Source organism: Watersipora subatra, chromosome 5, assembly GCF_963576615.1.
Source record: "Watersipora subatra chromosome 5, tzWatSuba1.1, whole genome shotgun sequence".
In the NCBI taxonomy this organism is placed as follows: Eukaryota; Metazoa; Bryozoa; class Gymnolaemata; order Cheilostomatida; family Watersiporidae; genus Watersipora; species Watersipora subatra.
The window spans coordinates 47,537,466-47,671,658 of NC_088712.1; the positions used below are offsets into that span (position 1 = coordinate 47,537,466).

Here is a 134,193-nt window from a genome sequence, read left to right on the forward strand (position 1 = left end):
AGAACTGGGCAGCACCTAGCCATGACATGATTCAAGCCTTTTGGTTAAAGAAATTGACATCACTTCACAATAGAATGGCTAAGCAGATGGAATGCCTAATGGAAGAAGGCGACCATCCGGAATGGCTGACCAAAGGACGAACTGTACTTCTAATAAAAGATCCAAAGCAGGGGCCGATTCCCAAAAACTATCGACCAATAACGTGTTTGCTCACCACTTGGAAACTGCTCTCAGGAATAGTTGCAGACAAACTGGAAGAGCACATGAGTCACTATATGACCAGTGCTCAGAAAGGAATTGGGCGCAACACCCGAGGAGCCAAACATCAGTTACTGGTGGATCGGACGGTCTGTCAAGACAGCAGGAGAAGGCATACCAATCTTGCCATGGCTTGGATTGACTACAAAAAGGCCTATGACTCAATTCCCCATAGTTGGATACTTGAGTGCCTCAGTATGTACAATGTTCACCCTGCTCTTGTGGCATTCATCAAGATGTCAATGACCAAATGGAAGACGGAACTGGAGGCTAATGGCAAAAAGCTGGCGAGTGTAAAAATTAAGCGAGGCATCTGTCAAGGTGACTTCTTATCACCGCTGCTCTTCTGCATATGCCTAAACCCTCTAAGCAATATGCTGGAGAAGACTCACTATGGGTACCAGTTTAATAGTGGCACCAAGATAAACCACCTCTTCTACATGGATGACATCAAGCTGTACGCTAACAAAGAAAGGGACATTGATTCGCTAATACACCTCACTCAGGTATACAGCAAGGACATCGGAATGACCTTTGGTATTGAGAAATGTGGAAGGCTAATTCTTAAGAAAAACCATTCTATGCTCACAGATGGCCTAAGAATGCCAAATGGTACCATCAAAGATATAGAAGAAGGGTACAAGTACTTGGGGATTATGCAAAGCAACATCAACCACGAAGCCGAGGTACGTCACAAAGCCATTACCGAATACAAGAAACGCCTTCGGCAGGTCCTACGGAGCCAGCTCAATGCCAAGAACCAAGTCATGGCAATAAATACCTACGCACTGCCGGTAATAAGATATCCAGCAGGCATAATAAAGTGGACTGAGGAAGCCATCAAGGAAACAGATATAGCAACTCGTAAACTGCTTACTATGCATGGAGCACTCCATCCAAAATCTGATACTACTAGATTGTATCTCGATAGGAAAGATGGCGGTAGGGGACTCAAAAGTGTACAGCAGACAGTGAAGGAGGAAGAGCAAAGCATCAAAGCCTATGCAGCCTCCATGGCCACTTCAGATAAGTTGCTAGCTGAATTTCAATCGGCTGCTCTTCCAATGGACCTTCGCCCTGATGATGAGGAAATTGACTGGCACACGAAACCTCTTCATGGTGCTTACCACCGACAAATATCTAAGGTTGGCGATTTTCACCAGACATATGTGGCTGAACAAAGGAAACCTAACAGCCAATACAGAGTCGCTAATCATGGCAGCCCAGGAGCAAGTGCTCCCAACAAGGCAACTCCAAACAAAAATCTATCACACTAGAGACGATCCTAGATGCAGACTGTGCAAAGATGCACCTGAGACCATCCAACACATCATCAGTGGATGCAAGCAGCTAGCAGGAAATGCATACACTGAGCGGCATAATCATGTCGCAGGTGTTGTGTATAGAAGTCTATGTGACGAGTATGGCCTTAATAAACCACAACACTGGTGGGAAACTCCTGGTAAGGTCAATGAAAATGATCGCACTAAGATCCTCTGGGACTTCTACATCCGGACTGACAAGCATGTCATAGCAAACCAACCAGATATAGTGGTGGTGGACAAGGAGAACAAGAGAGCTACTATAATAGATATCGCAATACCCAATGACTACAATATAGCCAGCAAAGAAAAAGAAAAGGTAGAGAAATATCTCCCTCTTGGAGAAGAGATTGAAAAATGCTGGGATGTAGGAACAACTGTAATCCCAGTAGTCATTGGGGCACTGGGCGCAATAACACCGGCACATAAAATGTGGCTTGCCCAAATACCAACAGCAATCAACTCAGGTGAGTTGCAGAAAAGTGCGCTATTGGGAACAGCTAAGATCTTGAGGCGAGTGCTCAAACTCCCAGGTCTCTGGTAGGAGACCCGAGTTAAAGCAGAAACTACCACCCATACGGGTTAACCGGGGTGAGAAAACAATTTTATATATATATATATACATGTATATATATATACATGTATATATATATATATACATGTGTATATATACACATGTATATATATTTATATATATACCCATGTATATATATACACATGTATATATATGTATATAAACTAGCCAAAAGCTCAGCGTTGCACAGGTAATAAAACAATTCCTTAATTAATTTGAGTAAAGTATCTGGTAAGTCAAGAAAGATAAGTTATACCTTTTAAAACAATTAAAATGACTTGATAATCGTTACTAGCGTTGGATAATGATCCCAGAGCTTTATTACCCCAAACAGGATTATTTCAACTGGGTTAATCAATGAGCCAACAGCTTGGGTAGTGTAGTGGTATAGATCGCTGGTTTGCTGACTGAGAGGCTCCGAGATCAAATCATCTGTGATACTGGTTTTTCATTCCTAGATTGTAATTGCTATGATTGGACAGACGGCAGACAAACTTTGAGATTTAGATTAATAGATTAATAAATTAATAGATTAATAGACTAATTAATCCCTCTTTTTTATTGTGTATGTTTGTTAGTGTAAATGCTATGTGGTTTTCCATTTTTTGACTGATTCCATTAAAACTTTACACCCTTATTTCTCCATGCCTTCCACCAGATCACCAAAAATATTTGGCTTCATAACTTCATTTGGTTCTTGAAAACCAGCCTCTTAAAACCCACTTGTTGGCAATCTGATTGGGAATGACAGAAATACCGGGCATTGTCAGGCTTACTGCTGGTAGCTATTAATCCCACGACCAAACAAGAGCCAAGCGATTGCTTGGGAGATTTATGATAAATGCACATGTGCACACAAATCCCGAAAATTATTCATCAACAATGAGACGAACCCTTGTATCAAAATTTCATCAACAAATTTAACCATCGTTTTGTAGAGTCGTTAAAGTATAATAACGATACAAAACACATACAAACCTATTTAAATATGTCACCAAGTGGAAGTCTTTGTAAACCGTCGGCATTATTTTAAAACTTACCCATCTGATCGGATTATACACAAATAGACAGATTTATTGGACGAAAATCGTTATTAAAACTTGCTAAGCCTCACTTTTATAAAAGTTAAGACCGAAAATTGAACCGCCGAGCGACAGGGAATAGAACGATTAATTCGTGCACATTTCACGAAAAAAAAACATGCACATTTCACCAGTCTATAGTATTGTCAAATTGCCGAAGGTTTCTGTAATTAACATAGGAGTACTGAAATCGTTTCATTTTTGCCAATTTCAAAGTACAGTCAAACATGGATAACTTGAACTTCACGGGACCGAGTGAAAGTGTTCGAATTATCAGAGCGTTCAAGTTATCAGAGCACTGTCACAAGTCCATGTATTTACTTATTTATTAGTAGATACATGTACATATACAAACTATAATATAAATCAAAAACACAAATGGCTTGTTTCAAATTAAATGCTTCTAATGTAAAATTTAAAACGTTTTTATCAAAAAGTATAGAGATTTTTCTATCACTTGAGATTGGTTCGTTGTTTGAGGTGATGTTATTGCCAGGACGTTTTTTAGATTGACATTGGCAAAACTTGATCGTTGTTGAAATGCTCAAAAGAAAAGACATCTTTTTCTTTTGAGCGTTTTACCCACGATCAATTTTGCCGATTTTTCTTGAAGTTTATGCGAAGGTCACCTCACTTTTCCATGCTTCCAAAAGGCGATCGCTAAGCGGATGTTTGGTAAAAATCAAAATTCACCAAACCTTTAGAAAGCTCGTTGACAAAAATATTTTGCCGACGGTGTAATAACGACGCCTATGATTTACGAAAAGTTGAGGTTTACCTCTATGACTTGGAATAAAGTGATTTTTTAAAGCGATAACAACCGTCTCGGTTGTTAACAACTGATAACAACTGTTCGAGTTAACAGAGTTGAGGTCGAGTTATCTATAGCAATTTATCATTACGTGGGAACGGACCAAAGAAACCGTTGGAGTTAACCATGTGTTTGAGCTATCCGTGGGCGAGTTATCCATGTTTGACTGTATCTGACATTTTAGACACATTTGTGTACTTTAGTATTCTAACTGATGTCCAATGCAGTGTAAGTAAAAGAAATGACGATGATATTTTTTCTAACGATTCTTATGAGATTACGATAATTAATTATAAGTTTGGATATTCTTCTTGATACTTCTTGATATTGTTAGCTATGACGTTTTGAAATGTAAACAAAATTGTGCATTGGTTTTCTATTATTACTATATTAATAATATTGGTTATTCTAATAATATCAGTGCATTTTACTTCTAATAATTGCCAATATTGCATTTCTCCTATTGCAGGGGGAGAGATATAAACATATAATCTTTTCCTTTCATTATTGCTGTTTGTTGTATATAATAACACCCACACCCAGTACATTACAGCTACCATTGCAGTTATCCTATTGCACTGCAGTGCCATTTGACTGCTAATATTGCATTTCTCAACCATCAGTACCCTTTCTTTTTTTCCAATATCACTTTGGTCGTGGGCTGTATGACAGTAGAATTTCTAGTGATATGATATATAGTTATAATTCATTAATGATAGGATATATAACGTCATATGATATGGTGTACATGTATGCACATGTATGCACATTGCCCTAGCCCAGTGGTTCCCAACTACCTTGGAGCCATGGACTCCGTGAGCTCCTTATCTAAAAGTTACAGACCCCTTTATAAACATCATAATATATTGTGTTTATAGCAATGCATTGTAAATTGAAATGTTTGATTTGCCATGGATATTAGTATATTGCTGAAATTGAAGAGGGAGGGAGAGAATTACGTGTTTGCTGGTTACAGGTTTTGTTGTTTTGTACTACTAACCGGAAATCAGGTACTATCCAGCGATTGATGCACATAGGTGATAAAAGTCTGGACCCAAAAACCTACCAAGACAACGTGACCACCCCGCCGGAAATGCAATAGTCCCAGCTAACACAATCCCAACATAGCTCAATCTTTAAACCCCCCCCCCCATATGATAGCCATCGCCTATCCTTTTAGGGTTTTATATCATTGATTCAACCACTATAAGACAGAAATAGCTGTAAACAACTAGCTAGAAAAACCAATGCTAGCACCAGCCTGTGGACCCCCTCAAAACCTCCTGTGGACCCCTAGGGGTCCATGGACCACCAGTTGGGAACCACTGCCCTAGCCTGTCTTGACAAACTGTTGTTTTTGCGGAGTTGTTCCTCCATCGAGCGGGCGAGCAACACAACAGCTTGTCACAAGACATACTGCACCCGATGCATCAGCTGCACTTACAGGGAGTTGTTCTCTTCCGTCTATGCGGCTTGGTTGCGATGTGATGTCGGTCGTTCCATTAGTAATCATAACGGATTTTGCGCAAAAATTTATGTAGAAAAAAATAAGATTACAACGTTTAACCAGCGACCAGTCTCTGCGGTAAACTTTAGTAAAACTTGAGAACTTGGGCAACAACAGCGACTAAACATGTCGTTAATTGTGCGCTCAGTCAGTTTTATTTCTGTTTTTGTATCAGTCAGTTTTATTTGTTCTTATAGATTTTATTTTCAATTTATTTTATTCTTAAATTTTACTAACGTTTGCAACAAAGACTGGTCTTTGGTTAAACGTTGTAATTTTATTTTTTTCTACATAAATTGTTCACTACTATCTTGCATTCAGGATTCTTCTACAGTTTCCGTTTTATTGGATAATATGCCTGCAAATAGAGGCTTTTTGTTATTTTGTTATCAGCAACATAAAAGATTACTAACTAACTTCTACATAAATTTTTGCGCGAAATCTGTTATGATTACTAATGGAGCAACCGCCATAACATCGCAGCCAAGCCGCATAGACGGAAGAGAACAACTCCCTTTCAGTGCAGCTGATGCATCAGGTGCAGTATGTCTTGTGACAAGCTGTTGTGTTGCTTGCCCGCTCGACGGGGGAACAACTCTACAAAAACAAAAGTTTGTCAAGACAGGCTAACATTGCCCATGTTTGACTAGAGGTCTCCTTGCATCATGTGTGATGCCTATATCTATTTGTCTATATATACATATGTATAGTGTTATATATATAACTATACATGTAACTATATATATATATATATATATATCTATCTATATATTATCTTTATGTATAAATCTCAAATATTGTGGCCTGTTTGTATGTAGTTCGGTGTGTCCAGTTATAGCTATTAAAATCTTGGAATTAAAAGGTCGCATTCTGCTGGATTTGAACTCACGAAGAACAGAACCGAAGTTAAGTAATCCAACTGTCTAACCATGAGTTTACAATGGCTCTTATGATTCATAGCTCGTAATATACACTGTATACACCTCTTTTTTGATTTGACACGCTAAATCATGAATTAATTGAAACTCTATATACTCTATGAAACACGATGCTTTTTTGTGTTTTTGTGAGCTTCTGTTTCTGGTTTTTCGTAAAATTTAATTGCTAAATCGCGGTCAAGGCTAATACTTTTCACTTGAACGATTGTATTACATTGAGTAGAAATAACCTCTACATTCTCTTTCCGTTCGGTCAAACAACGACAGTCCGATATCTCATTTTTACATTTATACCAGTATCGAAAGGTACCAGTATCGCCGTATTCAAAGTTTTGATGGATAGCTTCTGGTGGAACAGTAATCTTTTTTACACACACTCACACTTTTATGCAAGAATTGTTATTATTAATTCAACGTATTTAGGATTTTATTCTTTGAGTTCGAAATCAGAAAACAAAGTAAAAATTGTTATAGTATAGCTATATATACAACTATATATATAACTATATATATATGCTATATATAAATATGCTATATATATAACTATATATATATATAACTATATATATATATAGGCTATATATATGCTATATATATATATACTATATATATATGCTATATATATAATATATATATGCTATATATATATATATATGCTATATATATACAATGAAACTCGGATAACTCAAACTTCAAGGGACCGAGCAAAAGTGTTCGAATTATCAGTGTTCAAGTTATCAGAGCACTGTCACAAGTCCATGTATTTACTTATTTATTAGTAGATACATGAACATATACAAATTATAATATAAATCAAAAGCACAAATGGCTTGTTTCAAAGTAAATGCTTCTAATGTAAAGTTTAAAACGTTTTTATCAAAAAGTATAGAGATTTTTCTATCACTTGAGATTGGTTTGTTGTTTGAGGTGATGTTATTGCCAGGACGTTTTTTAGATTGACATTGGCAAAACTTGATCGTTGCTGAAATGCTCAAAAGAAAAGACATCTTTTTCTTTTGAGCGTTTTACCCACGATCAATTTTGCCGATTTTTCTTGAAGTTTATGCGAAGATTAACTTACTTTACCTGGCATTCGTTAAGAGCAACACTCCGAGGCAGTTCAATTAGAAGTTTTACGAGGTTTTACGGTACATTGTATATCACTAACGTTTTTTGAATAGATACCTATTGAATGTACACACGTATTCTGTGTTTAGGTCAAACGATGAATAGTTTTTTTAGCTAAGACAACGTATACGTTTAATTACCACAATTTTTAAAACGTTTTAAACATTCAACATTCCGACGTTGATTCAACACGGAATCCACGTCGGAAAACTATTCATCACGGGCTAGCCTGGTCACGCACTCAAGGAGTTTCGCCACGCAAATACAAAACAAAAACAACATGCTGTTTTTGTTTTGTATGTGCGTGGCGAAAATCCTTGCGCCGTGACCCGGCTAGCCCGTGCTATTCATCATATAACAGTATAAATCAAATTTCACCAAACCTTTAGAACAGTCGTTGACAAAAATATTTTGCCGATGGAGGTAGTAACGACGCTTATGAATTACGAAAAGTTGAGGTTTACCTCTATGGCTTGGAATAAAGTGATTTTCTAAAGCGATAGCAACCGTTTCGGTAGCCGTTGGACAAAAAACAGTTCAAATTAACAGTGTTGAGTTCGAGTTATATAGAGCCATTTATCATTGCATGGGAACGGACCAAGCAAATCCAGTCGAGTTAACCATGTGTTCGCTATATTCGAGGGCGAGTTATCCATGTTTCACTGTATATGCTATATATATATATATATATATATATATATATATATATATATATATATATATATATATACAGTCAAACATGGATAACTCGTCCACGGATAGCTCGAACACATGGTTAATTCGAACATTTCCTTTGGTTCGTTCCCACGTAATGATAAATTGCTATAGATAACTCGAACTCAACACTGTTAATTCGAACTGTTTTTTTGCCCAACAGCTACCGAAACGGTTGTTATCGCTTTAGAAAATCACTTTATTCAAAGCCATAGAGGTAAACTTCATCTTTTCGTAATTCATAAGCGTCGTTATTACCACCATCGGCAAAATATTTTTGTCAACGACTTTTCTAAAAGTTTGGTGAAATTTGATTTATACTGCGATACGATGAATAGCACGGGCTAGCCGAGTCACGCGCGCAAGAATTTTCGCCACGCACATACAAAACAAAAATCGCATGTTGTTTTGCATGTGCGTGGCGAAAATCCTTGAGTGTGTGACTCGGCTAGCCCGTGATGAATAGTTTTCCGACGTTGATTCCGTGTTGAATCAACGTCGGAATGTTGAATGTTTAAAACGTCTTAAAAAATGTTGTAATTAAACGTATACGTTGTCTGAGCTACAAAAAACTATTCATCGTTTGACCTAAACACAGAATACGTGTGTACATTCAATAAGTATCTATTAAAAAAGCGTGAGTGATATAGAATGTACCGTAAAACCTCGTAAAACTTCTAATTGAACTGCCTCGGAGTGTTGCTCTTAACGAATCCCAGGTAAAGTAAGGTAATCTGCATAAACTTAAAGAAAAAACGGCAAAATTGATCGTGGGTAAAACCCTAAAAGAAAAAAATGTCTTTTCTTTTGAGCATTTCAACAACGATCAAGTTTTGCCAATGTCAATCTGAAAAACGTCCTGGCAATAACATCACCTCAAACAACAAACCAATCTCAAGTGATAGAAAAATCTCTATACTTTTTCATGAAAACGTTTTAAACTTTACATTAGAAGCATTTAATTTGAAACGAGCCATTTGTGCTTTTGATTTATATTATAGTTTGTATATGTACATGTATCTACTAATAAATAAGTAAATATATGGACTTGTGACAGTGCTCTGATAACTTGAATGCTCTGATAATTCGAACACTTTTGCTCGGTCCCTTGAAGTTCGAGTTATCCATGTTTGACTGTATATATATATATATATATATATATATATATATATATATATATATATATATATATATGCATATATATATATATATATTATGCTATATATATATTATATATATGCTATATATATAATATATATATACTTATACTTCCAAATAAGTACATATATGTATAAGTACTTATTTGGAAGTATTTATAAGAGCATGTATTTGTAATAAAATATTCACATACTTCCTGATGCTTTGTAGTGATCCGAATTTGACTCCTCATTGTAGTTGATGCTTTCTATGTTGCCTGGGTTTGTACAGTCTGTTCCATTAAAGAGAATGCGCCAGTAACCCCAAGTTCCTGTTGTATGGCCGTACGCACTCCTGAGAGTACCCCTGAATCTCACAGCAAGTGTTGTCCAGCTGTATTTCTTTACAAATGTCACTGCCTGGAAAATTAACAAGATCAACTAAAGCCTGGTTCTCATATACACCGCAAGAGCCAGCGACAGCACTGCAGGGCTGTCAGCGGTGAAATGTGAACCTACGCGACGAGTACCTTGGGTAGTTGCCGGCGGTCAACGCAAGAGTTCAGTGCTGTTCAACTTTCACGAATAGCCGCAAGCAAAGCTTTTCCAAAATGCACTGTACATGTGAAGGTCAGCACTTTCAAGACGGCCATTTTTAAGCGATCACCAACGATGCAGCTTTATGTGAACATTAACCGCCTAGTCTAACGCCACAAGTGTTTTGCTGCGCGAGATTACCACCAGAGTTTTGCATTCGATATGGTAGCCAGGTTTTATCAATGCATCAAGTTTAACCAATCCCATAAGCCTTCAGGTCTTATGTGAAACTAGGTGAATGCCTGGAGTTGCGCGGTTAATAGAAAAGTTTTAATATAGAAAATTTATTTGTAACAATTATTTTATATACAACATGTACCACTCTAACTTTTAAATGAAGGTGTTGTATCTATTTTCATGTGCTGTGTTTATATCTGTGTAGTTCATATTGCAGTGCCTACTATAGATATATCCTTGACTACAAGTCTTGTTGGTCATGTGAGTTTAAGCATTTTTCTTCCTGTATCGGCGCGCATTTTTCATGTGGTATGTCTTCACACATAACAGTTGCTAAAGTATTAAGCATGAAGCCATGAAAGATTGGCATATGAAATAAGTATGTGCTCAATTCATGCCCTAGTATAGCCAGATTTTCAGCTATATCTGGTTCTTCCTAAGGCCAATCGCTAAAACTAAAAAAAATTCAAATGAGAAGTTGTATGTTGTATTATCCCGAGCAAGAATTGCTTCTACATTTTCTCTCTGTTCAGCCAGACCAAGTACTCTCGTGCGCTTCACTGCTTCAGGGATGGATTCAATTCTAATATCTCATTTCTACAGTTTTAACAGTTTCTAGATGTACCAGTATTGTTGTGTTCAGAATTTTGACAGATAGTTTCTGCTACAACAATAACTTTTTTCTATACACACCTCTATGTACTCATGTTATTGTTAATTCAACATGTTCATGTTTTATATTTTTTTCAGTTCATATTAATTGTATCAGTATCAAACCCTTCTTCATTGTAATCATGTAGTCTATAAAACAGACTTTACCTACATATAACGATTACTTGCTAATTATTTCACATTTAAACACCTTTATAGTTTCTTTCTAAATTTAATTGAACAGCACAAAACACTTTTTTATGATATGAAGTTTAAAAGTTAGAATGGTAAATGTTGTATCTGTAATATAAAAATAAATCTTTTGTGCTAAACCTTTTTTATTACACGGGCAACGGGAAGCATTCAGCTAGTATATATACATATAGTATATAAGCATTCAGCTAGTATATATACATATAGTATATAAGCATTCAGCTAGTATGTATACATATAGTATATAAGCATTCAGCTAGTATATATACATATAGTATATAAGCATTCAGCTAGTATATATACATATAGTATATAAGCATTCAGCTAGTATATATACATATAGTATATAAGCATTCAGCAGCTGTTACTAAAATAAAAGCCGTGTCCGTTCATCTGTAGCCAGGGTTGGAGGTTTGGAAAAAAGATTTTATCATGTGAGAATTGAACCCTCGACTTTCAGCGTGATATGCCAACAATCTCATCACTACACCATTTCATCCCTTCTGGCAATGCAGAACAATTGTATGTATTGTTATTACACCTAACGATCTCTCCCGGCACACGATATGTACTTTGTAGGTACATTTACAAAGATTATGTTTTATCTATTAATAGTGATTTATTTCATCTAATCAAAGGCATAGCAGTGCACCTTCAAGTGACTGTGAGAATATAAGAGGTTACAAAGATTTCATAGCCTGAGATCTACATTGTATGTATGACTGTGTGATGATATAAATACTTAAAAAGTGTCATAGCCTAAGCTCTATGTGCAATAGTGTGAAAATATAAAGACTTGCAAAGGTTTCATAGCCTGAGCTCTATTTACAACTATGTGAAATATAAAGGCTTACAAAAGTGTCGTCATAGCCTGAGCTTTATGTATGCCTGTGTGAAAATATAAAAGACTTACGAATATGTCATAGCCCGAGCTCGAAGTAGAGCGATCAAGATTAGCAAGATAGTATTCCTTCATTTGTAATATTGGTCGAAATCCACAGCTATTCAAATCTGCAATATGAAATTATCATTCAATAGAAGCATGTAAGCCTTTGTGATGTGAAACATAACAGCCTGTTTTAAAACTGTGTAACAAAACCGTTAAACCTAACATTTTGATTCAAAACAAAAGTCATCTTCCCTTGGCTTACCATATTGAGAGGTGGATATATCCATGCAGCCTATCTGCACATTTGCTGCGTCATTGCTTACTGAACTGCAGTCAAGGAAGCATGTTGAGTATCCCTGACATTCTGAAGGACAAACAATCTACAAACACACATTTATTCAAGGCTCTTCAACTCTACGCTTATACCAGCTGAATGCCCGGCATTGCTTGGGTAATAAAAAAGGTCTTGCACAAATTTAGCAGTAGCTGCTAAATTTAGTTGCTTTCAGTTAAGTTTCTTTACCCAACGTATTTGAGTAGCTTAAGCCAGTCACTTATGCTAGTAGGGAGAGGAGGGGAGAGGGGAAGAGGGAGAGGGGAAGAAAGGAAAAGAAAAAGGGGGAGGGAGGAAGCGAGGGGAGAGAGAGAAGGGAGGGAGAGAGGGGAGGGAGAGAGGGGAGGGAGAGAGGGGAGGAAGAGATGGGGAGGGAGAGGTGAATAGAGAGAGGGAGGGAGACAGGAAGGGAGAGAAGAAGAGAGAGAAGGATGGAGAGAGAGGGAGAGAGAGGGAGAGAAGGGGGAGAGAGAGAAGAGAGAGAAGAGAGAAAGAGAGAGAGGGAGAGAAGGACGGAAAGAGAGGGAGAGAAGGACGGAAAGAGAGGGAGAGAAGGACGGAAAGAGAGGGAGAGAGAGGGAGAGAGAGGGAGAGAGAGGGAGAGAGAGGGAGAGAGAGGGAGAGAGAGGGAGAGAGAGGGAGAGAGAGGGAGAGAGAGGGAGAGAGATAGAGAGAGAGAGAGAAGAGAGAGAGGGAGAGAAGGACGGAGAAAAGGAGGGAGGGCGAGAGGAAGCAATAGAGGTAGCCAGAGAGGAATAGAGGAAGTGAGGGAACAACAAGGTAGGGATCATGAGAGCGAACAATTTGCAGTCTAAAATAAATTAAATTGCATCGTATTACATTTGCACGTAATAGTTTATAAAAGTCGGGTGCTAATTGTCTTCAGTGTCAATGAAAGGTCAAATATTCATTATTCTTTGTCTCACAGCAGAATTCTAGCTACCTTTATCAAGTCTATTGATTATTGGTATAGCTCTGTTCCCTGTTTTCAATGGAGCGTATTAGAGGCGACTTCGATGTGTGACGGGCTGGAGTAAATTGATTGTAGGCTCAAAAAATAGCCTAAAATTTTGCGATTTTTTTTCTAAATGTTGGAGCCATATAACTCTTTCAGTTTGTTGATACTACGAACTAAAATATTATTTATTTTAGTACTCTGACCCGTTATGGTAAGTTTCAACCTTTAGGAAATATGTGACAAGATTGACCAGGAAATGGAACTTCTTGAAGGATTCTGGCATTAGTTAGTTTAGCAACATCTTCCCACCTTAGCTGTACAATGTGTTGAGTTTGTATACTGAGCTTAATAATTCCCATTTCGTGTTTTAGCTTTTTCTTTTGAAAGCGCTTTTAGCTTCCTGTATGAAATGCTTCAAATTGCTTACATACACATGTAAATATTTTATTTTCTCAGCTCTTTCTGGCAATCTCACATTGAAGTGGAAAAAAGTCATACCTGAGAGCTTCGTCGTCCAGTATCAGTTTGTGACATCACTTCAAGCACCTCCTCTACAGTTCCATAGGAGTGTGCGGCATCCTCGATGGTCAGGGTGCTCGTGTAGTTCTTAACCAAAAGACAATCGCCATCGGATCGGTAAACAGCTGTCAGGCAGTGCGAGTCAGAATAGCACATGGTCGCACATTCGAGTTTTGACCTAGCGTTCTGTTTCGTGTCGATCACATTGACATCGTCTGTAAAAACATATTCTCTCACAGTTGTTCAGTGAGAAACTGTTACGCAAATAAATTCTGATATGTTTGTACCAAAGTGTTAAAATAATCCCATAGAAACCTAAAAAACTAAAAAACTAAACTCATAACTATGTGGTAATTTGTGCAAGGTATACGATTGAAGAGTCCAATTTTATTGGTGTCAGTTCCTCTCTCAAAGGTTCGAACTAGCCTTTAACACATCGCTAGTGATTAAAATTGAATTCAAGAAATGTCGTTAGCTTTCAGCTAAGCACTGCATAGTTTTATTGCATAATTCATATATAGTACATATGGTAGTTGCTAGCATAAATGTGTGTCAAGCAATGTTTGTCTTCAACAATTGATTGCTTGTTTTCTAGTCATTGATACTATTTGGATCTAATGGTTATGGAGAGATGTAAGACAATACAGTCAAACCACAATATATGACAATAATCTGTTCTGCTATTTGATTCTCAGTCTGAAATTGTATGCTGAACACTATATATACATGTATATAAATCTTGGTTTTTGTCATTTTGTTAGTCTTTTTTTAACTGTCGTTCTTGTGTCCAGTTACCCCGAACACTCCAACTTCTCTGTGAAGCAGAGGATTTGGAGGAATCTGGAGTGTTCAAAGAGAATTTGGAGTGTTCAGAAATCCTAATCTTCCAGGAATACTAATCCAGGAATACAAACTTAGATTTAGATTACTAGCTTGCGTGGTAAGTGACTAAAATTTATTGGATATTTATTTTATCAGCTGTGCAACGCCGGGAATTCGACTATTATTTATATAAGATACATTGTCTTTAGTTTGATTTGTTCAAGAGCTTAAAAACCAAGATAAATAGTTTATGCTTCATACCTACTGTTAATTAAAAATAGCATTGAACCAAATGCATTATATTTAAACTTTATAAAAAGAGAAAGTATAAGCTCAGATTATATGCAAAATTGAAGACAAAATTATTAAAGTGACAATAATTGTTGCTTTATCTGAGAGACAGGCAAACAGAAGTGTGAGAATAGCAATGTTCAGGGTCAGTCGAGAGTAAGTAATAAAAGTATGGGGTGTAACTTGGGCTGTAACTATGCTAATGAGTATTGTGGACTTCATCACTCTTCCAGCTTTTTTTGTTTAGTTACTAATGTTGATGAAAATAAAACAAATAAATCAAAACAAACTTACTCTAACTTAGAGCAGATTAAATTACTTACTTTAAATTAAACTACTATGTGTATAGGTTATATGTTTTTTTATTATTTTACAATTTATATTTGTTCTCTACATAAATTACTGTGATACAGTAAGAAATTTTAGATGAAGACACTCCATATGCCGGTACAGATATTTCTTCAAACTGGATGTTGTATGTCCAGAAATTTGCATAATCGACATTTGACTGTATACAAAATATGCGCAATTTAAAGAAAATTACTGATAAACCTGCAATCATATACCTATAGTATATATTTATATAGGTTATATGTTACATAATTCTAAAGTATGTAATATAGTATGCAATAAAACCAAAAGGAGATCTTATCTAAACTTGAAGCATTTTTTTATTTATGATAAAAGTTAAATAGGTTGAGGATTACAAATAGACTTAGATTTTAGAGCAGTTTAAATGAACTACTATAAGAGTTGCTATGAGTCATTTTGTTTACCTGTTAAATGTTATCAAAAAGCACAAAAAATTTAAATTGAAAGTATTTACATTAAAACATCAAAATTTAAGTCGACACATTCAAATTGGTTCAGAGCGGATTCATAGCGTTTAGAATTACATAAAACTAGCTTTTGAATCTAAAGTTAAAATAACTAAACACACAAATTACAACAAATTTGAAAATCATTGAAAGAATCTAAGTGTTTGGATGAACAAGCAGAACATACAATAAAAATATTAGGAGATCCCCTGATAACGATCTCTTCCCTCCAGAGATGTTTTACACTTTATACAAACACCTATTTGTACTGCCATAGCGGCTGTTGCTGACCTTCGGACATGCACACTTAATGTTAACTTACTCATATGCAGGGTTCCTTTGTGAATTACCCCGGATTCGTAGCAAATACTTATCTCTTCTGCAACCGACATAGCTATGATTGCTATGAGTAGAACCTCTAAGAGAAGGCATCTTGTAGCCATCTTCATGCTCTCCATAAAAAAAGACAAGTGATAAATTGTTTGTTATTCATCTATTGCAGATCAATATTTCATAATTGCGTAAACCAATTGAACTTGTCACTCTTTTGTCTGATGTCTACCGTTTTGGGCTAACGTTGTCTAATCGATGTCACTGAATGTATATTAGATCAATACTCAATAATTCTGTGAAACAAAGCAAACAAACGGTTCAAAGCTTTCATGTATAAATAAAGATGCTTGAATACCGTGTCTCAACATCCACGGAGAGCTCATAAATAATACATATATTGAAGTGCAACAGTTTAGAGGTATTTGTATGTGGAGGCTATGCAGAATCTAGTAAGGGATATATATGTAGTACATTGAAAGATGAGTTGTCAAACAAAGTCTCGGTGGGAAAAAATTCTAAAAAGAATAGCCGGTTGTTAAAGCTGTCATTGAAATGTTGAATAAAAAAAACTCTCACATACACTGTGGCCAGTTACTTACTGACAAGTGGCACTGACAACTTACATGTGGCACTTACTGGCAAGTGGCACTTACAACTAGCAAGTGGCACTTGCAGCTGGGAAGTGACACAACTGACAAGTGGCACTTGCAACTGGCAAGTGACAGTTACAACTGGCGAGTGGCACTCAAAACTGGCAAGTTACTTAGTGGCAAGTGGCACTTCTGGCAAGTGGAATTTACAACTGCTTACTGGAAAGTGGCACTTCTTGCAAGTTGCACTTACAACTAGCAAGGGGCACTTATGACTGGCAAGTTGCACTCACCGCTGACAAGTTCCAGAAGTTTGTGAAAAAGATGGTATTTAGTTGTTGAGTATTTGAAATCAAAAGGCAATAAAAATAAGTCTTAGATTTCATACTTTACCAAAAGTACCCGATTAAACCATTTAACATAAATTACCAAAATATAGATTAATGTCTTCACCAAAATGAAAATCTGCAGCATCAGCAAATCACCCAACAAGAGTTAACAGCTGAACTTTTTTATGAGAGCAAGATATGCCAGACGAGAAGCTGAGGTAATGAACAGAGTCATAGAATGGCGAGAAATAGTTGAACACTCAAGGGCTTTTTTGGAGAAAATGTAATGAAACTTTTACACAATTTTGCACAGCGGATACGAATTGTGGCCAATTGTTGGATTGTAGCATATGCCTAACCGTTGACACTTGACAGCTTACAGGAGTTATATATACAGGAGTTATCTTAACGTGGACAAAACTTTGGTGCCACGTCATTGCGGCATTAACTCAGTGATAGCGAAACTTATCATTTCATTTTTATTAGCCAAATATCTTTTAGAAGAACGCGCGATACATCAGGTCACCGCACCGACTCATTTTTTGTTAGTTTGGATATGCAGCAATACGTTCATACAAAAAGTTAGGAGTGAAGCTATTCACTTTAAAAACCACCTAAAATATACAAATAGGAAATTTACTGCTTAACAATGATCAAATTATTTATTGTATTACTTCAGTTATCGTATATTTTCGGTTCGGAATTCACATTTATGCTTGACGCTAAAGATGACATGTGTTTTTATGAAGATGTTAAACAATACGAAGAAACTTTGTTAGAATATCAGGTTTGTATAATGTGAATCGTTATTTCACGTAACAACTGCGGATAGTTAAACTACATGAGATATGAAACTTTTATTTATGGCTATAATGATTTTGTAGCTGCACTCCTCAATATGTTTTCACCATGGTCTAAATACTAGCCCGGAATAACCTACGTAAATTAGCAACAACACTTTGTAATTTCTTTAGGCCGAATAATTATATGAGAAAAATTTCTTAATGCATACTTTCTGTCAGTTATCTTACCTCTAATGGTATTAATGTGTGACCTAAACTTTAAATTACTGCATCACTATAAAATAGCTAAGAGGAAACCTATCTATTTAAGAGATCCAGTTCAACTGTTTAGGAGATTTATCTTTCGGATGTTGTCTCTCACGAAGAACATTTTCTTGATTGTAAACAAGCAGTAAAAAATAAAAGCCTAAACTTATACATTTAAAGCTTTTATGTTGCAGCAGATATATGGGGTTTCTCTCCTTAAGCTTTAGTTAAAATTTCCTGTTTGATCATGATAAAAACCAAAGGATGCTGTCTACACTTACATAGCCTTCAAACGTTGCCTATTTAAAAAAACAATGATTTACCCGATGATTGCCAATTCTAAAGATGGAAACTGGAAGTGAGGTGTTCTAAAGCAAGGTGTTTTAAAGCAAAGGTTCTCATCGCTCTACTCTAAATAATTATATTCATTATCAGATTGAAGTTTTAACAACAACAGTAGTTAGTAGTTCATATTTGCATTACTATAATATTGCAGATGATTTAGGTACAGTAACTATTAAAACGGAGTAGCTTTATGCTTACATCACCTAATATTTTCCTAGGTCATAGAAGGAGGAAACCTCGATGTAGATGTTCTACTAAAGTCCCCTTCTGGCAAAATCTTGTATGATGAAAGTCAAAAACAGTATGATTCACACACATGGAACACCACTGAAAGTGGTATATATACATGGTATGTGTTGAGCTTTTCTAATGTTTTGTTTTAGCTACATAATCCTATTGATAGCGTTGAAATGCTGAACTTCACGAGAAGTCATACAACTAAAAATATCCTTTCACACTATTTGCTTGAAAACATATTCTTAGATTTGTTTATTTTTCTCTTTTCGCAAACAGACATTGATTATTTCAACATACATTTTTTGACATTCCGAGGTAATATTTGAGCAAATGATCGCAGCATATGTATTTTTACTAATATCTCTAAAACACTCTACAAAGCAATCAGTTTTTTAAATAGTTCAGGTATGCATGTTTTAGTAATATTAAGCTATTTTGTTTAAAAGTCATATACATGTATTTGAAAAATATGACTGCGAGTAGAGGTAGTGATACAAATAGAAGGCAATGCTCCTTTTAGAAACAACTAATAGTAGCATAGCATTAGCAACCATTTCAGATTGTCTTTTTACAGTCTCTGATGTCATCTGGTAGCTATCATGGAAAAGAGAGTAGAAGTGCTGCGTATAGCGATGATAAGGATGGTTGAGACTAGTGAAAACTTTGTCGGTTGTGATAATTATAGACCAAACGTGAAAAAATACAATGTTTCAACAAAAAGTATTAATATTGATTTCAAGTTTGAACAGCTAAAACGAGACTAGTTCCATCTCTCTATTGGCACCTCTAGTAATACATTGTCTGTGTCCTCTATCACTTAGGCTAAACCTCTCAAAGGTGGAGTGACAATAAAACCTCTATGGATTATCACCTTATTTGGTTTCATTCATATAATTTACTGCGTTTACACGCCTTTATGTAATACATGTGCCTTAATGCGTACTGTAATTACATGATATATTTGTCATCAAGTTTTTGAGTTGTGGAACCATTAAATGAAGTACAAGATTATTTGCACCAACATCTGATGCATATCTGGTGTTGTAGTATGCTGATCTTGGACTAGTTAATGCTCGGTGTGAGTTGGTTTGTGAGCGGAATATACGCCAAATTGATTTTGGGTTTGTGTTTTTAACACAATGCTTGCATTTGTGAAATTATCAGTAATAAAGTATGTACTGGTGTAAGTATACTCAGCGTGCATAGATAGTTAATATGTGGCGATTTTGTTTTATATTCAACTGCGAGTGGTTCAGTATTTGATCTATACTATTTTAAACACGGATCGAGTTTGATTATTTCTTTATACTGGTGTGTTCTTTGGTTGGTTCCTGAACATTTCGGTATGTCGTACATACTACCCTTGACACTTTGCCTACAGGTGCTTCAGCAACAAGTTCTCCACATTTACTAGCAAACTTATCTACTTTGACTTCATGGTTGGGGACGGTGATCAGGCTATACCACTCTCTCCCGGTGCCGGCTCCAACATAGCGATGACGCAGGTTGGTTTTATTTAATTTGCTGAAATTGCTTGGGTAAAGTTTTGGTTAGAAGCATTTTGATTATAAGCCGAAGTCCCAGGCCATTCACGACATTTATACTGCTAAGTGCATGTTTATAAAAAGCAAACATTTTCACTGTTACAACTGGTCTTATCAGACTGTTTGCTCACTGGTTATATTAGTATTAGCAGTCCCTAGCTACGAACAACTGCACCGTTGCTCATTTATGTATCTGCCAGGTAACCTTAGTGGCTTCAACGTTTACAGGTGTGATCATATCCTGATGGAGACATCCACCAGGATATGATCACACCTGTAATTAGGAGTGATCATATCCTGATGAACATAGGTAATAGATGGCTTAGACATTTTTGTCCGAGTTGCGTTAGCTATAGCTATTCACGATGATGAGGCTATTCTCGTCTGATCAAGTATGTGTCAGTCTAGCTATAGCGATCATTAGGAACTGCATGTATGTATATTTACAGCTAAAACCTGACTGTCCTATTATATTGCGCCTATACTGCGAGTAGCTATATGAAGGGAATTGTATTGTAAAATGCTTTAGCGCTGTTCTAAATTGCACATACTATGGGGTGACTGTAACTTGAAACTATTGTGCCAAAATCTTGCTCTGGTTTAGGTAAGCCAAGTTTTATAGGTTCAACAATATGCAGCCATCAGTGATTGACAAGACAAATGTCATGTGACAGTACATGAAATATGTTCACACAATGTATACAATAATTCCTCCTACTTGGTAGAGTTTGTGAAATGGGAATTGTAAAACCTAGATTTTGTTGAAATAGAAGCCATGGTTGTAACACTTCAGAAAACTTGAACTGCTTTGTCAACTTTCGCAATCACTATATACATGTATGTACGGTAAGTACATGTACGTATGTATGTATGTTCTTCTATGTACTTGTATAGTACATGGTATATAAAATATTAAAATCTGTAAGACATTAATAAGAAGCGAATGCAGAAGCATGACTGGCGAGAATCAAAGAGGCCAAGACTGCTAAATATTCTTGAGCCAATCAATGTAAGGATAGCAAAATTGGAGTGTTTATCGGTGAGTCAACAGTTGAAAAGCGGTCTCGAGCTATTCTCGTAGTAGTTTCAACTTTTATGGATGATATCAACCAGATTGCGGCTGAAGGATTTTACTAGCGGTAGACTGTGCTCCACATTCATGTCTTACCAACACTGACAAGGTATTGCTAAAAAGTATTTAAATGAATGGAGAGAAGTCGACCGCGCTAGAGTCAGATAGTGACAGTGAAATACACCATACAACGGTACACTGTACTGAGTTTTTGATTTATTTTGTTAAACCGAGAAAAGGATTCTAAACATAACTATAAATATTAAATGAAACTAAAACCCACGATACGGCGAAACCGAGATAGTTGAAATTGTGAAGTAGATGGAATTATTGTAATTAGAACGCTTGGCAGTCCATGAGAGATCGTCATGAGTAATCAGTATGTGCTTAATTATTTTATTGAGCAGCTAGGTGATTAAGTGGTGGAGTGGTAGCATGCTTGCCTTGGATCTGAAACCCTGGGTTCGACTGCCATGGGAGGCAATCCTTTTTCATAACACAGCTCTTATTATAGTAAGGATTAGAGCTGTTAACGCTAGATATATACTCACTATTTTGACTACATGAAATATTATTAGAAAAATATACTGAAATGCTAACAAAAAAAGATTTTTTTTTGAAGTATTGAAAAGAATAAAATCAATTATTTTTATTTAGCTGAATGTTTTGAATAGCAGCAAAGCTTGTCATGAATGTAATGACCAAGATAATTCTATTGTCATATATATATCGTCAAAGCTCCCTACATATGACAACTTTGTTAGCTCAGCTTCAACCTTAGTTATTACGGATTAGCACAGCCTCAATCCTAGTACATTCCATCCATGCTAATGGATTCTGACCTGAACATCAAGCTAGCACGAATCATGTCTCGCCTGATGTAATAAGATATTATTACACAAACCTCTACAAATGCAGGCTTGCCAGATTTGTAAATAATTTTTCTTAGGGTTAGCACAACGTCGTAAACAAAAATTAGCATTTTTAAAAGGGTGTGCATGTGGAACATTGGAGTTGTCTTCCTTTAGCATTAGACAAAAATGTATATTTCTTAACAAAATAAAATATTTTTTTGTAGCTGGAGGTGTCTGCAGTTGCAATTCATGAGTCACTGGTTGTCGTATCTGATTACCAGACTCACTTCAGGTTGAAGGAAAGCAGTGGCAGAGCCTTTGCCGAGGATATAAACACTAGGTATGAATACTCATACCTGTTCAATGTTTTTTTTCATAATTGCTACAGAACAGAGCAAATCTGTCATATTTGGCTAGCTTCACAGCAGTATTTCAGATGTCTATTCTTTATCCCAGTCATTGTTGGCCGTAACCTCAGTTTCATAAATTTAAAATCTTTATGTAGAGAAATAGCATTTTATTTCTCTAGATATTAACAAATGTTTGTTTTTAACAGTTGTGCATTTAAGTCTGCCTATAGTAGATATATAATATAATGCATTGTGTTCATGGGGCACTGGATGTATCGAGTAAAGGGCACATTTATTTGTAAACAAGCTAACATCTGTCACTATATCTGATGAAGTTCCTTAAGTGAGTTTTTCCAACAACTTGTGTACAGCCCGAATTTTACTTGTTTCTCCTGCTAATTGTTATACACATCTTTCTCCAGGGTGATGATGTGGAGCATAGGCGAGTTCATCTGTATAATCGCGGTCATGCTATGTCAAGTGTTCACCCTGCGGAGTTTCTTTTCTGATAAGAAAAACAGGAACAGTCCAGCCTCCACCTAGATGCTTATGTCATGTGCATTCACTAGAGCTTAATTTGATTCTACTTGTATGACACCGATTCCGGCAGAGACCTGTGCGTCGCTGTCGGAGGTTCTTTTTAATTTAGATGATTGCTAGTTTGTGGAGTTGTGGCTAGTGTACTAGATTGTTCATCCGATCATTTCAAGCTAGGAACAATGTAGAATCTCGCCAACTTGTGAATGCTTTTCGCTCTTTAAGATACAAAAATAGTTTAATTATTACAAACATTGGAAATGGGCGCGTGCGCTTTGACTTTGAAGTTAAAGATATTTGAAAGCCTTATTAAAAGAATATATATATTTTAAGAACGTTTAATCACTGCTCTTTTTTTCAAAAGTCAATATACTTCACACCATTCCTTCAATTCAATTTCTAAAGAGTTGTACTAATTGGATGTCAAATGTCATGAATGGAAGAAAAGCAGAGAACCTGAACGCTCCACTTTCATAGATTTGTACAATACATTTCTGATTATTAACGAAACATGAATTAGTTGTGCTGCCTTGTGCTATTACTTTACATGGCAATGTGATTAATTAGTTTTCACATCCTTTGATATTAGTTTCGTCTTAGTATGGGAATCTTTCAAAAGAATGCAAACTAGAATCTCTTTGGTCTTCATCCTTACATGTAAATAATGTCAGAGTTACCAGTCTGTCAGGAGAAACATTATTAGTGGAGACTTTAGCACCTATATGTATTTTTTACGTTGTCAAACTCATAAAATTAGCCGATGCTTCTGGAAAGGTGAGACAACTCTTAAGTATCGCGTGATGCATAGTGTATAGCAGCAGTGACAATGAGGAGAAACAGTATTGTTGGCGAACTCAGCACCTTTATGTTTGTTTATGTTGTAAAACTCGGGCTATCATAAAATAATCTTTGCTGCTGGAACAGTGAGACAACACCTATGTAGTGCGCTGTATTTAGTAACTTTAGTGTATAGCAATGTCAAACAAAACTTTCCTAGTTGCAGTGTAACAACTAAGAAAGTATTGGAGGATGCTAGAAAGAATAATGCATAGTGGATAGCTTAACATGGTATTGTAATGATGCATGACCAACATGGACAAAATTAACCTACAGAAAATCTTTTATGAAGCACTGTTACACAAATGGAAAGTTGTCTTCTCCCATTTTGGAACTGCAACGATAATAGATTATAATCTATAGGATTGATGCAAGGTTGTTGCTACAAACGGCAAAAACTTAAAAATATATTGGAAACCTCTTTTTGTATGTAGGAACGTATGAAAAATGACCAAAAATATTCGCTTTCCATAGAATGTTTGTAAATGCTTGTAAATTCTTCTGAAAACCAGTATAGAGAACAGACTGCACATAAGTTGACTAGGAAAGACAACTAGACATCCACTAGTATCAGCTACAACCCTCTTCTAGTTTAGTTATGCTCCACAATTCTCAATACATTACGTATGACGCTCACACATTTTGCTTCTAGATTCCATACAAATACATCAAAGATAACAGATATATAAAGGCACAAAGACAAAACAAGTCCGAATAAAATTGCTGTGAGATTATACAGCTGTATATCATTACTGTGAGGCACCGTAATGATAATTCTACATCGTGTCAAAGTCAGAAATTATAAGTAGACTGCAGATCAATCCAGGATGATGCCGTACGCACTCTTATAGGCTGCTTGTAATAGTAGTATTTGAGGTACTGTTGAAGTTGTTTGGGCAATATCATTGTGTCTATGTGGTCATATGAGATGTTGTCACACACCACAGCCCTACAACAACAGACGATCGTTCACCATATGCTTACACACTATAAAATCAAGTTCAACATTTCAAATCATCAAGTTGTTTACCCAGAATTCCAGTACAGTCATACCTTGACATACGAGTACCCAACATATGCGAAATTTGAGACACGAGCAAAATTCTGCCTTCGGATACGAGACAAATTTGACATGAGCCAGTTCTTGATGCAGCCGCTAAGTGGCAAATTTTGTGCAAGACTGTTTTAAGAGCAGCGTCGCTCTATATTGTTCATCGGATCAGTTTGAAAAAGTTTTAAAAAGGCCGTCTAAAAATAATAGTGGAAGTGAGGCAAAAATCACCCAACCATAAGATAATAGAAAAATGAAGACAAAATTAGAATAGAGTCTAGCAAAAGATTAAACCTTATCTTTAAGTGCGTGTTTAGTAAGTACATTTTATTTAAGTTAAATTTAAAGTTTATCTTTTGTTACATAATAACTATATATTATAATTATTATATTGTTATAATAACGCAAGCCTTGTGTACTGAACATGTTGTTATGAAGCCTCTCTCACATCACCGTTAGCCGCTACATCTGTCTCGAAGGTATGAACTCCATACGGTACTGTAGATAGTAATGCTACATTTTATTGAAGATCATAGCCAGTAAGTATATATTAATTTGAGAGCATAGGTAGTGAACTACAATTTAAAACACATTTTCCCATGGCCATATCCTGTTTTAGGTGACTTATTCAGAGTATGGTAACGGATTAATTTGTATTTAATTATTTTATGTCAAACATATTGCTTTGATATACGAGCAAATCAACATACAAGCTCAGTCCAGAAGGCATTAAGCTCGTATGTTTAAGTATGACTGTAGATATTTATGTTGACATATTTGTCTATAATACTGCTACTATGGCTAGACCAATCAGGGGGTAAGACAGTAAGGGTCACGATGCAAGTATGAAACCATCATTTTAAAGACCTCAATAAATTATGTAGCCATTTTATAAACTTTAATTTATACCATCTTACGACCGAGTACCGTAAGAAAACAGGAGGAAAAGATGACCTCCACATGTAATACATGGGAGTACAGTTGACCATTGCAGTATGGATACTACATACCAAATTATAATAAAATAAATTAATAATGCCGTATATAGGCAAAATATAATTCTGTAAGATTTATATTGAAACGATGAAATTGTATGGTGAATACATGTCAATGGTCAAGGTCAAATTTTACACTACAACAACACAAGAAAACTCGGTTTTCAGCTCCTAAACTTGGCATTTCAATAACATCATAATTAAAACTATTCCAGTGTTGGGGCCAAATTGGGCTAAAAATAGTACTAACCTGGTCAAATGGAGAAGACTAAAGGGCTGCCGTCTGTGCAACGGGTGTGTTAGCATTGGCTCAAAGAACATGCAAGCCTGGGGGTCCTTGTAGTGCTCTGAAATTGTAAACACCACAACCATAGATAAGGACAGATAGACACGAATGACACATATAAGCCACTAAACAAAACAACTAAAGGATCTGCGACTGCGGCCAAGTCTGAGCTTGTTACAAAAGTATCATTAGTGGGTAGACAAACTTGAGTAGAGCCAAGAAAAACTTCCTCATAAACTAATTTGCAAGTGATGCAGAACGATGCGAAAATGCTATAGGTAATGCACAACCACCACATCATTTTCTGTTGCCTGAAGCTATAGACAAACTTTGTCTAATCTAGCCTGGTCTTGACCACAAAATCAAATCTTGCTGGAATTATAATTATGAAGGCAATGCCATTCAAGCCAACAGTTCAACCAACAGTTCAACTACTAATTGCAAAGGCTTTTAACCCAATTACGTGCCTTCAGTTATCAATACAAACAATGGTATATTGCTGTTACATCAATTTAAAAGTCAAAAGATTTTAACATTAGTTAAAATGTATAAATATGTATAAATACATATTTATGTATAAATATATATTTATGTATAAATATATATTCCCACAACCAAACAGAGCGAAGCGATTGGTTGGGAGATTTATGATAAATGACATGTGCACACAACTCCCGAAAATTATTCATCAACAATGAGACGAACCCTTGAATTAAAATTTCATCAAAAAATTTAACCATCGTTTTGTAGAGTCATTAAAGTATAATAACGATACAAAACACATACAAACCTATTTAAATATGTTACCAAGTCTTTGTAAACCGTCGTTATTATCTTAAAACTTACCCATCTGATCGGATTATACACAAATTGACAGATTTATTTGGACGAAAATCATTATTAAAATTTGTCAAGCCTCACTTTTATAAAAGTTAAGACCAGAAATTGAAACGCCGAGTGACAAGGAATAGAACGATTAAATCGTGCGCATTTCACGAGAAAATAACGTGCACTTTTCACCAGTCTATAGCATATTGTCGAAGGTTTCGGTGATTAACGTAGGAGTACTGAAATCGTTTCATTTTTGCCGATTTCAAATTAACTGACATTTCAGACACATTTGAGTACTTTGGTATTCTAACTGATGTCCAACGCAGTGTAAGTAAAGGATATGACGATGATATTTTTTTCTAACGATTTTTATGGGATTACGATATTTAATTATAAGTTTGGATATTCTTCTTGATACTTCTTGATATTGTTAGCTATGACGTTTTGAAATGTAAACAAAATTACGCATTGGTTTTCTATTATTACTGTATTACTATTACTAAGTTTGGATATTCTTTTTGATACTTCTTGATATTGTTAGCTATGACGTTTTTAAATGTAAACAAAATTGTTCATTGGTTTTCTATTATTACTGTATTACTATATTAATAATATTGGTTATTTTAATAATATCAGTGCATTTTACTTCTAATATTGCATTTCTCCTATTGCAGGGGGAGAGATATAAACATATAATCTTTTCCTTTCATTATCGCTGTTTGTCATGACCAAACACTTTTTTAAATAGATTTTCTAAAAATCTATATAATAAATATCACTTTTTGATATTGTTAGCTATGACGTTTTGAAATGTAAACAAAATTGTGCATTGGTTTTATATTATTACTATATTAATAATATTGGTTATTCTAATAATATCAGTGCATTCTACTTCTAATATTGGCCAATATTGCATTTCTCCTATTGCAGGAGGAGAGATATAAACATATAATCTTTTCTTTCATTATTGCTGTTTGTTGTATATAATAACACCCATACCCAGTACATTACAGCTACCATTGCAATTATCCTATTGCACTGCGGTGTTATTTGACTGCTAATATTGCATTTCTCAACCATCGGTACCCTTTCTTTTTTCCAATATCACTTTGGTCGTAGGCTGTATGACAGTGGAATTTCTAGTTATACATAAATGTACAAAGATATATACTTATACATATATTTATAAATATATATACATAAATATATATATACATTTATACATAAGTATATATACGTTTATACACAAGTATATATACATATATACATTTATACTCAAACATACATATATATATGTATATATACATGTATATATATACCGGTATATATATATATATATATATATACCGGTATATATATATATATATATACCGGTATATATATATATATATATATATACCTAAATGCTGCATATAAATATATGTAAACATATATATTTATGTATACATATTATCAAGTATAAATATATCTCTATATACAAGCAGTGAGGACTTCAAGTGAACGAGTTTGACTGCCGTAGTTCCCCATCAAAAAGTTTTTTATTGGCAAAACGTTTCTTAAAAGAGGCAAAGGCAGGAAAGTTCTGCAAGTTACCCACTGCGAGCTTACCGAGTAGAGCTGTGACGGAGTCTGCCTTAAATACACTGGAGTCATGGGCATCGAAGGAGAACTGGTGATTCCACTGCTCGACTCTGGCATGCAATGACCGGCCATAACGCCGGAAACTGACTGAGAAGATGAAGTCATCCTATAATATGATAATATTTGCTTTTTTAAAAGTTGCTTTCCCGTGAGCATTCTAAGAGACACCAACTCTTTGTATAATAGTTACCTTTATGCGACAGTACAAATACATTTTTAAAAAAGCAATAGTCCTATAGGTAGTTCTGCAAAGAGCTTGGAATTCAGTGTAGTACGATATTTAGGTTTAATTTCATCTCGCTGAAAAAGATATATGGTTAGAAGATGAAGAAACATCCTTCCTCATCTACTGGTCATCAGTTGAGATGATCTCAATGTATGAAGTGCAATCTGGGTACTTACAAAACTGACCAGAACAACCGGTGATAAAAAATATAACTACCCAAAAACGAGGTCTCGACCTAGCATCCCCCTGAGAAGTACATGTATGTGTGAATACATCAATAATACCAGTGACATAGAAAACAGGCTCAGGTATTTGTATTTGTTCTATTAAACTGAAGAATGGCTTGCGGTGTTAGTGAACCCCTAGCTATTATCATCAGCAGTGCATGCTGCTGGGCAGCTGGTACTGGTAGCTCAGATCTAGCTAAATATTGGAAATATTAACCCCTCCCCCCCCTGTCCATACCCTATGCATCCCTATGTATCACAAGACTTTGTCTGCTGCCAATCTATATCATTGCAGCGACATCAGTTATTAAATATTAAGATTGTTAGGGAGCCGTTTCACTGTTTTCAACTACTCAAATCGCTGTAGCTTGACCAAGTCAACTGAAACAATGTGTTACCTTGAAAAATTGCAAATGGCATTATATTTGACTGTAGGAGTTGCTTCATCTTTGCTTTTTGTTTATGTTAGACTACTTTGAGGAATAAGAAAAACATCTCAGTAAATCATAGAAGTTGTAGTATCTTTGGCAATTTAGATACCAGTCGCGATTGTCTCGAGTTATTTGAATCGTGTTCTATCAGAATTTATTCAGTGTCAACCTAATCACCTGCGAACTATCTCTGAGTAGAAAAGTTCCCTCTGGTTTATTCTCGAGAAGTGACTCGGCCTTGTAACGGTCCATACTACCCCAGTAGAACCCACAGTTGGTCACCTGGATGAGCCCGGGCAGCAGGTGGTGCCTATAATCCACTGTTGTGTGAGCCCTCATTCCATCTCCTGAATTCTCTGCAGCAGACGCAATAATGTCTCTGAATATCTCACCATCTCAATGAGATATTATATGTATAACAAATATTTACACAAATGTCTACACATTTCATGATTGTTGTTTACCTTATCAAGAGTAGTCTTCTCATGAAATAATTTATAGTTCTTTGGAACATTGCGGAGATGCTGGTCAATGACAATCACAAATTTCATTATAGTTCAAGATGAACTTACACAAAATTTTAGTAGATTTGATCAGAAAGTATCGATATTTATCTACCATTTGTCATTGTTTTTATGTTTGAGGGGATCTGACAGCCAGGATGTGTATAGATGAACCCGACAAGATAAACTATATTCTGTTAGTTTATTCGCAACTATAGATGGCATAACTGCGCTTTCGCTGGATCTGACCATTTGAAACGAGATAAAATTTTGTCGATTTTTATCTTGAAACATCCTGGCAGTCAGACCACTTCAACCATCAAAAACAACTGCAAATAATAGAACAATACCAATACTTTCCAATAAAAGCAACTAAAAAATTGTATAAGCATTTTTTTGAGATAACCTAATTATTTACCATGAAAACAATTCTTGTCACTTATACAATTACGAGTACATATTTATTCTACCTACGTACTTCTATGTATATGCCTAGCAAAATAATTGTCTAATAATGTCCAGTGATAGATTCTACTAGTATATTGCTAATTAGTATATTGCTAATGCTAACTCAAAAGTTTCATATGAGCTGAATTTTTGTTTTGGTTCCGTTAAACATATTTAAATATTAAATAGTTTAGATATTCAACATTAAAAATTAATATTTAATTTTTTTATATTTAAAGAAAAAATTAAATATTAAATTTAATGCAGCATATTTACATATTAAATATTTAAATTCATTTCAATATTTAAAAAAATGCAACATCTAACCAGTACCAACACTAAAACCATGGTTTCCTTTTTTATATATGTCTATATGAACCATTGTGCACTCGGCAACGAAAATGCATAATCATCAACATTTCAACATTCCATGACACAAAGGGCACATCAAGGGAGGCAAATCTATAAAAGGTTTTTGTAAAGCACAATAATGAGGAAGTTATTACTGTATAAGTTTGTTATTATTTGCATGTCATGGTTCCATTTATTATTTAAACAGTGAGTAATAAGATCTGGTTGCCATAGGGCCACTTCGCAGAGAAAAGCAAATATTGCTCAGATGAGCTTGGTAGGAAAATATCCCAAGAGAGCTATGTAGCCATAAATATACTAACCTCTCCATATCACAGGTGAGTCATCATTAGTTGAGGGAATAATAGTAGGAAGTCGAGCTACAGGACTTGCTGTTGCAGCGTCAGTCGCAACTAAAACAGTTTCGACTACTCCATTGAAATTCTTATTGCCTTATACTAACTGAGGAAGGTTACACAAATATAGTGATAACACAAACATTATCACTGACTACCAATATTCTGAACATGTAATATAGACCCAGAGTTATCTCTCCATGGTTGTATATAGCTGAGGCACTTGGTATTCATCATAGTCAAATGATATTGATCTTGTCACCATGTTTCCATAGTGGATATGAGACCAATTTGGAGTTGTGTGCACGCTGAGTTAATAAGCGATTTGTTTCAATAGACATTCGCATGCTGTGAATTAATGTGGGCGCTTTGTTAAAAAGGATAAGGAACTCTACACATGAGGTCATATCGAAATAATCATCAAATTGAAATAGGACTGAAGTGTGGAAAGTGTTTAAAATGGAATAGCTTGCATTTTTTGTGCATCACTTGTAGGTGCTGTTTCCATTACTCGCAAGCATAAAACGTTTGATAAAAAATTGTGAGTAACAAATTTGCTAGCCTGTCTTGACAAACTGTTGTTTTTGCGGAGTTGTCCCCCGTCGAGCAGGCGAGCAACACAACAGCTTGTCACAAGATGTACTGCACCCGATGCATCAGCTGCACTTACAGAGAGTTGTTCTCTTCCGTCTATGCAGCTTGGTTGCGACGTTATGTCGGTCGATCCATTGGTAATCATAACGAATTTCGCGCAAAAGTTTATGCAGAAAAAAATAAGATTACAACGTTTAACCAGCGACCAGTCTCTGAGGTAAACTTTAGTAGAACTTGAGAACTTAGGCAACAACAGCGACTAAACATGTTGTTATTTGTGCGCTCAGTCAATTTTATTTCTATTTTTGTATAAGTCAGTTTTATTTATTCTCATGGATTTTATTTTCAATTTATTCTTAAATTCTACTAAAATTTACCGCAGAGACTGGTCACTGGTTAAACGTTGTAATCTTATTTTTTTCTACATACCGTACATTTTTGCGCAAAATTCGTTATGATTACCAATGGAGCGACCGACATAACATCGCAACCAAGCCGCATAGATGGAAGTGAACAACTCCCTATAAGTGCAGCTGATGCATTGGGTGCAGTACGTCTTGTGACAAGCTGTTGTGTTGCTCGCCCGCTCGACGGGGGAACAACTCCGCCAAACCAACATTTTGTCAAGACAAGCTACAAATTTGCTTGACTTGCCATTTTCATTTCGCGGATGACGTAAATTTGTGATGAAAAAAACTCGCAAACTATAGTGATGATTAGCGCACCATTTACACCAGCAAGTCAAGGTAAGACAACTAACCATAGCAAACCATAGTGATGATTAGCGCACCATTTAAACCAGCAAGGCAAGGTAAGACAACTAGCCATAGCAAACCATAGTGATGATTAGCGCACCATTTATACCAGCACATCAAGGTAAGACAACTAACCATAGCAAACCATAGTGATGATTACCGCACCATATATACCAGCAAGTCAATGAGAGACAACTAACCATAGCAAACCATAGTGATGATTACCGCACCATTTATACCAGCAAGTCAAGGAGAGACAACTAACCATAGCAAACCATAGTGATGATTAGCGCACCATTTATACCAGCAAGTCAAGGAGAGACAACTAACCATAGCAAACCATAGTGATGATTAGCGCACCATTTATACCAGCAAGTCAAGGAGAGACAACTAACCATAGCAAACCATAGTGATGATTAGCGCACCATTTATACCAGCAAGTCAAGGAGAGACAACTAACCATAGCATTATTACCTTTATACAGTCATATATGATTGGTTAGCCTGATGCAACTGATTACAAGGTTGCTTTGTAGGCACGTCGATGAAAACAATACTTCTTACTCTTGTGTAAGTTAATAGCAAATTTACTTACAAAACTGTGATACTTTGAGAATCTTCCAAAATCATGCGTGAAAAATTACTTTGGGCGTACTATAATAGTCAAATGTTTGACAACTTTTACATCCTTTTTCAGAACATTCTTACGTTAAGGTAATTTTATGTAGAGTTTTAAATGTATTGAGAAATAGCTAGGGATAAGTTGACATTAAGTCCGTTGGAAGTTGATTTCAGGTCCACAGTTTTCATATAAACGAGGTAGGAAGTTCATTTTTTTTCGATCAGACTTCAAATCTCTGTATCTTTGCAAAGTTCAGAATGTGCAAGCCAAGGGACAACATAAAATATGCATTTTACTGTCCAAAAGAACAAACATACGTAGGCAGTTGAATGTCACTGACTTACCTGATGCTTCAGCAGCACCTTCCTCACCTACAAAACAGGGTATAACCATAAGAATGTATAAAACAAACGAACTTGGCCAATCAGTATTTTAGAAAGGGTAAACTTGATACAATCTAGTTGCAATGCATAAAGAGAACCAGTAAAGGTAAATATTGTAGACTATTCCGGAAGGCCTAGCACAAGTACCAGACTCAAGCTGTTGGCAGATACTGATACTGCACAATACAATACGAAAAAGGATATTCCTCATACAGAAATCCATACTAAGACTTGTGTACTATCGATTATGTATTCCAGCTCACTTCCACACATCACAAATCCTTTGAATATATCATTTTCATTCCATGACACTAACATACTACATTAGGTTGAGCTTAACTTGCGGATTATGTTTTTAATAATAAGCAGCAACAAAAACCTGTTTACTGAACACCGTGTCATTAATCTAGTTTCTAATTCTTACATAGTTTTGTATAATGACCTGCGGTAACGCCGCGTGTAACTCCTTGAAATATTTAACAATATTTTTGGGTTCTGAAACAAAATTGAACAAGATAAAATCCTTTTTTAAATAAATGCTCATTCTAGAAGTTGATGTTTTGACTTTTAACGCAAATAGTCCACCAAATTTGCCTTGTATGCTGAGGTATGACTCTAAATGTGTACGTTATACAAATAACCCTCAGTATCCAGTGCTAACACGCTTTATTACATGAAATGAAGCCCGATAAATAGATAATGCATTTTCACAAGTACTTACAAGTAGGAGGAAGTGCAAAACATCTTTGCATCTTGTAAAATTGTAAATGCTAATTCTTTCAAAAATGAACTGAAGCGCTACCTCAGACAACCAGACGACTAAACCAACTAGACATACTTCTGCTGACTCTACTTTCAGGTTTCGCGCCTTGATTAGCCTTGCTATTGCGCACAGGGACCTCATCATCACCTTCCCTGGAGTGACATTTTTTTTTCTATTTCTCTTGTCTTTTTATACTGTTAGAAACACTCTTCATATTATTTTTTTGTGGTTATATTATAGATGAAAATAAACAAACAAACAAAACAAAATCTTGCATATAAAAATAGCACTCCTTCATTTTACTAGCATAACGCAAAACCAAAAAAGGTAATGCTGGTTTCTCTTTCTAAAATATCCACGTACAATTATATTACTTTGGTTTAAACAAGCAATCGATACCTGACTGAAATCATAAACCAATATAAATAAATTCTATTTTGATATTATGGGCCTGTCTGTCTGTGTGTCCATGAAAAGGCTAAGCGTTTCCACATTTTGGCCCAATTTTATCCAAACTTCAAATGCATATGCTTCATGCCTTCCACCAAGTTGCCAAAAATATCTGGTTTCAAACTCTGCCTGATTCCTGAAAACCAGTTTCTTGAACAGCCGTCGGATTAAAAACTCAAGGATGAGTCTTCACATGCTTTAAGGCCAATTGCACTCAATGAACTTGTTCATTGATTGTGGTCACCAAGCCTCGTAGCAATTTGTGTTGAATATCTACACGCCTTCTGCAGGCTATCTGATTAAAAACGAAAGGAATCACGAGTAACGTAGTAGGTACTAAAATGAACACCAGTACTGCGTGAATAAGCTACTTAAAAAAATAATCACCTCTAAAAACATGCTAAAATAGAAAAAAACTTACTTTGAGAGGGTGTATTTGACCGTCTTGACCGCAATGTAAGTTTCTTTTTGGTTGCCCGAAGGAGGGACTCGAGACCTTTGCGTACAGACGGTCCCCTTGCAGTTGTCTCTTCGCAGTCAGAAGCAAGGAATGGCTGAACTCTTAATTGAGAGTTTAGCTGATCAGTTTCTCTCCTCAAAAGTGATTAATATAAATATGAATATATATTATATGTAATATATTATATATTCATAATATTATATTAATATTATATCATATTTATATAAAAGTGATTAATATGCTGAAATTTAAATAATGCCCATACAAGAATATGACTAGTTTGGTGAGTGTAGAGTCAATGCCTCTCCGATTATGACTATGTCAATAATATGCTATATTTATACTATGTCAATAATATGTAGATACAAATACAGTAATTCACCGGAAAACTAGAGCAGCTCAAAGACCAATGGTAAGAGGTGCCATATAATGGTGTAACGAAAAATGTGGCACCATACCATATATGTTCCAAGGAGAATTTGCGAATTCGTAGTAACAACTCGATGGTTAGTATGCAATATTCAACCTTGTTATCATATTTAATGGGCAATAGAAGATGGAGTACCTTACCCTTACCCTGACCCAGAGAATGAGCAATACAAATATAATTTTGGATAGGAGTTATTTTCCCTTAGAGAAGAATGCCAAAGGAGTAATGCAGATTGAAAAAGAGAAACAACAGGTACTCCTGATAGCCTGAAACTAGCGGGATATACTGATAAAAGGCCCGCAACAAGCTATTTATAAAGATGACATTGAATTTCAATGAATGAATTAAAACACTGATCATAAAATGATGACAGCTGGATCTTTTACATGGATTTCATTAGAGGACACACAACTATACTTTAATATGGAGTGATTTCCTCATGGTATAAGTTCTACTTGTTCAGCTGCAAGCACACGAGCAGTAGTGCAGGTCAGTAACATGTAAGAAATATTATAGTTACAGCTATGTAACTGACTATATATATATATATATATATATATATATATACAGTAATTGGATAAGTGATAAAGTTCATACTACTAGCCATGCGTACTGACTGACAAGCAATGCTCCCATAGCAGCTCCTTACAATCATACAATCAATCTCGTTACACCTCATTTGCCTTTGCTTGAAAGTTTCAACCACCCAAATTATATATGTATATACTGTATATAGTTTTAGCCTATATATACAGATATAAGTACAGTCATGCTTCGACATATGAGCGCTACATCAAACACTAAAGTTGAAATATGAGCAAAAGTGCGAGAGGAGAGACAAATTTGAGAGATATGAGCATACACAACAGTTCTCGATGTAGCCGCTCGGCGGCCAGGTAAGCGAGAGGCCGCTTTTGAACACAGCATCACTCGTCTTTCTCATCAAATCAGTTAAAAAAAGTTTTAACAGTGCCAGCTAAAAGGGATAGTGAAAGTGAGGCAAAATGCGCCAAACCAGAAGATGATACAAAAAAGAAGCTGGAAAAAAAATTAGAATTAAGATTTGTGTAGATTTTTAACATATTTTTAAATGTGTGTTTAGTAAGCTAAATTCATTTAAGTTAAATTTAAAGTTTATGTTATGTAACGTAACAAAAGTCTTGTCTAGTCACCGAATGCGCTGCTGTCGAGTCTCTCTCACACAGCTGTTAGCCACTACATCTGTCTCGAAGGTAAGAACTCCATACAGTACTGTACATAGTAATGTTTCGGTTTATTGCAGAGCATAACCACTAAATGGGTATTTGCTACATTGTGAGCAAAGGTAGTGAATTAAAATACGTTTTTCCATTGGAATATTCTGTTTTAGGTGATTGTTTTACAGAATGGGAACAGAATAATTTACATTCAGTTATTTTATATAGCAAATATTGCTTTGAGATACGAGAACATTGACATACAAGCTCAGTCCTGGAATGCATTAAGCTTGTATGTCGAGGTACGACTGTATAAAAAGTTGGCTATTCCACGTATATTTTCAAAAGTAATTCTATGATTAAACATAAATATAAAGTAAAATTTAAAGCTACAAAAGAGCTCTACTTTAATAACAGTAATAGTAACAAGTGAAGTAATTGTTTGGACTAAAGCGTATCTAGAACGTCGAGTGTTTCTTTACTACAAATCTGTTACACACCAAAAACAAAAAATTAGAACCAAAGTCATTTCTAACAAAGACATCTGACGAGTGACACTACGAAAATAATTTGTAGTAAAGAAACTTGACTTTTCAGATGAGTTTTAGTCTCTTTATATACACATATATACACATGTATATACATATATATACATATATATACACATATATATATACAGGTACATATACATATATATATATATATACTGGCTGTTCTATCCGGCAGCGCATGGGTATTAAAAATCAGCTTATAAACAATGAGAGGTAATGAAAGTTGCCTGCCACTTGTTATTAGCCTGGCACATTGCCAATGAATAATTTGAGTAAGCCTACTAATAGAAGCTATGGCTTCTCATGATGTTGTCATGACTTTGCGCGGTGACCGAAAGCGTAGTTTGCTCCCGTATAGAGAAATACATGTATATCGCCTAATGAATGAATCTATCAAGCTTGCGTGGCTAAATTGGTAAGGCATCAGACTGGTAAACAGGAGGTTATGAGATCAAATCTTGGATTCCAAGATTTTAATAGTTATAGCTGGACATACAACAAAGACAAACATTGAGAAATATTTACCCTTTACCCACTTTGAGAAACCATATATATATAGGGTGTATACATAAATAGCCTAAGCAAGTCAGGATACTATTAAAGTACATTAACAGGCATGAATTTCTTTCAAAGTAATCATCGAGAAAAATAAGGCTAGACATGAGAGAGAATGAGCCGTATCTAATACATGTCATTGTTTCCTGGAACTAAATCTTGTCAAGAGGAGGAATACTAAGCTAGTAGCTCTACCGCTACAAAAAGCTACTGTGATCTCTCACCGGAGATCATCAACCTAGACTGTGAGTTGAACATTCCAGAAATACATGCAGGTAGCTACATATAGTAGCCAGCATCTCTAACGAATAAATATTGACAATCTATTAGCAAATCAGACTGGGAAGCCATCATTTACCAACATTCATCATTTGCATGACGCGGTTAGTCCTCAAGTTTGTATCATCCCCAAGTTGGAAATGGCACAAACCTGCAAATCAAGTGAGTTTTGTCACTCATAATTTTTATCGAATGTTCATGCTTTCAAAAAACAAAAATGGCACTTGCGAATAATGGGCGATTAAATTCAGGGCTAGCCATTCTACGTTAAACATTTTCACACTTCAGCCGGTCCTATTTCAAAAGCAGGCCGTCAAGCGAGAGACGAGGACGCCGCGAAGACCTTTGGCGTAGGATTCCTTATCATTTTTAACAAAACGCCCGAATCAATACGTAACACGGGAATGTCTATTCAAACACTAATCACACGGTCAATCCATGTGCGCACAACTCCAAATCCGCATCATCCCTGCTAGGGAAACATGACGAGAGTCACCCTTGCTATCCTAGAAAGAGTGGAAATGGATTCGGCCTAGTAAACTTTTAAAAGGAGTTATAAGACAGATGTGCAATAAACATATGGACACGCCACAATTAACGAATCTTACCTTCTCCGCTCTGCCCTTTCAACTATATCTTCATCGATGAACACCTCCACATTCCCCGTGTCGAGAGAATCCCTTTCACCTGAGGGCCAAAAGGGATTTCCACGGGGCTGTGCTGGCGGTCTATAGGAAATGTCAAAAATTGCTGCAGAAGACAGGAACGGAGTCCCATAGTGACCTGCAATTGGTTCAATACATCAAAGACTAGTGAGAAACAGAAATGATTTGATATATATATATATATATGATATGTATGTCATATATATATATATATATATGATATAAGCACTAAGCTTCAATACAGTGATAGCGTAGCAACACATCACCATATGATGCTGCAATGCCACCATGAAAACAGTCATGTCAATCTAATTTCGTCGCGATTCATTTCCGCTGTTTTGAAGAAAAATACAAGTGGGATGCGCCATCTTTGTGCCATGGAAATGGCCTTAGCGAGTGCCTTAACAGCTTTGCTTTTTGGTTGCTTCCTATAAAGACCTACCCTTTGACATAAGGCGTCGCAAAATCATCGCTTTACTATCTAGCGCTTTATGGAAACATGATATGCTTGTCAGCGCAGAATAGTGCTTTGGTACTGGCACACCAAGGTGTCCCTACACTATCACTGTATGGAAACTTAATAATAATATACAACAGACATGACTGAATCAGGATATAGTGCCTACAATTAACTTGATTAAATATTTAATGGGTCTTTTATATCCCATGTACTCGCCGAGTGTGACTCGGCGCACACTCGGCGAGTACATGAGATATTTCAAAGTAAGAGAATCCTCAAAAAAACTGATTTCCCCTATTGTATTACCTGACGTACGTACATAAACACAAAGAGTCCTACTGATACCTGATACAGTCTACACACCCATACAATGTAAATGTTCTCATTTCAATGACTCATATGAATTGTTTGCTGTATTACGTAGCCACATTCGCACTAGCCACATGGCCATATGGATGTTTCAATTCTTATGTACCAGATATCCACGGGGTGATGATTTTATTTTGTACCAAAAGATGCACTCAACAATTGTATTGCTAATTAATTTAATCATTGTCAAAAGAGATAAAATGTATACTCAAACTTGGTAGTTTCAATTCTGGAATTATAGACTTTAAACTATAAAACCTCAAACTAGTTTTCTAAGTATAAATTATAGTTTCTATGTTTATGAAACCATATTGCAATACTTCTTCTTTAGTTATTTTTTGCAGTATCACATGCAAAAGCTTTTCTATAAAACTGATTAGGAACTGCCCAATAAAAGCATATACATGCGTACACAGATTCACAGCAGCCCAGCCTATTACGTGTTGGATAATACAGAGCAGTTTCCACTAGGGGCTGCATGTTGCCATTGGGTATATATGTGCAGAAGTCCAATAAAATGCTATTTCACGTTAAAAATCATTGGAGCTATATTTTAAAATCAAGTTAATTTGGTTGGAAGAATTTTAATTGCGAAGATTAAGATTTTAACTAAGAAGTTTAATGTTTTCAGGCTATGCTACCCAAGCAATTTATAGCAAATGCATTCAACGTATGCTAACAAGGTTCTAGTGTAACACCTCATGAACTTCAATAGGGTAATTATTAGATCAGTCACATATTGCTAAAAGCCACATGGAAAAGATAACTCCGAGTTTATGGACATGCGCAAGAACTGGGGAATGCTCATCACATGCCCTGTTCCATTATAGATATTTATAGACATTTTATTATGAGTACTTCTCTAAGGGTACGCGTACGGAAACCAAAAATGCCTTCATTCTGCATCCCTTGCCCTCTCATTGACCCCAAACTCATATACCTACAGCATAAATCTTGTATATTCCTCATCAACATTTCTCTCTAACTTCCCACACCCCCTCCTTGGCTATCACTACATTGTTGTTGATCTCTCCTCATTCACAACCTCTGCACACGCCATAACCTAAAATGTCAGCACACCTCTACGGGTAACTGCAGACGCAGCTCGATTAGCTTGAAGCCGGCTCTCTTCAATCGGCTCTGGAGGCAAGGCCGGGCAAAGTTGACAATTCTCCAGAAAGTGAATACCACAGATTCCAGTTGCCCGGTTTCTATTCGCCATCAAAAATTAGTGAGAGCAAAAAGGATGTCACATGTTCACGATAGCATGACATCCAAACCACATCTAAAATGAAATACAGCAAATTGCATAACTTGTTCGCGGCAGATAGTTTACAGGCTATTATGAAATGAATAGAGCAACATAACTGTGATCAGTTAGGATGTGAATGCCCTGCCTTCATAAACCGTGTATACAAAATATCATTGCCATACAAGACAACGCGCTTGCTCAGCGTACAAATGGTTTATCTGGGAAATAATAAGCTTTAAATATTGCGTAGATATTTCAGTGGGCCTGATTGCCTTAGCCAAACCAAGCCTTATATACGATTTACATGTATATGGCTTCAGATATAATGGATGAATAAAACAAATATAAAACAAAATAAGCTAATAAAAATGTGGTGTGATCCTATAGCGTGCACCCTCGAGTTACGATGTCTCTATTATACGATTTTTTGCCATATGATGTAGAACACAATGTTTTTTGTCCCCTCTATTATAATAGGCTACAGAACTTTTATCTCCATACAACAATATGTCTCTCGAAATTCAAACTTGATGGTCAGTGCGTTGCTTACATCGGAAGAATCAAGATGCCGATATGCTATTCGCTGAAATCCCTTCTACAACGCCTGAAAGTGATACAATGTTCGCGCTCTCAGTTCAGCATTATTCGCTGTAAGTTATAGTGAAAACGAAACACAGGTAATAAAAAATAAGAAAATAGCTAATTTAAAGTTTAGTATAGCAAAACACGTACTAAAACTGCTTTAAATTGATGTTCAGTAAGCTAAATTGATTTAGGTTTAAGTTCAATTCAAAGATTATGTTATACGTCTGTCTCGAAGGTAAGAACTCCATATGGTACGTACTGTACATAGCAATGCAACATTTTATTGCAGATCATAACCACTAAATACACGAAAGTTATTGTAGGTAACTATAGTTACTAAGGTTAGTATACTACTTTTTTAAGTTAGTTTTTTTAGTTTTTCAAGTTACCGTAGGTAACTATAATTACTAAGGTTATTATACTATATTTATTAAATTTTTAATATGTAAATTACGTATATAAACTGTGGATGTTTTTACTCCATTGGGTGTTGGCATTAGATAATTATTATGGGTTTCTATACGCCTCTGTACAACATTTTCACCTTATGATGCCAACACTGGAACGAATTAAAATGGGGAGGGTCCAGTGTATACTGTACAGGTTGTTATCTTCAACCAACCATTAAAAATGAAACGTTCAGAATTTAGTCTATATAATAATTTAAAAACATAATTTTACAGCTGTTTGGTTTATGTATTGAAAATCAGGACAACAATGAGGATTAATTCAATATACAATTTATGAGTATTGACTAAATTCACAAGGTGTGACAATAATAAGAATTTTAGTATTTCAACAAAGATGTCCAGTTATTTCGAGCACTATGTACACACACAAAGTCTCCTTGATTGCTTTGGTTGAGCCAAATAAACCATTTGTGCTTTAAGCAGTGAATTGCACTCTGAAAAAAAAAACAAATTAAAAAATCTTTAATAAGCAGGACTAAGAATGGATATATCTTGAAGAACTATATGTTTAAACATTCAATTGACTTTCACAAACCATTAAAATGCACCAAAACTAAAACAGAACCAAGTTCAAGATGCCAAAAGACTGTTTGTGAAACTAGGTAGCTTTCTGTTCACTTTGTTTTTACCTCACAAACCAGTAGAATAACAAAAAGCTGACTTTAATGTCAGTCCTCGCCTGCTTACTTTCATGCGAGTATACAGTCTATTCACTGACTAGGTTACTAGAAAATTAAAGATATTTTTTATGAACAAGCCATAGAAATACTGAACTTATTTCAATAAAGTTAATTAGTCAGATTATGATAGCCAAATACTCAAACGTAATCTATATAGGCCTACATAAATGTGAGTGTTTGCTTGTTGTTTGTATTTTCAATTATAGCTTGAAGTTTTAGGAATGAAAGAACGGCTTTGCACTGGAATTAAACTTGGAAACCCGTTCTGCAGACAAGCACGCTATCACCACACGATTTCTAGCTATGCTATAACAAAAACCGGTGTAATAGCTTTTCGATTATTCATGCAGTGCTGGGTGGGCATTCACCTAGTTTTATTTTAAAAACAACATTGTCTGAATATTTTGCTACAAAAAATGAATGAAAAACACGATCAAATATTTATGGCACATTAGATTTAGTTTAAATTAGAAACATCGCTGGGTACAATCGCAATGTCACTTGTGTCGCCTCAAGTCTACATGTAGGCGCAAAACTGTTTTCCAAAATAATCAGATAATAAATGTTCCATAAAAAACTTTAGACTACATCAGCTATTACAAGCAAATACACAATAATAACTAGATAGCTATGACACAAAGAAATCCAGTGATTGTACACTATTGCAGAACTGCATGCTACTAGACAGCTAAAGAAACTAATTGGCCATGTTACTTTCCTGCTGTACCACTCAAGCACTGCATAGAGGTCATGTTCAGTCACAGCTGGCAGGAAACAATCAGATGATTTGATTGATTGTTTTTGGGGAAAAATCATGAACTTTCTCTTTCAAAAATTTGCAAAAATCAGTATTTTTTTTCAAAAATTCTAGTTGTGACGTGTGTGTACAAATCTGTAAGCATTCCTCTTTCATGAAACAGCAAGTGTGATAGAGATAATTGACTGCATGCACAATGCCACAGAAAGACTTTTGAAGTTAAGACATATTAGTTTATATTGTAAACCTCAGAGCAGGATTAATTGTGAGGTAGCAACTGTATCTGGTAGTTTTCCTTGACTACTCTGTTTAATAAATGACATCAAACTTGTTACCGCAATCAGCTCAAATGGTTTTTTCATAAATAAGAGACCATCGAGGCATGAAAAACCTGGCAAGCTGGTATTTATATCTCGCATGATCATCAGGTTCAATGCTGGACTACGGATGAGGAAGACTGTGGTTAAATGTTTCACAGTGACTTTTTATGTCTCTGGCTCTCACTTTCTGTGAAACTGCTAGTAGCTCTGCTCCACTTACTTACATGTAATTTGCACATCATAATTTTATAGGATTCATTGAAGCGAGAAATATGAGAATTTGTCAAATTAAACCATGTGTTACTAAAATTGAAAAGTGGGCTCACTAGCATCTTCATGTGCAATACATTCACAGACAATTTTCATGAGCAGAGTGAAAAAAAACTAAAATGTTTCAAAAATAATGATAAGCATCGAAAAAATCGATTGTACTCAGTACAATCCGATTTTTCTTCAAAATCATGATTTTTCCCAATCTTGAGTCTAGTCATGCCTATACCCTCATGTATTGAATAAAAGGGTACAGGCATGAACCTTTTGTTTTAGGTAGTCAGCAACACTACTGCATAATAAATGAAGACATGTCGTATAAGACAGACATTTAACCGATTGCTTGTTATATTGACTGAATAATTGTAATTCTTGGCATAAGTTCAACTTGAACTCTCTTGATAATGGCACAAGAAGTGACTAATAATGTTTTTTTTTGCTGCTCAGCTGCTGCAATATTTTAGGCAATCCAAGTAGTTTATGACTAAGTTCTTGTTTACCTGTGTTCTATTAATGCTTGACTTGGATGACAGCTGTCACCAAGTCCCTCCACAAATTATGGAACCACAGCTGTTGCATAGTCTAATGGTTTTTGAATTAAGTGTCAGATACAAAAGAATTTAGATAAAAAAGGTCGTGTTTAAAAGTATTTTTGCGAGGAAGTTTCTAGAAGAAATATGCTGCTCGGAAAAATGCAAAAAATAGTGTAATTTGCATCATAGATGCAAAATTGGCACAAAACAGGCTATCTTAAACCTAAAGAGATATTATAACACAACGTAAACTATTTCAACGCAAAATGAATCCGATTTCCAACACATCTACTTGCTACTAGCTTCTGCTTACTATCCAACCAGCGAAATTAAAGAAACCAATATCTTTGAGAACAATAACAAGCACAGAAAAAAGCAAATAACTATGCTCATTGTTTGAAAAAGACAAAGAACTACTGCGACATGAAGGAGCTACAATTGATTGATCTAAAATCTTATTGATTGTAGATCTAATATGCCGGTTTAGAGCAGTTTAAACTAACCATAAAAAAGAAACTGATTAGATGTCAAACAATTGTTTTGGGCAGACGAGATGTACCACTAATTCATAAGGTTGAAGACATTTGTTAGGTTTCAAAAGACACAACATTGGATGACAAAGTTTTCAGAAAATAGCAGATCTCTATAAACTTGTAAAAGCTTGCTTACATAAAAGAAAAAAATCATCAAAGGTTTGCCTGTCGTGAAACTGAGTAATTCCTCCAGACTTCATATTTTAAAACGCCGTCATTAGTAAGCTAGAGCTCTATCTATACCAAAACATAAGGAACTCACATTCCAGAACTACGTACCTTACTTAGTACGAGAAAGAGTTTGTCAGAAAAAAAACTCTTATTTACTAGAGCAGTGGAAAGTTTTGTTTGCGCCAAGCGCAAAACCATATCTAATAGACTACATCATTACAGATTACTTGTAAATAGCAATAACCGAATTGATAACTAAGCATAATTAAACAAAATATTGTAATATTTTCCAAAACCTTTGACTATAGAATTTAAACCAAATTTGTTTATAGATCTTTGTTATGCTACTTAAATATGTTTTGTTGATCTAATATAATAATAATAATAATAATAATAATAATAATAATAATCCCAATACATGACGCATGCTCCACATAACAAAAAAGGGAATAAGATAATATAACCATATTAATAATATTCACCTTATCTCACTACAATAATCATATTTTATGCTCGTAAAAAAGTAGCACAACCAGTCGTGATAATTTATTGGGGTGTAATAAACGTAAAAACTAAATTACGTATTGCATAGTGTTTGTGTTCACATATATAAATTAATATCGAAAGAAGTACAAGCCTCATTGATCTTACTCATTCGGAGAAACAGCTGAATAAAATAGTATATAATATTCTCACCTTAAACAAGTTTTATAGTAGCTACCAATAGCCTTTCGTTGTAGATGTGTTATCAACTTTTGTTATGATATGTTTATATTCGAACATATGGTACAACGTTATAATAATAACTCATTCGATAAATTAAGGACGGCGGATGATGAATATGGCGACAATGTTGCAGTCGTCGTTGATTTGCTTCGGTGTAAGCTCATTGCGGCAAGTCGCTCCAAAAAAACACAAACGAAAATCTATGGCGAACATTCTTGAACAAACCAGTCAAAACCGAAAGGTGAGAATTTTATGTTCCGGCGGAGACAAATCCGTTTAAACAATGCATGATGAGATAACTACTGTCATTACTAGCATGTTTGAAACAATTGATAGATATTGATATCTGTCAATAATATTAACAATTGTTAATTGATGACGTCTGCTATAATACTGATAGATATCAATGTACGAATCATAGTAGCAAAGACCTATTGATTATGGTGAAATTGATTACTAGCATAACAAGCTTACTGCTTTTAATTCAAACCCAGTAGCGCATGCTTTGATTAAGCCAAGGAAAGAACAAAAAGTCGAATCACATATTCTCAAGTTCTTCCCTACCTTTATTATATTTATCAGTAATATCTTTAGTGCAGCGATTGTTTATCTCTTAGCAAAAACACTGTTGCATGAGGGTACTGAAAATAATTTTCTTTGTAAAAAAACATTAAAAAAGACACAAGTTTCAGAGATTTAGTGCTTAGAGTTTAAAGGAAATATTTACAAAAATAGTACATTTGTATTGTATGCATTGTATACATTGGTCAAGAAAAAAATTTAAGGTGAATCTTTGAAAGCTGAACAAAAATCATTGCTATTAGTGTGCCGTTGTTTCTGCATTGAGTCCTCTATTCAAAGTACAAGCAGAACTGATTACAGTAGACCAAGCTTCAAACAATCTATATTGTTGCATAACAGTTGTCTGACTTACTTTGTTTCAAATTTCCTTAAGTTCTTCATACTTGTACAAGCAGTAGTCAGCTTGTACAAGCAGTAGTCAACTTGTACAAGCAGTAGCCAGCAAATAGGGATAACTGACCAGAATACAACTGATCAGCAAATACGGTAATTTACACTATTGGTACACGAAGTGCCCTGTTTGATAGTTAGCACACTACAAAGGTATATAACAAAGCTTTGCTCACTTGTTGACCAAATCCTGTACGCCAGTAACAAACCTCCAATAACATTTCAATTTCCCTAACGCAACGACGATTAAAGACAAATTGTTCTGATTATATTTGTTTATCACAAAAATAGTAGATAAATCTGCAATAAATGGAGGAACAGTATACATAAATCAGCTAAATATAATAACAGAATAAATGATCATAAATAAATAATAAGAAAAACATGGCTGAGAGAGGCCAACCACCACACTGTAGGACATATTGACATCCTAGACAGGGCATATTGAGTCCTAGACGAATGATCTAACACTTGTGAAGGAGATGAGCCAGTCAGAGTAATAAATTAGAGCATTGACTTGGCCTATCATTACATGTGCGAGCGTCAACTATATTGTGTGAAACCCGCTTAAGGGAGGAATGTACTGACGATGTTGGTCACTCACCGGCACCAACGTGTCTTGTCAAAATTGCTTAGAGCTATAATGGATAAAACGGTTCAACTGTTTGACATTTGGAACCAATGACTAGTGTTAGAACATTGATTTGGGATGTCAATGGATATGAATAGACTTAGTGAAAAGTAACAGACGATGCGGACGAATAGTCTGCACGCCACTCCTGATGACTCCTCTTCTTTTTCCCACACCGTTACACTTTTTATAGAAGATCTGTAAAATACATACAGAATGTAACAGGGTCTGTATTCACACATGAATCTCACAACTCTGAAATTGACTTGAACTGAGATAATATACAGTCACACCTTGGCAAATAAAGCTAATCTGTTTATTAGGTTTCTGTTTCATGTGCCAAAAATGTCATATGATAGAAATATTCTTCTAAGTCTACAAAGTGTTTGTTTAATTTGTTTTATATCTCAAAAGGCTTAACGATAAATACCTCAGGCAATAAAGTACTGCATAGCAATAAACAAAATTAATCATATGAGAGTATGTCACTAAATAAATCTAAAAATCAAATATAGTGAAAAAATATCTAAAGTAACAATTAATAAGAAGTATTTATTGTCATTTACCTATATGATAAACAGGGGGAATTGACGTGTAGACTTAATAATAAAGAAGGATGCTGTGTAGGTAAAAGTGGTGATAAATATACTGCGCTATTCTAATATTGATCAAGCAACCCTTAAATTCCCATATATGCAGATTCTCAATATATTTAGTTTTCATATTTGATATTTTTTATACTTTATTTTATATTGTATTATACATGTATATGACCTTTTCACTCATTTCCAGATTTCTTTTTTCATATCACTTTTTCTTCTTCCCTCCCAACCACCACGGGACAGCTTCACAGAACTTTTAAAGAGTAAGCAAAAGAAGTTTGTTTATGTTTTTTTTAAATTCTTTGCTTTAACTTTATTTAAAAGTGTTATCTTTTTTATGTTCGTAAATACCACCATTCGCACTAGTCATATTTTAAACTCAAAAGTAGAGTATGAAAAACTGTTTACTGCTTTCAAACAATACAACACCAAATTATATGCAAAAAAACTAATAGCCATGAAAAACTGCAAAATTTTGAAAAACTTTGGACCATGTATGTTTAAAATTACAGTGTAGGTCATGTAAAGAGTTCAATTCAAGCTCTCCTCGCAGCCTTCTCAGTTACAAATTACCTTATTAGGTTGACTCCTAAACCTATTATAAATAAAATTGATGGGGCTTTGAAAATGGCTTTAATTTTAATTGATATTAAACACGCTGCAAGAGTTATGCAAAAGATGGTGAGATATACCAATGTGAGCTCATTTTGATTATCCAAAAGAGAAATATCATTGAAATAACATATACGATTTGCCTGGCAACGCTCAAGGCAATTGCTTAGTCCTCAAATTTAGCATTTGGCGTTAATTAATTCTTATGCTAAGCTGATCAGAACTTGGAGTTTTGCCGGCTCTCAAGGGCAACGAAATGTGTCAGCTTGCAAGCCTAGCTAAAAAAAGTTAGTTTTTTTTTATCAGGTTTGGGACTGGGAGAAACATCTAAAATCGAAAATCTGACCAAAAGGTTTGATGGAAGATGATAATCTAATAGATCCGCCTCCTTGATAACAAAATAATCAATTTAACTCTGATAAGAGGCATTAGTAAACTAGAAACAATTACTTTCCTCTATGAAAATGTCTACAGCACCAAGGTTATGGCCCAGAGAGCTGAAATCACTTATGTTTGCATAAAGCAATTGAACCACATAAAATAGAAGACATTCACCAGTAAAACCTGTGTTTTTCTTTTCAGTTGAACTGGAAGGTGTTGAGCCGCTACCATCAGGTGATACCACCATGCCCCTTACCTCTCTACCTATAGACACAAGCATATAATAATATTTGACACATTGCTATGAAGATGTTAATAGAACTGACAAATACAATTTAATAAAATTACCATGTCAGCAACCTAAAAACTGCGATAAATGTGAAAGTCTTCAATTTTTTAATGTTCTTCTAGAAGTCATACATCTAACCAACTTCATTTGGACTTGCACACGCTCATGACATGACATCTGTCAGCAAGTGTTAGTCACAAGCTTTGGTAGCCAATCATTGACAACTTCTACTGAGTGCTTGCATGAGCACAGGATAGGTTATGTCAAAGACCTAGATTAGACGTGATTAAATCAATAGCGAAGACTACTTACTTGAAGACATTTGATACGTGGAGCTAGGGCCGTTGACCTACAAAGAAACACTAAGATTACATAAAGCTTATCCGCTTCCTGTCTCGATTAACCACAACAAGAGTACCGGTATACAGACAGTATAATGGACATTGTTCTGTGTGCAATGCGATACCAGCATATACAGGGTGTACATTATGTTTTACAAAAGTGTATTCATCATATCCAGTAAATTGTATGCGATGCCTAAACTGGAATAAAATCTTACAGGATCAATGAAATGAAGGAATGAGTCAAAAATGGTGAAAGGGGGAAGAACTAGAGTCCAAAAGAAGTTACTCAGCCAGCTACTGCCAGCCAAGTTCACACTTAGACTCAGCTTACACAATGCTTTTGACAATGCAAAGCAACACCCAACTCATTGGGTAATGTTAGTGTCTTACCTAGGCATCAATTCATGAAAAGCAAAAATTGTAGATATTACATGAAGCACACACAATCTATAACAACGTGTAACTGAACAATACTTTCAACTAACATAGCTAAACCATTTAGATATTCTATATAAAACAACTATTTTATCAGCGGCTAAATAAATGACAATTCTGTTGTTTCCCATCCGCTTATTAAGGTAAATACAAAGGAACCTCTACTTCCACAAAAATCTACATAAGAAATCTTCTAAGTTACGAAACATCTGTAGTGAGCGGTGACACCGAGAAGGGGAAGTCACCGAGGGTGAAGGCTAAGAGAAGCCTCTTATGACCTGGGAAAAGCTCATCTCATCTTGACTGATCGCGAATCTTATATAATCTATTCTTACTCAACAGATAACACGGTTTAATACATATCCTTTGGTAGAAATTTATTTTCGATTTACGAAATATGTTTTTAGATACGAAAGGCCGACAAGCCTTTCATATTTTAACCAGTTTGTTTCGTATTTTGACCTGTTTACTTAATGTAAATACGACGTACAACGCGCTTCATTCCGTTTCCCTAGCTAGTGAAAGTCAGTGAATGACAAGCGTTTTGTTTCTTCCATTGTATAATTTGGAGTTGTCATACATCAAACACAGAGTAAGACAATTCAATTTTTTAGTTTGTGCGGATGTAAATTAATCTTTCAACTTCTGTTATTAAAAACATTCATTCTGAGCAAAACAAACCATAACAACAATACCCCACCTACTTCTTCTGTCCGCCGTCTTCTCACTCCCGCTGTCTTTGCTTAGCCTAGTCTAGATGGCCAACGCAAAAGGTAAACAAATTTTAACATGACTTTAACATAATTTTAATGATTTGCTACAAGTTTTAACCACAATATGTATTTATAATTTACACAAATGCTATCTCCGAGTTTTGTGGGGACTTGGAATGAATTAGGGTATTTATACAGTGAAACTAGCGGAATGCCCGGGTATTAAAAGACAGCTTATAAAATAATGGCAGGTAATGTAGTGGCCTGCCACTTGCCATCAGCCTGGCACAGCGCCAATGGCTAATTTGAGTTCACTAGTTATCTACGGCTCTTACTAATAAGAGCAGGAAGCATAAAAGGAAGCATAAAATTATGTCGCCGTATTGGAGAGCGGCAGCGTATTTTCACCTAAATAGCGACATATATCGCCCAATGAATTCATCAATTTCGCATAGTGTAATTGGTAACATGTTTGCCTGGTGAATGGGAAGTTCCGAGATCAAATCTTCTGCGATACGGATTCTTATTTCAATATTTTAATAGCTATAGCGGGACAGACTGAAGTACAGAACCACAGAATCTTAAAATAACAGACAAACAAACTTTGAGATTTATATATATAGAAGATGGGTGTCTACTTAAATTTTTCTGTTTATGAAACGGCTTCCGGATTTCATAAGTAAAGGTTCCAGTGTATTTTTAGAATGTGACGACTTCTATGATAAGCTATCCCCACTAAAACAGGTTACGAACATAAAACCTTGTGGCTTAGAAGCTTTAGCACTATGATCAGGTGATGAGAAAAAAATTAACAAGGAGCTTGTTTACTTACGCCGGCAATGCCCGGCGTTGCAAGTGCTGGGACGATATTACGATATTTTGGTATACCGACGATACCACTTTCTGATACTGGCCATACCGAGTGCTTTCTGCCCATATCGAAATATCGGGTATCGTCGATATTTGACGATATCGACGATAATATATACATTCTACTCGATTTGATACCCGATTTTTCAAAGAAATATATTGATACACGGATTCATTAGGGAGTTGTTCTTCCATGGCAGCTTTTTCTGGCAGGTAAGACAACTCCGGATAACATACCTGATATTTCGATATATCGGTTGGCTACGCCATCATATCATATCGAAACGAATTTTTGATATCCTCCCAGCACAAGGCGTTGCCCAGCTGCAACGCCGGGCATGGACTTATTCATAGATCTCAACAACCAATATAAGTCCGCATAACATAAATGCCTACATAGACTTATTCATAGATCTAAACAACAAATATAAGTCAGCATAACATAGATGCCTACATAGACTTATTCATAGATCTAAACAACAAATATAAGTCAGCATAACATAGATACCTACAAAGACTTATTCATAAATATGAACAGCAAATATAAGTCAAAGCAGCGTAGATGACTACCAATACTTGTAACAGCTTATTGCTAAGCCCAACGATGGATATTTGGCGTAAAATGATTAAAACAAGAATACTTACTGTTGTTGGAGGAAGAAGGGAGGTAGGTTGCAGCGGTTGACTAGAGCCAACAGGTGAGTGTTCTGACATGTGGCCACCCTTAAAACACAGCAAATATAAATGCAAATGGCCATTTGAATGCAAAATTTGTAGAGTAGCTGACGTACATATATCGTAGCGGTACAGCAAATCCAAGCACATATAACATGCTTTTGGGTGACCAAACGGTGATTGCTAACAGGTGCTAGTTAGAAACACAAAAATATAGTATCTGCATGGTTTAGTTAACAAAGGCTCTATAATGTACCTATGCAACAGCAGCTCTATTATACTCAGGCTAGTGCCTTCTTCTACTAGGCATCCATTTACCATACTTGTGTGCGCAGTCTGCTACTGTCTTGCCACAAGGTAAAACGCAACTATATATACAATTCTACACTCTTACAAGCTTTGCAAATGTTTGAACCTAAGCATGATAAAGTGACGAATGATGAACATGCATTTTGTGCAGTGATAACATGAATGAGATTCTTCCATCAGCATTTCTATACAAAGTAGCAATACTAGCTATCAACTACTACTGATGTGTATTAATCTCCAAGATTTAAGATATGCGTAGATAGCGGGCAACAGAAAGCATAGACTCAACATGGAAGAACAGTCATGCTTTTACTACTTCTCCTAATCATTGTAGGGTCACTGCTACTAACCATGTCTTGTACTATTACTGGCATGATAGCTGAAGCGCAGGAGCAATTGTGGCTAGATGTCCTTTGTAACACCACTAATGGTCCTTCTGTGATTTGAACCACTGACCTATTGATTATATGCCGGCGTACTAACCACTGAACCGCACTACTCTTGAGTACATGCTATAAAATATAACCGCTATAAAATACTACGCCCCCGATTTGGCACAGGAGCAATTGTGGTTGGATGCTCCTCCAAGCACCATCAATAATCCTTATGAGATTCAAACCAACATACCGATCATAGGCCTTCGCACTAACTAATAAACTATGACTGCCCTGTCATGTCATCAACCTGTTGATGGAGTGAGGGAGCAGATTTTTGCAAATTCTCTAAAATTTCCAAAATCTAGCTAATTTAAAATATACTAGTTATATATAATTAAAATAGAATTTCTAAAATGGTCCTAGATTTTGGAAATTTCCATCAACCTGGTGATGATGTGAATTTCCAAAATCTAGGGTATGCATTGATTACGGGCAACAGTAACCAAGAGCGTACCATTAGACAGCCAGACAATACAGTTATCTCTCGCTACTTTGTGATTAATCTTTAGTGGTTTCAGTACTTGGCAGGGCAAAAAATATTCATTAAAAAATTAACAAAAATGTGTAAAAATATAAAATAAACATAAATACATCCAGTGAGATCCCTTCATGAGCATCATCGAACTAGAAGCCGTCAGAGTTCCCTATTTTCCTGCGATAGTTTGTGAAGTGTAAAAGTGCGATGTGCCTGTGACACCTTTTACCGCGTTTCTTAAATGCCCTCGAGCCTCAAAATTGTCCATTGAGATTATTAACAGAGAAAAATGCTTATGATTAGCAGTGACTTTAGATATGAGTTTATTAGTTTCCATGGATTACCACTAATCGCCGAATTATCACTTGTAGCTGGTCCGGATTAACCTCCACAAGTGAGGGTTAATGTAACTTCATCCATTAGCAGAGAAGTTGTCTGCTCTATATGTAATAACAACCTTAACACATTTCAGTCATTCGCCAACTAGGACACTTACTAACCATTGCATATCTTCACACAAAATAAATGAAACTGCTTACAGAGAGACTAGAGAGCAAGTTGATATGGCAGCGACTTTCCCGCCACTGAAGTTTCAACGACACGGACTGGTTGAGGTCTTTTAATGAACCCCAGGCACCATTGCTTGTCAACATTTCTGTTAGCTTATTTCTACTAGAAGCTACCGTTCCCAGGGGTGAAGGACATTTGAATGAAGAATTCAGCAGCATGGTGATCTTGTCCTGGTTATCCTGTAACGGATGCATGAACTAGATATATAATGTAACTTTATGGCATAACTCCATGGTGATATAACTCCATGGTGTATCTCTGCGGCATAACCTTAGAGTAATATAGATTAATGGTATGACTATGGTGTAGCTCTATGGTATGGCTCTATGGTAATAGATGCCATGGTATGGCTCTACAATCTATTTGTAAGGCATATATTTATGGTATAGCTCTAGGTTTTATCACTCTAGCATAAAAATTAAAGAATAACACATCAGTGTGAATCGAAGCAAAACCAACTGAGACCCCGATAAATCATAGCGGCATAACACAGAACACGCAATGTTGGCCTAAATGATTGGCCATGGCAAATTGAACCAGCATTTCATCATTCTTGTGTGTTTATACATGAACTAGCTGACAGCCTGTGTTGCACAGGTATTAAAAACAGCTTATAAACAGTAGCAGGTAATGTAGTTGTCTGTTATTTGTCATTAGCCTAGCACATTGCCAATGGCTAATTTGAGTAAACTACTATTCGTATTGCTAAACTTACTAATAAGAGCTGTGAGAGCAAGTTTTAGTGGCGTTGCGCTATGATGTTGGGACATAGCAGAGTCGCTTATTTTAACTCAAATAACGCCTCGTATTACCCGATGAATCCATTGCATCTTGCGTAGCTTAATGGTTTAGGTTTATCAACTAGTGAACAGTAGGTTCTGAGATCAAATCTTCGGTGATACGGATTTTTCATTGCTAAATACTAATCACTAGTCACTTAACTGAACAGCCTGAATGACAGACGACGACAAACTTTGATATTCATTGTTATAGTTTGAAAGAAATGATGGTGGTTCTGAAATCTTACACACAATGTACAAAATGTACCAATGATTTGCCAGAAAATACAAGAATTTCATAAACCTACAGGTACATACACTTTCTTACTGAAGGGATGAGCTTTCTGAAAAAAAATAGAACAAACTACAAGTAATGCAATAATATATTTTATATAAATAAAAAAATAGCATTGTCTGAGGATCTCCTGACATTGAAAATTTTAATACAAAATTTTTAAACAAATCATCTCAAAACCTTTTACAATTACAGAAAATTTAAACAAAATTTTACGTCGATACATATTCTACTAACATACAAATATTTCAACATATTCTGTGAATTTGTGATCATCTCAACATTGGAATTTTTCAACATACTATGTGAAAATGCAGCAAATATTTGACACTACATTCAAAATACATTCTTACATACTACACTAGAAATTTTGTAAGCAAAAATAAAGAGATTGGGAAAACGTGAGCAAAAACATGAAAAATTATTAAAATAATAAAAAAATGTGTAAAAGATAGTTTAAACTTTACTGAGTCGAAAATAGAGTAAACTATCATCACCTTAACCTGACCTTCACTTTGTTTGCATTTCCCGAGGGTGGAATAACAATAAAAACCTTTTTATCTCGACCCTTATGTGTAGCTTTTGTCTTCAGCATACAAATATTTTTAGAGTTTATTTTAGAGCTTTTGTATGTCCCTACGGTGAAATCAAATAAAAAATCCTTTCATTATTATTATTGCTTTATTAATTATTTTTTACTTCTTTTTATATTTAACGAAAATGTATACATTTTGTTAGATTTATTGTTGTGTGATTAACTGTCATAGTTATTCGAGTCACTATAGGTTTTATATAGGTTCTAGAGCCTATAGGTTACTATAGGCTCTAGAACAAATTACAATGTAATTCTTTACAAAAATTCCCTCTGACATACACCGGTCTTGATATAAGAAGCCGTGATGAAACGAATTAGCTTCGTTTGTAGAGTTAATCATGTAATCATGACTAACTCTACATTAACTCTATGTTAGTGATTTTCGAGTGTAATCCTGAAAATACGCCAATGAGTTTCTCTTAGCACTGCTCTGACCTCAGCCTACTAACCGACAATGAAGGAAAACCAGAAGAAGTGGAGTCAGCAGGGTCAGCAGGCACCTCAGAAGAGTCAAAAGCTTGGAAGTCATCATCAGCAAACTCGCCAAAATCAGCATCATCAAATTGAGGTGAAGTATTTCTCATTGTTGGCGAGGTAGTAGCGGATCCTTGGGGAGAAGGAGGAGACCGTGGTGATACAGTAGCAGATTGTAGAGATACCGGTGAGGGAGAGGAGCGAGGGGAAACAACAGGTGGAGAAAGCGCGGGTGATGAAGTACCAGTGGACCTAATATCAGGTGATTTGAATGACCACTGATCATCATCATCAGTACCTGCATGCGAAATAGATAAGACAATCACAAAATGGACATATTTTGTTAATGAATTGTCTTTTAAACCATAACTGTCACGTACAACTTTTATCGTATTTACTAGGTAAATCAGACACGCTGATTCCAATTTTGTACTCAAAATAAAGATTAGTCCACTAACTTTCAGAGTAATGAAGGCTTTTTTACAGCGTTTTAAAATCGGTCTCGAAAACAACACGATCGGCACAACAAACTCGGCCCATAGATACGTGACGTAACCCAGCTTTTTAGGAACTGCAGTTACGCAGGGATGTTTAGACCGATTTAGAATAATAGAGATGGGTGTTTTAAAATCCTTTAATATCTAAATTCAGCCTTAAAAATAATCTCAGTCGTTTCTGAAAGGTAGATAAGCTATTTAACATTGCATATTTAAAAAAGCGCGATAACAACGCTAGCTTGTGATAAAACCGCGCTTTTTGAGCTCACTTTTCTCGGCGTTCAGCCCATTTAAACATCATGTAACAAGATACGAGCAATTTTACATAGTTTATATACCTTTCATAAAAGACTGAGATTATTTTACAGGCTGGATTTAGATAATAATGGGTTTTAAGACACCCATCTCTATTATTCTAAATCGGACTAAACATTCCCAACTTCCGTTCCTGAAAAAGCTAGGTTTCGTCACATATTTATGGGCGGAGCTTGTAATGCTGATTGTGTTGTTTTCGAAACGCTTTAAAAAAGCCTAAATGACTTTGAAGGTTAGTGGACCAATCTTTATTTTGAGTACAAAATCAGAATCAGCGTGGCTGATTTACCTAGAAAATACGATAAAAGTTGTTCGTGACAGTTATGGTTTAAATGTCATGCGTGTTCCAATTGAAAGCAAAACCAAGTAATAGAGACTGAGAGAGCCACAACTAAATGAGAAACAATGAGGAAGGGGTAATGAATGATGACACTGAAAGATGAAAACTTTTGAAAAAGGAATAAGCATGTGACTATAGAACCAATGAAACAAATAGAAAGGTACGAAGAATAAAAAACTCCAAAATAAAAATAACAAAGCGGTGCAAATCAAAACAAGCAACATCTTAAAAGGATTAGTACACATAAGGCTAATATGCAAATAAGCCAGTGTAACCAGGAGTTTAACCAGGAGTGCAACCAGGCGTATAACCAAGCGTATAACCAGGAATGTACCCAAGTGTAACCAGGCGTGTAACCAGGAGTGTAACCAGGAGTGTAACCAGGACATATGAAGGATGGGCAGCAAGCAGAAGATGAGGAAGTTTGATGATAAGAAAGTGAACAATTTGAATTTGTGGATGAGCACAGAGGTAAAAGAAATAAAAATAGCACAGAATAATTGAGAAGACAACTTTAATGAGTAAAATATGTGTGCGAAATGTAAACATGAAGAAAAGGACAATAAAAGATGGTGAAAAAATATATGCTAAGAGCAGAGCACCGCGACTAGATACAAGATCACACAAACCATTGTTAGCAGTAGGAAACGCCCAGTCAGAATCATCTCCCTTGCTAGCTATGCTACTCGTCTCTGCACTACCTGGTGGGGGCTGCGGGGACATCTCCAGCTCCTATATTAATATTATATTTTTATATATTGAGCTGGTTATCATTTAGTAGGATAATACAAAAAGTCAACATTGCTAAAAACTCAATTCTTTTTATGCTCCATTTTCACTTTAGAGATCAAACACCAATGTCATACATATAATTATAAAATAAATAGTAATATCACATAAATTTACATAAATACTACTTCACTAAATATCTAGCAGAATTATCACGAAACATACAAAACTGTAGATTTTCCTTATTATCTTGATAGACATTTCCTAGTCAACATATTACACTCTCCAAATATCTATAGACTCACACATTTCGCAACCAAAATGGTTTCGGAAAAATTATGGAATATCTAAGAATCCTTTTATAAAGTTTTTATACTTGTACAGTCATTTGTGTACGACTATAAACACTTTTTGAGTTTTTGGCTAAGTTTTTAAATAACCACAACCGTTAAGCAAAATGTTGATTTATAGAAGTGATCCATATAAATTTTGCTGTCTAACAAACGCTCCAGACCAAACATCGCAATACAGAGCCAACAATTTAACATTTGAATCAATTGTTTCTATTCTGAAACACACATATAGTCATACTACACGAATGCCCACTGTTGCACAGGTAATAAAAAAGTTTTGCACAAAAAATCAGCATTTATGTACCATCCAACTTTTAAATGGTGTTTGTTTATTTCTGAGTGCGCTATAAGTTCAATTAAGTTTATATGCCATATTAACATATATTTAAAGCATTTTGGGGAAGTCTGGGCAGGAATTTTTCTTCTAATAAATTAGTTCAAACGTGAAGCGTAGGTATTTTAACCAATCGCCATTAAAGAGATTGGCAGGTGTAATAACCATGTGCACAATTATTCTCTTGCACCGCAAGTAAGCCATGTGGCTTAGTGGATAGAATGTCTGCTTGCAGACCTGATGGTTCTGAGTTCAAAGCGGCTGTGAAGCAGATTTTAGTACTTTATATTTTTATCGCTATAACTGGATACTCGAATAACAAACACTGAGACTTATATTTAGATCTAGGCTTCTAGTTTTGAGTAGATGCAATCAAAACCGCTTTTAATTCTTGTACGAAAATGAAATTTTAGGATTGAATTGACCCAAGGTTTTGTGCAGAAAAGAGACTTTTCATCAAATGATTGAACTAAAAATTCATAACAAAATCCCAAAATAAAACTTGAATTCTGCATACCTACCTCCGTATCATTACCAAAGGCCCACTCGTCTTCTCCATGAGTAGACAATTCCTTTTCTTTATTCCAACCAATGCTATTAGCTTTTTGAGAATTTTGAAAATCATTTGGGGATGCCCAATCATCCCCATTTAAATTTGGATCTGTCATAGAAAAGCTTGGCTCATTACTGGGAACAGTTTTTGGCTCAATACCGTCAATGCTTCGTTCAATAGAGTGACATCCCCGATTTTCGCTCAAGTGTGTCATTGCAGGGGTGTTGTCACCCGGAGATGCCCTGTCATTATCAATGTCACCTTTACCTTCTTTGTGCGCAGCTGCAGCAGCTGTTTGTCCAACACCACCTTTGTTAAAGCTTGGTAAAGCAAACATTGAAAAATCATCATCATCTGTAATATCATATTGCTGAGGTATACCAAACGGTGGCATTTCCTCCCCAGGCGTGTCATCAGTAAAAGGTGGAGGCTCATCGAACATGAAACTATCATCTTCTTCTTGCACATGAGACGAAGCTGACGTATGTGTCAATGTTTGTTCAGAAATAGTCGTCGTCGTCTTCCCATAATTGTTTGAATCTGTTAATGGTGGTGGTTCATTAAAATTGTGGCTTTCAAAATCTTCTTGTCTGCTGAAATTATTAGAAGGGTTTATAAATTCTTTGGAAGCATTTTCGGCATTGTCTGAGCTATTGAAACCTGTATGCGACATTTTAAACTCATCGGAAAAGGACAGCTGTTCATCAGAGCTGCTTTCTCCAATTGCCTCACAAAGTGTTTGGTCTGTAAGTGTGATGGAACAGATCGCATCAAATCCTTTTTCTTCATCCTTCTGTAAAAAAGAACAAATGAAAAGACAAAATATCAAGTGAATCAAGATGCTGGTTTATGTGTAACTGGCCCATCTGCTGCTACTGGAATACTTTCCAGAAATGTATATTTCAAATTCTAAAAGGTTGCAAGCAAATTTCTATTAATAAATGAGATTTGCTACTGAGATTCGGCAAAAAAATGGTGTAATTTTTTGTGCTAAATTTGTGCTATAGGTTTACAAATTTTTTGGCCGATTTCCCCCAAACTTCACATGTATATGCTCCGTGCCTTCTGCCAAATTGTTAAAACATTTGATTTCAAAACTCCATCTGGTTCCTAAAAACCAGCCTCTTAAACACTCACCTGCTGACTATATGATTGAGAATAAAAAAAATCTCTACCATCACCGGGCTCACTGTTAGTTTATAATATAATTAATGACATTTTTATATTATTATTGTTATTACTGTTATTATTATATATCATCATTACCATCACATATGATTATTATGTTAGACACATATATAATTTATTTATTATTTATGATAGTAAATCTTATCTTAGATAAGAACCTAACTAAACTCGCGATAATCTATGTGGAAAACATTGTCGACACGAGTAGAAACAACACACCTGTCTATATCGATAGTGTTTATTTTAAAGAGTTTTAAAAACAGTTTTAATTAAACAGTTTTTTTATTATAGTTTTAAAAACAACAGTATTTGGTCTTAAAATTCCATCTAGTTCTTGAGAACCGACCTCCTAAACATACACCCGCAGACTATCTTATTAAAAATGAATGCAATCCTGGGTATCACCGGGTTTCCTGATAGCCTGGCAGTTGATTAGTGCAATTGGTGAAGTGTCGGTCTACCAAACCGAATGTCATAAGTTCAAGCCCTGGACAAAGCAATCTTTTTTGAGACACATTAATTATCGCTAATATTATCTCTTCAGTGTCACACACGATTACAAGCTGATCCGCTTTATGAGTAAAAGTAATGGGAGTATCACCTGGCTTTGCAGAATGATCTTAGAATAAGCCCTTGAAACCCCTAACCACAGGTTATCTAATTGCAAAGGAAAGAAATCCTGGGCATCGCCAGGCTTAATGCTAGTAAGTAGTCACGCCTCAACATAAGAGCTTAACGCGTTCCAGGACCGAGATCGTATGTCAATGCTCTCTTACCTCAAATCAATTTTCCTATACAGAATAACTAAATACAAATTAATCCGTTCTCATCTTCTAAAAACCCACATAAAAACAGAATATTACAACTGAAAAACGTGTTTTTAATTGGACTAATTCACCTACCTATCTATTAGTTATCATCTTCAATAAAATGTAACACTTTATATACAGTACTGTATGAAGTTCTTACCTTCGAGACAGAAGGTAGCCGTGGTGTGAAAGAGACTTAACTGTAAGTCTCTCTCAGTTAAGTCAAGCCGACATGATCGGTATACAACACTTTTGTGACACTATGTAACTCAACATGCAATATAAATTTAGCTCACATGTACTTAACTATACACACGCTTCAAGGTAAATTTTAATCACATGTTACACTTAATTCCAATTTTATTTTCAGTCTCTTACTTTTCTTCTTTGAGTCTTTTTGTCTCGTTGTCACCTTCACCTTTAGCCGACCTTCACCTTTAGCCGACCTTTTAAAAACTTTTTCACACTAATCTGACAAGAAAGACCAAGCAATGCTTTTTCCGTAAGCAGCCTCTCGCATACTCGACCACTTAGCGGCTGCACCGAGAACCGTCTCTCGTATGCTCGTATCTCAAATCTATCTCATAATATAAGGCAAAAATTTGCTTGGAATTTTCCTCGTATCACAAAGTTCTCGCATGTTGGGACACGCTTATGTCGAAGTATGACAGTATTGAAGCCATCCTTTTCAGCTATACAAGAACAAGCATGACAAAGAGTAAATTGAGGTGAATCAATGTTATCAAGCCTAATATAATTTTCAGCAAAATAAAATATGTATTAACTGATTAACTTGTAAAGTAAAAGATACTTTTAATTACAATTTTCATAGCCACTTACAGTTCCTGTAACGATGGAGCGAGAGTTCCCTATTTGCTTTTGTATAAATAGTAAACAACACTGTGATATCCCTGTTCATATACTAACTTTAACGCCTAGAAAACCAGTAGAGAACAAACTTCTATTAAATAGAACAATAATATTCAAGAAAACAGCCCGCTATCTGCTAAAGAACACCTCAGCAGAGAGAAACTCTCATCTTAAGACTAGTAGATGTGTCGGTTTACTTTGATGTGGTAAACTTTGAGCAAGACACATCGAGCCTGAAAAAACGCGTGTACGAAGATTGAAACAAGTACCAATAGCTGTAGAAAAAGGGTTCCTTTTAGGATTTTACTAAGGCAGCAACTCAGTTGATCAATTATTGACACGCTCAAAAAAATTAATTTCTTAGTGTTATACTAATGAACTTTATAGCTTCATTAGATGCAGAAAGCTGGAAAAACAATATATAAATGAAGAATGATTTAATACATTTTACCCTGATCACTTGCTGTGAAAATACGAAAACGCTACTATCAATATAATGAAGCAAGTCCAAATACTATTGATGAAGAGAAGACAACTCATAGCATAATATTCACCTCATTGTTCTGTCCAAACCGATTAGAAGTATCCCCTTGATCAATAAGTTCAACCTTCACAATATCCCTAAAACAAATACATCTCACATAGAAGAACCAGTAACTAGTAAAACAACACTGATCCGAGCCCTACTTCCTATATGAAAACTTTGATAGGTGGTGTAAATGCCATGGAGGTTTTTTAAATGTCAAATGAGATGCAACTTTCACCGCTACTTTTCAAACTGTACCCATCTGGTCATGAGAAATGCATATGAGCAGGCAGCAACAGCAGCCCTTTTGAAAGTGTAATATCTTTTTATTTATTTATTTTAATTTATGCACCGCATGTAAAACATATTTTCTATAAAAATGAATATAGATTGCCCAATAAAAGTCGATGTATCTGCTTGAAATACCTTTACATTTTATTTTGCACATCTAACACCATATCACAGTATATCTAAGTGACCTTCAGGCCTGATCCATAGCAAGTCTAAAAATCTGGTGACAAAAAGTTCAAAGAAATAAAATAAAATGAATGAGAAGAGAAAAAGATTCAATGCTAAAACCAAAACTGTTTTACTGTCTTGCTTCATCATGCAATGATGGAGAATTCAAAAATATTCATGAATTTTTATAACAGAAAACAGATCTCATGCTTTAAAAATAAAAAAAATTTAATGTATGATACGTAAATGGTAAAAATTATTATGACGAATTTAAGAACAGCCGCAGCAGGCATCTGATGAACCAAAATATAAAATATTGTCAGGGTACATATCTTATTGTCGACATTTATTGGTAAAGTTTCAAAATCTTTTATTCCAATATTGTCATATTTTCAACGAGCTTTTTCATCTATCATACCCTACCTCCTTTCTCAACTTTTACTCAGTCCACCATGATCCAAACAGGTTGGTGGCAAAAAGTTGGAGCAAAAATGAAGCAAATAAACCTCTTGCAAGTTGGTGCAGTGAGTTTAAGTCTACGGTATATACAGTGGAAGTCAAAATATATTAAAACATGCGGCAATTGATAGCTTAAAAATAACCTGCAATGTCATAAGTTTAACACACTTCATGAACATCTACTTTTAGCATTAACTAGGAGATTGCCAGGAGTTTCAAGGGTACTAGAATAATTACCATATGAATTTTGAGTAACTTACCTAAGAAGCTAGATATTTACTAAAATCTTTACTAAAACAATACCCATGTTTTGAGCCAGCTCAACAATCATTACACGTAACGGTCAACGGTGCTAGCGCTTTAAGCTAGATTATCTTAACCAATGTAATGACTATTTGCATGATCAATCGGTTGTATACTGTGTAGCTTAATGGTTAAGGTCCTGAGATCAAATATAGTGCCGTGCGAATTTTCCATTGCTAAATTTCAAATGCTATAACTGGACTCAGGGTTTAACAAAAAAACAACCACTGAGATTTATATACGGTATATAGACAATGAATTTTATCTTTTGAGCTCAAATACCACGTCAATAAGTTAACCACGTTAATCCATTCACGTTGTTATTAAGTATAATTATAACTTAAGTAGTAAACGCAGAGCGGTTTATGTAAAGATCACTTTGCTCATTATCTAGCAAAATTATCACATGAATATATAAAATTGTAAACTTATTTTTGTAGGAATTTCCTTGTCAACTTATTAAATCTCCAGATTCCTACAAACTTCAACAAAGATGACAGAACAAGCCAATAGACTGAGAGTGGGAGCATTACAATAAAAATACCTGGCTGGAGAGGACGATTGTTGAGCAGAAGGAAAAGAAAACCAATCAGAGCGAGCTTCAGCGACGTGCTTGTGCGGAGAGAAATCGCCCTCTGTAAGCGGTGGTGGACTAAACAGATCGGGAGATTCCGACAATCCTCGAGAATCGTTACCAAAGTTTCCCCACTCCTCGTCGTCGGGCTCAGAAGTTAAGGTCACACAGTTGTCTTCCATTACCAATTCAGCTTTGTTGTTAGTATCGGTTGATACATCACCTGTACCTTCCAGCACATGGTTTGATGAATGCAGTTGCCGTGAAGAGTGGATATCTGTCAATGAGGAAGTGGGTGTGGCTGGACTAAATGGAGGAGGGCTAGAAGCAAACGTAAAATCAGCAACAAAGTCTTGCCCCTTTGAGCCTTCTGATAGGTCCTTAGTAGTGCTGCCTCTGGAGCCTTCTGATAGGTCCTTAGTAGTGCTGCCTTTGGAGCCTTCTGATTGGTCCTTAATAGTGCTGCTTCTGCTCCTCTCGCTACTTTCAGCACTAACATGCTCCTTTGATCGATCGATAGAGCCAAAGGCTGCCCACTCATCCTCAGGAGATTGAATGTCAGTCAATGAAGGTATCTCTATTGGCCAATCTGAGTCGGGTTTGAACGATTCTGTCAAATCATTGTTAACCTTAGAATGAGCAGTTGTGCTGCCACTTGAAACACTTTTACCATCTTCTTGTACTGATGCATTATCTTTGAACGACCAATCGCTGCTGATATTATCTGGCTGATTACGAACTGGACCAGCAAATCCTGACCAATCACTATCATTGTCATCTATGATGTCATTTCCTGATTTTACCTCAAAAAGGGGTTTTGAAGAAAGGTTAGACAGAGGGGGAACAAGGTCAGAGTGCGGGGGGTCTCTCTCGGGCTTTGAGAGGGGCTTGCTAAACAACACTGCCTGAGAAGGGTCAGCTACTGAGTGATAAGATTCCACTGGTTCTGGAGGCTGACTGAAGGCTGCCCAGTCATCTTCCGATGATATTGGAGCTGAGAATGTCACATGCTGCTAAATATTAATGAATACAAATAGTAATGATGAGATAACTCCCGTTTACTCACAGTTTGCTCAAATACAAAATAAAGCATTTTGTTAGCAACAAAATAAATGACGCCGAAACAGGATATGACATCTTGAGACAAAATATTAGATACCGCTGCAGAGGCTGGTTCAGCAAACGCCGCCCAGTCATCACTGTCTCCTGTCTCCTCTTCTTTCTTGCTAGTATCAGTTTTACCTTGTGACTCAACAACTGTATCAAGAGGAGTGTCTTCAGGAGAAAGCAAGAAGTTAGGCTGCTGAGGCTGCTGCAACAAAAAGCCAGAACTGTGATATATTCTACTTAAAAAACACCATATGTCAGTATTGACAGTAAGAATCATACAGACTAGACCTAGATATGATGGTGTAATAATAACAATCGTTCAGTCGCAAAGACAGAACGCTTTCAACTGGTCATGAATGACTGTAACATTAAAATTAAACATCAATATAAATCTCAAACTTTGTATGCAATTCTGTGTGCCCAGCTATAGCTATTAAAATTTAGGAATGAAATATCCGTTTCATGCTGGATTTGATCTCGGAAATTACCGTTCACCAGACAAATATCTTACCAATTAAACTACACAAGATTGATGATTCATTTGGCCATATATGTTGCTATGTGAGTGAAAATACCGCCTCGTGTTACACAAGCCATTAAAGCTTGCTCTCACAGCTCTTATTAGTAAGTTTACTAGTAAGTTAATAAGCAGCTTACTCAAATTAGCCATTGGCAATGTGCCAGACTAATGGCAAGTGGCAGGCAACTACATTATCAGTTGCTGTTTATAAGCTGACTTTCAATACCCATGCAATGCCAGGCATGTCACTATTAATTACTATAATAAAGCTGTGTGTCTGTCCAAAGCAACTGTTCGAGGTTAGGTAAAAGACTACATCGTAGAGGATTCGAACCGGTGCCTTTGACATCACTACTACCCGCCGCATTTGTTCGCCTTCTGGAATTTTAGAATAGTTGTACACATAATTATTATCTGTGCTTTATTAGCACAGCTGATGATCTCTCACAGCCCTCTAGACTACCAGGGTACTAGTACTACTAAAATAATGCCTTTACAGCAACAGTTTACAAATCAACAATTACCAATTAAAATTGATCTGGGAGTTAATATCATGACAGACTTGGAGCAATGCATCTGAATTTGGTGCTGAGGTAAAACACAGTGCGTACATACAATGTTGCTATTTCTTTTCTTTTACTTCTGGAAATTTTATGCGCATTCTACCACTCTCTGAATTTTTCATCTGTTTATCACTTTAGGAGTTGCGCTATTTTACTGAATAGCAGGGGCTTTTATGAGGCAATTATTTTTTCTCAGCAAGTTTACTTGAAAAGCATATGAAGTGAAGAAAAATCAGGCTGTTGAGCTGTTACATTATCCTTGAATAAGCTATAATTTAGCTCTATAAAACTATCTATTCTCTTTAAAACAAAGCCAAAGTTCACTCCTGTTATACAAGGAGATTCTCTTATGAAATATTCATCACATAAACATGTGATTACAAATCTGATTTATACTTTAGTACATAAGCTTTGAGGCAAATAGCAATTACATCTTTGTAAGAGGTAATTTGCGCAGTATTCCACTGTCTGACCATATGTGTACTACATTCATGGCCTTTCTGCAATAACACATAGTAATAATAATGATAATAATAATAATGAATAAAGAACAGTAACGCGAATAATAATGAATAATAATGTATGTATCTCCATAAGCCAAATGAGAGCTCTTCGTTTGCTGTCACGTCCTACCTCCACACTGCTGATCTCTTTCAATGTGCTGCCAAAAACAGAGAAATCTCCTAGGTTTCCTTCCTCCTCCTCTGCTCTCAATGCATCCAGTGCAGAAAAGGCTGACCAATCAACTGCATGGGATTTTATCTTTGTGACCCTTCAAAAATGCATTTGACATTACGCATCAGCCTGTGTTTATATGAAAAGAATAAATCGTAAGCTATCTCACAAAAAAAAACTTTAATTTTTTAGGAACAAACATTCTTAATTTCAGTGAGACGATTCCGCTAATACTAGAAAACCACAACCTGCTGCATAGCTTGAAGATCCTGAACGTAGAGAGGGCTTTACCAAAATACTTCCAAGAATCTTGATCAGAAGTGATAATAAATAATGCTATATTAAACAACATGACATAAAATTGTTTATTTGTTGTTATGTGGCTGCTAATTTACGTTGACCTTCTAAAGCTACACTTAAAGTTTAGGATTATACCAGTATGCTTAAAACACATAAACAACCTGAGCAGGCAAATAATCGGTTATATTTGTCATTAAGAGTGAATGACGGTCAATTGTTTTGTCAACTTGGCTTAATCGACGTACCATCGCACCAACTAGAGCCACTAATATAACCACAATCTTTAAGCATGATAGATCACTAAAATCTTTGCAATTTTTAACAAAAAGTCGAAGTTCAAAAAAATGCAAACAAGCGTAAAGAAGCCTTGCTTTATGTAACTAACACCGTGAAGCCTCACACAAAGGGTTAGTTAAGTCCTTTTAAAATTAACATTGCAAGTGATCTTTTGGAAATACTACCTCATACCAATGATATATCAATAGGTAATGCTGAGCTGGAATCCCCAAAAATACCACAAAGAGACAACTCCAAGAAAAAAATGACAACTGTAATGCTGTTTATAAAATATATGGATTGGAATATAAATTATTTTGATGTGCTGCAACTATTCAAACGAACAAATTCAATCTAGAGATACAGTGGTGTGTGGAATAAATAGAACCACCTTGTTGGATAACTAACATTCTCATTTATACCATTATTATTTACTATGAATTTAGTAAATAGCCATAAATTATATATTAAATTATTCGTCATTTTGTACTGATTTCAAGTATTCAAACCAAACAGTTGTAAAATTATATTTTTTAATGGATTGTGTGAACTAAATTCTGAACATTTCATTTTGTAGTGGCTGAAGGTAACGATCTGTACAGTTATGATACCACTTACATTTTCATTTGCTTATTTCAAGTCAAATACATGCACACGACTTGAAATTTATGAAAAAATGGCTAACGAGAAATACTAAGAAACTTAACGATTAATGGATAGTAACAATGCGACCTACTCGCAAAAGGGTCAGACCTATGTGAAATATACAAACTCGATTACTTGGCAGTAAGAATGTGTGACTTCTAAAAAGTTAGCTGGTGCTTCTATGCTAGTGTCTGGAGAAAATACCAACATAATATCAAGCGCACCATTTTTATGACGATGGTCTAACCATTTCATAGCCAAGTTGCTGTATGATCACAGACAAAAGCTTTTATGACAACAAAACATAGTAATTGTTTTTAATTAAACAGTTTTAGTTATTGCCAAAATGAATATGGGAATTTTAAAAAAAACCGAAATAAAGGTCTGCCTTCGGCTGATGAAATGAGTCGAAAGCACGAAAGAGAATAGCAAACAGAGATATGACAAACAGTTGAAAAAAGGTTTCTAACTCACGCCTCAGTATGGGTTTGCGAACTGGCTCTCTGATTTTCTCCAGTTTTGGGATTCGAACTAGAAAAGTCCCCAAATTCGTCTGCCGACTCTCGTTGCATATCAGAAGGAGTAGGTGAGAAGGCAGCAAACCCACCAAATGACTCATCATTTGAAGTGATGGTGAAGTCCTGTGCCTCCTGACTTTTAGACAAGTTTACCTGGACATCAGTATTTGAAAAAGTTGCAAATCCACCAAATGATTCATCGTTTGAGTTCTCCACCACCTCAGCAGTCGTTACTGCATTCTGATTATCAGTTCCAGCAAAAGTTGCGAATCCACCGAATGACCCATCCATGGAGGTAGCTTGCTGAGAACCCAAATGAGAGTGAGGGCCAATTGAGACTGCTATGTCTGGCTGGGAGGCTCTCTTAGGAGTACATTTTGGAAATATTTCTGCCAATTGGATCGGGTTATCTGGAAGCTTGAAGGAGGTATCTAGTGTAATAAAATATGTGAGAGTTGTACTCTCCTTCAAATAGTTGAGCTAGCAATATCCGTACATCCGCACAATATTTCAACAGACAAAGAATTTTAAATCGTAAAAATTTGTCCAATTTCAAAGGAATGTATATACCGGTATCCATTATAATGTTACAATAATATGCACCTACATGTATGTACACAATACAGACACTTAATTTAGTCAAATTCAAAAAAATTCAAAATTTAGACAGATATTAAAGTCAGCCAAACTAACATTTAAACCTAATGACAGCAAACGATGAACACATCAAGTCATCATAGGCAGCGCTTCCTGCTATGTCAAACCATCTAAAAACTCTAAACAGTATAGCTAATCTAAGCATAATACATATTGAAAAATTGTACCTTGTAATCATATAAAGTCAAGCCACAACTTACAATCACTTAACATAAATTTTTCAGCATAACTTGTAATATATGGGCAAGTACTTGACTCGTACACCCAAGCTAGGAAGGTTTCTAGAAATATTCCTCGTTTGTAAGTGAAAGTAAAGAGAGTGGTACATAGATATAATAAACCATAAATAATATGTGTTTAGGGTTTATTATATTTATGAGGTGGTAAGAACAATTTAAAGTTTTAAAATTGCAAAAATTTTTGAATTCAAAAATTTAAAAAATGCAAAATATAAGAAACTTTTTTTATATTTTCATAGATTTCTTTCTTGTTCAATCAGATAGTCAGCATGTGGATGTTTTCAGGAACCAGTTGGAATTCTGAAACCAAATCTTTTCAGCGACCTGGCGGAAGGCACGGAGAGAATGCATGTAAAATTTTGACAAAGTCACCCAAAAATGAGGCTTAAAATGTGCATAGCAGTCATGTGGATTAACAAATACACAGAATGACAAAGTAGGATTTAGTAATGTTTACTATAATAAAAGCCGTGTCCGTCTGTCTGTCCTTCCGTAGCCACGGTTAGAGGTTAGGATAAAATGTCACAATAAATGGGATTCATAATCACGACATTCAGCTCGGTAGACCAGCACATGCGCCGATTGACTGGGTTGCAGCTGTTACAAATAATTATGCACACACTTATTCTCTGTGTTTTATCGACACACCAGGTGATCTATCTTGTCGCACTAGACAGCCAGGGTACTAAGTATAGATTATAGAAATAACCTGGGTTAATTTAAACTTAGCCTAGTTCCCAGTCAGGGTAAGCTATGGGGTGTATCGCTATCACCCCCCCCCCTCCCCCCGTAATTTATTGATTAAGTAAGTACTACTTTCTTAATTTAGTCCCTTTACAGTTTGCAAGGTCCTCTATAAACTTATGTATTTGCGTATCTCTAAGATAAAACAGCTATAATAACCTCTTTTCATTGATTACTACTTTATTATTATAGTTTTTTTCCAGAACTTAATTTTTACAACTAGTATTTTTACAGTGTTTCATATAATAAAATAACTTCAATGTTATTCGTAATCCGCAGCAATATTTATTCAATATAAGTTTTTGGAGAGTAAAACAAATTAAATAAATTACTGTGTACCCTATAAGATCATTGTCTCCAACATATATTGATATAAACTTCATTTTCATCAGTCACTGTCATTCAAAGCGAATTAGATCATGAGAAAAAAAATAAATATTTCACCACGATTTTAACATACAAAGATGATCACAAAAAGATTTAACTTCCTATGGGAAGATGTGACTAACATTACGTAGAAAGATAAACAGGCTTAGGCAGCTATGAGAACTTCCTGTCATATATACAAAGATGATAGCTGAACTGAACAATTCATTTATCAGTTCATACTAGACAGCTGGTCAGCGAGGTACAAGTGTACAACTGTAAAGTATTTTTAACTGTTCTTCTACAATTGGATGTAGCGGTGCTGTCGTTTAAATTAAAAGTAACAAACTAGTTCCTTTCCGCAGACTTTAGAATTTTCACAAAAAACACAGAACAAAACAAGGTCATTTTCTGTGTGCTTTTATTGTCAAAGTGGGCAAAAAGATTCGAAAATGTCAAAGGCTGTTTTTATGTATAGTATCCTCTTCCAATGATGAAACATACGAGCTTTAGTAATCACCTATATTTCTTAGCATTTTTTAAGTTGGTATTTCTGAAACCTCACCTACTATTTTTGCAATGCCGCATACCATCTGGCACCAAAATAATTTATTCTGCTCAACTAATAGTATTTATTATACTATAACACCAATAAATAAGCAAACAAATGCAATTTAATGTGATAGAAGCAAATGTTTCTTTTGCACAAGCTAGTTTATCCGTAGTACAGCCTCAATCAAGGTGCATCTGAAATCATGTCCAATCTTTGTTAGATGATTCGACCCTTGAATTTAACGGCCATAAAGGCCAAGAACCCTTGTTCAGAAAACATGCGGGCAAAACCAGTAACTGATGAACAGCATTTCCGGCTAATATTGGGTAAGTTGAACCCTTGATCAGCCAGAAATCTATGGGGGAGCATTACATGCACAGCTAAAGTTGTTGCCACATACTGGTTGTAAAATGACATTGCAAAATGAAGGCACATTATAACAGAGAAAACCCTGGCGACCAAAACCTTTGCATAGCATTTAAAAAAGGTAAATTACCACAGTTTAAGCACCACTGATCTAAAGCTTTTGAACTAGTACAAATGGCTCGCTTGACCATTGTTCACACGGAGAACCTCAACACCCACCTGTTTCTTGTACAACCGGGGGAATACTAGACTTGGCATTGATTACTTGCTGCAGAATATGGAAATCCTGCTGCTCTTCAGCGGGTGGGGGCACAGGGGCACTTAGCTGGTTTTTAGCCTGGGTCAGTTTATCTGCTAAGTCCTCCAACCCTAGCAATTAGAAGCAAGTAGTTCACTGAAGGTGTGAACTAGTAAAGGCCTGTGCTAGCTGACAGCTTATGGTGTGTAATAAACATAACTGGCATCTAGCAAATATGTAGACTCAAGTCTAATAATGACGAACTTTAACCTCTTTTTAGTCATTGTGACAAAAGACAATGTAAGATGTAACTTTTGCTGTGAAATCTCCTTGGGAACAAATAAGAGGTTTAGAGGTTATAATTATTGGCACTGGAAATGTGTAACACAAGGTCGTCAGAGCTAAATTACTAAGTAATGAAAGACAACCGCATGACCTCAATGTTGAAGGATATCATAGACTGATTATACCGTAATGATACACGCTAGTGAAACACCTTACATAACAAGCAGCCAGAAAATCACTATCATGAAAGATAAAATCGACGCTGGAACTAAGTGTAGACAAAATGTCATTGCTAGACAACACAATTACGACATTCTTGTAGTAACATGTATATAAAAAGTGCTTGAAATGCTTTGCACATTTCTCTTGCTGTCGTTACACACTACCCTATATGCATATATAAGCAAAGAGTAGACAAATGCTAAATAACTTAAAGTTTAACATAATAATCATCATTATACACAGAAGTATAGTCTCTGATCAACAGACAAACTCATTGCATCTTACTAGTTTAGGTTTTAACTAACCATCCACCTCACCATCACTTCACTTAATTCTACACGCCACTATGGAGTTGGTAACAAACAGTATTATGACACACAACTTGAACACTAGCATGCTCTAACATAAAATGTTAAACCTCAACCTGAAATCGTCTCAAAATACAATCTTTACAACTTATGTGATTGTGAACAAATATTCGTCTTGACATACAGAGAAACTTCTACATATGATATCTAAGATTTCTAAAACTTTATACACTGTAGTAAAACACTTCCTATATACCTAGTGCTTCTTTGCAGTTTGGTGTTAGATTGCTTAACATTGGACAGTGCTAGAGCTTCACAATTTCCAAAAATCATCAGACCCCGCAATACTGCAAATTTGCAATATCGAATCGCAATAATACTTATTATGAAAAAAAGATTTGTAATTTTTTGTTAATATTTATTTGCATATTTTAACTAAAAAAACTAGTGTTCATGATAATAAAAATATTTATTTCATGAATGCGTGGAAGACCTTGAAATTTTTGTATTATAAGTCTAGAAGGCCCGTGACTTTTAGATAAATTGTCATTACATAATTATATCGTTTATACGATTGACGATATCTTTTCAAGCGGTGATGATTTTCAAATCATCGACTTTCAAAGTCGCCACCAAACAATTAAATTGCCATATCACAGAGCTCTAGAGAGCGTTACGAGACAGCGTTACATACAGTATGCCATTTTAGTTTTAAAATCTTGGGTGGCTGAGATGTACTTACTGCTTGTCAGCGTGGGACTGGCTTCACACTCACCAGCATTACACTCGTCAATATACCTAGATGAATGCCCAGGTAATAATAAGTTTTTGCACAAAATCTTTATTTTTAATTGGCTAAATTTCTTTAACCAATAAATTTGAGTAACATAAACTAAAAACTTTACTAGGCAACCATTATCTTCTAACGTGCTAGATGAAGCATGAAGCAACTGTATTAAAGATTGGCAGGTGTGTAAGTATGTTCATAATTATTCATCGCTGCAGCCAATTGGACACATTCCCGGGTGGTTTAACACACCTGTCTACATACCTGGAGTTTCCATTTGGCACAAACTAGATTTTTTGATCTTAGATTTTAATCGTCATAATTGGACACACGAATGACCAACAGACAAACACTGAGATTTATATATATATTTATATATATATCAGTATATATATTTATATATATATAAGTATATATATTTATATATATAAGTATATATATAAGTATGTATATAAGTATATATATTTCTATATATAAGTATATATATATTTATATAAGTATATATATAAGTATATATACATATAAATATACTTATATATATACTTATATATACATATAAATATACTTATATATATATAGGCTATATACTTATATATATATAAATATATATATTTAGATAAAAGCTGTGTCTAAACATCTAAAATCACGCCAAGAGCTTTAGGAAAATAATTGTGCAGTACGTGAAGCAAACAAGCATAATAACATTCTCAGCCAAGCACGCTACTACTGCATCACTCAACCACCTTTCCAAATCAAAGAATAATTATGCACATACTTATTATGCATGACAGTCTCTCATGGCACACGGAACTGTCAGTGTACTAGTGTAGATAAAAAAAAAATAGGAGCATCTCTAAATCTATACAAGCTATAGTATGAATGTTACAAAGATTGCTAAATGCTGTTACCCACCTGGCCTAGATACATGGCTGCTCTTCTTGACAGGCTGGCTTGCAGCAACACGCACAGATGACTTGTCTTTGGTAATGCTGTTGTTGTGAGAACCAGAGATTTTTAGTTCCTTGTGGCTATCTCCTGCGCTTACCGCTCCTAGATTCTTCTTTACAACGATGTTCATGCGTTTGCCATCAAAGGATTGAGCAAGAGGTTTTGCTGTAGTTGCATGAGCAGAGGTCTGCCCACTCGGAAGAGGCTGGGCAAAACTTCCAAAGTCTCCAAAATCGTCCTCTTGCGTAGTACTAGAAACAGCACTTCCGGGATTCTGTGTGACACTTGCTATGGTAGTTGTCGTTGCCAATCTTACTGGAGCTGCTCCCTCTTTTGTTTCTGTTTCAGCAAAACTACCAAACTCGCCAAAATCATTTTCACGATGATTAGATTGGATGTCAAAGGAAGCAAATCCTTGAAATTCATCTGTCGACGCAGATGATGACGATACAGGGGCAACAAATAGGCTTGGTGCAGATGAAGCTGGTGCGAATGCACCAGGTATGGCAGCTGAAGCAGGTGCTTGCGCATTTGGTACAAAGGAAGCCTGGACAGATGATTGAAATACCGGATGATTAGAAGCGGATGAAGTTGCTAATGTTGGCACCGTTGCTGTGTTGCCCACCGAAGAATCTATCAACCCCCAGGATTGTGTCACAGGTACATTAGTAGTAACACTATGCGAAAAATCACCGAACTCATCATCAGCTATTATCCGTGGTTGTGTACTAAGTCTATGGCCGGTCAAATTCTGTTGCTGATGCCAGAGAGACTGTGTCTGCAAGCTAGGGGTCTCATTTTGATTGGATGGAAAGTGAGGCTGAGAAAACATTTGATTTGCCAATACATGTGATTGTCCATGTACAGTATTGGCAAAGCTACTTGTTTGCCCTTCCATCTGGTTGTACATGACACCGAGATTTCCTGGTGGCATCTGAGAAGACATCTGACCTTGAACTAGCATTTGATTGGTAAATAAATTACCGTGCATGGGAAGCGTGGAGCCAGGATGTTGTGCTGGAATCCAGGAAGACTGTCCTTGCACAGGATATTGTGTTGGTTGAAATGTTTGTGACATGTGATTAGAGGACGGGTGGCTAGGCATTGGAGAACTCATTGAATAGCCAGGCATTGCATAGGAAGCCATGAAGTTATTTTGTTGTTGTGGCTCTGGCACCTCTAATAAGGAGATAATATAAATATATAATATAATAAAATAATATATGAAATAATATAAGCAAGAATGACATGTGAAGTGAAGAATACCATTAAAATTAATAAGCGAAAAAATAAGCAAATAAAGTTACACCAAATTGTTTGCAAAAAAAAAGCTCGCCAGTTTATCTTATATACAGTTGAGTCTCTATTTATGAACTTGGGGGTCTACTTATGAACTTGAGTCTCTACTTATAAACTTGAGGGTCTACTTATGAACTTGAGTCGCTACTTATAAACTAGAGGGTCTACTTATGAACTTGAGTCTCTTCTTATGAATTTGAGTCTTTACTTATGAACTTGAGTCATCCCTGAAGCTGCTTAACAAGTAGGAAATTTTTCAAATAGAAAACCATTTTATCATGAAAATACCGTAATTCGTTGCAAGTTCTCAACAAAAATCGTATATTAGAACTATATTACTATATAATTAAACATAAAAAGTACACATAAAAAGGAGAAAAAATAGGTAATTAACAAATAAAAATTATTAATGAAGTTTGTCAGTTTGCCTTTGATGTTGGCCGTCTAGACGAGGTTAAGCAAAGATCGTGGGGTGTGGGAAGACGGCGATCGAAGGAGGTCGGTGTAGCATTGTTATCTTGGTTTGGTTTGCTCAGAATACATATTTTAAAAATGCAAGTCAAAGATTTATTGACATCCGCACGAACTGAAAAACTAACATCATACAGAAAACATGAATTTAAATCGCTAGAAATCAAAGTTGTTCTACTCTGTATGAGATACATGATAACTCCAAATTATCAAACAATTGGAAGGCGTGGCCAATAGTTTACGGCTGAGAGAAAACGTAATACCCAAAAATGAATCCCAAACTAAATTCAAAACATACAATTGATTCAGAATAAAAACACAAGACAAATTGAAATTTCTCTCTTTTTTTGCTTTTTCAAACAAATGAAGCAAGCGGACTAAAATATGATAAGCCTTTTTGATCTTTCATATCTAGAAGCACCTTTAGTAAGTCGAAACGATATTTTTAATGAAACGGACTGTCATAACTTGACCTTTTGTCGTCATATCTTTTAAGAGGTTCGAAATGCTGTTATGTCATTAACTCGTTTGTGCAAGCAACTTGTAATGCATGATTTTCAGTGTTGAGCAACCCAATTCATTATCGGTCGTAGTAAAAACAACTCAAGGTTATATATAATTAAATGGTCTATGTTAGAGCAAAAGAGTGAACAGCTAAGTTCAAAAGTTTGCCACACCACCAGGTCAAGGTCAAAGATGGCAGCCTTGCTATAAGATTAAAACTAATAATGGTACAGTGAGATAGATGATCTAAATATCATTAACATATTTCACTTTTTTTTAATGTTCTATATTTACAGTGTTAACATGGTGCTAACACCATATTAACATAGTGTTAACACTGCAATAACACTATGTTAATCTCTGAGCTACAGTAAATATGTCAGATTACCAGAAGGTTTCTTTGCAGTCACTTTAAATGAGTCGATTTGTGAAAAAGAATCATCTTCTTTGCTTCGGATTACAAATTCTGACTTTCGAAAAGACGACCTCCTTTTGCCCGTAGGAAGATTGTCGGTAGATGGTCTGTTGGAGCTCATGATGCAGTCAAGCCAGACCACCCACCTGCCAAAATAACATTGGCGAGCCTGATGTACATGTAAAGATTGCCTAAAATCTATAGTACCAACCTTACATGTAAACCTTTTATGTAAGTAAAACTCCCAAAAACATAATTCTAGCTGGCTGCGGGGCAAGTTAAATGACTATTTATGGCAATAAATGGTAATAAACAGTAAGACCTTTCGCATAGTGTTGTGATAGTACTGTTCTGAGGCCAAAACCTTTTTGATTGAACTTCTAGAGTAAAACTTGCTTCAAGAAACCAGTATGAAAAATGGTTTGTAGATGTATTTAACATATCTGTGTAATATATATGTAGTAATAGAATATATATCGCAGTCAGCAATGTTTTTACCAATTTTCAGATTGACACATGAAACAACTGTTTTACTTTAGGCTCTCCAACTGGTTTTTTAGACAAAATGAAATAATTTCTGCATCTTTAACAGCGCTACTTCAATCAGCAGATATCGAATTTGCAACTATGTAAATTGATAAAACACTAGCTAAAACAATACAATTCACTGACACTAACTGAAAACTAAAACAAAAGGTTTGACCACTGTAAAATAATCCAACAGAAGCAATACATTTAGCTAAAACTGACACAGATCTCCTTTTGCTGTTAAAACTGAAATAATTCAACTGGGACAAAATTAACAGATTTGGCACTAAACTACTTTTACTTTGCTTCTGCAAATTTAAAACAGTGTCCGTTGATTGACATAAATACAATTTTTGTGCACATTTCAGCGTGCTGCTGCTAAGTTCTTCAAGGCAAAAAAGTAGTGACTAATAGGAAGTTGCAATACTCCAACAATTTGCTTAACTAAAATAGGTACCTAAAACAAATTTACAAAGATTTCAAGCTAGTGCAGTTCATATGCCTAAAGTAGTACCATTATTATGTGTATGGCTCACAAATCCTGTAGTTTTAATGTACAAACTGTAAGAATCTATTCATACTACTTCGCAGCTTTTTTTCATCTTTTTCATACAGAATGAGGCATGTATTAGCATTTTTAGGCTAGTAAAACTGATTAAAAAATTACCAAAAGTTTGTTTAATTAACTTTAAAGCTTTTTCTTGTCTGATATTGATTCTGAGAGCCTTTATTTTGTCTTGACATAAAGTATTTGAGATTCTCGTCACAGAAACACCTACCAAAACACAAAGCGGAAAAGGATACGCGCTATCTGTGAACTTTACCTGGTTTAGAACTGCAAGTTTCAAAACATTGATGCGGAAAAATTGCAAACGTAACAAAATTATATTATTGGCGAGTCCACTTACTCTCATAATTAATACTGACGCTTCGGAGTCGCTCAACCTACGACTGATAATAATGTAACTGTTATAGAGGAGGATAGTTTTCGCTGTAGTTTTAGAGATGTGAAAGTGTTTGCGAGATTGCATTAATTTAACAACGACCATTATTTTGCAACGCTATTAAAAAGATGACTGATACCCTTCACGTTGCGAGTAAGAACTCATCTGTGGGTGCTCATAAAATAGTTTCGATGAAGCTGTTTGCTTCCTGGGAAATTGATAAAACGTCATCTAGTTGCATTCCGCGGTAAGTTCAATCATTAGCGGGTCTGGTGATTATACACAACATGCTTATTTTACAATATAAGAAGACTTATTATTCGTTAAATGTTGTTATGAGTGTTTAGGGAGAAATTATGTATGCCTATGCATAATTAATTCGAACCCTCGCACAACATCAGTGTTGAATTTTTTATGTCATCGTATTATATTTTGGCTATGTTCAGTTTGTGCACTTTTGCTTAGCTTGTGGGAACTACATGTAAGTTGATTATTACTGGTTCAGGTACTAGTGAAAGTGTTAAGCTAGTATAAGCAATACTGATGTTTACCAGTAAAAATACTTCTGTATTATGTGTGTCAAACAATTAAAATACACAGCTAACAAAATTAAAAACATTAATATTGATGACAAAAAGTTGTAATTGCCAATGACCCTTACACCCTCATTCGAATGGTCATCCATGTTCTTTGCTCAGTTCTCTATTTCTGTGAGTTTGGACTGCCAAACAATAGTCATGACAGTCTTTAGATATAGAAGCTCAGCAGTTAGGATAGTTAAGAAAAAGAGGCTCAGCCGATGATGCAGAAACAGGCTCCATAGGTAGAAAAAAAGGCTCGGCAGACTCACGGGAAAGAGAGCCTCAGCAGGCCCTCGGGAAAGAGTGCCGCAGGCAGGGAAATGAGGCTGAATCATTGGAACTGTTCCCTTTTATAGATGTCTTTGTTAGCAATGAATGTGAGAATGTGTTTATGCAATCTGGTGCTGTTGTGTTGTAGAGGGTTGGTATTTGACAGGACAGTATTTCAATACATCACAGGCTATTCATCAGGTTGCATCATGACTATTCCCAGGTGTTTTGGTTGTGTCTGGTAGAGGTCTAATTTTTTAGTGGTTTTCTGGCAGGGTGATTAACTCATCTTCTGTAATGGATTCGTTCCACCATACAATTTCTAATTCGCTTGTTGTTACTTTTCCAATTACTGGATCTTTTGAACTTTTTGGCATCATGTTGTTAGTGCGTATTGAGTGTGTTTTTTGTAGTCTGGATTCACTTCCTGTTTGTATCTTCTTTCAGTGACTTTTCCATATAACAATTTCAAGTCATGTTTGAAGATTCGAAAAGAAAGCCTTAATCTTAGCTAGCATATCTGTTAAACTTACAATGCTATTTATATTTAAAATGATGGTGCTTGGGAGATGCAAACCCTGCAGATGCAAACCATTATAACAATTATAAAGTATCGAGTATTGATTGAGCAGGAGCTATGTTAGTCACTGCACTTCCTCGAAGTGATAACGAATTGAGTACAGTCTGCGCTGATTGTATAAGTAAACTCATACATGAATTGCAAGGCAACAATACCTCTGAAATTGATAAGCTAAAAAAGTGTGTTCTTCTGATTGACTGTCTCGTCATTCCAATACCTACTATACTTAGTCTAGGGGTCTGTAAATGATGGAGTGCTTTCTCCACCAGTGAAAAAAGCTAATTTTACCAGAAAAAAAGACCTAAAGATGTGCCTTCAAAATACTGACTGATGACAGTGACAAGCATACTATGCAAAATGTTTGAGCCCATAGTTTTACATTATTTGAATGAAATTCTGCACAAGGTACTCTATGATTGCCAACACCAACTATGTGCTCCTTTTCGTAATTTTGTGGAAGATTGCTTTTTATTGCACATGATTGTGTTAGACTTTTGGAAAGTCTTTGAAAAACTGCTTCGTAGCCTATTGATACAAATAATTTGCAGTGTTCAGGATATGGATTTATCATCGTTAATTGATTAAAGGTTTTTAACAATGATGTTTGATAGAGAACTGTTGTATAAAGAGCTTTGTCATCAGATGTTCCTGTGTCTTCTGGAGTTGCACAAGGTTTGATCCTTGTCATAACATCATTTCTGATATATTGTTAGTGATCATTTATAAGCAGTAACATGGAAGGTCACCTGTATGCTGATGATGCTTTCCTCTTTTCTGAAGTAGACCGAAAGGAAGATGAAAGACAATTTCAACTGGAGATTGTCGCTCTACATAAATTGTTGAATAGAACAGGAATGTCCTTAACAGATAAATGTTGTTTTCAATATGCTTCTAATTCCAGTTTTGAACTACTCCTTGGGCGACAGTTTTTTAGATAACTAGCTATATATAACTGGGAATGGACATGTATTATCTTGTAAAATTCGATAAAGCTACTGCTACAAAGGCTCTAGAATAGGATGCATCAATTATTATATATATGGTAAGCCCTTAAAAACTAGCTCCTTGCTTATACGAGTTCCAGTAGGCCAATATTTGAATATGGTGACATTACCTAAGAAAAAATAAAACATGAACAGATAAAAAACACTGATGTACAGATTTACTGCGGTACCGCTACACAGATTTGGTATTCAAATGACTTGTTTAGTTCAGACTTGTTTAAATTTTCAGTGACTTAGAAATAGGTTCTGACTCGAAGACTAATCGGTATGAAAACTCACGGTTGAGCTAAAAGCGCATTTGGAGGTGAGCTGACACGCAGATTCAAACTAACAAATACCACCGCATTCAAGGATTGTCAGTGTTCGGTCCATAACATTGAAGTAAATGCTTCTGAGACATGCTGGTTCATATTACAATACAGAAGGAAAAATTACTAACAAAGTTGTTACTATACTCCCAATAACTTCAAAGGTTACCAAGTAATATTATAATTGAATAATGCTCTAACTTCATTTGTTTTGTAAACATTTATGTACCGGGTGCAACAGAAAAGATTGTTGCTTATACAGCTGACCGGTAAATGATTCAGCACTGATGAATCAATGATGCACAAATAATTGAATCAACTAGAACTACAATATATATTTCAGATATGGGAATGATAAAATTCATGACTATTAAAAGAATGCAAGTCTAAATCCAATGTGTGCCAATATAACAAGATCATCAAAAGTTTAAAAGTACTATTGCGAAACATGAAAAAATGTTTTTACCTACAACACAATCCCAACCTAGTGCTTCGATTTTTGCCCTTCTCCTCGGCCTATTCTTAAGTCAAAATAGCCTATTTTACTGTAGCTTTGCCAGAAAAACCTTTGTGATTTTCTGGCTGCTAGACTCACCATTCAGGATTTACCTCCAAGTCTCAGCAACAGCTATTCTTTATTCCTTTATTCTTTATTCCTAATTTTGGCCCTTTTCAAGGCCACCAATTCTATTTCAAGAGTCGCGTTCTTCAGTACTATTTGTATAAACTTGGGGTCGTATGTCCGACTAACCTCATTTTGTATTGCAGTGTTTTTATGTTGTCACACAAAAATTAAGATCAACCGTAATTTTTACAATTTGTGATTTTAAATGTGTCAGTTGTCTCTCACAACTAAAATATACCAAGAAACCTTTTTTGAGTTTGCAAAATTCTGCTTGTAGGCAACTCAATTGAATAGAAAAAGTTTGCTCCGACTGAGCTTGTTTTTGTCTTGTTTAAAATTGGCCCAAGGGTAAGGCATCTGGTAAACGCTACTACGATGTTTGCCACAAAGATTTCTGAGTTATATTCAACAGAAAAGAACTGTAAGACTTGTTTGAGTTTGCTAAAGGATCTCCAATTCTAATTCAAGTGCGGAAAACTGCTAAAACATTAGAACCATTAAAGTGTGCTGAAATATCTTAAATGATAAAAGTGGAGGAACTTTGAGGTTTTAAGCTGAGTTGAAAAATTTATAAGTGGTTGCTTTCACAGGTTGTGCATGTTCAGTGCCACCGGACTGCAGATTTTTCCATCATTGGTCGATGAAGATGTGCGGAATGTGGTGTTGGCTGTACAAATGGCAGTGAGTATAACTTGTTATATGGTAGATATGTTCCATGCTGTTTGTTTTGATTTTGAAGCTGTACTTTAAGTATCCCTTGTCATAGCTTTAATGCTAGTTTTAATATCGTTTTAATATAGTTCTTAGTATTACCACTACTTGTGTTGTCTATGATATCTCTAATACTAGTGTCTTTTACAATCATGGCTTCACTAGTGATCCATATTCTTTGTGCAGGGTTCGAAGAGAGTACTAAGGTCTGGAGAAATTCCTCTCAACCCTGATACTCAGGAAACTTGTCTTGACATTTCATTTTCCTTGCAGGTAAATGAGACCTTATATTTGCAGGCTAATCATATAGTTTTTCTCTATATTAGTCATATGGGTTGGAGAGAAATCCAGGCCTATGACAACAAAAAGTTTTTGTAGTTGTCATTAATAAAAAGTAGCGAAACTATTTCTATTTGATTGGCCCAAGGGTAAGGCATCTGGTAAAAGCTACTACGATGTTTGCAACAAAGATTTCTGAGTTATATTCAAAAGAAAAGAACTGTATGACTTATTGTCTGAGTTTGCTAAAGGATCTCCAGTTCTAATTCAAGTGCGGAAAACTGCTAAGACATTAGAACCAATAAAGTGTGCTGAAATATCTTAAATGATAAAAATAGAGGAACTTTGAGGTTTTAAGCTGATACCACAGTCTCGTAATACCACAGGTGTTACAGATGTGGCGTTGTACACATTTTTGGTGCAGACTCTATTTTCTGAACTGTATCACTTTTGCTTAGTTTTACATCACCTTAACTTGACTAATGTATGGAATTGAAGTAAACCATTGGTCTTTACAAACCTCTCAATGTAAACTTTATGGTGCATTGTTTTACTAGCTAGAATAATTTTTCAACTTGTTCATGCTCATTTTCTAAAATAAACATTGTTTAATTTTTTTAATTCTATAATTGCTTAAAATAACTATTGTGATGACTACTTCATTTCTAGTAAAGTTAAAAAATAGCATTTATCTCAATTTCAAAATTCAAAAAAGAATATTGATATGAGCTAGTGTATGAACTGTTGGAAGACGTGATATCTTCAATATTCTTATGAGCTAACGAACTTAGTGTTACATTGTATTGTTATTGTTGATATATTAGTGAAACTTAACCCCACTCTAAGTACAAATATGCGACTAAAACAGAACTGAAAGTTTCCTTTTCAGTCGATATAGAATTTTCCTTATTTAATTGTAACTAAAGACCAGAGTCCATATTTCAACTGCAAGTTTCTTACACCCAATTCCTCAATTTAAAGTGTCATTATTATATATATATTATAATATAACATATTGTGTATGTATGTCACATGGTTTTCGTAATTCCTCTTCACATTTCTTGGTTACCTCAGCTCACAACTTATACACTCAGATAATCTATCCTTGGAAGTTGTCAAAGAGATTAACACCTGTAGATGCTTGTCAATGGAAAAAATAAATAGCAGTTAAGTCTTCAAAATTTTTGGAACTGTTGAGGCTTTCTACTATTTCAATTAACTTTTGTCTAGATATGTTATGTGCTATTCATTACTCCATATCTGCAATGTGCTATTTTAATGGATTGTGCATAATTCCACACGAAACCAGCCTTCTCTGCTGAAGATCTACACTGCTCATCAGAATAGGCATCAGAAAATTGATATCCTTCTAGCTTTAGAGGGACCAGCTAAAGACCAGAGGGTTGTAGGCTTTAGGATGTTTTTAGAAACTACATAGCAGAATTTGCTGCTACTAAATGCTGTTTTTCAAGTATCAAATTTATCAAAGCGGTAACCAAATTGCACTAGTGACATCTGCTTTTTGTTTAGTGGAAGTTTTTTTAATAGAGAATATAATTGATGCAATAGGGCTGAGATTTAGCCATCACTTGTTTGATACTGAGCTCTCCACTCAACATTACAGAACCTATGAGCAATCTCTCCTACCTTTATAATCATGTTCTATTGGTGTAGACTCTACATTGTAGAGCTAGACTCTCTATCCACTTCCATTGTAGTACGCACACTTCCTCAAGAGAGATGATAACAACCTAAGTGTTGCCCTACAAAGGAAAAAGAAGTACAAAAACAGACCATTTCTGGGCTACAAGACACTGGCTGGTGGGACTATTAATCTTTCACAGGTAATACTTGCCTGTCTTAAGGTTGTAACATGTAGGTTTGCTTTCATCATTTTTATTTCAATAACTTTTGTCAGATGACAAAATTTATTATATAATTGTGTTTTACTCTGATCAACTGGATGAGTTTGATGTATTGAACATCTTCCGTAGGTGGTGTTAGTTTTTAATGGTTTATACCATTAAAACTAGTTGTGAAGCAGTCACAACCAACAACACATTTCATCCTTTAATTTTAACTTGATATTAAATATGAATCATTACAAATAAAAAGATTTCTATACAACTTTTGGGATCTAGCGTTAAGTTTTATTGTATTATATATTAAGTGCAGAGCATTTTTATGTTACATGTTACCATACTCATGTGTAATAACAAATTGAATTTTTAGCAACCAACAAATTGGGTTATCAACTTGTAGCTAATATTATTTATAGACACGTCAGACTTACAACTTTCTAATTTGAATATTTAGAACCAGCTGCCTTCATGCATTCTGCTCTATCGATGTTGTGTAATGACACAGTTGCAGGCTGAAAATTAAACAAGAGTGAGGTTATTTATTTGGAAGCAGCGTATCTTGGATTTGTTTATAAGGGAAACATTTGTAATGTGATATCAATAACAGGCCCTTATTGCCACCTACTAGTAGCTAGGGGGGCATTATTTGCCGATATGATTATGGAGGAGCCATGGCCTAGTTGCCTAGAGCCCCAGAGCCGTGAACAAGAGTTTGGGCTTCAATTTTTAGTCGTTTTTGAAAGGGCATCCTGTATTGAATTGTTCTCTCCCTAATCAACAAAATGCGTATGTCTTTCCTCTGTCTGGTATTCACCTAGTTGGTGAAACAAACCCTACTTCAGTCGCATAAACCAATTTTAGTGTTGAATTGTACATAGACGAGTCCGTTTTTATTATGTGCTGCTTGTTTAGGGTTGTTTTTTACTTGTCATTGTGTGTCACCTGCTGTTTAGGTATTGCAGCGCCCCAAGGATTTGAACCTTGACCTTTGCAGTACTCTGAGCAAAGAAAAGGAAAAGACTGTGGCTGTAGTTACCCTCCAGAATATCACTTCTAAACCTATTAGCTATGATGATGGAAAAACTGTGATGGGGTTTGGTGAGTGATCCTAAGACCTGTTGTAGTTGATAGAGACAGACACACAGACAGACAAAATTTCAGGAAGTGAAAATTACTACATTGCCTTTGCACCTCAGTGTAAATGTCCTTTTGCTGTGTAGCTGTTATATGGTAAGCATGTCTGTCTTTACTTCATCTCACGACAAAAAGGAACAATTTTGAATCTTAGCCAAATGAACAATAGCGATCAAAAAAGCGTATCTCTGTTTTGCATCAAATAATATTTACCTGTACATTTTTTAGGGCAGCTTGGCTTGAAAACAGGTCGTTTAGTTAGCTTTAGATTATGTAATAATTACGATTATTTTTAATTGCACCCAAACCTTGACATAAGAAGCTAATCAGCAATATTTTAATCAGGAAGTTAATAACAAAATTTGTTTGGTATGTCAAACTATTCATGTGTTACAACAAGTATTCTTATAGGAATGCATTTTTCTGTTCAAGTTGCAACGAATTCCAAAAAGTAATGATGAATCCTTTAAGGGATTACATATAGCCTTACAAAAATATCTGTAAATATAAAACACAAAGCTCATCTGTCTGTTCGCTCATAGTCATGAAGCTGCAGATACTTAGGTAAAAGCAAACATGGATCTTAAACAAATTTGTTCAGACAAGCTAATTACCAATATTTTGGTTTAGACTAGGGTTCTCTTCAGGGGTTTATTGGCCCATTTTTAGACCCTTATGTTGACCCCTATGATTCCCTATGTGGACCCCTATGACTTATGTTGACCCTTATGTTGACCCTTATGTTGACCCCTAAGGCTCCCTATGTTGACCCCTATGGCTTCCTATGTTGACCCCTATGACTCCCTATGTTGACCCCCATGATTCCCAATGTTGACCCCTATAACTCTCTATATTGACCCCCATGACTCCCTATGTTGACCCCTATGACTTCCTACGTTGACCCCTATGACCCGCCTTATGTACTGTAACCTATAGATACCAGAAAACTCGGGAGTTTTTTCTGTCTTCGTCAATTAATATCTCCGAGATATGCAACGAATGTGCAAGGCCTGCAATGTATAAGTTAGGACTCACGGGTTCCCAACGTTTTTCATTCAATTCCCCCTTTTGCCTTTTCATAAATTTGATTCCCCGCCCCGCACTATTAACTCACATGACTAAAAACAGTTGATACAAATTACAATCCTATTTTATTGTACATATCTAAGCATATAACAACATAGTATAATTTTTTAGACAGCACTTATACAACACACAACAATACAGGACCTTTGACATGGCGATGAATTGGTTTATGACTAGGTTTACTTACTATCCAATCAAAGTCTGGATGGATGTGTTCACAGATATCTGTAGTATATCTAGTAGCTCATTATTAGCAACTAGTGTTATAGATAAACCAAAATTTTAAATGATGAAACCCAAACTCACACCGCACTGCAGGATATAAATTAAAAAGTTATCAAATCAGACACCTCTCTGTTCCCTCTTGTATATTCAAAATTCTCCCTAGGGGCAACTTCTCCCTGTTTGGGAACCTCTGAGTTAGGTGATAGAGTGAGTGGTGGAATTATGTGACTGTTATTTGCTCTAAAATACAGTAGATATGATCTAAATAACTCAGTTTATATAATTCGTATTATTTTTATTATCTATTTTTATTATCTATGTTTTATTTTTTATCATCTCTTTCACATTTATTTGCAAAATTGTACTATTTTGGGGAACTTATACTGGAAATTACTTCACATGTCGAGACAAATATTTGCTTGAAATTTTCATCGTACGTTAAGAAGTTTGTATGTAGATGTGATCATAAGATGAGGTTTGACTGGACAGACAAGCCGAATATTAAACCCACTGCATTTGAATTGATTGAATGCATAAAGTTCAGCATAGCCGTTGTTCAGTTGAATAAGAGGATCGCTCTAACTTCCAATCAATATTTTCCTACTGCTATATTTAGTATTCGTCTTCTCTTTCTCGATGTACAATTTGTTACGTAATAAATGACATGAATGACTTGAATGACTTACATGAATGACTTGGGTGGTTGAATTTAGTTCTAAGCTAAATTTTAATGAGTTGGTTCAAAAGTATTTTCCATGCTACTAGTTTGTTAGGTTGTGAAATATGAAGCGGAAATATTGATATTTGTACAGTATGTTTGGAGAGTTACGTGTACTTTGTAACCTGATATATATAATCCTTTGTTGCAGCGCTTATGCAATTTATTACCTTTTACTTGGCTCGATGAAAACCCCTTAATTACACAACTTGAGTTAAGCGTTATGTATAAATTCGTTTTAAAGCATTTTTAGTTCCACGAAAGGTTTGTTGAAATACAAAGTACAAATATAACAACCAGATCTTTATACATCTCCATAGTCTAGGCATGTCTCACAAAAGCATAATTATGATATGATGGTAGTTTGTAGTCATGATCGATGGGCACACCCATATGTTGTTGTTGCTTGGAAGCAATCAGTTTAGTTGTTTTATTCATCACATTTGTTTACTACTTTCCCGGGTCTCTGTTAATTACTGTTAAAATAATCTGAACTGACTGTGAAATCTTTCCTGTCATTTACTGTCAGAGATAAAAAAGTAATTTATCATTCAAGTGTTATTGTTTGTGAACAAGCGTTATTGTGAATTAAATTTTATGAGGAGTAATGCTGTGAAAGAGTTAAATATATCAGTAGACAATCTTTACTATAATAAGAGCCGTATTTGTTTGTCTAAATCCTTGGTTGAAGGTTGCGAATATATTGTATTGTTTGGGATTCGCATTCGCAAGATTCAACTTAGTTTACTGACAGTTTAACACTTGTACCAATTAAGCACCTTCTGGTACTTACATGTAGAATAAATTTGCAGCTACTTATTCTAGTAATATCACAAAATATATATAATATTATTTCAGAATATATATATAATCTGAAATGATATTACAGATCTTGTGTATATATTTCTAGGTATATTTCTCAAAGTATGTGTATTATGTTGTATGTCTGCATTCCGGCTATAGCTTTTAAAAACTTAGAGTAAAGAATCTGTACCGAAAAAGATTTGATCTCAGACCTTGCCATTCACCAGCCCAGCGCCTTACCCAGTAGGCCACATAGATTGAGTTGATAGCATGCCAATTTAAGTCGCTATATGAAAGCACATACCCATTGGCTTTGCATAGTCACTAGTCTCGAGTTGTATCAATGTGAATGACACGTACGATTGTAACACAGACAGGTCACCAGAGTCGGATGACGATGATGATGACTTGATGGGGGATGAGCTGTCAGCAGATGAGTCCTGTTCAGATGAAGAAACTCCGAACACTTCTCGGGAACAGACAAACTTTAAGCAGAAGATTACTAAGTTACTTCGTCGTTTCAAGTCATCGGATGATGCGGAGGTGATTTTCTCTTTAACTTGTCCTATCGATATGTTGTTGTGAAGGAAATAAATTTGTTAGCTGGGGTTTACAGTTCTTTTTGAACATGCTAGAGTATATTTGATACAACATTCATGGATAACGTTGAAGATAGACCTTTGGTGGATCTTTTGTAGCCAGTTGGCATGATAATTCAATGTTTGTTATGCAAGATATGCATTGGTGTGTTAAATTGCCACCAGCTTTCTTTAGTTGTAAAGCATTTTATATCGAATACCATAGGTATACTTAAATGTATACTTAAATGTATTTGACTTGAAATAAGCATATGAAAATTTACTTATTGTTATTTTCAGCCATTAAAAATCAAATGTTCAGAATTTAGCTTACACGATCATTCAAAAGCATAATTTTACAGCTGTTTGGCTTACATATTTGAAATCAGCTCAAAATGATGATTCATTTAATATATAAATGTAAGTCATGACTATTGACTAAATTCATAGCGGATAACAATGTTGTAAATGATAATTTTAGTTGTCCAACAAAGGGATGTAGATCTACTGTAGATCAATTATGTAAATAACAACAATCTTGGAATCGGTTCAGTTCTTCCTCAACTTGTTGAGTTTGTAATTTTGCTAGCAAGTAATCGGAAAAACTCTCTGTCTGGCATATTTCTGTATTTTTCTTTATGCTTGCTTGTTTAGCGGCAGGTCAAATTATTGAATTATTGTCTTTGCACATAACAACCTGTCTTCTGCAGATTAAACACTATGTTTTACATTTAACTTCAGTAACTAGTACTTAGAAGTCCTAATTGATACACTGCATTCACTGCCAGCTTTTTTCATGTGAATGGCTAGCTATTAAATGGAATGCTGTACTCAAGAGTCTTGTGTACTGTATATGATAAATAACTAAATTGGTGAAATGAACTTTGTGTTTGATTTGAATAAAATATATCCTATACGAAACGATTAAGGAAAACAAACATTTAGTATGTTTTATTTTTACCAATTTAACATAAATATTAAAACGCTTGAGACTAGCCTAGGCTAAGGGTACAATCTAAGAATTCTTAATGGAACAGGAGTTTATCCTAGCAAACAACGTGTGCAATAACACAGCACAGCAGAGACATTTATTGTTTGTAACATACAAACTGGAAGACTTCTTTTGGATTGGTTGCAATCTGAATTTTTGTCATACTCTGGAAATTAATTTGGACAAAATTAAAGAAATTCCAAAACCGAGGTATGGCTTTACGCTGTAATGATATATTATTATTAGCATGCTAAGATATAGTGTTTTTTATAAGATAAAGGAACAGGCGATATGCTGCTTGCTCCTCTTTTTAACTGGTAATAAAAACTACTCACCTCAGTGTTTATTTGTTATCTAATTATAAAAGTGAACACTGTCAGTGGTTACCGGTTACAGAAGCGGATTCTGACTGTCCTGGCGAGGGAAGAGACAGCGCAGGGCGTGACATCGTCCGCTAATCTTGATGACTTGTTTGATGAACTCGAAGACCTCTCTGAGGAATCAGACAATCAGCATGATAATATTAGTGTGAGCTCCATTCGTAAGCCCACCCTGCCTGTCTACTTTGTGGGAGGTGAAACCATGTCTGTGGACAGTCTAGAAAGACGTGATGTGGAGCCATCTCTTACTAGCGCATTGCTTTCTAATGTAAGTGTTGTTGTGGTTGTTTAAGAGATATATGGAGAGTTATTTGTCACTGTTGTTTGTGTTTGGTTTTTTTGGTCTTGACTAATATGCATTTGTTCTCATTCTTCAATTTGACAAGTTTATTGAAATTAGATTGGGTTCATGACAGAAAACATTATGTATACTTTAATAAAATCTGCACTAGTTTGGATCTTAGTAAAGGCAGGTCACTTCAGCTTTTACTTGGATATCTTTCTATCAAATCGATTGATAGTAAATTATTAACGATAGTTCAAAGTTCAAACATATTGGCTTTTATTGATTGTGGCTTTTCTATCGAGTAAAACTTACTTTCTCCATAAAACAGATGACGCTTGAAGTTTTCAAAATATTTTAAACTTTTAAATATTTTAAATAATTTGAATCTTTTGAGACCTTTTACTGCTTCAGTTAATCTTTGTCTAGATGATATTGTGTACGTTGTTCTGTACTCCATATTTGATATTTATGAATGGAACTTTTAAAAAGTATTTAATCCGTGCCTTTGTAAAAGTGTTTATTTCTGTCAATATGTCTAAAATTCAAACACCTTGATATTGATCAGGTGTTAAATTTTAGCTAAGCTAGTTTGTTGTTTGACACCACTGACAGGTGCTTGACACCGCTGACAGGCAGTAGTTATCATGCGAGTTGGTAGTTATCTTCTCTCTTAGCATATAAACCTACTGAGTACGCTCTGTGCTTTAGTATTGTCTATGATATCATTAAACAATATATTTTGGGTGATTATATATCTGTATGTCTAGCGTAAATATAGCCTCAGTACTAACCAAACTGAACTATGGCTACAATGTTATTAGTGTGTTAGTTAACTAATGGTTGGTAGAAGTAGCAATCATACTATTAGAAGTCAAACAGTGAAATGCTCATTTATCATTTAATCGTAGAAGATGTAGTATTTTTGCAAAGTACATCCAATTGTCAAACAAGCAATTTTGATTATAAATGATATTATCTTTCGTGCTTTGTATTAGAATTTTTGATGTATTACTCTATGAAAAGACTTTTAACAGGGATAAATGGTTGATTTCAGCGGTAGTAAAACTTCATTATTAACACAAGGGCATTACATTATTTTGTGAATACATTACATTATATATAGCTGGAGACTGACTAGCCTATGCTCTGGCTTACACAGGTTAATGCATATTTCCATTAAGCTAAAAATAGAACTTCTTTGTTTTCACCATCACATTCTATACAATTAAATGTAGTAATATCATAAGAGTTTTAATGGGTAAATGTTTGGTTTTCAGTGAAAAGCGAAGTCAGGACTTTCATTATTTTGTAATTGAGCAAATCTTTCCAAATTATTTTGGAAATTGTTAAGACGGTTTGAAGCTTACATAATTGTTATACGAGCCAAATCTGAAATTTTTATCGAGGTTCTCTGAAAAATTCGTAATAAATTTTGAAATTAGTTAAGAGTAGTATAAGAGGGCACAAACCCTGTTCCCTTGATGTAAGGCCTTTTTTTCTCACTGTCATAGGCTCGTGTGTAGCTTTCTTAGTAAAGCATTCTCACAGACCTGTTCTTCTGCCTGTACCAACCAACCTTTTGAGAAAAGGCGAGAAAAAATCTGAAGGTCATAAAGTGATTTTTTTTATTGTTTTTTGTTTCATTCAAAACAAGGGTGTACAAGATGGTCCTCATCAGCCGTAGGGGTTCTACAATGAAGACGAATAGGGAAGTGCTCCTTTAAATCAAGCCTCTTTTGGAGTTGTCATTCATTGAAACATTTTTCCTGTTATGAACCAATAAGATTAGTTAGCTCAGTGAGCGGAGAGGAACAATGCCAATTGCCTTCACATTTCCTTAGCCGGGCATGTCATACACTATAACTTTCACTGCGTTCTTTTATCTATGACAGCAAAGTTCTCTCATCGAGTCAGTACCTCCCATGCCACAGTCAGACACTTTTGACCAAGATGACGTGTTCGCATATTTGGAAGCTTCTCAACCACTGATAGATGTAATAGCTCCCGAATCGGTAAGCATCCTCTTATCTCTCCGCTTTAATTGTATTTGCAGATAATTCTGGTAAGAATTTTATTTATAGAAGGTTTGGGGTTACTGCCAGAGTTATGTTGCATCTTTGTGTTGCATCTTTTGCACTAAGTCATCTTTGTAGCAGAACTTTATAAAACTGTTGGGTATAGTGCAGCTTTCAACAATACCTGCTTAAGTTATTACTTTCCATAGGTCTTGGACAAAGTGCAACTGAGTAAGGCATTTAAAGACAGTCAACACTCCCTCCCTTCAGTGCTGTATGTGGTTGATGAGAGGGCTTCTACGTCTTATTATGCTGTGGTATGCGGGGCTATCTGTCTGGGCTATCTGTATGTCATGAATCTGTTTAGGTAGCAATATCTCTATCACAATTCCATCGTAACACTTTTTCCAGCCACCTTCCAACCACTTCTTCCAGCCGCTTTCAACCACTTCCTCCAACCACTCTTTCTCACTGCTCTGTCTCACCACTTTCTCTCACCGCTCTTTCCGTCTTGCCGCGCGCTCTCTTTCTCTCTCACCGCTCTGTCTCTCACCGTTCTTTCTCTCACCGCTTTCTCTCACCGCTCTCTCTCACCGCTCTGTCTCTCTCACCGCTCTTTCTTTCTCACCGCTCTTTCTCTCTCACTGCTCTCTCTCACCGCTCTTTCTTTCTCACCGCTCTTTCTCTCTCACCGCTCTCTCTCTCACCGCTCTTTCTCTCTCACCGCTCTTTCTTTCTCACCGCTCTTTCTCTCCCACCGCTCTCTCTCTCACCGCTCTTTCTCTCTCACCACTCTCTCTTTTTCATCGCTCTGTCTCTCTCATCACTCTCTCTCTCACCGCTCTTTCTCTCACCGCTCTTTCCCTCACAGCTCTCTCACGCCTGCCATTACCTCCTTTTGCCACATCATCCATCTACTCACTGCTTTCCTATATTTTTATGACATCACTGAACCTGAGCTGTGCGCTCTATCGCTAACTATTTACCTTAAAATCTTTTTAGAAATATTTTCTTCTGTTCTGTAACAGTTATTGTGAGCATTTTTTCCTGATGAATTGTAGACATCGATCTGGTATTGTAGGCCCATGCCATCTACCTGTCTCTTTATAACACCGACAGCGCAACAGCACTGCGAGTGGCTGCTGATGATGAGTTCAGCTATATGATGAAGCAGATGTCCTCAGCCATCCAATCATTGCAAGTGTTCTTGTTACTATTCACTGGGATTTTAAGCTTTACTTCTTTTATGTTTCGAAGGAATTTGATGCAATCTTTCATTTGTTAGCAAAAATTGTACTAATTATTTCATACATTTTTGAGAACTCTGTTTGGTTCATGTATCATGACTATATTATATTGTACATCAGCTTAACCCATGAATGAATCTTTTTTCAAGAACAGACAATAGTGGCTTTGCTCCTAGTTCCACTTGTTCAACAGCTTGTCTCATGAAGTTTTAAAAAATGCTTGGAACTGTTGGAATCGTGAAGAAAGTTTGAGCCAGACATGTAATCTCGGTAATAGCCTTATGAATCAAGATGAAGAAAAAAATTTGCTTCACTTGTATCTGTACATCTTGATTTGCCTGAATGTAGATGGTCGCGCTAGGCACAATTGCTGGCCTAGTAGAAAATGCATTATTTTATGAAACTTTTTGTATGAAAGTGTATAGGAATTTTTACTTTGTACTGCGTTCAATTCTATGAGTTGTGTGTCACTCGAAGAATTAGTGTGCTGTGTGCAAAGGCCTATGGAGGCTATATATGGCAGCCTCAGTCAGTTATAGAAATTAGGCTAAGTCAGCTATGGAAAGTAGGCTAAGTCAGTGATGGAAAGTGGGCTGTTAGCGATTGAAAGTAGGCTATGTTGGCGATGGAAAGTAGGCTAAGCCAGTTATTCAAGTTTCAACAGCGCTCCAAGAGTGCTCATGTTTTCATGTGTTGCTCTTATTGCATTTTATAAAAATAGCTCACCAATCAGCCTTTTGAACTAACTTTCCATTTAATGCACATTTTGTATTAGCCACCCAATCACTGTGATCTTGATTAGTTAAGGTAAGTTGCTATACTTGTTAGCCAATCAAAACTTGCTTTTGTGTTACTCAGGCTAGGCTTTGGGCGACTTGTCCAAACCAGTTTTATCTGGGCAGGGCAAGCTTTTGTATTGGGCTAGCCGATCTATCAGAGTAGGCCTTCATGTTAACGATCTATTCCTGTTTGTAGTTGTAACAACAACTCCAAAGCTCCTGCTATTAACCTCGTTCTTATTGGCAATGACAGCTTTTACAGTCAGGTTAGTTGAGAGCTTATAGCTAAGGCTAGTACAAGTGTGCTTATTTGTGTTAGTTTGGAGTAATGCAGCAATACTCATCGTTCAAGATTCTGGATATCGCCAAAATTGTCAATGTTCTTGCAGATATGTACCGCAACAATATTCAATGTTTGTGGGTATGCATAGTGCAGCAATACTTATTGTTAATATAATAGTGCAGCAGTATCCATTGTTGATATCTAATGTTAGTGCAGCAATATCCATTTTAGATGTAGCAGAGTAGTGCAAAAAGGTTCAATGCCGATATCCTAGGACAATGCCACAATACTTATTAACCATTAATTGAGCCTGAGATAGTATAAAAGCCATCACTGTTTTTTTGAGAATCACGCTTAACCAGTTATTGATGGGATCTATTTGATTGAATGAATTGTTTATTGATTGAACCAGTAGCCAGTTATTAATAGACTATGAGTCATCTAATTTTAAATTATTTTGGACTTATTATGGAACAAAACCTGTGGCTATTAATTCTGTTCTTAAGGGTCTGCCTACGGTGTACTTTCATTGCTTGAAAGTACATCGTAGACAAACCCTTCACATCTATTCAAATTCATAAACCTTGAGTTATCCCTCCTTTGCATGCTTTCTACGATCTACATTTGGCACAATACTCCACCAATCAGAGCATGACCCATGGATGAAACCTCTTTAGCATTCACAAAATACCTTTGTTGTACTGCAAGCGTGCGGTTGTCGTAGCCTTCAAACTATAAAGATCTTTAGCTACTTTTTTAAAGGCTGCATCGGCTGTCAATAAATTCTCCCAGCAAGGTTATAAGAGCATCCTCAAGTACTTCAGTCGAGACAAAAACTACTGTAATTTTTCTACAATGAGGACAAGAAGCCAAATGCCACATATGCAACCGCATAGATGCTACTGTTCGCAGGAAGTTAACAACACCCTTAACAACACCCATAATCTTTCCGTCAGGCATTTGGCTTTAGCAAGAGAAGGGATTTACGGCTTGATCGCTGTTACTTGAAGAAGTTGCTAACCGAAAAAGTTTCAGATCCTTTCAAAAAAATCTTTCCAATTGATCCCTTGTTGAATAAGCAGACAATTTGGAGTTTGTTTGTCTCAGTACATAGAGAACTACTGAGAGAATAGTCCTTGAGGGTCACGTAATACGTAGACTGGAAAACCAAAGGCAATTGTATATAGCGATGCTGAAAAACCATTTGTCAGCTTAATGCCCAATACTAGCGTAATAGTTCTAGTTTCTAGCAGTAATGCATCAAGTTACTTCATCTATAAATGTAGCATTACTCCGTATGTCTATTACTCCGTATGTCTATGGGTGGTTCATCATTAATCATCATCTTCTGCTATTTCTGTTATTCAAAATTATTATTTTTATTAAATTGAAATGTTTCATAGGTTCGTTAGCAAGCTTGTGATTAGATAACCTAAAACCATCTTGTTGGTTCCATGGAATCTTTTTAACTTTATGTTTTGTCCTAGTTTACACACAATTACTTGTTAGTTTAGTTTATTGTACTGGTTTAACTCAAATTTATCTCCACATGTGAGCGGAAGCATATTAATTACAATTTGGCATGAATATGTAATTTAAGGGAGGATCTCGGTAACGTTTGTCCCAGTATACTTACAACTGAAATGTACATAAAAGTGTATTTAGAAGTAGGAGCTGTTTCTTTGAGTTTTTGCCACTTACTGATTGCATGCGTTTAAATTATTGGGCATGTAATAGTACTAGTCATAGTCGTGGATCAGCTTTGAAACATTTTTTAGCTGATAGGTAAAGGTCATATAAAGGTCATTTGTGTATGAATCTATAAACGATTTTCTCCTCTGATATCATTTGCCATTTTGTATTCTCGTGGTTGCAGCCTTATTAGTTCTCAACCCATGATGCTTTGTTTTCTTCCGCTTAGGCATTGGACGAGTTCACCAAGACTTTTTCAGAACGCTCTCCTGATTGGCTAAACTACGTGAGGTTCATACTCGTACCTTTGGGTGAGTCTGCATTTGAGTTTTACTAGTAGTCTTCCTGATTTAGTCACTGTCGGTCAGAGTCTGCCTTACAGCTTTTACGATGTTACAAAAAATTAGTTTGTATGGTAGATTTTATTAACTCAATTTTTTATGTGGTGAAAATGTTTTCGTTTTAGGGAGATTATTTGCAGACTCAGATGGTGGTGCGTTTAATTTACTACTAGCAGGTGTCAGCATTTGTGTTTCTGACTGATTCCTATGTACATGTGCAATGTGCGAATGTCAGTAGCTGCGCTTTTTACCGACCGTTCTGTACAGAGGTCAACACTGGTGCCTTTAGCTGACTACGGTATGCAGAGGCTGAAATTTCTGCTTGCACTTGATTGCCGTGTGTGAGTGCCAGCAGTTGCATTTCTAATTGACTACTATCTGCAGGTGTCAGCGTTATGCTTGTAACTTGTAACTATTTGCAGGTGCAACCTTGGTTGTTTTTGCAACAGACTACTATGCCCAGGTACCACTGGTAATACGTGCAACTGACTACTATCTGCAAGTGCATCTTCGGTTGTACTAGCAACTGTCTACTAGCAACTGACAGTTGCTAGTACAACTGTCAGTTGTACTAGCAACTGTCAGTTGTACTAGCAACTGTCAAGCAACAGTTGAAGTAGCTACTGCACTTTGTGCAGGAGTCGTCTTCTCATGGACTCACACATGTCAGAAGCTGTGCTTGTGAAACACTCATTATAGTTCATAACAGTTGTTATCATGAAATTTTGGCTATGGCCTTTTTTCATGAAATATAAACTCTGTTATTGTGCAGCTAACAAATGCTATAAGTTATTCTATCGATAAGAGTAGATAATTACTAATAAAATCTTCGTCTTTTAGTTATAGTTTTTATACCTTTTCCACTCAATCTTTTATTTTGTATTTGTTTGTATTATCATCTAAAGATACACATTTTAGATATTACTGCCCAATGAAACGCGATATTCACGTAATTGAGCTGTGCCATGGAAATTTTTGGCATCTTTCCTCTTCAAGTGATACGTTGTTGAGATGTTAGAAGTTGTCCGTATGTTGCTTAGCCCAAGTATACTATTTAAATAAAACAAAGGGATACAGTTAGTTTATTTTGTACAGTAAGATTACGTGTGTAATAGTAATTGTCTCCTCTTTAATGGATCTTAGCTTTAGTTATGTTGTAGCTAAAAGCGATGTGTGCGGTGAACTGTCTCGTGTCGACCCACTTCATCATCAAATGTTCTCAGTTGAAAGTGGCTGGCAGCGGCTGAATGAAAAGGCTCTAAACAGCCAGTTTGTGACAGGTTAGTAGGCAGCTATGATTACCGACACTTATAAGAATTTACTGTTTACAAAAGCGTGTTTGTTAACACAATAAATAAAGCTTTCATTTATGATCCTCTCTAAATACGAATACTCCAACATTTGATACAAAAGTTTGACTCGCAGGAATTTTCAACTTATGACGCTCAAATTTTATTTTGAACATAGCAGTTTTTCTATGTAGGAATAAAGATGTTGGGAAAATTAAAATAAAAAAGCGCAGGAGTATACATTATAAAAGCTGGTTTATTTCTGTTGTATGAAGTCTGCTCTAATAAAAGTTGAGGAAGTTAATATTCAGAACTTTCGATAAAATTATCTAAGAAAGAATCTTAATATTCCAACATATTTGATAGTAGATAAAAATCATCTTAAAAAATTTAGCTTTTGTCAAGGGTGCTGATGAAAAAATAGTTGGAAGCATGTAATGGCCAGCATCTATTTGGTTGTTATAATCTGTAAAATGTTCATACAGCACTAACAGATGATCGAGGTGCAGTTTTTAATTTTTAAATGGAAACTTGCTGTTACAAATGTTAATGGTACAGCAGCGATGACAATATGGCAGTTGCTGAATTAAATGATTTTCTGTAATACTACAAATCTCTATGTTTGAAATGTCGTGAGCTATTGGTGTTTTTTTAATAATTCTGACCAGGTGAACGCAATGAACTGTTGGAACGGATATACAGGTATGAAGGTGGTGCCTCTTGTCTGATGCAATATCCTGTTAGTGAGGCTATGATTGCGTTCTCTTCAGCGACGAATAAAGACGGCTCACAGGAATTTATTCCTTTTTTAACTGTAAGTCAGTTACAGGAGTCAAGTATGTAAATATATAATATTCAATAGAGGTACTTTCACTTGATTGTAATATTTCAGTAATAGATCTATTCATAGAGCTGACATGATGGTAATGTCACCAAGGTACTAACTGAGGTTGTAGCAACTGGCTGTCTGTTTGTTCATACAACTTTTTGTAACTCTATAGATTGTAAGTATACTTCATCTATAAAGGTTAATTTAATTATTATAATTTTGTTAAATTAAATAATTACATTGTTTTTAGTATTAAAAGGTACAAACTTACAACTTGGTTTTCATACATGCACTACATGCCGCCTGGTTATAAGACAGGTCTTTGCATAGAAAAGTTTTTTTATGTAACAGAAAATTCATTTGCATAGAAAATTGATTTTTATTTAACATATAACAACAATTACCATCCTAACTTTCAAACTTCATATCATGAGAAAAGTGTTTTGTGCAGTTCAGATGAATTAAGAAAAAACTGAACCAATTTAAAGGTTTTTAAATGTAAATGTGAAATAATTAGCAGGTAAGGGCTAAATAAAGTCTGTTTTGCTACGATTACAATAAAAATTTGTTTGGTATACAATTATATGATTTTAATTCATTTCAGTGTTTGCATCATAAGGCAGAAATGTTGTATAGAGTGGTAGAGAAACCCATAGTAATTATCTAATGCAAACATCCCCTAGTAAAAATCATCAAAATTTTATTTACGTACTACTGTACATATTAAAAATTGGTAACAAAACAATATGTTAGCCTTAGTAACTATAGTTACTTACAGTAACTTTAGTGTAATTAGTGGTTATGATCTGCAATAAAATGTTGCATTTCAATGTACATTCTCAATGGTGCAGTACATACTGTGGGGAGTTCTTACCTTTGAGACAGACGTATAACATAAATGTTGAATTTAGCTTAAATGAAGTTATCTTACTAAACACATACTTGTTGCTAAGTTTTAGTATGTATTTTACTAAACTTCAACTTTGTCATCATTGTACTATTATCTGTTTTTGATTTCGTTTTTGCCATAACTTTTAGCGAATAACGCTGAACTGAGATGGCGAGCATCATATCTTTTTCAGGCTTTATGGGAGGTGTTTCCGCACATATCATATCGGCATTTTTGTTATTTCGTTGCAATCAGTACAACCACTGCTAATTTTTAATTTCAAGAGAACGTTTCGTTAATATAGAATGGCAAAAAATGTCGAAAAAAATTTGCCATTCATATGGTGAAGATGGAAAACATTGTGTTCCATATCGCAAAGCGAAAACAAATATTATAACCGGGGCAGGGTAGTTCGAAGGCGCACTGTATTAATAAATAATTCATTGTGTTCAATCGCGAAAAGTATATTCATTATATGGTAAAAGCAATGGATGTTATAAGAGCTGCTTAGCCTTGAGTTACGCGCACTCTTGTTAGTAAACCTGCAATTGGTGTGTCGCGAGTTCAAATCCAGTACGAAGAAGATTTTCCATAGCTGGTATTTTATCGCTATAACTGCATAGACGAACGACAGATGACAGACAAACTTAGAGACTTATATTAATAGATAGAAGATAGATTTAGTTATTTATTTTTGAATTAATATCTAAGAGCATTAGTTTTAGTCAAATATTTGATTTATAAATGGTATTTAATAGCATTAATTAAAATGTGTTTTTATCTCCACTGTATTCATGAATATGTCAATGTGAAATGAACTGTAACTTTGCTTCAAGCAGCAGAGTGTGGACTGCCGGTGTAGGCTGCCTTTGGGTAGAGCTGATATTCTATAGCATAAATAATGCTAGTCATTAATTTGACAGGGCTTTGTTTTTCATAGATACTGCTATTGCATAGTTACTTGTAGAAATGTTATCACTAAGTATATTAAGCATATTACATAGATATAACACTTCATAGATCTTGCACTTACTAAGTCTGGCGCCGCATGCAGCAGGTGTTTGATGTAATTTGCTTATTTACATCAATGCAGCAACCATGTCATCAAGCGTATTAAACACATTACATAGATATAACACTTCATAGATTTTGCACTTCCTAAGTCTAGCGCCACATACAGCATGCGTTTGATGTAATTTGCTTATTGTGTCAATGCAACAATGATATCATCAAATGTATTAAACACATCACATAGATGTAACACTTCATAGATCTATCGCTTCTTTGATCTAGCACTACATACAGCGTGTGTTGGATGTAAGGGAAATGGGATGGATGTAGTATGCTTATCTGAGTCGCATTCATACAGTTTAGTCTTTTAGGAATTCTTAGTAAAATAGCTTGGTACTCTGTTAGGAGGTTCAAAGTGAACTTGGTAAGGTTGCGTAACACATAACACAGTAAACTGTTTATATATATATATATATGTTATATATTATAGTAATATAAATAAAATATAAATATAAAAAATAAATATAAATAAAAAATATAAATAATAAATTTGATATATATATTTATTTATATAATGCCTGCTCTTCTGAATATTTTAGTATTATCTAGGTAACTCAAGTTAAAATGCTTATAAATTCTTTGTGTCCACGTGGTGTCTATATAATCCATCTTGTGGGATATGGTATACTAATTTATATTTTGTCCTAATGTATGTGAATGAGAGTTGTGTACACATGCTCTGATCTACAAGGTTGCAATACATCAAGTAATTTTAGACATAAGATATTGGAAACTGCTAGATATTTAAAGATAAAGTTTTATCAGATTTTGTGTCCTTTGTTGATATATTCACAAGCAGGGCTGATCGTATGTCATGGTCTGACTGTCGCAGCTTTAGAATGTTTCACTTCAATATAGGAAGTTTTTAAGAACCCTAGGTCTGAGCGTTAAATGATAGCGAACAAAAGGATCTAAGTGAGCAGTCAATTCGCTGTTATTCCTGTCTAGGATGTAGTTATCAAAATACAACTCAGCATAGTATATACTATATATTTATTTAACATATTAAATAGTATATTTATTTAAGTTTTGATTTTTGGTGTAGTTATCAGAATGTGTAGCTGCTTCATAACTCAAGCATACAAACATCCGTTCTGTTTATGATTCATAGAACAAACAGTTCATAGAATGGTATTGGTAATTCATTGTGATTGCTACTTGAAGGAGGTGTCTATTGGAACTATCAGCAGCCCAACCACAGTAATATCTGGTACATCCGCTGCCATAGCTATACCAGGTATCTTTTTAGTAGTTTATTCTCTTTGGTCATAAGTCAGCATTCAATTGGACAAAGTAGTGTTAGTACTGTAGATGCCCTGCTAGTTTAGTTTGAGCACATCTGAGCTCTTACGGAAGATGGAATGATGCTAAACATGTAATTAAATTTCTTTTAAGATGTTTTAGTATTGTATAATATTATATATAGAAGGCGTCTCTCAGTGGATTGGCAAGGGCAAGTAACTCAGTACATGAACTACATGTATGTAGTATTATGTATATAAAAGGTACCTCAGTGGGTCAGAAAGGGTGAGTAACTTAAAAGGTTAACTTGCAACAAAAATTGCATTACAGTTATTTAGTATCAAAAGATTCACCATGTCTTACTCTGCTGTGTTGTAGGTGCAAAATATGTGGAAATGTGATTACAAGCTCATAAAAGCTAAAAAAAAACGAACAGTTGATCGCAGCCATCACCAAAACGCCGTAGATCGGAATCCCTTTCCAAACGGCTCAAATGGGACATAGCTGAACACGATGGTTTTTGTTTACACTTTATGCAACCTCAGTGGTCGAAATATTTTCACAAATATACTTCACACATTCAATGTCCTTACGTTTACTACTGTCTGTTTCATCATCATTGTAATGCTGTCACATTGAGCGCTGATATCTCAAAACCTACCGTGAAAATTCGTTTAATTTTTTAACCTCAATTCGAAGGAGTGCATATCTCTGATAACCATAAGGAGCCTGTTGATCACTTGTGATAGTCGAAAAATGCTGGAGAAATTGTTCCCGCTGTTTGGCCGAAAGTATGGGTCACATGATCAGATTACGACTGGATGATTAGACCAAGCTGAAACAAAGCGGGCATTTATATTTGATACAGGTTTTCCGGTAGAACCGGAAGTGTCTGTCATAAACTAGTGCAATGAGCCGTTTTATATTGCGCCTTTTATTGGACTTTAATTTTACGTGATCTAAAACAATAACCACATTGTTTGAGTACGTCGTCAAAATAAAGAGATTCCAATCTACGGCGTTTTTGTCATAGCTGCGATTAACTGTTCGTTTTTGAGTTTTTAAGAGCTTGTAATCACATTTCCACATATTCTGCGCCTACAGCACAGCAGAGTAAGACATAGTGAACCTTTTGATGCCAAATAACTGTAATGTAAATTTTTTTACAAGTCAACCTTTAATACATAAGCTATTTAGTATCATATACATGCATCTAGAAAGTATTTCAGTGGGTTGACAAGTGTAACTCAGTACATGAACTATGTAGTATTATGTATAAACTAGAAATTCCCCTGTCATACAGCCCACGACCAAAGGGACAATGGAAAAAAGAAAGGGTAGTGATGGTTGAGAAATGCAATATTAGCAGCCAAATGGCACTGCAGTGCAATAGGATAACTGCAATGTTAACTGTAATGTACTGAGTGTTATTATGTACAACAAACAGCAATAATGAAAGGAAAAGATTATATGTTTATATCTCTCCCCTGCAATAGGAAAAATGCAATATTAGAAGTAAAATTCACTGATATTATTAGAATAACCAATACTACCTCAGTGGTACAAAGGTACTTCAGTGTGTCAGAATGGATATGCAACTGAATACATCAACTATGTTGTATTATGTATGAAGAGGATATAGCCTGAGCAATCCTCCTATGTAATAAACCTGTGATTGGTGTTGGTGGGAAATAAAGTAAAGTTCTTGTGAATGATTGATAACAATTAGGGAAGTTTAGTAGGTGTTTGGCATTGTCTTTCCCAGGTTCTAGTGATGGAGAGGAGCCTGTATTGCCTACGAGTCCTATTTATAAGGAGACGAGTTTGAGCTCAAGCTATAGTGAAAAAGCTGCGTTCAGCGCATCTAGTCATGTTCAGCAAACATCCAGGTAACTGTTTTCTAAAGATCTAATTTTAACAGATCTACCAAACTACTATACATCTGGCTTCTTTGTCTGTTCCACAGCTTTTTGCATGCATTGGACCATGGAAGATGGCTGTCCATCATACAAATGTGGGGAGATAAACTGCTTGTGTAGTAAATTAATATAGGAAGCTTAGATGTGGCTGTATAGTATATACGCATGTGGAGATAAGAACTGACTTCATGGTATACACAGACGGGGAGATGAGAGCTTGGGTATAGTATAAAATTATTGGAGATAAGAGTTGACCGTGGACCATACAGCTATCTGGAGAAGAACTTATTGTCAAACATAGAAACATGGGGAGATAAGAACTAACTGTACACCATAGCACTACGGGGACATAAGAGCTGCTGTATGGCATACAAACATGGGGAGATAAATTTTGTCTCTTTGGCATACATGTACATGAAGAGATAAGAGAGCTGGTTGTATAAGATGCAAACATGAGGAGACAAGTGCTGACTGTGTATGATTATTGCAGTAGTATTTTGGGATCTACAGATAAAAGCTAGCTTTCAAGTAGAGCTTTACTTAACCGCATCCAACTTCTTGGGACACAAGTTAATAAGATGAAATTGTTGAAACGACTCCTCAATGAAAAATCTGTCTTCAATTGCCTTGCAGTTGACTGTTTCTATAGTAAGACTCACATGCTACAGTCCAATGCCTGTCACTCGCATCTAGCTTGCTCTTGGAATTATAAATGAATGTGAAGCAGAGGTACATAAAGCAGGCTAAGCTCTTGCTTTCATAATTACTAGGTTACTGATGAAATATTAAATATTGCAAGTGAACTAATGGCTAATGCCTAGTAACTAGTAAATAATTACAAGTTAATTTGTAAAAAGACTCCAGAAAACAATATAATTAGTTGAGAGTGAAAAGTTACTTTTGCCTCCAGAATTATCTTTTATAATGGCACACGACAATAAAATATTGGAATGTCAATGTCTTTCAATGATACATATAGGTACTCTTATTGTAAAACAGAACACGGCAAATTGGAATGTTTATGTAGAAAGTATGGTTTACCGCCTCGTAACTGACCTTTGTATATTGTATATATTGAGATGTGGCCAATGTTATGTTAAAATTTCTTTTATTAGCAGAATTCCCAGTGTTGTTCGGGTATTAAAAACAGCTTATAGACAGTGGCATGTAGTGTAGTTGCCTGCTACTTGCCATTAGCCTGGCACATTGTCAATGGCTAATTTGAGCAAGCTCGTATCCATATCGCTAATCTTACTAATAAGAGCTGTGATGGCAAGCTTTAGTGAGGTTGCGATGTAAAGTAGTGCAGAGTCGCTATGCGTATTTTAGCCCAGATAGTGACTCGTATTGCCCAATGAATCCAATGCCTTTTTTGTAGCTCAATAGGTTAGCTTATTGCCTGGTGAAAGGGGAAGTTCCGAGTTCAAATCTTCTGCGATACGGATTCTTCATTCCCAGATTTTAATAGCTATAGCTGGACAGACTGAATCACAGACCGACGGACAGACACTGAGATTTATATTTATAGATGGTCAACATGGCTGCTGGATCTATTGTTTTTCCATTACTTGTTTCCACAATTGTTTCTGGTGTTGGACCCCTTCCTATTTGCTATCCATACTTTTACTTTGCCTGTTACGCTGAGTAAGTTTTTATTTATATGATAGTCCTCCAGGCTCGGCAGGCTTAGACTTGTGCGAGCTGCAACTCGAGTATTGGGTTCCAACGAAAAGTGGAGACAAGTCGAAAAGCTCTCTTAGTAAGGAGACTTTGAAAGGTTACTTCAAATATATTCAAGTCATACGTGAGAAGTCATCATTCCGTCTAATTGCAGTGACTAAGGAGAAGAGAGGAAAGAGTGAGTTATTCTATTCACTGGTTTTGCTACTTCGTGAATGGTGTCCTCTAGAATTGTTTTGATTCTTCACCTCCCACTTTATAAAGCAACCTTATTCAGTAATTCTTCTTGCGCTATTAAAAATGGACACTTGTTGGTCACGCTGTTGGAAATTTGTGTATGAAAACTGTTGCAGTATTATGTGCTAGATTTCATCTTTAACGTAATCTCTTGACTAACAATGCCTAGACTTTAGCAGAGTGGCTTAGTAAATCTTTATCTTTAAATGCCCATACAGATTTGCCTCATCCTTGTCTTACATGCCATATTTTTATGTCATCTGATTTTTATTTGCTAGATCCTTCTTGTCAGTTGCTCATTAATCACTCGCTTGCTTTTCACCATTCTTCACTTGTCTTCTTATCTATCACTCATCTGCCATCCACATGTCACTCACCTGTCACTCATCTGCCACTTCTTCCATTTGCCTCCATTTATCTGCCTTTCACCATTCAACCTGATGGATTTCATTTGTCACTCATCTCTCATTTACCTGTCATTCGCTTTTCACCCATTTGTCACTCAATTGTCAATTGACTCAAAGTTACTCATCTACTCAGCAGTTTGTCTTAGATGTAGTGAGCATACAATGCCATATTAATTTGACATGAAGACTTCGACTTAATCAAGGCTTTGCGAGCATCCAATTTTTTTGTGAATTATAGGTAATTGGATTAAGTCATGCTGTTTGTGTTATGTGTTGTGCTTTCTAGTGATCAGACTGGGTAAGAAGTCAAAAGATAAGCTAAAAGAGAAGGAATCTGACAGTGGAAAAAGTCAAAATATCAACAGAGACTCTATTACAAGGATCGTCTGTACTGCCAAAGATTCTTCAGATCAGATCACAGGTTAGAGAATATCTCTATGACTACTGGCGTAACCAGCATCGATGCTATTAGAAAGCCTAGATAATGGATAGTCAGTCATTTCAGTTGTTGTCAGTCGCTGATTTGTACATCATATGAAGGGGTGCTATGTGAAGGGTGTTATAGGTGGTTGTTGGAGGTATATTTTCAGAATGTGAAGGGTGTTATAGGTGGTTGTTGGAGGTATATTTTCAGAATGTGAAGGGTGTTATAGGTGGTTGTTGGAGATATATTGTCAGAATGTGAAGGGTGTTATAGGTGGTTGTTGGAGGTATATTGTCAGAATGTGAAGGGTATTATAGGTGGTTGTTGGAGGTTTATTGTAAGAATGTGAAGGGTGGTACAGGTGGTTGTTGGAGGTATATTGTCAGAATGTGAAGGGTGTTATAGGTGGTTGTTGGAGGTATATTGTCAGAATGTGAAGGGTGTTACAGGTGGTTGTTGGAGGTATATTGTCAGAATGTGAAGGGTGTTATAGGTGGTTGTTGGAGGTATATTGTCAGAATACTGTAAAAAATCCCATTTAGTGAATTGTATCAAGTCCGTAAGGGCTTTTTATGACAATTAAGTTTCAAAAACGGAACAATTTGGCTCAGAAAGTAATAATCATGCTATTAATATCTTCTTGAATAGTCGCTTCCTGAATTTGTTGACATTTGAGAACGTGATTAAATGTTTGATCCAGTTTGCTTACCTAACCAGTAGAAATTAATGAAGTCAAGGATTATACAGTAGACGCTCCTACAGTATAACGTAAACTTCCTTTTACATACATTTCACGGAATATAACAAATTATGTAATGTTTTTAAATGAAATTTTTAATCTAGGCTGCTTTTTGACAATCGAAACTAGTTATGTTATGCAGTTATGCATAAAAGCTCGGAATATACTTGTTAGATTATAAATGTGTATGATATGGCAATTTTTGGTGATGTTTGTTTTTAAGAATTCCATATCAAGTAGCATTTATCAAACAAGTCGTGGGAGCATGACTTTATAAGAGCCTGACTCTTGTAGATTTGAAGATGCATTAAAACAACAGACATTTGTATCTACTTTGGCTATTCTAAATAAACACCACAGCTAGCTAGCCTGTGTACCTGAGGCACTTAAGATTAATACCATTTTTAGGAAGTAAATGTATTCCAATACGTCGTCTTTGGCTTGGTTTATACTTCCAATGTAGTTTATAAGCGCCTACTAGCTTTGACTTGTTTTATCAAGCCTAATCTTTTGTAGTTAACATTGATGAGATAGAGCATGTCGGAGTGCAGTTCTTTCAATTATCAACCCACTGGCAGACACATGTCAAGTACCTGCCAGTAGGTGTCAGCAAGCAGTACCTATCCCACGATTGAGCTGCCATTTTCTCACCATACTAGACAGTAAGAGGTTGGAATGCATGCTCCAGAATCTCTCGAGATTTATTTGACCACTTCATCTAGTCTAATACATTTTTTGGAAGGTGTTATTAAATCCAATACGGGAAAGCTTGGAACAATCAATGGCCTTGGCTTGCTCTTACCTTACAAATTTTATTGCCATTAAACGAGTCAAACTTTTTTTTTAGTATAATATGGTCTATTTTTATTCCCTTCATTTGTGCTTCATGATTAATTATGTGTATGTCACACGCAGGTCATTCATCTTTCACATATCTAAAGTTTCCTGCCATTTAAGCTTTTTATTGCAAACCCATTCTAATCATAACTTATTCTTCAAGAAAAGGTATTTATTTGTCCCATATTCTGTGTAAATAGACGTACTTGAATATTAAACAACTGATTTTTCCACCTGATCAGTTAAAAGCAAATATACCAACAATTTGGTTGGTATATTTTCTTTCAACGGAATAACTGTCTTCAACATTATTTTCTTTCAATTGGGAGTTTTCCTGTACGATATTTACATGCAGATGCAGAAGACCAAATTTGATGTTGAAACATATATTCCATTTAGATAACTACTACATATAAAAACATAAGATCGACCAGTGAAAAAATTTTCACAAAAGAGCATCACATATGTCTAACATCTGTTGTTGTCGTAATCAATAAATGTCTCAATCGCCTCATTATCTTCCTGCAGATTTTGATCGTCGTCCTCTCCTGCTTCTGCGCCTACGACGTCTTCCACCTTTTTTTGAGGATTTTTTTGACCTCCTTGATCTTCGTCTCCTCGATCGTCTCCTTCTTGATCGAGATCTCTTTCCTTTTGATCTCCTGCTTCTCCTACGTCGAGACCGCCTTCTGCAATACCCAGGCATTGTATTTTCACAAGACAAACATGACAAGCCTATATACATGTATGTATGGCTCCTAGCTCTACTATTCTGCCATGTACGAATACCAACTCACCGTCGGCCACGTCTGCTCCTACTCCTGCTTCTGCTCTTTCCTGATCTGTTGCGTCGCCTACGCCGACGTCTCTCCATTGCTTCGCCATCTCCGGTTTTTCTCTTCCGAACAGCTCCATGAGCTGGATTCCTCATGGAAGAGGATCGGCGTCGCAATATGCTGCCTTCTGCTTCATCTAGAAAAATTGACTATTTTAGAAAAATGGCAAATCAATGGCAAGCATGTCAGGATCTAGTTGTTATTAGGCATACACACTACGCCGATTACGGACATTTTACTGCCTAAAATGGCTTGGCCAATGAAATTATAATAGATAAATTATAATTATAACAAAAAATTATTAAATGCATTACTGGCGAGCATGAATTAAAAATTACCAGCAGCATTTTGGGGCTTAGCTCTTGCAGAAACCATTATTAGGCATACAAAGCCAGATGCCAACTTTTTATACTATGTGGCTGAAATGGTTTGACCAATGACGAGAGGGCATAACAAGAAAGACTATCGGTCATTGTTAATCATAGGTCAATCAGATAAAGCAGATAACTTCTAATTGGTGATAATAAATTCTTCAAGTATTTCACCAATTTTGATTATGTCATTAAATTACACAGAATTCATTGCAAAACTGTTTCTAGATTCTGAGAAAGTTATTAGAGAATGCCTTGTCTAGCACATGCTGAAAATGTAGTTTTTTTATTGCATACAGGTTTGAGAGACATTGGCACTTTTTTAGGTCACTATATAACCTTGCTGACATTGGAAATACTTATTGCAAAGTTGATTAACTGGTAAAAAATCAATACATTTCAAGGTTGCATTCATTATGAATGTTATATTTTTATTTTGTGACACTACATCCTAAAATAACATGCTTGAATGAGCAGTACAAGTCACCGTGTCAACATAATCAAACAGTTATTTACTGTAACATGATAACGTACACATTTGATTTGGAAAGTAAAAAAATAGCTTATACATAATGAATCGGCGTATATAATTATCATAATATAAAATATACTCTTGATTTGTATACAGACTGTTTAGGAGTTATTAAAAACATTGTATTTGCTGACGAGATTATACGACCCGTGATACCAATCCTCCAAGTTACGATACCATTGTAGTCAGAATTCTACAGTTTAAAAGCCATGTTTCTACTCCAAGTAGCACACACAATGTATTTCCTGTCTTGAATACATCACATAACTTCTCCAATAACCTTTCTAGGTGACAAGACAGCTCAGGTAGGTGATGAACTAGCTATAGTAGTATCCTTGGTATAGATATGATCTAGCAGCACTGCGTCTCCTTTCTACAAAACATCATCATGCATATCAATTAAGTAGAACACTTCTGAGCGGGCTACATGAGAGCTTACAGATGAGCCTATCAAAAGTTATAAAGGTATAAAGTATAAAGGTGATGGCTCCTGACCTGAGGAGAAGCGGTGGGAGGAATGGAATTATTCGTGTTGACAGAGGACGCAGCTGCAGCTCCACTGGCGTGCGCTGTAAAGAGATCTTTCAGCACAGACAACTCTTTCTGCAAATCAACAGGACATAGGAGAGAATTAGCTGCTCTGTAAATGACAGCTGCTCTGTAAATGACAGCAGCTATGACACAATCGGTGCTTTATACTATAACACAAATACAGCCACACCTTGACTTGTGATCACCTTATCAACAAATGGAATCTCAGCGGATATTTACTCAGCAGCCAAAAGAATTTTTAACATGTTAAGACGTGTTAATGTTAAGACGGTTCAGGGTTCAAGGGACCTTAGTAGGTCTGGTGGGTGACCGGTTTATGAAATAGCCATTGGTGAATAAATGGTGTTTCATTGCTACAGCATAGATAGGTCTAGCAAATTTTGCTTACTCAAATGTACCCTGATAGCCTGGACAATCAGCCAAATGAATTATCTAATTTGAATGGGTCAACTAGGCAGGCAGCTTAAACGTTACCGGTGAATGGGCAACCCACTCAGCCTAGACCCGTGATCTTAAGGCTAATGGTCAAAATCTTAATTATATAAAAATACAATATATTTTTATATATTTATTTATAAAAATACAGTACATTTTTATATAGAAAAATATATTTTATATATAAAAATATGTTTTTATGTATGTAAAAATATATTTTCATATATATTTGTATATAAAAATAGATTTTTATATATAAAAATATATAAAATATTTTTTATATATATTTTTCACATAAGACATCCAAAACTTGCAGCTTTAAAAGTCAGCACATATGCATACAGTTCTCCTTCACATTGTTTGGTAATACGGTCCTCAAATAACATTAAACGGTGCTTCATACCATCTCTGCCCCATTTCGAAATTAATAGTTGCATTAACGAAGTTGCAATAATAGTAGAAAGGCAATGTTTGCTTGCCTTAAAATGAAAGCAACAACTAACAGAAAACATGAATAAACATTCTTGGATCAAATCTTAAGAAAAAGTTAAGCGGCCCTTTAACAGCTATCGTTAGGAAGCGAATGAGACAAAAAATAAAAATCCAAAATGAGTGAAAGCAGAGAGACTGAACACAACGATTTAGTCTATTTACATAAGTTTTATATAATGCATTTATTTTAACGCTATTTGTAACTATCTGAATTATTTATTGTTAGGCTTTGTAACTAAGGAAGATATTAAACAAAATACTGTGTATTCTTTTAAGAATATCGGCTCAGACGGTTACGATATACAAAGAAAGTCTTAGAATGGATTAAAGGTTAACAGACAGCATTTTCAAATTGCATTTATTTGGACCAATATTAATAGTCGTATACTACAATATTTCATTTTTTTAAATTATGTTTATTTAAAAAATGTACCAATATAGTCGCATACCAATATATTTCATTTTTTACATTACATTCATTTAGACCAATAAATTTCATTTTTTAACGGTAATTTGATGCTAAAAGAATAAACAACCAGTTTTGGAGACTCATTTTGTTTTTGGAGACGATCACAGTGCAAGCTGTGAAACAAGGAGGTCATTTTTGGGCAAAACATGGAAAGGTGATGAATGATGTCAACTTCGATGATTCTAGTCGCCACATTAAATTTTTTAACTACTCAACATGACAGATCACTGCAATGCAAGGTCGAAACAGATCCCACGAATACCAGAAAAATCTGCACAGTATGTATTCATCCCACAATAACTTTTAAGCAGTGGCTATGGAATAACACAAATCGGCTTTGGCATACATCAGGGGCTAGCATAAAAGTCTTTCTTCACACAATTAAAAAATTGTACAAACTGTCCGTAAAATTACTTATTCTCAGAAGTTATTCTCTTATAATATATTAACATGCTCTGCTTTCATGAATAAAAAATTTGAACAGACAATTTTTCGATAATCTAGTTCAAACAACTAGTGATTTTAATATAATTACATAACGTCACGGCTGTTTTTGGTTGATATTTTGCAAAGATCAAGAATTTTTCTGTCCATTTTCATAATATGGAAATGTTGATAAAACCTGGTATTTGGTCCAAATTACACAAAAATATTATTCAAACATCTACCTGTAATGCTATCTCCTACCATTATGGTGATATAAATTTGTACTGTCTGTTAACCTTTTAACTATGTGTGTTGCAGTTTGACTGTACAAGGATTATCAAGTTAATCCTTAGCTAAGATCGATAGCACTCGCTGGTGAATAACAAAAAATACTAGAGCATGTCATGATGTGGCCCAAATCAAAATGACTAAATTGGATTACGACAAAAAATATGAACCTGATACTACAGATTCAAAACCTCACCGTGATCATTTACTTATTCACTTTGAGCATTAAGGTTTCCTTAAAAACAAGAACGTATATCTCCATCGATGAGTATTTTTATTTATTATAATATATATTAAAAAATTTATTATATATTTTATAATTATATATTATTATAATATATTTTATAAAATGCAATATAATATTAATCATATTACATCATGATCACAGTGATGTAATATAATTAATATTAACTATATTATATTACATAATATAAATATTAAACAATATATATTATAATACAATTATATCCTTTAATATGTATTATGGGATAACACATCCCCATTAAATTTGAGCTGCTCCATTTAATTTTAGTGAATTTAACTAGGAATTGATAAAGTAGTAAAGAATACCCAGCGACTATTGTAAATTTTTCCCAACAGTAGTTACCACCACTGCAGTACTACAACCGACTCCCATAACAAGTAACTCCAGTATATTGGACTGCTAGTCACCTTCAATGTCTCTACTTTGTGTTCCAGATTTACATTCTCAACCTTCAGTCCTTCTACCTTGCCCTGTGTTTCTGCTTGTTTTAACTTTGCTTTTTCTCTGCTGCGCCTATTCAAAACGGATGCATACTTGAGCTTCAAGAAGAGACAAGCTTCTCGGAAATAAAAGGCTCACTCTGACTTATTCTTAACTTTCTATGGTTTTTATTTCACATCATCGGGTATTCAGAAGATCAACAATGACTAGTGATTGATTATATGTGAAATGACACTACAAAAAGCCGGATTTGAAACTAGTCTGTGCTATGACTTGATCACATAACTTGACTGTATTTTATGAAATACTTAGTTTTTTTATTTAGCATAACTATGTCTGTGAATCAACGGACACTTACCTAACTGCGACATTGTTTTGAGATCTTTTCTCGCTATATTCATCAGTGTTTTTGGCAGGCCATGGTCTTTTGGGGTTTTCTTTCGGCATTCTACAACAAATTAATACTATTTAATGTTGAATTTAGTATTGTTTGTTTTGTTTTATTTAGTTTTGTTAATAGTTGAATTTGTGCTTACACGTTTATTGCACCATGAGTTCGACCAGAAAAAGTTGTTTTTGCTACAGCGATCATATCAAGTAGGCTAAATCCTACAGGTTGTCTGACAGTTTGCAACAAACACAAAAGGCTTGGTAGGTGCTTTTATGCAACTTAACTCAACCTTTTAAAGTGAAAGGACATGTTTGGTGTTTTTTTTATCCAATTTCTCAAAGCAAATGCTTTCAATTTTATGTTCATCAGTTCTTGTTGAGCTGTTAGCGACAAGTCTTACAACTAGCCTACTAAATGTCTGTTTGTGTTTAAATTATCATGTTCAACTAATGAAAGCACAAAGGGTTTTCCATTGAAAAGCAATGTACCACATATACCATGGGTTCTCCACCTTTTTCATACCATGGCCCACTTTGCACAATCTATATATATAAATCTCAAAGTTTGTCGTCTGCTTGTCGTTCGGTCTGTTTAGCTGTAGCAATTTGTATCTAGCAATGAAAAATCTGTATCAAAGAAGATTTGATCTGGGAACCTCCTGTTCCAGGCAATAAACTAACCCATTGAGCTACATGAAATGCAATGGATGATATAAGTCGTTATCTGGGTTAAAATACACTGGGTTACAGCGCAATTTCACTAAAGCTTGCTTTCGCGGATCTTATTAGTAAGTTTAGAAATACGGATGCTAGCTTACTCTCACAGCTCTTATTTTTAAGTACTCAATGTACTAGCTTACTCAAATTAGCCATTGGCAATGTGTTAGGCTAATGGCAAGTGGCAGGCAACTACATTACCTGTCACTGTTTATAAGATGTTGTTTAATACTCGTTCAAAGCTGGGTATTCCGGCTAGTCTAAAATATCCATGGCTCACGTTGCCCAATCCAAAATATCTATGGTCCAAGGAAGTCAGAAACCATCAATTATTTTTAATATATAGATAACAATTACTGTATTGAAACAATTTTCATATTTATACAGACTAAAGAAAGAAAGCAACTTAAAAATTAATGTGAGCCTTGACACTGGTGGTGTCATAACACACATTCCGCGGTTTTACTTGAGATGAAGCAGACCTGATGTCATGAGCTACATCAAAGAGGGTTCCTTGATTTAGTTTTCAACTGCACCATTGTGCAGTTGGTGACAAACGGTGATAAAAGACTATTAATAACCAATGAAAGTTACACCATTATGTGAATAGCTAGCTTCATGCTTTTATGATTAGTTCTTTGCAAATCTGCCAGGTCAGATGATGGAAAGAGAGAGAACTAGAATTCAATGCCTTTTATTGATGCTTGGGACAGCCTGTGGTATAGTCATTTGTTTAGATAATAGTATACTTTATGATGATCATCGACTAGGTGGCAGGCTGTAAATACACCAGTGACTAGAGGGGAGATGAAATTTCTGTGCGGTTCTTGGGTCCAGCTGACTTGCATGTACTCCCTGCATGAGAGAAGCAAAAAGCAGCAGGTGTTGTGAGCTCTAATCTTTGTTGTGATCTTTGGTGGTTAATACCGATGCAGCAAATGAGCCACTTTTCGATTCTTGATAGCACATATCACCAGTCTTCGCTTTATCCATTTTTGTATCTGGCTGCTGATCTGATTTTAATAAATCTCTTGGTCTTTTCTGGCTTTGATTATGCAACCATGGCTTTTTATTCATATAACCAATTTTCAGGCTCTGGTGTTATGCAGTCTTTTCATTTGAGATTTACTATGAAGTTTATTGTACTTATTGTCCTTGCCAAATTTATATCACTTATGAAGCAATTTAATGAAGTGCCACACACAGCAGTGGCATATCCTACACGAGGTTTAGTGTTGTATGGAGGCACAGTAGGCGCTTCTACAACGTAAATAATCCATTCCAGGAATGTTTACGTTGTAGGGATTTTACATTATAAGAACAGTGAAATACATGTAAACTGCCTGATCCATTCCAAAATCTTTCCAAACCCACCCCCTTGGCCATACAAAAAGGAAAACTTGATTTAACTTCTTTAATTTGTGAGCTGTACCGTAACTTCAGTATCATTGGTTTGCATCGACATCTTTTCTCCTTTTTTGGATCACTTTCACTGGTTTTATAGACCACAATTTCAATAATTTTACAATAAGTTGATGGGGAGCACACATCTTCGTCGTTCAATTACAATGATTTTCAATGACATCAGTCTTACAAATAGACTATCAAATGTCTGTTTGTCTGCAGAGTAAAACTAATTACAAATATTTTGTTCATCAACAATGAAACAAAACAACGAAATGTTTTACTCTAAAGAAGCGGTACTACCTGTTCGTCATTAATTTGTATCCAGAAGTTAAGGTTAGGATAAAAGATAACTTTCGACAATACTTCATGACATTCAGATTGGTGGACCAACACTGTAACACCTAAAACAATCAATCGCCTTCAAGTATTTATGAACAATTGCGCGACTACATATTCTCTATTTTGTCGAAACGTCTGACGGTCTATCAGGATCAACTAGAATGTTATGGAAGTTGTATATATACTAGATATAACACTATACGTAGATCATTTTTTCTCTGGCAAGTGTAGCGAGATAGATTAACATTCGAATCGAATTTGAGAACTCGTCCAACTTGACACGTTATATGGAATATTTTACGTGGTCTGAAGAGAAACTTTACAAATTTTTTACGTTATCTGAAATTTATGTCATAGGAGGTATACGTTATAGGAGCGTTTATTGCATTAGCAAAAACAGATATCATAAAAGAGATGCGCAGCATTACAATGAACAACAACACCTGGTACATTAGAGGACCATTAGGGAAAACAGTCATCATACACCCATACACAAGCGGATTAGAAACACCTAGTGGAAGTAATCCATGAGAAAAGAGATATTAATTGGTTTGCCAGAAAACCGCCAAAAGAAATTAGACCTCTACCAAACATGACCAAAATTACTGGAATTAATGAGCATTTCAAATCAGTACACTCCCAAAACGTACTTAGGACAAGTCCACTCAAATACTAACCTCAGAAACATAGAAAACGAAATCTGAATGCCTAAACACCTCACAGGCTAACAGACATATATAAAAGAGAAAAACCTCAATGACTCAGCCTCCTTCCCCTTCGTCTCCAGAGCCTCGTATGGTCTGTTTATGGCCTGTCTTGACTGCTGTTTGACTTTTGCAAGTCACAGCCATGCAGAAATTCAGCAAAAAACATGGGTGCCTGTTCAAGTAAGGGTCTAACATTCTTTGGCTATTTTTAACCTTTGGCCATTAATATTGTTTTAGAATTTTGTTAGTTATGTATTTTAACTGTTGGATTCATAAAATAAAAAGTAACTTTACTGGCAAATAAAAGTATTGTTTATAATAACTTAACATCTTCACTTGTGACTGAACCAGTAATAATCAAATCAGTTCACAGAACCTAAGCAAAATTGCCCAACCTAAACATAGTCTAAACCGAATACGATGGTAAAGCAAATTCAACAATGAGATAGATTCAACACTGTGACACACAACACTTCAACATTATGACTTCCACACACTGCATGAATGCGAGTTAATCGTGTATAAAATAATTCCTCCCTAATCAGGGGCGACACTAAAAGCTAGCCTAGTCAAGTAGATGTACCAAACAACCAGCCAATCTATTTGTAGCAATTAAAATTATACTCAAGAGCTATTCTTGCCCAGTTATGTTCATGACCAATCTACAAATAGCTAGTCAAATCAGACTTCCACTTCAAATGTGCATGTACAGATGCTGTATGGAAATACTGCGAAAACAGCATACCAATAGGTAATGCAGCCAGACCACAGGATAAGCATATAATATGTACAAGCAGCAAGACGCCCAAAGACATTAAAAATATTCAATAATTAGAAAATGTCAAAAGCAAATTAGAAACTTCAAATTTTGAAGAAATCAATCATTGGAATTGCGTCAACACCAAATGGAGGATATGCCAAAGGGAAGTCGAAGCAATTAAACCTACAACCACCATCATCAAAAAGCCACCAGAGAAACATTAGAGACGAGTCAAATGAGTCACATACAGATCTGCCAGTCCTGGCAAACATGACCTAGATACCAGGAGTAAGTCACGAGCTCCACCCTACATGTCAACATCACGTGCACCAGCTGAAGACTTACGCAAACAATATATCTTCACACGCCTGACATGAAGCATTGAACCTTAACACTCAACCTACACCCACAGGCTAACCATCCCACATGCCAGACATCTATAAAAGAAAACAGGTCCAATGACTCAGCGGCTCTAGCTTAAGCTCTCCCTCTCTTCCCGAGGGCCTCCTTGGACGCTTTCCCATCCGCTGAGGAGTCTCCCTCTCTCCCCCCTCCCTCTCTGGAGCCTCATTCTACTCCACCAGCTGAGCCTCTTCTACACCACTATCTCAACTGCCGACACTCTCTACCTATGGCCTCTCACGACTCTCGTTTGACTGTCGAAACTCACAGCTGTACAGGATTGATCAACAAGCATAGATGACCATTTGAGTAAGGATGTAACTTTCATTAACTATTCTTATTGTTTTGTTATTAATATTGTTTTAGAATTTTGTTAGTTGTGTATTTTAATCGTTTGACTTATAGAATAAAAAAAGTAACTTTTACTGGTAAATATCAGCATTACTTACAATAGCTTAACACCTTCACTTGTACCTGAACCAGAAATAATCAAATTAGTTCCCACACAGGCCTGCCAACCCAAGCGTGGGGCAATGCTTAAGATTTGGTTTTGGGGCAATTGATGTATCAATGATAGTATATATGAAATTGTGGAAATTGGGGCAAAAATCTCACGCATTTCTCAGGCATTTTCATTTTTTCTTTGGGGCGATTGCGTGAGTCTCACGCCCAATGCGTGAGAGTTGGCAGGTATGTTCCCACAAGCTAAGTACAAGTGCACAAACTAAACATAGTCAAAATAGAATAATATGACAACCAAATTCAACACTGATGTTGAGTGTGGATTCGGATTAGTTATGCATAACATAATTTCTTCACAACCACACATAACACAGCGATTTGTTCCCCATTTGTTCACCTATGTAAAGAGGTGAACAAATGGCCTTCGACAAGGTGCCCCACCAACTTTTAATACACAAATTGAAGGCTTACAGATTTGATACAGGTACCCTCAAATGGATAGAAGCGTGGCTCAGAAACAGAGCTTCTGTAGTTCAAGTGAATGGTTATACATCACATAATTTTAGTATTAAATCAGGAGTACCTCAGGGCTCAGTGCTGGGACCCCTGTTGTTTATTCTTTACATCGATGACTTGCCACTCTGTGTGAAAGACGCTGACTGTCGACTGTATGCCGATGATACTCTGCTGTGCATGGATTTGACAAACACCAGCCAGCTGGCTTTGCAGACTAACGTTACAGCATTACAGCATTGGGCCACACAGTGGGGCATGACATTTAATCCAGAAAAGTGTATCCACATGCAGGTGGGCAGGTCGACACCAGATTTTAAACTTTTTATGAACGGAATTTTTATACCACAGGCGAATGGTCTGAAATATTTGGGGGTTTTCATACAAAGCGACATCAAGTGGCACGAGCATATTTTAAACATTACTAAGAAAAGTAATAAGGCACTCGGACTTATCCGACGCTGCCTTTTTAATGCAAGCATATCAACAAAAATTGTCGCCTATAACACAATTGTTCGACCATTACTCGAATATGCCTGTCAGGTATGGTCACCGCACGCAAAAGGCTTAACTGACAAATTAGAAACAATTCAAAGACGGGGGGTTCGATGGATTTTCAGACTCGGGCCTATGGATAGTGTCACAGAGTGCATGCGTGTAAATAACATCCAAGAACTAAAAGATAGAAGAGAAGATTTGGATTTGAAATTTTTAAAAAGAATTGTGTTTGGTCTATACGATCTAGACCTCAATAACTATATCTCTTTTAACCCATCCCACCAAACCCGTCATGGAGTAGTCCACCCACATTTTAGGATAGACCAATATAAGCACTCTTTTTATAATAGAATGGCACCGAATGTTGTGGGTCAGGGCGTTGATGACTCCCTCAGTTTTTAATACGATCTTGGTATTGCAACAAATTAGGTTTTAGCGTTCTTATCAATCATTTTATCTCAAATTTTATGTTCATATAATGCCCTCGGGCGTATTGGACAGATTCGAATATATATATATATAGGTAAAGGATGTCACTATACATCCTATATTACTATTTGCCGCATCGTGTAATTCAATACTGCTCAATGTTTTGTTCAGCCCACACATTGATATATTAAGAAAATATTTACAGTAATTATTGCTAGTAATACCTGCCTATAACGACGTTAGTCGCTGGATCAGTGAAAACGATAGTGTTTTTACCGTTATAGGTTTAATCATACGCATACACGAGGCTACGCCACAGCTGTAGTGGTATGATGATTACATCTGATGATACGCTGATGTAACTGGTCTAGTCGGTGAGTTTATTCAAGCCTTTGGACTATGCAAAAAATTAAGCCAATTGTCTATGGCAGGAACTTAACGAGGAATGGCAAGTCCAGCGTCGTTTAGTTCATCGTACTTAAACGACGCTGGGTAAGTCATGGGCTAGTCAAAGACAGCGAGCCCATAGTATTACACAAATCCTCGTGGTTCCGCTCGTTGCTTATCTAAGCGCTATCAAAATTATTCGCGCCATAGTACGGTTTTTTGTATTATTTGTTTTGTTATATTTGGCACGACTTAGCTACATGATATTTTTTGCAAAGTTTGTGACTTCCGACTATTTACTTCTTTTGAAAAAACTGAAACAAATTATTGTTTATTTAATGAAATTGCATGGAGTAACATAAGGGTTGCCAGATATCCTGTATTTGACAGGATTGTCCTGTTTTTGGTCTGTGTCCTGTATTTGACCCCAACTGTCTGTATTTGAGTTTCAGGTGAGAGTTATTTTTTATCTGTAACTATTTTCTATAAATACATGTACATGTAATACATATAAAACAACCATTGCAGCTGTATTGGTTATTGATCCAACTGGATTATTATATATAACAATAACCATCGATGATTGATAGATATATAATATAGGTATCTATGCATATAACAATAGCCAAACAAACAGCTGCAATTGGTGGGAATTTCCCTATTATCTGTTGTAGAGTTGGCAATGGATAGAAGGGAAATTCCCCACCCCCTGATTCAGGTAAATGCCATCGAATTATGAAATTTTCGGCCACTGCCCACAATAAATTTGGTAGTTCATCAGTCAGCATGTCTGAGGCAAGTTCTGTTGAGCTAGTTGATGATTGTGTGTTACTAGCCATAATTAAGAGATTAGGAGAGAATGTGCTGCTGTCATGCTTTGTAATTAGAATAGAGCATGAAGTTGCTTTTACAAGTAAAGGGTATGCACAGAAAAATAAATGAACCAATAGACTGTATATTTATTATGATTTCGAGTGTCATTAACCCCACACTCTGGGTGTATGTTTGGACATTACTCTTGGTGAGTATTTTGGTATTTTCAGTGGCGTGGTCAGTCCAGGAGAAGAACTGCGCACGCAATTTTATTTGTCTATAAAATTGACTATCTAAACGCCTTATTAAAAGAGATTATAATAAATTTTTAGAGTCCCATATTACTGGAAGCCTTAAGAATGGCGATTCCAAACCTCTTTTCCAGCTTATATCTAAATCTTCAAAAGGGGGAAAATGTTCAAACATTATGCAATTACATAACTGTGTGAATGACAACGATATGGCCATAAGTTTTGCTAACAATTTTAAGTCCGTATTTACCGTAGACGATGGACACGTCCCACAAGTATCATTCACTCAATCTAGTGCAGAACATGTACCCCAAATGGACATTGCTGTCAGTGAAGAGGGAGTTTTGGCCCTTCTTAATAATCTTAACCATCGTAAGGGTATGGGCCCAGACAACCTTAGTCCTGCCTTGCTCAAGTTTTTGGCTGTTGACATTGCTCCCATTTTAACGCTGATTTTTAAACACTCCCTCAACACAGGGTGTGTGCCACTTGATTGGAAACATGCCAATGTAGTCCCTGTATTCAAGAAAGGTGACAAGAAGGCCCCACTTAACTATAGGCCAATATCACTCACTAGCGTATCATCTAAGGTTATAGAACATATTATTGCTCATAGCATAAGAGATTATCTCGATCAGAATAACATCCTAAGTGAAACACAGCATGGTTTTAGAAAAAAGCACAGCTGTGAATCTCAACTTATACACACCATATCAGACTTGGCAAATTTTAATAATCTTAACACTCAAGTGGATGTACTTGTTTTGGATTTTAGTAAAGCGTTTGATACAGTTTCGCATGACAAATTGATCCACAAACTTAGAAGTTATGGCCTAAATGCAAATGTAGTGACTTGGATACAGCACTGGCTCCTGGACCGCACATTCTGTGTCATAGTTAACGGTAAAACATCTCCACCTACCCAGGTAACATCAGGTGTGCCCCAGGGGTCGGTGCTTGGACCCTTGCTTTTTCTTTTATATATCAATGACCTTCCAGAGTCTCTGAACTGTCCAAAGACATCCATACGTTTATTTGCGGATGATGCCATACTTTTTAGACCAATAGAATGTGCGTCCGACAGCCTTCTGCTTCAGGACCAACTGTGCAGAGTGGCTGCATGGGCTGAGTCGTGGCAGTTGAGATTTAATGCTAATAAATGCACATCTACATCTGTGGAACCAGTTAGATTTTCACATATATACAACTATTGCGGTACATCTCTTATATCCTCGCAATCCTTTTTATACTTGGGTATACTTGTTTCTAGCACCCTCAATTTTAATGAACACATAAATCGCATCATACGTAAGGCTAACGGCACTCTTTTTATGCTTATGCGGACCCTTAAGAAAACATCCCCTAATGTCAAAAGGACAGCATACTATAGTGTGTGTCGTCCACTGCTAGAGTACGCTTCGGAAATCTGGAATCCACATTTTGATTATAGTATACAAGATTTAGAATCCATTAACCGAAAAGCTTTTAGGTGGGCCAACAATTTAAGAAAATTTGATAGTATATCATCAGAAATGGTGAAAATGGGATGGCAAACACTTGCAGAGAGAAGACGCATCAAGGACGAAAGCACACTGCAAAAAATTTTAAGCCAAGACCTAATGGTCGATTTTAATAGATTTGTAATTAAGAACTCATCCTATTTTACTCGAGGCTCCAATATCAGACACACAATCAATACAAGTGCAATGAAACACTCTTTTTTTAACCGTGCGATGAAATTTTAACATCTGATTCTCTTATAACTAGACCAAGCGATCTTATACTTTTATCCTTCAGACTTAGATAAATAAGTCTATGCTTATTTGTGATCTTATTTTTATGCCTAATGCACCATTTTATTTCTACAGGCCTAGCGGCCACTTGAGATATTTTACAGAGATAGATAGATAGACTCGCTACAATGCGATCTACAGAAAAGCATAAAATGCAATCTGCAACATCCCCTCTCTTTTGGTGATGAGAGTACCCTAATCTGTTGCAGTTATTAAGACAAAGCAAATGTAAACAAAACCAGATTACTATACAGTGAGCTACACAACTAACCAAGCAGGAAGCATTTCAAAAAAATTACAGTAATTATAATATAACAGTAGCTTGATTGTCCGTCTATGTCAACCACATGTTTTTTTTATAACACATAGTCTGAGAGCCACTGTGGCTTCTGCCTCTGACGTCCCGATCGGCGAACAGGAACAGGATTCTTGGGCGGCTCTGCTGTAGAAGGGGTTGACGCAGTCGTCTCAGTATTGTCCGTTACAGCTACCGGCAACTCCTCACACTGTTCGACTGAAGCTGGCCTCAACTCACGCCTGTTCCGACGAAGGAGGTCGTCCTCTACTTGTACGCTGTACGAACGTCCTGTCAGTTGTTGAACCACTCTTGCTTCCTTCCATTCGCTACGATGTTTTCGATAATCACGCAGAAACACAGGCTCACCAACTCGTAACGGCCTCAGTTCTCTTGCCCCCTTGTTGTACTTGGACTGTTGTTGCATCCTTTTCTCATCCTTTTGGGCCGAACTCACCCGTTCAAGTTCCGTTGGAACCGGAGCTTTCTCGGGGAGTGCTGACCGGGTGGCCTTTCCAATTAGCCTCTGGGCAGGACTTGTCGACAACCTTTCAGTAACAGTGTTGCGATATTCCAGCAGTGCTAGAAAGGGATCTTCGCATCTTCTGAGCATCCTTTTGACTATTTTTATCGTCGCTTCCACTTTTCCATTTGACTGCGGGTAGTGAGGGCTGCTCGTCGTGTGCTGAAACCCCCAAGACCCTGCAAACTTAGCAAAGATGTGAGAAGTGAACTGAGGGCCATTGTCACTGTGAACGGTAATCGGTATGCCCCATCGGGCAAAGGTCTTCTTCAACGCCGCAATCACCTCAACGGTACTTTGCTGTCCAAGCCTCTCAAATTCCATGAAGTCTGACGAGTAGTCAACCACCATCACATAGTGATGACCTCCCTGCTCAAACAAATCCACACCCACTTTTGACCACACCTTTATCGGCACCTCGTGGCTACAAAGGTTCTTTACCCTGCCTAGGAGAGTCCTTAATGCATGTCCTACATGTCTGTATCAACCCATGTACGTCCTCCGAAAGTGACGGCCAATACACCGTTAGCCTAGCCCTCCTAAGAGTTGCCTGTATTCCCAAATGAGCAGTGTGCAACTTGCGCAACATTTCTGTCTGCAGAGCCAGTGGGACCACAACTCGAAGTCCCTTGAACACAAGACCGTTCTCCACCGAGAGCTCATCCTAAAATGACTTGTATGGCCTCAGTGAGCCAGACACAGCACCCCGGCAACCTCCACGAATCCATTCTATCAGTTGTTGCATCTCCGTATCTTGCTGTGTCGCCTTCCACAGACGGCGGTACTCGGGCACTGGAAACGGCAGGTCATTCGAGTTCTCCGACACTGCGAAAACATGCAGCCTTGCTGACTGGTCTTCTGGGTTCTCCATATGACTGTCACGCGACAGCATGTCAGCAGTCAACTGTTTTTTTCCTGGCTTCCAAACTACCTTGAAGCCTGAATATCTCTGCAGTGTGAGCAAAAATGCTTGCACGCGCCTTGTTGCTTTGTGAATTGACTTTTTGAAGATCGCAACCAAGGATTGGTGATCCGTTTGCACAGTTTCATCTGGATGACCAAATATATATTGGTCCAATCTCGTCATTCCAAACACAATGGCTAGTGTCTCCAGCTCTATCGGTGCGTAGTTGCGCTCACTTGATGTCAATGAACGAGAAACATACGTCACAGGCTTGCCATTCTGCAGAAGAACCGCTCCTAAACCTGCTGTGGAAGCATCTGTCTGAATAACGATTGGAGAATTCACATCGAAGTACTGCAGAGTCTCGGCTTTGGTTAGAGCGTTTTTCAGTTTGGCAAATGCCTCCTGTTGAGGATCTCCCCAAACAAACGACTTGTTCACTAGCTGTCTTAATGGCTCCGACTCAGCGGAAAGGTGCGGAATGAACTTTGACATGTACGTCACGTGTCCCAGGAAACGCCGCACACCTTCCGATGATGTGGGGGGTTCCATCTTTGCTATTGTCTCCACCTTCTTAGGGTCAGGCTGCAATCCATTCGATGTGAGAACATGTCCGATATATGGCAACTCGGGTTGAATGAATTTGCACTTGTCCTTGTTGAGTCGTAGGCCACATCTCCTGGCTCGCTCCAGAAGGTTTCTCAAACGGCTGTCGTGTTCACTCCTGTCCTTGCCGAACACAAGTATGTCATCTGCTACCACGGTAACACCCTCCAGACCCACCAAGGTGTCTGCCAATCGTCGCTGAAACTCTTCTGGGGCACTAGATATACCGAACGGCATTCTCAGATACTTGTATCGTCCATTGGGTGTCCAGAAGGTAGTCAGGTCAGTCGACTGGGCTGTGAGCTTTACTTTTTGGAAGCCGCTGGTGGTATCACAAAGTGAAAAATACCGCGCTGCATTTAGCTGTGGGAGGACGTCGTCTAGAGTCGGCATCGGCACATGATTCCGTCTTATGGCTCTGTTTAGATTCTGGGGATCAATACAGATCCTCACAGATCCATTTGGCTTCCTGACGGGTTGCATATGACTGATCCATTCTGTAGGGGTCTCCACCTTGGCAATTACCTTACTCTCTTCCAGCCTGTTTAGCTCTGCCCTGACATCCTCCTTCATTGTCAGTGGGACTTTTCTAAGACGTACCTGGACAGGCTTTACCGTCGGATCCAGTTCAATCTCATACTCCCCTGGTAACAGCCCCAGTCCTTGAAAGAGGTCTTCATACTCTTGCAGTATCACATCCAGGTCAGCATCACACACTAGATTGACCGCTTCCTGCAAAGTAATTAGCTGCAAGTCCAAACACGTTGTGGCCGATAATAAGCTATGCTGTGCGGTGCTAACGACCAAGAACTTTAGTTTATGAGCCTCGTTGTTCCCGTCACGGCCTTCTAGAAAACACCAACCCTTAGGTGTGCACTCTGACCCATCATATAGAGTAAGCTGAGTGCTGAGTAAGCTGGTGTGTGTCAGCCCTGGCGCTCCCATCAGCTGGTGATCCCTCTTTGTCAGGGCATTGCACGTTGCACCCGTGTCCAACTGGAACTCAATAGCTCTGACTTTAATTTCTGTCGCTACCTCTAATGTCACCAGCAATTTTCTACCTCGTTTCTTGATGGACAGACTATTGCTAAGCTCTTCCTCTGAAGAATAATTCCACGAAGCAGATGCTTGGTGAGCCTCTTCTTTTCTAGGCTTTTCGGCTACCCCTCTCCATTTTGACGAACAACAAACAGAGTAGTGATTCATACCATTGCATCTGTGACATCGCTTGCCATAGGCTGGGCAAGATCTAGGGGGATGCCGTGTAGCACAACATTGACATACTCCTGTTGCTGTTCAAATATTATTATATCATAGTAGTTTAGATAATGTTGGATTATGTTTTAGAGTTGTCTGCTCGTCTTTATTATTATTCAACTTATATTTTACCCACAATTCTATTTTTCCTTCCCCTTGCTTGATTGTATCCTGATAATGGTGGCTGTATAATAAAAGGACTCGATTATAAATCCCTTATAATCACGTATAAAACAATAGGTTATGGGCCCAGGAAGACTAATATCAAGCAAGCACCATGGATGATAAACTGTCTGTGGATAAACTTACTACGTCCAACTATTCTACATGGAGATTCAAGCTGAAACATTTGCTCATTGCGAAGGAACTTTATGAACATTGTGATGGTAGTATTGCAGAGCCAACGGAAGGTGCAGATGCTAAGAAAGCTTATATAAAACAATCACAGAGAGCTCTTAGTCATATTGTATTGGCGATCAGTGATGAATTCATATATTTGATCACTGAGTGTGAGACACCGAAAGCAGCGTGGGAGAAGCTACAGTCTCACTTCGAAAGAGACACACTAGCAAATCGGATATATCTAAAGAAACAATATTTCAGAGCTATCATGCGTGATGGTACATCTATAGAAAATCATTTAAAATATATGAAGGATATTGTAAACAAGCTCACGGCAATCAAAGCCCCGGTGAGCGAGGAAGATCAGGTAGTAACACTGTTGGGCAGTATGCCGAGTAGCTATGCAATGGTCGTGACAGCCTTAGAAGCGCAAAAGCCTGAAACCCTAACATTAGAATTTGTTCAAAACGTGTTACTCAATGAAGAGCAGAAACATGGCGTAAAAGCTGCCGAAATGGATTCTGGTGAAAGCGGCAAGTATGGAAAAACGACTTCAAATTCTGACACTGCCTTATATACCGTCAGAGATAACACGTATGAGAGAAGATGCTATAACTGCAATTCACCATATCACATGGTCAGAGATTGCACAGCGCAACAGAATAGTTGAGGTAACTACAATTGTGCTAACTACAATCGTGGAAACTATAGTCGCGGAAACTACAGTCGTGGTCAGGGCCGTGGTCAGGCGAATCAGCATGGAGCTAAATTCGTGACTGAATCCCAAGCAACTGAAATTCAAAGTGAGGAGAGTGCTTTTCTAGTAGGAGAAAATATAGCGGCAGCGAAAGAATGGCTCATTGACAGCGGGGCAACTCGTCACATGACTCCTGAAAACGGTGGTTTCAGTACATACACAAAGTTTGACCAGCCTGAGAAAGTTGCTATAGCGGACGGCAGAGTATTGGATGCCATAGGCTCAGGTAACATTATGATATCAGTGTCCGTTAGCCGGAAAGTGAAAAGAAAAGCCACTCTCCACGATGTACTTCATGTACCAGATTTGAAACAAAATCTATTCTCTGTACAGTCGGCCGCTAGTAAGGGTATGATAGTACAATTTGGCCACAGTAGATGTTGGGTTAAGAACAAACTCCACCAAATACATGCTATGGGAACGCTCGTTGGGAAACTTTACTATTTAGATCTGGAGTCGTCTGATCATAAAGCTAATCTAGCTTCGTCGTGTAACGATATATGGCATAAGAGACTCGCTCATATCAATCCTACCAGCATCGGACTTATGAACCGTGAACAGCTTGTTACAGGTGCCGATCTGTCTAACGTAAGTGTAGGTACCATATGTGACCCTTGTGTGAAAGGTAAAATGGCTCGAAAACCGTTTGTAGCTAGAGATGGTATTAAATCTACTAGAGTGCTAGAACTAGTTCATAGCGATGTATGTGGTCCAATGCAGAATAAATCAATTGGTGGCAGTAGATATTTTGTGAGTTTTATTGATGATTTTAGTAGATTTTCGTATGTGTATTTTATCAATGAGAAATCGGATGTATTTTCTGTATTTAAAGAGTTTGAAGCCTTAGTGACCAACCAAACCGGCCAGCCAATCGGAACCCTTCGAACTGACGGTGGAGGGGAATACGTATCAAGCGAATTTGAAGAATACCTGCGCTCTCAAGGTATTCAGCATCAACTAGCCGTTAGATATTCACAACAGCAAAACGGTGTAGCAGAACGGTATAATCACACTGTATGTGAATTAGCCCGCACGTTAGTAATCGACGCCGCATTACCGAAACATTTCTGGGCTGAGGCCATTTCAACAGCTGTTTATGTTAGGAATCGTGCCCCCACTACTGCTCACCATGAGCCCACAACTCCATACCAGCAATGGTACAACTGTAAACCAGATATTAGTAATCTAAGGGTGTTTGGTTCTTTAGCCCATGCTCATGTACCAAGTGAGCTCCGTCAGAAACTGGATGATAAAGCAGAGACAATGATGTTTGTTGGCTATAGCCTTAGATCGAAAGGCTATCGTTTATATAATCCTTCTACTAAGAAAGTCGTAGTACGCCGAGATGTCGTGATAGATGAAAATAGGTTAGGGTTACCAGAGTCCGAGACTAACCAATGTGAGGATGAAGACAACTCTGAAAAGCTGACAGTTGAATTACCAGAACCTGAAAATCACTCAGCAGTTACACGAAAATCACAGCGAAACCCCAATCCTATTGTAAGATTCGGGGTTGATGAGTATGTCAATCATGTGGCTTGCCTCACCAGCAATATAACCGAACCGCTAACAATGTCAGAGGCTATGTCTAGTCCCCAATCGAAGCAATGGATGAACGCTGCCTCCGAAGAATAAACCGCATTAATCGATAATCAAACCTGGACATTAGTAAAACTACCGGCTGGTCGTAAAGCCATTGGTAGTAAGTGGGTGTTCAAAACCAAGTGCAAACCCGATGGAAGCGTGGACAGATTCAAAGCTAGATTAGTAGCCAAAGGGTATAGTCAAAAACAAGGAATAGATTACGATGAAACATTTGCACCAGTAGTGCATCGGTCATCACTTCGAGCGCTTCTATCATATGGCACGGATAGAAGCATGTTGATACATCAAATGGACGTAGTAACAGCTTTTCTCACTGGTAAAGTTTCTGAGGAATTATTTATGACACAACCTGATGGATTTGTATCGCCTGGAAATGAAGAGTTGGTATGCAAATTGAATCGCTCTCTGTATGGCCTAAAGCAATCATCACAATGTTGGAATCTAGTCCTCGGTGAGTATCTGCGGCAGCTTGGCTTCCCTCCTTCGAGCGTTGAACAATGTGTCTATGTACGTAACGACCATGGCGATCAAACGATATTAGCGGTCTATGTAGATGATATCGTAATCCTAAGTGACACTGATCCATCGATGAAAATAATGAAAGAATCGTTAAGTTCAAAGTTTCAGATGAAAGACCTAGGGCAACTGCAATTTTGTCTAGGTATAAACGCGGAATTCACAGATACCTCAGTGAAGCTGCACCAGAAACATTATATTCAGCAGATTCTCGAGAAGTATGATATGTCCGACTGCAAAAGTGTAGCAACCCCGTTCGCTACAGATATACAACTAGTGAAGGATGACGGCAGTAAATCTGTGGATCACACTCTATATCAATCGATCGTAGGCAGCCTTCTCTACGCATCTACAGCTACATGACCAGACATCGCACATTCTGTGGGAGTGTCGAAATTCAATTCCATGCCGACCCAAACGCACCTCACTGCCGCAAAGCGCGTTCTCAGATACTTAAAAGGCACCATGGATTATGGGATTACATTCAACAAAACTGACACACAACCCGTTGGTTATTCAGATGCTAACTGGGCTGAGAACGACGAATCTAGACACTCGATATCCGGAAATGTTTTTATGTCTAGCAGTGGGCCAATCAGCTGGTTCAGTAAACGCCAATCGACAATCGCTCTGTCTTCAACAGAAGCCGAGTATATCGCAGCTTTCGAAGCTGCAAAAGAGGCAGCCTGGCTACGGCAATTATTCTTTGACATTACTCGAGAGACATTACCACCAATAGTACTCCGCATAGACAACCAATCGGCCATCAGCATAGCAAACAACACTAACGTTAGTAAGCGCAGCAAGCATATGGATATAAAATATCATTATATTCGACAAGAAGTCCAAAACCACAATATAGTCACAGAATATTGTCCAACTGATGATATGATAGCCGATATCTTCACCAAACCCCTACCTAAAATTCGTTTCGAGAAACTTCGTGTTATGTTAAATGTGGGATAGACGCCTGGCTGGCCAGTAACTAGGAACATTATTATTACAGGGTGTACGCTTCGTATTTGCATACATTATTTTGTTGTGAAATTATGAAAACTATGTGGGAGTGTTCAAATATTATTATATCATAGTAGTTTAGATAATGTTGGATTATGTTTTAGAGTTGTCTGCTCGTCTTTATTATTATTCAACTTATATTTTACCCACAATTCTATTTCTCCTTTCCCTTGCTTGATTGTATCCTGATAATGGTGGCTGTATAATAAAAGGACTCGGTTATAAATCCCTTATAATCACGTATAAAACATTAGTTGCGGCCTCCGGCTTCCTACCAATCCTAGACTTCCTGCTGTGGGTCACTACCTTCACTTCATCCTGAAAACGACACTCGATAGTCTTCAGGTCTCTATTAGCACTCTCAACTGATCGACCCACGTCCAATGCCCCTGCAAGTGATATATTGGACTTCTCAAACAGCCGACGTCTAGTGCGATCACTCTCTATACCCAAAATGAGAGCCTGTAAAACCATCCTGTCGTACAAATCCCCCAACTGGCAAAGCCGGGCTGTATTGTGAAGTTCTGTCACAAACTCATCTATCGTGAGCCTGCCTTGCTTTGATGTCAACAGTTTGTGTCATGGCGACAGTGTTTACTCTCGGTGCACAGTACTCATCAAACTGGCCACTAACTTTGGCAAAATTCTCTTTGTCCGTGTCCTTCCATGTAAATGAGTCAAAAATGTCCAGGCCCCTTGGCCCTATGGTTCGCAGCAGCAAAGCAACTTTAACTTTGTCAACCGCAGCACTCTTTTCAGAAGCGGTAATAAACAGATCAAAGTTTCGTTTGAATATCTTCCACTGCTCCGGCAAGTCACTACCCTCCTTTAAAGGCTCCGAGCACAACAGCTTCTCCGTAGCTGGGTTAACTCCACCGACGCACGTAGCAAAATAATAACAATAATAATGATCACTATCAGACAAAGCTATACACACAATATAATTGGAATTATTGCTGTTGCTGTACAAAGCTATACACACAAAAGTAGCTTAACCCAGCATCACAAAAAAAACTTCATCGAAATGCTCCCCTGTCAAACTAATAAAACCAAATAATTACTATAATTAAAATAATAACCAATAAAATTGTCACACCAACAACAATCTGTGATGCTGCTCACTGAACTGACCACCTCTCAGTAAAGCTATTGACACAAAATTACCTCAACTAGGGCACCATGTATATTTATCATGAGTTCGAGTGTCATTAACCCCACAATCTGGGTGTATGTTTGAACATTACTCTTGGTGAGTATTTTGGTATTTTCAGTTGTGTGGTCAGTCCAGGAGAGGAACTGCGCATGCAATTTTATTTGTGTATAAAATTGACTCGCTACAATGCGATCTACAGAAAAGCATAAAATGCAATCTGCAACATAGACATTGATTAATTGACCTATTAACCAATCAGCAGCATTTGTATACGTGAGCTTGTAACCAACATAGCATATGTAGGCCTAAATTTGAGTTGTCTGCACCAATATGAAACAACTTCTAATATGTAAACTAAACTAATGTAGTCTGTAAATCAGACACAGTAACATGTGCGTAGGCTTGTCTCTCAACACGCCCCCTCAAGCTGGAGCAACATCTTTCGTTGACACATATGTGTGACTCTGTCGAGTGGCTTAGTGAATATGTCAGCCATATTATTGTTAATGTAGGTGTATACAACATCGGTTTGTAGTCTAATAAAGTGATATCGTATGTCTACATGTTTGCTGCGATTGTGATGCTTGTCAGTGTTCTTAGCGAGGGCAATTGCACTTTGATTGTCAACGTAGACAGTTGTCGAGTTATCTTGTTGCATGTTGAG

At 36.2% G+C, this 134,193-nt stretch overlaps 7 protein-coding genes across 8 annotated transcripts in view; 2 read left to right on the forward strand and 5 right to left on the reverse strand.

Moving 5' to 3' along the window:
• Positions 1-5,560, reverse strand: part of LOC137397417 (uncharacterized) — a 16,290-nt gene extending 10,730 nt beyond the window's left edge. Inside the window, exon 1 of the mRNA XM_068083706.1 lies at positions 5,465-5,560. Within this exon, the coding sequence (XP_067939807.1) occupies positions 5,465-5,560 (96 nt within the window). The remainder of the gene's footprint in view (positions 1-5,464) is intronic.
• A 12,021-nt stretch (positions 5,561-17,581) lies between these two features.
• On the forward strand, positions 17,582-23,489 carry LOC137396497 (transmembrane emp24 domain-containing protein 7-like). Its single transcript, XM_068082795.1, has 5 exons — positions 17,582-17,778; positions 18,604-18,734; positions 20,004-20,127; positions 22,317-22,432; positions 22,865-23,489. Exons 1-5 carry the CDS (start codon positions 17,641-17,643, stop codon positions 22,983-22,985), a joined length of 630 nt encoding a protein of 209 aa, XP_067938896.1. The 5' UTR covers positions 17,582-17,640; the 3' UTR covers positions 22,986-23,489.
• A 461-nt stretch (positions 23,490-23,950) lies between these two features.
• Positions 23,951-46,103, reverse strand: LOC137396447 (suppressor of cytokine signaling 5-like). 2 transcript variants are annotated; one of them, XM_068082730.1, is made up of 10 exons: positions 45,746-45,794; positions 40,773-40,977; positions 38,807-38,981; positions 35,149-35,321; positions 33,476-33,502; positions 31,129-31,218; positions 29,682-29,860; positions 28,588-28,726; positions 26,113-26,209; positions 23,951-24,765 (listed from the first exon to the last, which is right to left on the reverse strand). In XM_068082730.1, the coding sequence occupies exons 2-10, from the start codon at positions 40,912-40,914 to the stop codon at positions 24,609-24,611; spliced, it is 1,179 nt and encodes a 392-aa protein (XP_067938831.1). In that variant the 5' UTR covers positions 40,915-40,977; positions 45,746-45,794; the 3' UTR covers positions 23,951-24,608. The 2 variants fall into 2 exon arrangements, with proteins under 2 accessions (XP_067938831.1, XP_067938830.1); XM_068082729.1 differs by lacking the exon at positions 45,746-45,794 and adding an exon at positions 45,960-46,103 and having other exon boundaries at positions 23,952-24,765.
• A 1,109-nt stretch (positions 46,104-47,212) lies between these two features.
• LOC137397418 (uncharacterized) lies at positions 47,213-76,223 on the reverse strand. The gene is made up of 15 exons (XM_068083707.1): positions 75,041-76,223; positions 72,508-72,657; positions 69,320-69,794; positions 67,583-67,721; positions 65,916-66,068; positions 64,727-65,769; positions 62,990-63,056; positions 59,537-60,361; positions 58,229-58,331; positions 56,423-56,745; positions 54,274-54,483; positions 52,484-52,561; positions 49,789-49,825; positions 49,362-49,451; positions 47,213-47,790 (listed from the first exon to the last, which is right to left on the reverse strand). Exons 1-15 carry the CDS (start codon positions 76,221-76,223, stop codon positions 47,780-47,782), a joined length of 4,887 nt encoding a protein of 1,628 aa, XP_067939808.1. The 3' UTR covers positions 47,213-47,779.
• A 3,038-nt stretch (positions 76,224-79,261) lies between these two features.
• Positions 79,262-109,805, forward strand: LOC137396385 (phosphofurin acidic cluster sorting protein 2-like). Its single transcript, XM_068082640.1, has 19 exons — positions 79,262-79,484; positions 83,196-83,286; positions 83,503-83,589; positions 85,314-85,439; positions 86,411-86,555; positions 89,798-89,967; positions 91,390-91,641; positions 93,552-93,671; positions 93,884-93,991; positions 94,756-94,871; positions 95,897-95,966; positions 97,905-97,986; positions 99,177-99,296; positions 99,974-100,119; positions 103,259-103,331; positions 105,102-105,225; positions 106,923-107,113; positions 107,866-108,000; positions 109,259-109,805. Exons 1-19 carry the CDS (start codon positions 79,366-79,368, stop codon positions 109,375-109,377), a joined length of 2,394 nt encoding a protein of 797 aa, XP_067938741.1. The 5' UTR covers positions 79,262-79,365; the 3' UTR covers positions 109,378-109,805.
• Positions 109,806-110,093: 288 nt separating this feature from the next.
• On the reverse strand, positions 110,094-110,790 carry LOC137397419 (protamine-like). Its single transcript, XM_068083708.1, has 3 exons — positions 110,754-110,790; positions 110,377-110,551; positions 110,094-110,268 (listed from the first exon to the last, which is right to left on the reverse strand). The coding sequence occupies exons 1-3, from the start codon at positions 110,788-110,790 to the stop codon at positions 110,094-110,096; spliced, it is 387 nt and encodes a 128-aa protein (XP_067939809.1).
• Positions 110,791-111,216: 426 nt separating this feature from the next.
• LOC137396885 (CCAAT/enhancer-binding protein homolog 2-like) lies at positions 111,217-121,553 on the reverse strand. The gene is made up of 5 exons (XM_068083187.1): positions 121,535-121,553; positions 115,045-115,134; positions 114,653-114,758; positions 111,814-111,921; positions 111,217-111,691 (listed from the first exon to the last, which is right to left on the reverse strand). The coding sequence occupies exons 2-5, from the start codon at positions 115,131-115,133 to the stop codon at positions 111,620-111,622; spliced, it is 375 nt and encodes a 124-aa protein (XP_067939288.1). The 5' UTR covers position 115,134; positions 121,535-121,553; the 3' UTR covers positions 111,217-111,619.
• Between the last annotated feature and the right edge of the window lie 12,640 nt (positions 121,554-134,193).

What these genes read in the sequence shown, in the direction of transcription:
- LOC137396497 (XM_068082795.1), top strand. Translation starts at nt 17,641, where the DNA reads ATGATCAAATTATTTATTGTATTACTTCAGTTATCGTATATTTTCGGT. An exon ending in GAAAGTGGTATATATACATG is followed by an intron (nt 18,735 to 20,003) that starts GTATGTGTTGAG and finishes CTTTGCCTACAG; the next exon opens with GTGCTTCAGCAACAAGTTCT. An exon ending in CCAACATAGCGATGACGCAG is followed by an intron (nt 20,128 to 22,316) that starts GTTGGTTTTATT and finishes ATTTTTTTGTAG; the next exon opens with CTGGAGGTGTCTGCAGTTGC.
- LOC137396447 (XM_068082730.1), bottom strand. Translation starts at nt 40,914, where the DNA reads ATGGCGAATAGAAACCGGGCAACTGGAATCTGTGGTATTCACTTTCTG. An exon ending in GTCTGCAGTTACCCGTAGAG is followed by an intron (nt 38,982 to 40,772) that starts GTGTGCTGACAT and finishes AACCAATTGCAG; the next exon opens with GTCACTATGGGACTCCGTTC. An exon ending in AGGTGCTGCTGAAGCATCAG is followed by an intron (nt 31,219 to 33,475) that starts GTAAGTCAGTGA and finishes AAACTGTTTTAG; the next exon opens with TTGCGACTGACGCTGCAACA.
- LOC137397418 (XM_068083707.1), bottom strand. Translation starts at nt 76,223, where the DNA reads ATGGCTTCCTATGCAATGCCTGGCTATTCAATGAGTTCTCCAATGCCT. An exon ending in GGTTTGGACAGAACAATGAG is followed by an intron (nt 60,362 to 62,989) that starts GTGAATATTATG and finishes TCTTTTTTACAG; the next exon opens with AAGGATGAAGAAAAAGGATT. An exon ending in CCCTTCTTCCTCCAACAACA is followed by an intron (nt 49,826 to 52,483) that starts GTAAGTATTCTT and finishes GTTTCTTTGTAG; the next exon opens with GTCAACGGCCCTAGCTCCAC.
- LOC137396385 (XM_068082640.1), top strand. Translation starts at nt 79,366, where the DNA reads ATGACTGATACCCTTCACGTTGCGAGTAAGAACTCATCTGTGGGTGCT. An exon ending in ATGTAATAGCTCCCGAATCG is followed by an intron (nt 93,672 to 93,883) that starts GTAAGCATCCTC and finishes TACTTTCCATAG; the next exon opens with GTCTTGGACAAAGTGCAACT. An exon ending in TAAGGAGAAGAGAGGAAAGA is followed by an intron (nt 107,114 to 107,865) that starts GTGAGTTATTCT and finishes TGTGCTTTCTAG; the next exon opens with TGATCAGACTGGGTAAGAAG.
- LOC137397419 (XM_068083708.1), bottom strand. Translation starts at nt 110,790, where the DNA reads ATGGTTTCTGCAAGAGCTAAGCCCCAAAATGCTGCTG. An exon ending in TAAGCCCCAAAATGCTGCTG is followed by an intron (nt 110,552 to 110,753) that starts GTAATTTTTAAT and finishes CAATTTTTCTAG; the next exon opens with ATGAAGCAGAAGGCAGCATA. An exon ending in AGGAGCAGACGTGGCCGACG is followed by an intron (nt 110,269 to 110,376) that starts GTGAGTTGGTAT and finishes TGGGTATTGCAG; the next exon opens with AAGGCGGTCTCGACGTAGGA.
- LOC137396885 (XM_068083187.1), bottom strand. Translation starts at nt 115,133, where the DNA reads ATGCCGAAAGAAAACCCCAAAAGACCATGGCCTGCCAAAAACACTGAT. An exon ending in CAAAACAATGTCGCAGTTAG is followed by an intron (nt 114,759 to 115,044) that starts GTAAGTGTCCGT and finishes CGTTTTGAATAG; the next exon opens with GCGCAGCAGAGAAAAAGCAA. An exon ending in CTCCCACCGCTTCTCCTCAG is followed by an intron (nt 111,692 to 111,813) that starts GTCAGGAGCCAT and finishes GATGTTTTGTAG; the next exon opens with AAAGGAGACGCAGTGCTGCT.